The 121,376-nt window shown below is 52.8% G+C and overlaps 1 protein-coding gene and 2 long non-coding RNA genes across 5 annotated transcripts; 1 reads left to right on the top strand and 2 right to left on the bottom strand.

Moving 5' to 3' along the window:
• Window positions 1-10,362: 10,362 nt before the first annotated feature.
• RAB11FIP4 (RAB11 family interacting protein 4) lies at window positions 10,363-118,635 on the top strand. Of its 2 annotated transcripts, XM_070478728.1 has the most exons (15): window positions 10,363-10,872; window positions 39,496-39,583; window positions 41,421-41,509; window positions 100,895-101,121; window positions 103,062-103,256; window positions 103,785-103,919; window positions 104,272-104,307; window positions 105,802-105,901; window positions 106,164-106,267; window positions 107,262-107,402; window positions 109,272-109,353; window positions 109,866-110,003; window positions 110,093-110,251; window positions 111,166-111,309; window positions 112,360-118,635. In XM_070478728.1, exons 1-15 carry the CDS (start codon window positions 10,714-10,716, stop codon window positions 112,474-112,476), a joined length of 1,914 nt encoding a protein of 637 aa, XP_070334829.1. In that variant the 5' UTR covers window positions 10,363-10,713; the 3' UTR covers window positions 112,477-118,635. The 2 variants fall into 2 exon arrangements, with proteins under 2 accessions (XP_070334829.1, XP_020741050.2); XM_020885391.2 differs by lacking the exons at window positions 10,363-10,872; window positions 39,496-39,583; window positions 41,421-41,509 and adding an exon at window positions 77,602-77,754.
• LOC139039018 (uncharacterized) lies at window positions 73,941-78,133 on the bottom strand. Of its 2 annotated transcripts, none has more exons than XR_011492141.1 (3): window positions 77,923-78,133; window positions 74,429-74,554; window positions 73,941-74,188 (listed from the first exon to the last, which is right to left on the bottom strand). It is a non-coding gene; the product is annotated as an uncharacterized lncRNA (long non-coding RNA). The 2 variants fall into 2 exon arrangements; XR_011492140.1 differs by lacking the exon at window positions 77,923-78,133 and adding an exon at window positions 75,665-76,240.
• On the bottom strand, window positions 79,950-89,142 carry LOC110132218 (uncharacterized). Its single transcript, XR_002312409.2, has 3 exons — window positions 88,671-89,142; window positions 81,174-81,260; window positions 79,950-80,200 (listed from the first exon to the last, which is right to left on the bottom strand). It is a non-coding gene; the product is annotated as an uncharacterized lncRNA (long non-coding RNA).
• Window positions 118,636-121,376: the final 2,741 nt, after the last annotated feature.

The following is a 121,376-nucleotide window of genomic DNA, read 5'->3' as shown; positions in this document are numbered from 1 at the left end:
CAGGCATTGCAGGTGCCAAGAAGAGAAGAAAGCTTGGTCTGTGCCCTGTATGAGATCACAGTTTAGTGAGGGCAACAGCCACAGAGCCAGTGAGCACAGTGGGCAAGGTGTGGACTGAGGGGTTGGGCCCTGAAGAATGACCAAGACGTGTATCCAAATGGATATGTGCACTGAGCAGTTGAAAATAGGATTGTGAAGTCTTCAGTTCTGTATAGGGTGTCCGTGAGGCTGGGGGACGGCCTTGCCCAGAGAGCCCATGCAGCAGAGACGCGTCCAGGCAGAAGGCAGTGCCCCAGAAAGGAGACTGGCTCATTCTGTTTCTATTTTCCTCCTTCCTTTTCATCCCACTTTGGGAAATGCACCCTGATTTTGCATATTTAATAACTCCATGAAGGGACTTCCCTGGTGATCCCACAGCTAAGCTTCTGTGCTTGCAATGCAGGAGGCCCGGGTTCAATCCTGGTAGGGGAACTAGAATCCCACAGGCCGCAACTAAGAGTTCTCATGCCACAACTAAAAAAAAAAGGATCCCTTGTGCCACAGCTAAGACCTGGTGCAACCAAATAAATAAAAAATTAAAAGCTCCCATGAAGACCTGCTGTAGCCCCGAAAGCAAAAATAAAGGTACTTTCTATTTTTGAGCCTGGCCAAAGTCAAAGTAGGATGACAAACTGATGGTGAGGGATACTGCCTCCCCAACTTGATAATTCACAGATGGAAGGCAGAAAGGATTAGGTATTTATGCCTTAAGCAAAAACAATACGGCCACTCACCAAATACTCATATCTAGGCTTCTACAGGAGACCAAAAAATTAGTTTCCATTAAAATGCTGAGTCTTTTTGAGTTTACAGCATTCATTCATCCAGCTGACATGTATTGGGCCCCTTGTTTTCAAGAAACTCCAGCATCAGCACCTCTGGGAAAAGCTCTTTGAGCCCCCATCACCCTTCTCTTGGTCCTGTAACTGCTTCTCCTTACAGTGTTGTGGTCATCAACTGTTCCTAACTCCCTGGTTAGACTCTGGGTCTTCCAAGTACAAGGACTATGCCTTGTTCAAGGAGCCAGGGTTGTTGAGTAGCACCTAAGGCTTTATGTTATCAGGGAACTATGCAAATAGGATGGGAAGAAAGACCTCATGCACAAGTGCCACCCCCATGCACAAATCCCTGCCAAAATGGAGATGTCCTGTGTATTTGTATAAAGACCTGTTGAAAGCGAATCCAGACGTTGAAATTTCACATACTGGTAAAATTCTGAAGATGTGTTTTGTTAATTTATGCACTTAGAAAACAAACAATTGCAGGAACAGTCTTTTTATAATAGGGCATTTCAACCCTCAACAGAATAGGGAAAGAGGGACTCATAAGATGAAAAATACAGTTCTTTAAAAGGACTTGATTGTGCTTTATGTAAAGTGACTGTGTTGTCTTTATTTCAGTCGTGCTGGCGCTGATTCAGTCTGCCCAACCCCGGCTGTAAGGAGAGGAGTTAAGGGAGAGACAGACCACGGACCTGGATGGGAAAGACGGATATCAGAGCGCCAGGTGTTCCCTTGCGCTTCCCTTGTAGCTCAGTCGGTAAAGAATCTGCCTGCAGTGCAGGAGAACTGGGTTGATTCCTGGGTTGGGAAGATCCCCTGGAGAAGGAAATGGCAACCCACTCCAGTACTCTTGCCTGGAGAATCCCACGGACAGAGGAGCCTGGCGGGCTACAGTCCATGGCGTCGCAAGAGTCGGACACAACTTAGTGACTATACTGCCACCAGTTGTTCCCAAACTAATTACTGATCCCACGCAATTCCAATCAAGGTCCCTACAAGAAGAAAGTGTGGACCCAAACAAAATGACCCTAGGGTTTACCTTGTAAAATAGACAAGAAAGCACAGCTAAGAAAGAAAAGCATGCATAGAAACTTTCCTTACTAGATAATAAAATATTTTGAAATATTTAAAACAGTGATGATGGTAATTAAACTAGGTAAATAGAATGGAACAGACAGAAAGATCCAGATTATGTTATGGTGTTTAAAAAAAAAAAAAAACACCAGTAACCCCCAAATTTCATTGACTCAAGCTTCCTCACCTCTCTGCATGTCCACCACTGGTCAGCAGGGGGACTCTGCTCACCGCAGTTTCTCGAGCCCCAGAGACTGATCAGCCACCGTAGCAAATAAATGACAGGGGGAAGGAGGGCTCAGACAAGCACCACCCAGTGCCCCTGGAGTGATGGAGATGTTCCATATCCACACCACAGCCGCAGGGGTTGTCAGACCCTTGAAATGCGAACACTGAGACTGTGGAACTGGCTTTTAAATTGTAATTTAAATAGATCTGGCAGCTAGTGGCTACCGGATTGGACAGCCTAGCATCTGGAGCATCTCACATCAGCAATTAAAGACCTGAGGCCAGACGTGCAGTCACTTCTGCTCACAGTCACTGCCGGAACTTATCACACAGCTCCACAAATCTCAAGGGTCAGGAAGAACTGTCCTCTTCATCCAGGAGGAGGAGAGCTGGAAATGTTGACAAGAACATTGACTCCCACAATACACGTGCATGCTAAGTCTCTTCAGCCCTGTCTGACTCCTTGCGACCCTGTGGACGGTAGCCCGCCAGGCTCCTCTGATCATGGGATTCTCCAGCAAGGGTACTGGACTGGGTTGCTGTGCCCTTCTCCAGGGAATCTTCCTGACCCAGGGATCAAACCCACATCTCTTTAAGTCTCCTGCATTGGCAGGCGGGTTCTTTACCACTAGCGCCACCTGGGAAACCTGTTTCCCACAAAAGGGGAGGATTTTGTACACCTAGAAGCAATGGAAAAAATCCTTAAGATTACGCTGTTACTACCTAACCCATGAAATATCCTCTTGTCTCCCATCTCAAAAACAACCCCCAAATTTAAAGGCCAAGAAAACAGGGGAATTATTTTCATTATAAAGAGTTTAGGGACTTCCCTGGTGGTTCAGTGGTTAAGACTTCCATTGCACAGGGTGCAGTTTCGATTCCTGGGGGCATTAAGATCCCACATGCCTCAGTGATCAAAAAACCGAAGCATAAAACAGAAGCAGTATTGTAACAAAACTCAGTAAAAACATTAAAATGGTCCACATCAAAACAAAGCATTCCTAAAAACCAATTTTAAGAAAAGACCCAAGCTGGAGGGTATTGCACGGGGGTGACACGGAATGGGCAAAGGACAAAATGACATGAACAGCCAGCCCACAGAAATGAAATGCTGTACCAATAGCTAATTGCTGTATGATGGGAAAGGTCATCACACTCAGGAGTAAACAAAAACTGCAAACTTAAAACGGGGAAATACCATCTTCATCTATCAAATTAGCAAAGGTGTGTTTAGTACATACATCTTTAGTACAGCGCTGGTTCAGAGTGTGGTGTGATGGACTCACTCCTGCACTTGATCTCATCTTTCTGTGTCATTAGCTTTAAACATGTCCACGCCATTTGCCCCAGTAATATTATATGTAGGGGTCTAGTCTAGGTAATACATGACTGGAGAACTAAGACTTTCATCAAGGTGCTGTTTATAATACCAAAACACCTGGAGGCAACACAGGGATGATTTTTTGGCTAAATCATCTACATTCATCCAGCACTTTCTGGAAACTGACAGGGCTTCCTTATGCACCATTTAAAAATGGATTTAAAGAATAATATTTAAATTTGGGAGGAAATTTTCAATAGAATCAAGAGTTTAAAGGCTGTATATGAGGGTAAATCCCCAATCATGTAAAATATCAATGTATTTTACACATAGGAAACTAGTTATAAATAAGAAAAAGATGAAATAACTGTGGTTAGTTTTTGTTTATTTCTCTGTATTTTACTGCCTTTTACATTGAGTATTATTACTTTAAAAAGTCAAGTTGTTTTTAAGAGATGTAGATAATGCTGACTTTCAGTTCTACTGAAAAGGTATTTGTAATAGTGTAATTTATTTAGGTATTACATTAACAACTGCCATCCTTTCAATGCTTTTTACCTTAGTGTTTTTTCTTGTATCAAAAAGGTAGCTTTTTACCTAATTTAGATTCCAGGGAGCTGCGTTTGTTTTTTCCTCCAAGGGGCATATTTGCCTACCTGAATCAGAGCAGTTCAGGGATGCACCTGTCGACTTCATGGACTTCAAGAGAGCATGCCGGCCCCCCCCACCCCTTCACTGTGACTTTATTATTTCTGCTCACAGCTTACAATCTTTCAGAGTTAACAAGGCTGATTAGAAATGGCCCTGGACCTTGGGCTATTGAGGAGCCTGTAACTTTGCATAGTTGTGTGTGTCACGTCGTGAAGGTTGTGCGCTGACCACAGTGCTGTTACCTCCCTCTGGTGCCTGCTCCCCGTCCCTGTCCTCCCCCGACGCCCACTGCTCTGACAGCACTGGCCCATGGTACCACCGCCCCCAGCAATGCACCTGAATTAGAAACCTGGGAATTATCCTCAGTTCCTCCCCACTCCCCACCCACCCCCGCCACATTGAATGGTCATCACACTGTACTGATTGTGCTTTCCGAAATCCCTTCACCATCCTCATCACCTCCCTGACTGTTCAGGGGCCCAGCTTGTTGGCCTGTTTACAAGAGTCCCCTAGCCTGACCCAGTGGCCCCAGTGTACCACACTCTACCCCATCACAGGTGCAGCCAGGCCATACTTAGAGTCCTCCTCCTCACCACCAACACACAACGTCCTAGGTCCTCGCCAGGATTCATATGGCCACTATTTGACCCCTACCTGTCTTTTCAGGCCCATCTCCTGTGCCAGCCCAGTCTAGCTCTAGCCGTTCCCAGCTCCTCAGCTGGGAGAACAAGCACTGAGATGATGGACTGTTAGACGTGTAACCTAGATATTGCCAGGCCCCTCCTTCTGCTCTTGTTTTCAGCCTGAACCCACTCTGACACATAGCCTGGCACCATCTACCCACTGAAGCATCCGTTTGCTCTAAACTTTACTGACGGCTTTACAGGGAGGTACAGAGGAGATTTTCAACCCACAGCGAGAACCTCACAACCCTTCTAGAATGTATTGTGTGTGCGTGTGCACGCACGCGCGACCAGTTGTGTCTGTTCTTTGTGACCTCATGGACTGTAGCCCCTCAAGCTCCTCTGTCCATGGAATTTTCTGGGCAAGAAGACTGGAGTGGGTTGTCATTTCCTTCACCCAGGGATGGAACATGTGTCTCCTACATCGGCAGGCAGATGCTTGACCACCGAGACACCTGGGAAGCCCAGGGCACCTTGAAGGCCCATCACTGTCTTTTTTTGGCCTCTGTGCATGCATTCCCAGTCACAGTGGCTTCTCTCATGATAGTTCAGATTTGTTCAGCTTCTCCTCAACACAAATCCTGAGAATGGGATGTTTTGTCCCCCCTGAATCTCACCATACTCTTGGGGCAGTGGGTGCTATGCAGACACCAGTTCCTCCCAGGGAAGCCTAACTCGTCTTCCAAGAGAACCTACCCCCACTCAAAAGGCATCTCCAGCAAGACTTTGTTGGGCAATAATCCCTGCTCCCTCAGGAACTTACATCTGTCCTGGGGGGCTGTGCACTGAGGGTTATCGGCTGCTTGTTATTAATCTCACCCCCATGCCTCTGGGGGGCCAGGAATCTGTGTGACAATTATGTCCCTGGTGCCTCGCCCCTCTGGTTCTTATGGAGTCTTCATATCCCGGCGGCATTAGTTAATAACTCCTGTCTAGACATTATGTGCCAGAAAAAATTTTTTCATTACCATTTACATCCAGGATAGCCCTTAGAAGAGGCCTAGTATTTCCTAGGAATTCCCCAGAACCCACAAGGAAATGAGCTCTGTGAAGTCCGAGAAGTTTTCCATTTTGTTCACTGATGTAGCCCCAGAGCCTAGAACAGAGCTTGACAATACAGTAGATGCTCAATACCTATTTGTTGAGAAGGCGTCTAGGAAAGAAATGCTGCTCGAGTGTTCTTAAATTTTAAAACCTCCCTGGAACAGCAGGGGGCGCCGGAGAACTGGGTCTGTCCTGGGGGAGGCGGCTAGGCGGAGTCCCAGAGCCCTCTCTTTCTGACTTTGCTTCCTTAGGCTGGGGCCCTGCCGGGGTCCCTTCTAAACACTGCACCTCAGCTTGTTCCAAGAAGCCTGGGAGGGTTTCACCCCCAAGGTGACCAAGCCATACACCTAGTGCATCATCTTTGTTGGAGGGAGTCCCAGGAAGAAGACCTTGGCTTCTTCACTCCAACTCTTTGCAACCCCGTGGACTGTAGCCGGCCGGGCTCCTCTGTCCGTTGGATTATCCCGGCAAGAATACTGGAGTGGGTTGCCATTTCCTCCGCTAAGACATCTCTCTGACCCAGGGATCACACCTGTGTCTCGTGTCCCCTACAATGGCAGGCGGACTCTACCACTGAGCCACCTGGGAAGCCCTCTGCATGCCTAAATCTCAATGACCCTGGCTTGTCCAGCCCCCAGCCCCTATTCCCTCCCAGCAGGACTAGATGCCAGGATTTTTGTTTTCTTTTGTTTTTAAGCTTTTTAGGTGGAGATGGCAGAATTGGTAGTTGGAGCTTTAGCCCAGAGATTCTACTCCAGGACCTTCTACCCCAAAGCTTCTGTGTAGAAAGAAACATGATGGGAGGCTTCTTAGGCCGCGGTCCTAATTCTGTCACCAAAAGGCTTTGTGACCTTGGAGGAGCAGGGGTTGGGAGAAAGGTATCTCCCATCTTGACAGTCTTCTGCTTTCTGAATGTCAGGCCTTCCGTGGAAACCAGGATCCCTCCTCCTATATCAGTCAGGGTGGGGCCATTACCTTTCAGTAACAAATGGCCGATACCCCACCTAATCTCCCCAATCTCCCCTCCATTCTATACAGACTATAACTGAGGACTCTGGCATTTCTTTTCAGCAGAAGGGCCCTTGGAGAAGGCTGGGCAGGTACTGATCTGAGGGCACTTCCAGCAGGTGAGATTAAAGGACTTCTGGTAGGTGAGCCCAAGACAGGAGGCCACTTCCTAAACCGTGAGCCACTTCTAGGATCCGTTTCTGAGGCAGATGTGGAAACTAGTTGGGTAGAATAAGTACAGTTTCGTCGTTCTTCCTAGAATCCTGGAAGGAATGTTAGCAACCAAACGGACCCACTCGCTTCTGAGTGTCAGAGTAGCTTCTGGGTAGGCACCCAGAGTGAGTGACACCCCAGCTGGGACACCCCTCTGGACAAGGAAGGACGGACAGGTCTTGAGATGCCCTGCTCACCCCAGACTCACCAAAGTCCTGCCAGGATCCTCAGCACCAACCACCACCACCCCACCCCCGCAGGGCTACTGCTTCTGGTTCTGGGAACCCAGGCATTAGAAGACAGGTATTAGAAGAAGGTATTAGACCCAGGTATTAGAAGACAGGTGAAGAAAGCCCACGTGTTCACACCCCGTTGTTCCCCTCCAAAGCGATAATTATTCATAGTTTTAAAAAAACCTGCAGGTTGTGAGCAGGAAGAAACTGTGAATCCTGCCCCATTTCCACATAACATGAACGATGAATTCAAGGCCTAGAGATGAAAATCAGAAATGCTTCCCCGTTCATATTAGTTCCCAACCTCTCCATGCCAACACATATCATAATCACACGGGCCAGGTACATGCCAGGTACTGTGCCAGCCACGTTACATTCACTGTCTCACGTGAGGCCCTCTGTAGGTAGGAACTGCTATCCCCACTTTACAGATATGCACACTGAGGCTCAGAGAAGTTAACTCGTCTAGACTCACAGGGCTAAATGGCGCCTGGCACCGCTGTTTTGGATTCCAAAGCCTGGCTCTTAACCATCTATAATAACCTCCCCATGATATTTATACCATACATACTAGTTTCCTGTGGCTGCTATAACTACCACCAACTTGGAAACTTACAACAGAAATGCATTCCCGCATAGCTCTGGAGGCCAGAAGCCCAAGATCAAAGAGGTTCCAGGAAAGGTTACCTCCTTACCTCTTCCAGATTCCAGTGGCTGTTGGCATTCTTGGCTTGTGGCCGCATCCCTCCGATCTCTTCCTCCTGTGGCCACATCGCCTTCTCTTCTGTTTGTGTTAAGTCTGCTTCTGCCTCCCTCTTAAGAGGATACTGTGATTGCACTTAGAACCCATCCAGCTAACCCAGGAGACTCTCCACATCTCCAGAGCTTTAACTTCATGACATCTGCAAGAAGCTTTCCCAATAAGGTCATTTATAGGTCTCAGTGATTAGCACATGGGTATCTTTTGAGAAGCTGTGTTTCTGTTTACCACACCATATGCGCCCATTCTTTCCCTAATTTATTCCTTCACAAACCTTAATTGTCTGTATTGGACATTATGCTAGGAGCCAGGAGTTAGAAAATCAAGAGAGAAATGACCTAGTCCCTGCCTTCATGGACCTTGTGGCCACTGTGTCAACTTTCATACCTACTTCCCAGATGTTCTTGTGATAAATAACGGGAGTAAGAGATATCAGGACAAGTCACAATACCCGGCACTACTACCTGCACCATTCTTCTGATATTTCCATGTATTAGATCACTTGACCCTCACAGTCTTATCCCTACCTCCCTGCACAGAACGCTATAGCAGCCCAGGGGAAAGTGAGCCAAGGTAGGGGTGGGGGTGTGATCAGGGAAGGCTTCCTGCAAGAGGTGCCATTTCCATGGAATCTGGAAGTATGAGAGTTGGCCAGAGGAAGTGGGATGGGGAGAGGATAGGATTGAGGTGTCCCAGGAAGAGGGAGGCAGAGGGAGCTTAGATGCTCTTGGCTATGGGTAGGAGAAATAGGAGTCAGGGAGGGCTCCCCTGAGGAAGGGACTTTTGAATTTTGTGTGACCTTGTTTTTTGGGAGAAGAGCCATAAATCTGGCGTGGGCTTTGAGCTTGGGTCACCTGGGATTTGTTCATGCTCAGGTCTGAGGCCCCTCCTCTACCAGCTGAGATCTTTCAGCTTCCCTGTTCTCTTTTGGGGAATTTGATGCAGGGAGAGCTCTGAGAGCCATTTCTACAGCTTCCAAAACGGGGTAGCCCAGCCCTGCCCACTTCCCTTCTGTCCTGAACCTCTTGGGAGGGAGAATCAGAGAAGCCATATGGCAGCCCCTGAGCAGGGTATATTCACATTTGAGCAGGAAGACCACAGAGGTGGGAACTGAGGTCCAGGAAGAGAAGCCACATGCGCAGAACTGGGCCTCACTCTAGCCTCCCTGACTAGGTTCCTACACTGCTCGTGGCTCCTGCAGATGACAGGGTAGGTCCCCATCTCCTCTGGGCAGGGGCTTCCTCCTTGCCTGGAGATGAGGAACAAGAAGTGACTAAGATACATCCTGCCCTGGAGAATTTCCCAGCATGCCCATGCGGGAGATGGTCAGCCCACCAGAGAATTACAGAACTAAGTCAGCATCTGGAGGAAGGGACCAGAGATCAGAGTAATAGGCAAAATGGAGTGCTATCAGGGAAGGCTTCCTAAAGGAGCAAACCTCTGAACTGAGCTGGAAAACAAGTTGGGGTGGGTTCAGCCAAGACCTGCATTTGGGCTGGGTGCACCTAGCGCCACAAGGGCCTGGCATGCTGAGCAACAAGAAGGAGGAGAGGAGAGCCAGGCCAGGTTCTGCAGAGCCGGGGGCAAGACTGGGAGCCCGAGGAGCAGGGGCTGGGAGCTAAGCAGGACTGGGAGAAGGCTAAGGTACAGCCCTGGAGGCTGCCATCAGCCCCAGGGCCAAGACTGTCCCGGGTTCTCAGCTTGAGGGCCCAGGGTGCAATAAAGGGGTGAGCATGGGAGCCCAAGGGAAGGGAGGGAACCTCCCCAAGATGCTGGGCGCCCCCGGGCAGGCCTGGTGGGCAGCCCTTGCTCTTCCTTCCTCCTGACTGCTCTGTCTTCCCTTATCCGCTCCTGTCCCAGGGTCCCCGCTCCCGCTCTCCCGGCCCTTGCCCAGCCCGGAGCTGGCCCTGAGTTCTGCGGACCTAAGCCTGGAGACTGTTCTTTAAGGGGCAGCACAGAGGAGGGGAAGAGTAGAGGGTCTAGCTCCATTCCGCTGCAGACTGGCTACGAATCCTGACCTGGGCCCCCGCAGGCTTGAGTGGCCTAGGCTAAGTAGTTCAACCTCTCTGAGTCTCAGCTTCCTCTGCGATGAGTGGAACAAGTCCAGCGCGCTAATATAGGAACCCCTCAGGACATACTGAGCGCTCGGCACCGCCGGCGCCCACAAAGGGCGCGGTGAGCGGGGAGGGGTTGGCGTCTGCCGAGGGGCTGAGGGGGGCGGGGGGAGAGGCGGCTGGACCCCAGCGCGGGTGGTCCGGGGGCGGCTCGGGCTTCCTCGCAGACTCCTCCAAGCAGAGGCGGGGCCTTGGGGCCGCCCTGGGTTTCCGGGCGCGGGTCGCACACCCACCCTCCCGCTCTCTAGGGGACGGGACGAGCTCGGAGCCGCCCAGGGACCCCGAGCCTGGGGGCGGCGGCGGCGGGGCCGCGCGGGCGGCCGCCCTCGGAGGCGCGCGGCTCCTTTTGTCTGCAGCCTCCCGCTCCCCCGCCCGCCTCGAGCCGCGGGGCTGCGGCGCCGCTGCTGACACGGCTCGGCCGCCGCCGCCACCGGGCGGAGGCTGCGCGTCGCAGCGCCGGGCGGAGGGCGCGCGGCGATGGCGGCGGCGGCGGCGGCGGCGGCGGCAGCGGCGGCGCGGGGCGGGTGGGCGCGGGGCTCGGGCTAGCTGCGGGGCCGGCCCGGATGGCGGGCGGCGCGGGCTGGGCGGGCGCCCCCGCGGCTCTGCTGCGCTCGGTGCGCCGCCTGCGCGAGGTGTTCGAGGTGTGCGGCCGCGACCCCGACGGCTTCCTGCGCGTGGAGCGCGTCGCGGCGCTCGGACTGCGCTTTGGCCAAGGCGAGGAGGTAAGGGCCCCGCGGCGGGGGCGCCCGCGCCCCAGCACCCCCACCCCAGGCTTCCTCGCCCTTTCACCTGCCCGCTCCCAGTCCCCGGCGGCGGCGGCGGCTGCAGCCCGGAGGGATCCCGCCGGACCTGAGGACTTCGAGCCCCGGGGCTTCCCCGCCCTGTCGGACCCTCGCTTTCCACCATTCGCGCCGGTGCTGCGAGTGTCACGCATCACGCCCCGGGGCGGGGGGGTGGGGGCTTCTCTGCCCACCTTGCTTACCCCGGGCCCTGAGGGTCCCTCTAACCATTCTGCAGCCTACTCGGTGTGTGGGGCGAGGGGAACCGTCAGATCCTAGCTCCGGGACCCCCTCCCCTGCCTACCCTGCGGAGACCGAGATGCAGAGGTCCGTGTGCAGGAATCCCAGGACGGGGGCCGGGGGGTGGGGGCGGGATGGGGTAGGGGGGAGGCCCCACTGGGCCTGGCCGAAGGGAGCAGAGGACAACTAGGGGCGCGCTACCGCCTCGGCTCCTTGACTGCACCCAGCCGGCCTGGAACCTAGCGGGAGGGGTCTGCCTTCGGCCTTCCCGGATTCTCAGCCTAGCGCCTGGTGACCACCCCCGCTCCCCGCACCCTGCGGGCTCCGAGGGGCAGGCCTGGCTGGCAGCTGGCTGTGGCGGCTGCGACAAGCCTGCCACGGCCAAGCTGGGGGACAGCAGCTGGGCAGTGTCTGCCACGGCGGGCGGAGGCGGGGGGGCGCGGATTTTGGGGGGGCGCGGATTTTGGGGGAAGCAGGAACAGTGTTAGCAGAGCTGCAATCCGAGGGCGGGTGCTGCCAGTGGGGGGGGGGGGGGCAGAGACAAGTGTCCTCTCATGCCATGGAGGAGAGGTGGCCATGTGTGTGTGGCGGGTGTGCAAGGCACCGACCTGGTAGGAGACCACACTCCTGCTACTGCCCACTCTGAAATGGTCAGGGCATGAAGCCTTGAGTAGTGACTTGCCAAGGCCACCTGAGGCCTCCGGCTCTACATCGGCACTCCCTGGCCTTCTGTTCCCGGAATAGCTGGGGCCTAGCATTCCAGAACATGGGAGGAACCGGGCCTGGCTGGGTTGGATCCATGCCTCCCTGTCACCTGGCAAAGGAAAAGATGATAGATAATCGTCTTTTTGTGGCTGCTGGGCTGGGCCGGGGCCTGGAGTCCCAAGGAGCAGTAGGTGGAAGAGGATGAGGCAGGTGTCAAGTCTGAGAACTCAGGTACCACGTGTGGGAGAGGCCCACTGCTGTCCGCCCTTTGGAGCCCAGGCTCTCCCGCTGCCAGAATCTGCTCAGGGCGCTTCCCTGCATACCCCTTGATCCTTCTTCCCAAAGGCTGGTCTGACCCCTCCCATCCTCTGAGGCAGGCTTAGCAGACCCCAAGCGTGGGGGGAAGAAGCTGCTGGCCTTGGCTGCAACTGGAGTCCCAGAGCTGTGGTCTCAGTGGTGGGGAGAGCTTCCCAGCAGGCTCTGGCAGGAGGCCACGTGGGTTCTGGGTGACCCCTCACCAGCCCCTCTTCTCCTGGAGCTGAGCAGCTCCTCTTGTTTGCGCTTCTGCCTCTTAACACCCAGGAGCCACACCTGCTTGTCACTTCGTCATCGTGGTTCTGCACAGGGACTCGTGGATCTCGCTTCTATGTGGCCGTCTTTAAATATTTGAAAGCAGCACTCCTGTCCCCTTCCCCCTCTCCCCCAGGCCAAGTACCCCCTATTCTTGAAGCCCCAGGCCATTTCCATAGGACCTGGCAGGGGCCAAACCTCTGGCTTCCAGCCCTGAAGCCACCATCAACTATGTGACACTTTTCCTAGTAATAACATGGAGGGGCTGGACCAGAAGACCCCCGGGACTGTTCCAGCCCCAACGCATCACACATAGCAGGTGGCTTGGGGCAAGGCTGTCTTTTGAGTGGTGTCCTCAGGTTAAGTTTCTGGCCACTGAAATCCCTTCTTTCTTAGCAACCCGTGCCAAGCCAGGATGCCCCTTCATCCTGGAGGAGGATCAGTGATTTTCTTTTAAATGTATTTGTTTATTTAGGGTCTTGGTTGTGCTGGGTCTTAGTTGTGTCATGCAGGATCTTTGATTTTCCTTGTGGCACGCAAGTTCTTTATTTGTGGCATGTGGGATCTGGTTCCCTGATCAGGGATCGAACCTGTATTTCCTTCATTGGGAACATGGAGCCCTGATTTTTCTTTTAAAAACATAAATTTTCTATCATTATAGAATCAGTTTATATGCACTGTGGGAATAGAAATATGGACAAGCAAAAACCAAAGTGCCATGTCCCCATCCCCCAGGTAGCCCCACTGTGACACCTCGTTCACATCCTTCCAGAGCTGTTTCTATGCTTATATGTAAATTTTCTCCATAAAATGAGGTCATGCTGTGCATACTGTCTTGTAACCTGATTTTTTTCCCAGTAAATGATCAGCACTTTTCTGCTCCAATAAATTCTCATCTTAATTATTATGCATACCTTATTCAGATTTCCCTATTTGGCCCCAAAAGGCCAATCTGTGCTGTTTTGTTCAAATCACTTTCCTCACCAGACCCGTGCACTGCATCCAGTTGTTCTGACCTCTTGGTTTTTCTTACTTTAATGCAGTTCTTTTTTTTTTTAATTTGAATAATCCTGACTTGTTGAAGAGATCAGGCCTGTTGTCTGTGTCAGTAATTTCTTGGATCTAAACCTGTAACTTGGACCTTGTTCCTGTTGAATTTCATCTTGTTCATTTCATCCTGTTGTAACAGACAATAGAGAGAATTTATTGAGGAGGCCAAAAAGTTCATTCGGCTTTTTCCACGCGATGTTACAGAAGAACCCGAATGAACTTTTTGCCTACCCAATACAATCCTATATTTGTCACTCAGATGCTGTGCTGCCTGCTGGTTGGAGAAGTGGGTGCTTTATGTCTCAGTCTCCCAGGCTGGTTGTAAACCCAGGCAGGACCACGGACAGAGCCTTGTAGGGGTGGTTCTGCTCACATGGTATTAAGAACTGAGATCCACAGAATTACATTTTTCAGCCCTGCTCTCTGCACACCAAATTCACACATGCGCACCTGTTTTGCACTACAAAAATAGGAATGTCATTTCCCCTTCGAAATGCTATGTTTTCTGACAGTTTCTATCTCATTTGTTTAAAAATCACATAGAAACCTTGATGTCCCAAATCCCCAGTGCCGTAGAATAGATTACTGTTGTTCATTAGAGATGGAGTTCAGTAAATTTATCAGAGCTGATTATCCATATTTTATCAGCTACACCCAGAAATACCAGGGACACCAGAATCAAATGCTTTGCAAGAGTATGCTAAGTTGCAGAGTATAAAACAGATATCCATGAGGCCATATTGATATCAATAAGTGATTTAATAAATGAATAAATAAATACTAGGAGAGTGTCCTGTGCAGAAATTAAAATAATGTATGTAGATAATTCTCCATCAATGAGGTGGAGCATAATCCCCCACCCTTGTAAGTGTCACATATGCATAATGACACCCTCTAAAGAGCACAGTGTGGAAAGAGGGGGAAAGACCAACTCTTCAGTGGAGAATCCCGACACACACTGCCTCAGCTGGGTCACCAAGGTCAACATCAGCCATAATAAGTCATGTAGATGTTAGTAGTATGTATCCTTCATACAATGTAATGGGAGAGGAAATTCACCCCTGCAATCTCACTCCCAAACCCCTCACCCTGGTTTAGTCATGAGAAAACATCACACAAACCTCAATGGAGAGACATTATTCTACACAGCACCTGCTTAGTCCTGCTCACATTTATCTAGTTCATCAAAACCAAAGGAAGTCTGAGAAACTGTCCTAGCCAAGCAGAGTCTAAGGAGACATGACAACTGAATATTATGTGGTGTCTTGAATGAGGCCCTGGAACAAGAAGTTTGAGTAAAAACTTTAGTTAATAATGATGTTATATATAATATCAGGTTGGCCTCTGATATTCCCCTAATGTATTGACTTGGGACTCATAGTAGAAAAGAGAAGAAATTTTGATGAAAACATGAGTCATATGTGAGATATATAACTTGACATTTCTCAGAATGTAAGGATGGGGGCGGAGGGGAGTGGACCCAACACTGTCCCAGCCCTGGAAGTCTGTACTAAGTGGGAGTGGGACCTCTATGATGAGGATGAGAAATGATGGCCCAGTGCCCTGAACTCCTGTTGACTTCTCATATCTTGTTTTTGTTTCTAACCTCCCTAAGCCTTTGTTTTCTCATCCATAAAATGGGAGTGATAACAGGCCCCATTCCATAGCATTATTGTGGGGCTTGAACACGTTAATACACTTAAAGCGTTCAGTGTCTGCATGGAATAGGCCCGCTGTCAGAATTGCTACTATTCTTACTTTTTTGTAAACACTTGCTAGCATCTTTGAGAGGCTGTTCTAGGCTAAAAGGCTCTTGGGGGATTGAGGTCCAGATCTGTGAACAGTCCAGATCCTTGTCCAGCTCTGAGCTTCCGGCTCTGAGCTGCACCTGTAAACGGAGGTATCTCAGGTCACATTCAGGTGCTCCCCCATATAACTTGGTGCAGGCAGGAACACCCATGTTCATGGGTCCATTGGTGTGGGGTTGGGAGGGGGCTTCTGCCCAGCTCTGGTGGGAGTATTCATGCGTTGGGGGCTGGGGAGTGTTGAGGGCAGGTGCTCCTTTGCCTCCTGCTGCAGCGGCCCCCAGTGGTCATCCCCACCCCAGGGCTCGGAGCAGTCCCACCAGGTTGAGCACAGAAGGGGAGGCTGACAGCTGGCTGGGGTTGATAGAAGTGGATGAACCCGATCTGGAGTGGAATGGAAGGCAAAATGCCCGTTGGCCTGGAAACAGTGAATGTCATGCCTGGGTGAACCGCTGTCCTCAACATGATTGGGTGAATGCTCTGAAATTTTTATAGGGTAGTCTTAATGGAAATACCTTTCACATTTGGTGGTTGTCAATACATGTGTCCAGGATTTAAAAAAAAAAATTTTTCCATTAATAGCTTGCATACCTATTATATGCCAAAACTCCCAGGCACGAGGACTCAGGAGTGACCTGGAACTTACATGGGGAGGGTCTGGAAAGGAAACTGGCAAAGGAATGGCAATTACTGTCTGGTGGAGTCGAGTACTAGGAAGAATCAGAAAGTACTGAGACAAGAAGATTTTTGCCCTTAGAATGACCGTGGACAGCCTCTTCTCTCATAGACAGACATTTAGATGGAGCCTGGAATGAAGTGGGGGTTGTGCCTTGCAGAGATCTGGAGAAAGCTGATCCAGGCAGAGGCAGGAGGGGTCCCAGGAGTTAGAGGCCCAGCAAGAGGCGTGAAGGGAGGGGGCAGGGCTGGGCAGGGTGACCTGTGGGGAGGCTGTCCCTCCATCCACGTGAGACTTGCTGGAGGCGTGGAGCTAGGGCGAAGCAGCGGAGATGCACCTGCAATTGAATAATAGAGCCCATTGGAAGCGGGTGTGAGAGGAGAGAATTTGGAGAATTCGGAGGTGGCCATTTCATGGATGAGAAAGACTGAGGCAGGAGGCAGGTTGGGCAAGGAGTCAGGAGTTCCAAGCTGGCCTGTGAAACCCGCGATGCACCTGGCGTCCCAGTGGGGCTGTGGAGCCGGCCAGGGACAGATCCAAAGAATGCGCTTCAGCCCTGCAACGCATTCATCGGGCCACCTATCTACCTGCCCACCTACCCATCAACCCATCCATCTCCTTATCCATTCCTTACCCATCCATCCATTTGTCCATCGGTCTGTTCACCCACCCACCCACCAGCCTCCCTATCTCTCCATCCACCACCCAACATTTCCTGAATATCTATGTGCACAAAGCCGAAGCCTAGATCCAGGGGTAGCGACTGGCATTTGCAGGGAGTGACAAGCGGCTCGACGCAGGGAAGGGCAGCGGGGTGAGAGCACGGGCTGGCTGGTGACCTGGGGGACCTGAGGGAGAGCTCGGGGGCTGGCACTGTGCGACCGGCCCAGATCTGAGTTTGGATGGCGGCGGCAGCGAAAGAAGTGAAAGCCTAGGTTATTTAAAAGGTGCTTATTATGATGGACAGACCTTAGTTTCCATTTCTGTAAAATGGGAGTCAGAAGTCCTCTTTTGGGCCTGTTTTGAGGAAAGTAGATAATATATAAAGGCCAAGCGCGGCAACAGTTGGCATGGGCTCTCTCGCCCACCTGCTCCGTGAGCCGTGTTGGCGCCCCTGCTGCTCTCAGCCTCTGGAGGGCATCTCTGGCCCCTTTCTAACGTCTGGTACTTTTCTGGGTTTGGCCTCCTTTGTGCAAGGGCCAGAGTTGCTCCTGCAGCCACTGGTGACCCTGTGGACAGAGTGGGGTGAGGGAAGGATGGGTGCTGATGGCCTCCATTTTTCTTATTCCCTTTCATCCCCGCCATAGCCCGGAGGATCTGAGAGGTGAAATAAGTTGTCCAGGGTCCCGCAGTCATTGGTGGAGCTGGGATATGAACCCAGGTCTGTCTGATTCTAAAACTGCCTCCTTAGCTGCCTGCCACGGGGAGTTCCAGGTTCAAGTGCCCGGGGATGGGAAAATGATCAGATCTGAGTTTCACAAATTTGACATAAAATCTTCCAATCCGAGAGCTCCTCAGGCTTTCTAAATCTGGGATGATCTGGGTTCCAGACGCAGAGCAGTGCCAGGCAGGGTCTATAAGTAGGTTTGTAATCCACAGGGCGGGTGAGCACTGCATGTAGGTGGGACCGCGGGCAATGTGCCACCCAGAAGACGCTAGGGAAGGCGGCAGGTGCCAGCAGGAGCTGAGGTTTCAGAGCAGAGCAGACTGCCTGCAGCCTCACCCTGAATTATGCATCACCACCACTTCCTGTGCAAACGGTGATTAAAGAGCCCCGGGAGGCCAGTATTTCTCTGGCTGCTCCGGTTTCCTGCCTGGCGCCCTTCCGAGATCCTCTGCAGTCCCGGGCGGGGTGTGGCAAGGGCAGGGCCCGGACATCAATCTGGACACCCCGCTAGCACCCAGTCCATGTTCCCCAGGCCTGCGCGGGGGCCCTTCCCAGCCATGGAAGGCCTGTGGCCCTTCTTGCTCTCCGGCCACTCCACCTCTTCCTGGCATCTCAGTTCAGAACAGGCTGGCTCTTAATGTTCTCCCCGTGCCACAGGGAAGTGTTTGAGAGCCCGGCCCTGGCATCAGGCGCACCTGGTTTGAGACCCAGCTCTGCCACTTTCTAGCTGCATGACCCTGAGAGGTTACTTAACCTCTGTGCCTCAGTCAGCTTATCTGTAAAGTGGGATAATGTTACTGTTGTTCAGTTGCTAAGTTGTGTCTGACTCTTTCCAACCCCATGGACTGTAGCCCACCAGGCTCCTCTGGCCTTGGGATTTCCCCAGGCAAGAATGCTGGAGTCGGCTGCCATTTCCTCCTCCAGGAGATCTTCCCGACCCAGGGATCAAACCCATGTCACTTAGCTCTCCTGTTAATGTGACTGTTACTGCCGCTAACTCTAGGTTTTCTGGATGGGCTGTTTCCATTCTTTTAGAGATCTGTTTGAGAACCTGCTCTGTGTCAAGTTTGATGTTGTCAAACCGAACTTGGGTCCACTTGCCCCCTTGCAGTAAATCTCCTGACACCCAGGCTATGGTGAAAGAAAGTGCAACATTTGTTGAAGGCACCAAGCAAGGAATCAAGGCAGCTAGTGCTCAAAAGGCCTCAACTCCCCACTGGCTTTCAGGGGAAGGTTTTTGAAGACTGGGTGAGGGATGGTGTTGCACGCACAGTGCGTGATCAGCTCATGAACACTCTTCTGATTGGTTGGTGGTGAGGTAATCAGCAGTCAACATCATCGATTTTCTGGTTCCACCTGGTCTGGGGTCTACATGCTTGTGGTCGGCAGGTATTTAACTTCTTCCACTTGGTGGAGGTTTCAGTATCTGCAGAACAGGTCAAGGATATGGCTCAGAATGTTATCTGAAGCCTTTGAGGAGGAACTAAAGGTCCTTGATTTCCTTTAACGGCTAAACAGTTATTGTCTTGCTTGACTTGTTTTCCTTTGTTTCTGCCTTTTCTCACTTCTCTGGTAGATATGATCTTTGGAACTCAAGGAAAACCTCAGGGGCTAAAAGTTTTCTACAGACAAGAGGCAGGTGAGGACACGGGGGATGATTGGTCCTGGGAAGGTCCCATAGGGTCCTGCTCAGTTATAATGCAGAAGGACACACAGGTGGCGAGGTTAGGACTCCTTCCCTGAGGAAGGGAGCTTCTGTGGGGGAGGGAGGCCCTAAGAGAGAAATCTCCATTACCAGCTGCGAGAAGGGCAGGGCTGGTGGCCTCTTCAGGTGTAGCTGGGGCGTGAAGACAGTAGACACGCTCTGCCTGGAGATGGGAAAGGCTTCCCGGAGGTGATGCTGGGCCTGAGTCTTTTATTTCCTTTCAAAGATTTCTTTATTTATGGCTATTCTGGGTCTTCTCTAGCTGTGACAAGCGGGAGCTGCTCTTCATTGCGGTGTGCGGGCTTCCCATCGCGGTGGCTTCGCTTGTTGCAGACACAGGCTCTAGGAGTGCGGGCTTTAGTAGTTGCAGCTCACAGGTCTGGAGCGTTGCCTCGGTAACTGTGACGCAAGGGCTCAGTGGTCCCTTGGTGTGTGGGATCTTCCCGGATCTGGGATTGAACCTGTGTCCCCTGCATTGGCAGGAGGATTCTTTACTACTGAGCCAGCAGGGAAGCCCCTGGACTTGAGTCTTCAACAGGGTCCCCCAGAGTGGAAGGGAAGGATGGCTGAAGGATAACTTGGCAGGAGAGAGGGTGAGTGGGAGAGGGGAGGGGCTGACCAGGCAGGCGAGGATGGGGTGGATTTTATCCCGATTTTAGGAAGCAGAGGGTGAGGTGGCTCTGTTGTGTTTCAGACAAGCCCATCTGGGATTCAGGTGAAAGTCTCTCAGTCATGTCCGACTCTTTGCGACGCCATGGACTATACAGTCCATGGAATTCTCCAGGCCAGAATACTGGAGTGGGTAGCCTTTCCATTCTGCAGGGGATCTTCCCAACCCAAGGATCGAACCCAGGTCTCCCGTGTTGCAGGCGGATTCTTTACCAGCTGAGCCACCAGGGAAGCCTGGAAGTCGGGTGGGGCGGGGGAAAAGAGACCGAGTTGGGAGACCTCTGTCCCCGTTCAGGGACAAGGAGAGGGGCATCCGGGCTGATGGAGCAAAGGGGAAGGTCAGAGGGCAGCTGCTGGGCCCTTTGTAGGCCCTCACAGCACAGAGCTGGGACAAACGGGACAGCGCATCTTTTCATGAGTAAGAGTCCTGTGTGACCGCACCTAGGTGAGTGGGTGAGGGGGTCTGAGCTCAAGTGCAGGAACTACCGGTTGGAGGATGCCCACACACATGAGCAGCTCCTGGGGCTCATAGCCCTGCTTTTACTCTCAGGAATTCCCACAAGGGCAGCAGCTCTTTATTTTAAAGACAGAAAAGTTCCAAATATTGTTGTCGATTTATAAACAACTCTAGAGGACAAGGAAGTTAGCGCTAAACTGTGTTTCTAGATCTCAGGATCCACATCCTGTCCTTAGCGGTCACCCACGTGCATTTGTGACCCACGTGTGTGAGCTGCTCTGGCTGTTACAATATCCACCTGATGATATTTTCTGTGTCTGAGTCCCAGACAGAGCCACGTCACCTCTCTGCTTAAACCTGGGCCAGGATTGAGCATCCCTGGTCACTACTAATATCCCCACTGTGTTCCACCCGGGGGGAACCTGGCTGGCTGGTCAACCCCTCAACCCGTGACACTCCAGCAGCTTTTGCCGGGCCCGGCCCCTGAGCTGGTGTGAGCAGGATGGAAGCCAAAAGGTGCAGTGATCCCAGAGAGTGGAGGTGGGGGTGAAGAGGGAGGGGTCCTGGGCACCCCCCAGCCTGCAGGGCGTGCTGGGATGGACCTCCCTCAGTACCACTGACCATCCCCTGTCCCAGCCTGGGTGGGCTCTTCCCAGCCCAGCAGTTGGCTGCCAGCCAGAGGATTGGCCTGTGGTATAGACTTCTAAAACCACAACTCTGAGTGGGCATGACCAGGGGATGCCTGCTCCCATGTTCTAGACACTGAGTGGATGGAATCGAAAGCCTGTTTGCCCACTCAACTGGCCACAGCCATTTGGACTTCTGGCCATACTTCCTGGGGCCATGGATCGTCTTTATTTCTCTCCGTGTCTGTCCCCTCCCTTTTCCCTTCCCTACCTCCTGATTGGCTGAATATCAGACCCTCTCTCAGGCGTGAGGGTCCCCATCAACACTGAGTATTAGTTCAGATTTGTTTTCCAGCTTAATGAGTGTATAATAGGATTTCAAACTCGTTTAAATTTTCATTTTTAATTGCTAATGCGACTTTGCATTTTTTCCATGTTACTGTTTATTCTTGGTATTTCCTTCTGCATAAACTGTTATGTCCATCTCTTTTGAACACTTATCAAGAGGAATTTTTATTTTGATCTTTATATTTTTAAATCAGTTCTTTGTATTTTTAATATCATTTATCTTTTTTCCTTATTCTGTTGTTTTTTCATGTTCATTTCATTCTATTTCCTGCATTTGAATATTTGTTTTCAATTATATCATATCTTCCTTATTTCTAATTATATTTATCACTTTTTAGTTGTTAGGCACTTATTTTCCATCTCTAGCAAGAATACATAAGCTTTCTTGTTTATAACCCCCAATTTATGAAAATATTTGACTTTTACTCATTTGGAAGTTATCACGAGGCTCATCTAACATTTGATTCTATTAATAGCTTGAATTTATTTCTAAACTAGAACTGAATTGCATTGTTTCTTTTTTCTATTTCTTTTTCTCTTGCTTTGTTTTGAAAATGTTCAAACACAGTTGAAGGAAGGGTCTGATAAACACTCAGATACTCTTCATCTAGATTCACTTACTTTCTGTCACATTTGCTTTTTCTTTATTTATTTTGTCACTGATAATCTGTCATCTATCTCCTTTCATGTTGCTTTGCAGAAACATTTTAAATAAGTAAAGATGTCTTGACATTTTCCCCATAAACACTTCGGAGTGTAGGGACAAGGACAGTCTCCTGTCTAAACAAGAGCCACCATCACAGCTAGGACTTAATGTCATATCAGATTTCCCCAGTTATCCTCAAAACGTCGTGCCTAGCTCCCTTTTGTTTTGATTTAGGATCCAGTCACGGATCACATACAGCATCTGGTTTGTCCTATGCCTATTTCATCTCCCTGAAATTAGTGCTATCTCTGATTTTCTTTGCTCCTATAACCAGCATTGATGTTTTCTGCCAAGTCCAAGGCCAGTTGTCTTATAGGCTCTGCCATAGCCTGGATATATCTGATTGTTTCCTTGCACTTTTGGCAAGAAGAGTTGATGGTGTGTGCTCCTCAGAGCCGCACATGAGGGGTCACATGATGTCGGTTTGTCCCATTAACTGGTGATGCTGAGTTTGACCAGTTGGGTAAGGCTGCATCTGCTTGATCTCTTCAGTATAATGGTGCTTTTCTCCTTTATAATTAATAAGTAATTTGCGGGATGATACCTTAGACAGTGTAAATATTTGGTTCTCTCATAACTTTTCACCCAGTGGTTTTAGCATTCCTTTTTTAGAGCTCATTTATTTTTTATTCTTGGTTGCACTGGGTCTCTGTTGCTGTCTGGGCTTTCTCTAGTTGCGGACAGCGGGGGGCTTCTCTCTAGGTGACGTTCCAGGGCTTATCAGTGCTGTGGATTCTCGTGTCGCAGAGCACAGGCTCTGGGGCTCACAGTCGTGGCGCTCAGGCTTAGTTGCTCTGTGGCAGGTGGAATCTTTCTGGACCAGGGATTGAACTGGTGTCCCTTGCATTGGCAGGCGGATTCTTGTCCACTCTATCACCAAGGAAGTCTGATTTTAACATTCCTTGATGCTCCTGGCCCACATAAATTACACTGGTAGCTGCAAAATGGTGGTTTTTCTTCATTCCTTCTAGATATAGAGGTTGTTCTATAAAAAAGATCTTTCCTTCACTCCCTTTCCTAAGTGTAGCTATGGACCGATGGACGCTTTTCTTTCCCATGTATTAGATTCTGTTACATTGTTATTCTTTTTGATGCTCAAAGATTTTTTTGGTCTTGTTTTTAATGCAGCATTGTAAAATTTTGATCATTATTACTTGGTATATTTTAAAATTGAGAAAAGTCAACCATCGTTACCTTTAAAAAAAAGAGCTCTCTGACTCTTCACCGTTTATGGATTTTTTAAGTATATAAACACATTTTCAAGTTCTTTAATTGGTATTGCATTAAGCATATTAATTTAGAGAATATCACCATCTTTATTATATGCTTAGTTCTCCCAGTAGTGGCAAAATATTAACATTAAAAATAAATGTCTTAGAATTAGGCTAAATTAGTGTTTAATATTTAATGTGCTTGGTTACTACTGAGAATGAGAGAATTTTTTCCAGTGATTTTTTTTTTTTTTTTTACTAGCTGCCTGTCACTGGTATATAGGAATGCAGTTGATTTTTGTCAATTTGTCACATATCTCCCCACTGGTCTGAACTCAGCTATTACTTATAGTGCTTTTTCTGATTTCTTGGGATTGTTCTAGGTAAGCAATCATGTCATCTTCCAAAAGTAATGGTTTCATTATGTCTTCTTTTCTTATTTTTATGAGTGTAATGACTTTTCCTTCTGAGGTGGGACCCACACCCATTTCTAAAACTATTTGGTTTTATTATTATCATTGTTATTATTATTGGTCTTACCTTGTAGCATGTGGGATCTTAGTTCTCAAGCCAGGAATCGAACCCAAGCCCCCTGCAGTGGAAGCATGGAGTCTTAACCACCGGACCACCAGGGAAGTCCCTAAAACTAGCTGACTCTATATCAACTATATTAACTATATTTCAATAAATTTTTTAAAAAAGGACAATTGTATAATGTAAAAAAAAAATATTACTAGTTGGAACCTGCCTGGGCCCTGGAGACTTGCCCCGAGGAGGGCTTGGGAGAGGCTGAGTTGTAAGCTAAGAACAGGCTGGGGTGGGTGCCCGAGCTGCGGCTTCCCTGGGTGGTCTCACGACAGTGGCCCAGAGGCAGTGCTGCTGAGGCTGCTATTGCTCCAGGAGCGTGTCTAACGCAGAGGAAAGGGGCTGGCAAGAGGTGGTCAGGTGTCTAGGCCGGGGACCAGCAGAGGACGCCAGCCTCCCAAGGCAGGGAAACGAGACAGAAGCAGCACACCAGTGGGATGGACAGATTGAAACTTGCTGGGCACAGATGACCACAGAGCTGGTGCTGGGAGCCAGACCTGGCTGGTGGGCTGAGGAAGGTGCCCCTTGTCCTCTGCTCTGGTCTTGAACTAGTTGGTGGAGCCACTCGGTATAAGGGTTGGTGGGGGTGGCAGAGGCAGAAACCCAGCATCCTTTTCTTGTTATCCTTTTCAAATGGAGTGACTATTACTCACTACCGTTGAGTATAACATTGGTACCTGGGTTTAGGTTTATCATCTTTAGCACGTTACTGAAGACCAAAGACCACTATCTCCCTGTCCCATTTTTTTTTCCCTTTGGCTGTGGCCACACAGCTTGTGGGATCATAGTTCCCTGACCAGGAATTAAAACCTGGACCACGGCAGTGAAAGCACTGAGTCCTAACCACTGGGATGCCAGGGGGCTTTCCATTCTTCTTCCATTAGAATGTAATTCAAGACCAGATGGTGAATTGTACCACGTGTCTTCCCAACATCTTTTCAGTGTTTTAATGATGCTTGCTATTTTCCCAATCAGGGCAAAGAATTAAGCCTGGAAGCGGGGGAATCTGTGATGGGCCAGGAATGGGGAGGGGTAGTTCCCCATGGCAAGTAAGGCGCACCTGCCAGGTGAGGGTCAACCTGGCATTGGGCCGAGAGAAACCACAGGTGTGTGGGTCCACCCCACCGTGCAGCCTGCCCGGGAGGGTCAGGAGGCTGTGTGGGAGGTGGTGTTGGTTTCTGTGGTTCTCTTGGGAGACAGAATGTGAGCCTCCTTCAAAATTCCCAGGAGAAGTGACGGTTGTGGCAGAGAGGATGTGGGGGTAGGAACGTCCTAGACGCGGCAGCCCCTTCTGCCCATTTCTGGCCCCTGGGGGTCAGGACTCCAGGAGGGCCAGCCAGCTTCCTTTCTGGAAGATGCTTAGTTATGGCAGGTCCCTGGGAGATCCCACTGGACATCTCCTCTCCGCAGAGGTGCAGTCAGTACTGGGCACTGCACCCCAGGAGCTGCTTGGCAGTGGGGGCTGGACGAGTGGACCAGGGTACCTTCTGTCTCTAGGTACTGCCGTGCGCCACCCACCTCCTTCACCCATCATTTTGCTGTGCAAATAGCCCCTTTAACGTCCTGCACAGAGAGAAACTCTTGACGGTGGCGGCGCCCAAAGCAGGGGCTTTCAAGAGCCTTGAGTTTGAAGAATCTTGGTCCTGTAAAGAGAGAGCATCCTGTCAAGCAAGTTTGGAAAATCACCTACTTACCCCTCGCAGCAGTTCAGTTAAAAATTCTGACTTGCGCCCAGGATATCTCCAAGTTGTTGATCTCAGAATCCTTTTTTCATGGTACTCCTTAACATACCCTAAGAAATGCCCTCCTGGTGAGTTTGGGCATGGGTTCAGTCTCTCTGGGTTCTGTTTGCTTCCTTAGCGAAACTGGGACCCTCGCCCCCATCCTGCGCACCTCACGGGGACGGTGATGGGAAGGGGCTGGGCCATGTTAGTCTCTGCTGTCCCCATTGGCCCGAGAGGCCACAGTGACCAGACCATGGCGGACCCTCTTGGTGTCTCCAGCCCCTACCTGGGCCTGGCTGTCAGAAGGTGGGGTAAACACCCACGAATCCCATGGAAATAGACGGGATCCTGGAAATGGCGCCCTCAGGCTCCAGGCACACGTGGGTTTCATGCCCCCCTGCCAGGGCCTCAGGATGTGCAGCTCTGCTGAGGTCCTTTGGCTGTTCTTCAAGGGAAAGACCCATGGTAGGCAAGACATCGCCCTTGCCCTGTGGCTACCATAGGTATCTGCCTGACCCCCAACAGGGAGGGGACTTGATTCATGTGGGGCACTTGCGGCTGATGGGGCGTCAGCAGCATACACCTACATGGTATTTATTTTTTTTAATTCGTGTATTTTTAATTGAAGGATAAGCGCTTTACCTTATTGTGTCAGTTTCTGCCATACATCACCGTGAATCAGCCATAGGTGTACATATGCATGGTGTTTATTTTTTGCCAAGTTCTCCAATCCGTAATCTCTGTGGGTCCCCACAGGAACAGAATGAGGTGGGGTCTGCCAGCTCCATCTCACAGGCCAGAACCCCAAGGCTTAGCGAGGTCAGGGTTCGTCCAGGGTGAGTGAGCGACACGGCTGCGTTTCTCCTCGCCCTGATTCAGAAATTCCACAGTGAGGCTCTCGGGACTCACGGTCTTTCTCATTTGCCACTTTCTGTTGTGCTGACAGCAACAACATGGAAATTTCTGGCTGAAGCCCCCCTGTTTTGTTATTTCAAGTAACTAAACCTCAATTCACTAGAAGATAATGAATGAGATGTTTCCTGTTGGCCCCATTTTCTGGGTAACAGAGGGCTGACAGGAAGGCATCTCTTTTTGACTTGAATTGTCTGTGCGGGGTTGAGGGGTACAGCCTGGGGCTAAGGCGGGGTGATTGGACCCAGGAGCTGGGTCAGTACTGGAGGGTGGGGGAAGGATGGATGGGAAAAGTGTGTGGTGGGGGGGGTCGGGGAACCACAGCCTGGGGGACACACGAGTGGCACAGGGTTCTCAGCTCCCCTGGGCCAGCACGCCCCTTTGATGAGCGACCATTCCCATTAAATAAATAAGTGGAATGGACCTAAAACCAACCAAAGCCATAGAGTGAACTGCACCTTTCAGACTATTCTGAGGATCAAAGATACCAACCAAGGGCCTAACACCAAGGTCAGAACCAGTGGGCGCAACCTACACCCTCCTGGGGCTCTTTGAGCCAACGCCCAACCCTCCCCAAACAGTGTCCCGGGACAAGTTCCTCTCCCCTTACCCCTTAAAAGGCAAGTTCCCTCCTGCCCACCGGCCAGGAAGCCTCCCCCAGGGCAGGATAGCCTTGGCCTCACCGCCCACCTGTGTGAGGATTAGCCCACCTGTCCTCAGGCCCACCCCTGGTCTTCCTCCCGGCTGGCACCCCAGAGTCCCGAGTGGCACACAGACTGGCCTCGCTCTTGGACCCCTCCCTCCCAATCCTGGAAGGATCCGGAGAAGTCACCTGAAACCTCACTTCCTGAGAGGTAACCTGGAACCTCACCAGTCCGAGTGTCCATGGTATCAGCACCTCCCAGGAGCTGGTCAGAGATGTGGACTCTTAAGCCTGGCCCCAAGCCTCCCTGATCACAACCTGCATTTAAACAAGACGCAGGTGGGTCATAGGCATCCTGAAGTCCCAGGCCCGGAGAGGGTACTTCCTGCATCTTTTCCATCCCACAAGAGGGCAGGTCTGTGTTTCCATCTCTTCTCCGCACACGGCTGGTGCTGGCCCTGCCCATGGCGGACACAGGCCGACTGAGGGAGGGCACCCATGGGGGCCTCTGCCCAGACCAGGGAGCCTCTCTGAGTCCTGGTCTCTGGAGCCCTCAAGGCACAGCCTTCCCCTTTGTGCGGGTGGCCACCCCCGTCCCTCATCCCAGACACGTTCCCTACATCTGCCACCTTGGAGAGGAGTCAGGGCTGCCCCGCCACCCTTGGAGACAGGTCAGTGTCACTAGTTAGAAGTGGAGGGGACTCTCTTCTCAGTGTCCATTGGGCTTGGCAGGGAGACCTGTGGCTGAGTGCCCTGGGATCTGGATTTGTGGTCAGGAAAAGACCCTGGAGAGTCATCCCCAGCCGCTGAAGTCCTCCCAGTGCGCCTCAGGCTCCTCAGCCCAAACTCCTCCTCCTTCTCAGGATCCTCGCAGGGACGGTCCCCATCATCCACCCAGAGCCCTGAGACGGGGCCTGCGAGTCTGCGCACCTCCTCCCTGCCCAAACCCAGCAAGCCCGGCCCCTGGCCTTTAAGCGCTTCTCTCTAGACCTCTCTCTCCTTCCCCCACACGGCCCTGGTCTGCAGGCCTCCCATCTCCCTCCATGCTGCCCTGTGAACTCTGGGCTCCTTCCCGAACCACAAAAATGCTTCGATGGCCCTCTCCTAAAGGGGAGAGTCTGATGGGTCCCAGCCCTGTTCCCCTCCCCCACTCATTGTCCGCCTGCCCTCCAGCCACACAGGGCAGCTGATGGTTCCCCAAGTCCTTCAGGCCCGTCCTTGGCCCTGGCTGCCTTCCTCCTCCTCCCTGCCTTTGCTCACGCAGTTTGCCCATCACCATCCCCCATCCAGCTGTGTGTTCAACTCTGCCGTCTTTTAGGGTCCAGCATAACCACCACCTCCTCCACGCCCTCTGTTTCCTCTTGGCTCCCACTGCTGAAGATCTAGGCAGTATTGTAGCATTATAGGCTTCCCTGTTGGCTCAGATGGTAAAGAATCCACAGGCAGGAGACCTGGGATCGATCCCTGGGTCGGGAAGATCCCCTGGAGGAGGGCATGGCAACCCACTGCAGTGTTCTTGCCGGGAGAATCCCATGGACAGAGGAGCCTGGCGGGCTACAGTCCATGGAGTCGCAGAGTCGGACACGACTGAGTGACTAAACACATATGAGCATTACGGTGGATTCACAAGTAGCTCAATGGTTAAGAGTCCGCTTGCCAATGCAGAAGATCCGGGTTTGATCCCTGGATCGGGAAGACCCCCTGATGAAGGACATGGCAACTGACTCCAGTATTCTTGTCGGGAGAATCCCATGGACAGAGGAGCCTGGTGGGCTACAGTTCATGGGGTCACAAAGAGTCAGTCAGACACGACTGAGCATGCATGCACGGTGAATTCTGTTCTTTTCTAACTCCACAATACTGTGAGTAATTTTTTAAAAGAATAAAACAAGCTTTTTGTCCCCCCCCAAGTTAAAAAAAAAATCCAATCCATTTTAAAAATTCAACCAAGTAAAGAATATAGAAAGAAGAGGTGAAAGAACTGCTATCCCAGCAGACAGAGACAACTTGTGTTCACAGCTTCATGACCAGCCTCCAGTCACTGTGTGCCTGGAACATGTTCATTTATCTAGAGTTTGCTGTTTGCCAGGTCCCTTTAAATCCTAACACCTCTTGAGGCAGACATTACTGCTCAGAGAGGTTGATTCGGTCACTCTTAGTCACTCAGCTGGTAAATGGAGGAGGTGACCTTCTACTGCCTCTGAGCATGTGGCAGTGTTAACAGTCATCTATACACTTGGTTGCTGTTCTCTAGGCTATTCTTATTTTATTTCACTGAGAAATAGAGCAGGACAGCTGTCCTTTTCCTGGGAGCTTCCTGGGAGCTGGTCTGTCTCCGCCCTGGGCAGTCAGGCTGAGGAGCTGAGGAGATGTTTGCTGAGGAACTGGACAGGGGGACAGATGGATACATAGGCCAGTTCACCTCAAAGACCACCCAGCTTCTGTCCCTTTCATTCCTATTCAGACACCAAACAAAGCCCTCTTGGGTGGCCTGAGGGATTCTGGTCAGGAGTAGCCAGACTGTGAATGAGGGGCCATGTGGTGCCACTGGGGCATGCTGGGGGTCTCATAATGGAAGACCAGAAACCAATGCAAAGTGGCTTAAATGCTGAGAAAATGTATTTTTCATCCTTACACGTGGGCCCGAGGTAGGGCAGCTCCAGGGCTGGCACCTTCCGGGGCTCAGAGGCATCGTCCAGGACCTAACCCCATTCCATCAGCTCCCCCAGTTAGGCCCAGGGTGGTGTCCCCTCTCCAGGAGGTTAAGAAGTGGGGGGAGCACGTCCTGTGAGTTGTCTTTTCTTTTTCCCCAACATCAAGGAAAACCTCTCCCAGAAGCCGCCTACAGGGGTTTCCTCGTGTCTCATTGGTCAGAAGTGCACAACATGCTTTTGCTTAAACCAATCACTGGCAAGGGGGCTGAGCCCACCTGACTGGCTTGGTCCAATCAGGACTCATGCCCTGGAGTTGGGGCGCCCCCAGACACCTGGTTCAGGAGAGGTGGACAGCCATCTCAGCCACATCAGGGCTACCCAGAGGGGCGGGGGTAGAGGAGGGGCGCCGTGGAGGTGACCATCGAGATCTGCTTCAGTCCCTGTCCGCATTTCTTGACTTTATAGAAGACAGGAAGTGAAAGAGTCAGGTTGAATAAGCCCCCGGGGTCACACTCCAGGGTCCCTAGTGAAGCTGTGTTAGTTGAAGACTTTTGCTACTAACCCTTTACTCCATCTATTTCTCTCTCTGATTTTCTTCTCTTTATCTGCCTAACTCCTTACCCCTCCAACCACGGACTTCCTGGGGAAAGCATTACAATCCTACGGGCATCAGAGCAGAAGAGACCCTCAATATTAATGGCATCAGTGGCTTCAATCCATTTTCCAAATGGGGAAACTGAGGCCCAGAGAGGGAGGGGTCTCCCCAAGACCACTCTGTGAGGTCACTAATGGCAGAGTTAGCACCGGACTGAGGGCCAAGAAAGCACAGCAGATCTGAGACCCACAGAAAGGCTTGGAGCCCACCCTACTGGCTTCTGACCCGTGCAGTCACATGGGGTTTAATGCTCTGCGGTCACTATCTTGAAATGCCAAATAAAATTTTAAACGAAGGGTCTTACGTTTCCACTTGCACTGGCCCCACAAATTACAAAGCTACCCTGAGCCCCCAGCTCCTGACTCCTCGGGGCACTTCCTACAAGGCACACTTCCCCACCCACCTGTGGTCCAGTCAGCAAATCTGACTGACTACGTGGAACAGCCCTTCCCAGGGAGGAGAGCAGGCTTCCAGAGGCTGGGGGTGGTCCCTAGCGGAGCCGGGGGTGCAGGGCCTGAGAGGACCCCTTGGGGATCCCTCCCTCATCTCCAGCTGGCTTGGCCTGACTCCCCTCCGCTCCCTGCCGAGAATGAACAGAGAGGGCTGGTGGCTGCCCCCGCAACCTCTGTGCCCTTTGTCCTTTGGGGGTGGGGGTGGGGCTCCAGAATACAGGGCCCCATTGTGTGCCCTGATGGCGGGCAGCTGGGGTGCCTGGGAAAGTGGATAAACAAGCAGTCCTGAGCGTGTGCCCCTGAGGCCCGCAGGAAGGACAGGATCCCCTGGGGTGGTGGGAATAAGATAGGAGTGACCCAGCCCTGTCTCTCCGGAGGACTGGAAGCAGTGAGATGTGCAAAATGCTCAAAATAACACTCGACACCTAGGCAGTGCTCTTCAGCTGGGGGCTTTGGGACTTGTGACTGTCACTGCCAGGTCTGTGACACTGGGGATAAAGTACCGCCTCCTAGGCGTGGCTTCCAAACCCTTCTCCTTCAGACCCTGTCCCCTCTCTTCCTGGCCTCATCCGTGATGACCCTCGGCTTCCCATACGCCCTCATGGCCTCCCTCAGCCCAGAACTCTCGCCTTGGCTGGTACCCCCTCTCTCCGCTGCTCCCTGGCTGCCTGCCACACCCTTCCCCACCAGCCCCTCCCAGCAGAATACTGTCCAGCTAGTCCTGGATTCAGGATGCCCCGGGCCATGTTCCTTATCCCAGGTGTCCCTGTCTCTGGAGCTCTCGGCTCCAGCAGCTGCCTCACTGCCTCCAGGGGTCTTCTCCCCAGAAGCACTCAGAAGGCAGACTAGGCTGGCAGTGGGGAGCACGACCCCCAGCATTGGTCTCCCATCAGAGCTGACAGCACATCCTGGTCCCGCCCGGGTCCTCCAGGGGCCTGAGCCTCCCCGCTTGACTGCCCACCTGACTTTGCAGCTGCTTTTTTTATGCTCGGGAGTTTCAACTCCACCCGATCTCAAGCCCAGCCCTGGAACTCCCTTCGATGTTGCAGAAAACTTCAGGGGCTCAGCCAAGCCAAGTGTCCACCTAGGGTAGCAGGACCTGCCACTGAGATGCCCCCAGTTTCAGGAAGGGAAGCAGCCTGGGAGGATGGAGAACTTGGGGTTTAGGGGTTACCATGGCAAACTGGAGAGGAGAGCAGAGGCCTGTCTAAAAGTATGCTCTAGGACTTCCCTGGGGTCCAGTGGCTAAGACTCCTAAAGCTAGGGGCCGGGTTCGATCCCTGGTCAGGGAACTAGATCCCACATGCCACAATTAAACACCCGCATGCCTCAACAAAGATCAAAGTCTTAGGTGCATGCCACACCTAAGACTCAGTGCAGCCAAATAAATAAATAAAAATAATATTAAAAAGAGAGAGAGGGTATGCTGTAACTCAATGGTGGCCCACTATTGCTGTGGGGAAAGGTAAGCCCAGTGTTCCCAAATCTTTAAGAAAAGCCAGATATCCCACTCTGTGTGTGCAGTTTCCTTGATTTAAAGAGACATTTCTAGAGAGACTTCCCTGATGGTCCAGTGGTTAAGATTCTGCACTTCCAGTGCAAGGGACACGGGTTCCATCCCTGGTTGCAGAATTAAGATTCTGCATGCTGCAGCAGCTTGGCCACACACACACAAGTCAGCTCTACAAATAATAAATTTCACTTTTTGTGGGGGAGGAGACATATGATTCCATGAGTTTTCACATTTACATAGACTCCTATAACCACCACCACAGTCAGGGTACAAAACAGTTCACCCCGCCCCCAACATTCCCTGGTGCCGTCCCTTTGTGTTCAAACTATCTCCTCCTTTCCCTTGACAACCACCGACCTGTTCTCTGTCTTGATAGTTTTGCCTTTTCCACCGCACTGGAATCGCCATTTGTAACTTTTTGAGACTGGTATCTTTTGCACAGTAAATACGTTTGAGAGTCATCCATCTGTTATTAATTGTTCCTTTTTATTATAGAACAATTTGCTTATCCGTTCACAGAGGATATTTGACATGTTTCCAGGTTTTGGTGATGTGTACAATGCTGTTAGACACATTCATGTACAGTTTTTTGTGTGTGAACACAAGTTTTTATTTCTCTAGAATAAGGGTGTTCCGTTCTGTTCTGAGTTGGCTGAGAGTTCTTATCGTGAATGGATTTTGAATTTGTCAGTTGCTTTGTCTATATCCATTGAGATGATTGTGTGATTTTTCTTCTTTGATCATCTTTAGATTTCATCAATTGATGTTCAAATATTGAACTAGTCTTGGTGGATAAACTACTTGGTTGTGGCCATGTAAATAAATTAATTAATTAACATAAAAAATAATTAATATATAAGTATAGATTGCATATTCTGTGGGCTTCTCAAATGTATCATGACATATTCCGTCATTAAACAGTGGTCTGTCAGTATCTGGGGATTGGTTCTAGGACCCACATGGATACCACAAAACTTGGATGCTCAAGTCCCTAAGTTGGCCCCCTGTTATCCAAGGTTCCTCAGTATTTGTGGTTCTGCATCCATAGATTCAACTAACCACAAATCATACAGTGTTATATGTACACCAACTGTTTTTTCTGTCATCTCCATGCTGCTTCCAATCCCATCCAATGAATTTTTAATATTTCATTTACTTTATTTTTCCATTCCAAAATTTCCATTCAGTTCTTTTTCATAGTTTCTATTTTTCTTCTGAGAGTTTCTTTATTTTCATTTGTTTCAAGAATGCTCACCCTTCCTTCATGGAATACAGTTATGATAATTGCCTTAAAGACTCTGTCCACTAATGATTACATCTGGGTCACCTTGGAGTTGGTGTTTATTATCTTTTCTCTTGTGCATTGCTGAGCTTTTCCTGTCTCTCTGCATTTCGAGTAATCTTGGACTGTGTCCTGTACATTCTGAATATGATGAGACTCTGGGTCCTGTTAATAATACTCCTGCGGCATGCTTAGTAGCTCAGTCCTGTCCAACTCTTTTGCTCAGTCCTGTCCAACTCTTTCTAGACTGTAGCCTGCCAGGTTCCTCTGCCCATGGGATTGCCTAGGCGAGAATACTGAAGTAGTTTGCCATTTCCTTCTCCAGGGGATATTCTCAATCTAGGGATCAAACCCTCATCTCTTGTGTCTCCTGCATGAGCAGGAGGATTCTTTACCACTGAGCCACCTGGCAAGCCCTAAAAAATACTCTGAAGAGTACTGATTTTTGTTTGTTTGTTTAATCAGAAAATCAACCTAGTTAGGTTAAAGCCTCAGATCCCAACCTGCCCTCTGAGCAGTCAATTCAGTTCTCACTTTGAAGTGCTGTTTGGCTCCACCTCAAATGTACACTCTCCTGGGGCCAGACTGTTCACTGCAATTCTGCTCTCAAAGCTTTTGGCGTACTCTTTTGGGTTAGTTCCACATATCTGCAGCTCGGGAATGGGCCACCAGGACTTCAAGCACATCTTACCGGATCCTAATCTCAAACTCTCTTCCCTGTGATCCCTGCCTCCCTAAACCCCAAGCTCCCAGGAGCCCCTTTTCCCTGGTCCTTTGACTGGAAATCTGAGGTCTTGGCCACCCTGTGCTGTTTTAATCTCCCAGGACTGGTCCACCTGCAGGGTGCAGTGGTGAGAGGAAAAAAAAAGAGGACTGAGCAACAGGAATCCCCCCTCCCCATTTTGACCACAGGGACCCTTTTTCCAAGTGTCTCATTCCACAGAGAAAGATTTTCCTCCTCTCTGGGTTTTAGGTGCCTGCCTGGCTGCTCCCACCTACCTCTGAGACTGGGCCTTGCCTGGGGGTAGGGCTAGGGGGAGGGATTAGAAAAAGAAACAAACGTGGTCTTCCGTGATGGTCCAGTGGTTAAGATTTAGCCTTCCGATGCAGAGGGTGTGAGTTTGATCCCTGGTTGCGGAGCTAAGATCCTACAGGCCTTGCAGCCAAAAAACCCAAAACATAAAACATAAACAATATTGTAAAAAATTCAATAGACTTTAAAAATGATCCACATTAAAAAAAAAACAACCAGCATTTGTCCCCCTTTCTCTATTCCAAAAGGGTCCCCTTTCCTGACTTCTCATCAAAAAGAGAGTTTCTTTGTAAATTAAGAAAAAGAAAAGAAAGAAAACATTTTCTTTAAAATATATATATATATATATATATATATATATATATATATATATATATAAGAGAGTTTCTTTTAGAGCTTTTTCTGTTCATACCTGCTGTGCAGTTCTAGGGTTGAGCTACCTGAGCCTAGGCTAGAAAATATGTGAGAAAAAATAAATCAGGGGACTCACCACCATATTCATCTTACTTCGAATCGTTTGACTTGTTTTTGGTTTTTATTTTGTTGTTTATGTCTAGTTTTAATTTTTCTCCCAATTTGTCTGCTGTGATTTACTTTTCAGAGTCCTTGTATAGTTGCTTTATGTATTCTGTCCAGAGTTTTCAGTTATAACCAGCGCAAGAGACAGAGTGTAGAGCTACTGACTTCATCTTAACCTGAACCAGAAGCCTTTTGGATCTTGGCATTTCATTTTAAATATTTAAATTTGTCTACAAGCTGCATTTAGGATGTTAGTTGGAGACTTGTGCTTTAGCAAGTCAAGATTTGAAATACTATTATCTAGTATTTCACATCCTTTATTTAAACATTCAAAAAAAAGATATTTTGGCCATGTCACAGGCCTGTGGGATCTCAGTTCCCTAACCAAAGACTGAACCCAAGCCCACAGCAGTGAAAGTGTGGCGTCCTAACCTCTGGACCGCCAGGGAATTCCCTAAATATTCAAATTCTTTTTTTTTTCATTAGGTTTTTTTTTTTTCCATTTATTTTTATTAGTTGGAGGCTAATTACTTTATAATATTGTAGTGGTTTTTGCCATACATTGACATGAATCAGCCATGGATTTACATGTATTCCCCATCCCAATCCCCCCTCTTGCCTCCTTCTCCACCCAATCCCTCTGGGTCCCCAGTGCACCAGCCCCGAGCACTTGTCTCATGCATCCAACCTGGGCTGGTGATCTGTTTCACCCTTGATAATATACATGTTTCGATGCTGTTCTCTCGAAACATCCCACCCTCGCCTTCTCCCACAGAGTCCAAAAGTCTGTTCTGTACATCTGTGTCTCTTTTTCTGTTTTGTATATAGGGTTATCATTACCATCTTTCTAAATTCCATATATATGCGTTAGTATACTATAATGTTCTTTATCTTTCTGGCTCACTTCACTCTGCATAATGGGCTCCAGTTTCATCCATCTCATTAGAACTGATTCAAATGAATTCTTTTTAATGGCTGAGTAATATTCCATGGTGTATATGTACCACAGCTTCCTTATCCATTCATCTGCTGATGGACATCTAGGTTGCTTCCATGTCCTGGCTATTATAAACAGTGCTGCGATGAACATTGGGGTGCACGTGTCTCTTTCAGATCTGCTTTCCTCGGTGTGTATGCCCAGAAGTGGAATTGCTGGGTCATATGGCAGTTCTATTTCCAGGTTTTTAAGAAATCTCCACACTGTTCTCCATAGCGACTGTACTAGTTTGCATTCCCACCAACAGTGTAAGAGGGTTCCCTTTTCTCCACTAAATATTCAAATTCTTAAACAAAGGTTCTCTGGACCCAGTTTTTCTAGGTGAAAAGAGAGCAGAATTGGGAATTCTCTGGTTAAGTCTCGGCACTTTCACTATCATGTGCTGTGGGTTTGATCCCTGGTTAGGGAACTAAGGCCTCACAAGCTGCATGGCATAGCCCAAACCAGAGACAGGAGAACACAGATTTATCTTTTCTCTGGTCAGAGCAAGCCCCACACTTGTGATGATAATAGTGAGTATCATTATATTAGTAGAAATAATAGTCATTATTGGTTAAGAGCATGAACTCTGGGGCCAGGCAGCCTGTTTTCAAATCCCAACCCTACCTCTTACTATCTGTGTGACCTTGACCCTGAATGAGCCTTCCTGAGCCTCAGTGTCCTCACCTGAACAATGGGAATAATAATAGTATCTTCTTCTGAAGTGGTTGTAAGGCTTCCAGGAGATCATATGTATACAGTGCTCAGAGCTGGCCTGGCATCAGAGAGGAGTTACTAAGCATTTGTTTGATTAATAATTTAATCGCTAACATTTATTAGAACTGCAGACTGAGCCAGCTTATCTCCCTTGTTCAGATAATAGCTTGCCTGAGTCCGTCTGGCTTGCAGATGTCCAAACTGGGGAGGCGTGGGTGGCTGGGCTCGGGCTCTGGGCGATCTGGCTGCTGATCAATCAGAGGGCAGCAGCAGTGATGCTCCAAACATCGTCTGGCCTGAGATAGAAGAGCTGTGACCCAGGGAGGAATGAGTGGGGGAGAAAATCAGCCTGAAGAGAAAGGCAACAGAAATAGAAGGGGAAGCCTGGTAATTGAGTGGCCTGAAAAAGGAGGATCAATATTTTACTGCCAGGGAAACTGATTGCTCCCCCGGCAGCCAGCTCCGCAGCCCAGCTGTGTGCGCGCCAGCAACCACAGCTGCTCCTGCAGCCCCTGCCAGGCCCCGTGCGCCCACCCCTCCCACCCGGGAGCCCGCCGGGCAGTGCAGCCCGGCCCTGCGTGCTGTGCGCCCCACACAGGTTGTGAACGGGGGTCGTGGTTCACCGCGATGACCACGTGTGCGTGCTAAGCTGCTTCAGTCTGACTCTGCAACCCCATGGACTGTACCTCAGCGGGTTCCTCTGTCCATGGGATTCTCCTGGCAAGAATACTGGAGTGGGTTGCCATGCCCTCCTCCAGGGGATCTTCCCAACCCAGGGATTGAACCGCATTTCTTAGTCTCCTGCATTGGCAGGTGGGTTCTTTACCCCTAGCGCCACCTGGGAAGCCCAAAGACCACATGTGGGTGTTTATATACCATACTCACCATGTGACCTTGAGCAAGCCCCTCTCCATCCCTGGACCTTAGCTCCCTCATCTGTAAAATCAAGGGCTGGGTCAGCTGAATCCCCCGCCACACACACCCAGGGGTACTGGCAAAAGCCTATCTAGTATCCAGGAAGGCTGATGCTCTCGGTGATCAAGGTGAGGGGAGTCCAGCCATAGAGGCTAAAGCTCCTTCCATGCATAAGCGGCCAGGAGAGCGAAAGAGCATCTTGGTGCAGATAGCCTGGCAAGAGCCGCCTCTGGGAAGTACAGGGTCAGTGGGACCCGGGGTCAAGGAGGAGTTACCACTACAGGGACTGTCTAAATTCTTAACCTCTCTAAATGTCAGAGTCTCAGTTTCCTCAACAACAACGGGAGACTATAACAGTAGCTTTTGTAAGGATCAGATGAGACTAGTCCGCCAGAGTTCACAGCAAGCCCTTGGTGAGCTCTGTCTGTTTTTTAAAGGGCTGTACAATTACAATAAGCCATTTTTTACTGGGCTCCCCCAGTGGCTCAGGCGGTAAGAATCTGCCCGCGATGCGGGAGACCCAGGTTCGATCCCTGGGTCAAAAAGATCCCCTGGAGAAGGGACTGATTAAATTTAAAGACAACTTACATTAAAATAAGAAAATTTAAAAAACCAAACGACTGGACAGCAGGTGGTGTGCCACTAATTCACACCCGCTGTGTTCTGGGACCTTCCCTCTTTGAAGACCCTGGGGGAGTCCTGGGCCCACAGCTCAGGGGCGTTCCAGGGACTTCGCAGGGACCCTCATCTATCTGCCTGTCATCAAGGACCCTGGCACCTCTGCTCCAGGCTGGCTTTCCCCGGAGGCAGGGAGAAGGACAGCCTGCCCCCCTCCCCCAGTGTCTCCCAGCCCTGGGGAGTCAGGTACTCCACCCACCGATTACGGAATCCACAGCCTGCCTCCCCTTACGTGGATCCGAGGTTGAGATCAACCTCCACATCAGCCATTCAGCACTCAGGGGTGACTCTGACCTTGACCCTCATCAGAGATAATTAAAGCACAGCTCCCGACCATGGAGAGGATTGTAGGGGTGAACACCGGGAGCCCCAACCCATCCCTGCATGCATAGCCCCCCTACATTGCCGCTGATGAGAGGGCAGGAGGGAAGGAGGCGGGTGGGCTCCCCGCCGCCCTGCAGGTACCACCTGGGCATCGCTATCCTCAGGAGCCATGTCACTGCCTGGCAGTGTCAGAGGCTGCCTGAGTGATGGGGTGGGGCGGGGGGACAGCTGCAGTGCTGAGGCACCACCGGCCAGGATGGGAGCTGGTAGGAAGCCACTTTCCTCCTTCCCTGGGATTCTTCTAGCCTTTTCTGGGGGCCCGCTGGGTGCCAGGTTCAGTGGCGGGGAGGTTACAGAAACAGGACGTAACCTCTGCCCACCCTTCACCCCCCGGACTCGCACTGCGTGGAGAAGCCTGGTCAGCAAGCTTGGAGACGGAGGAAGGGTGCTTTCCCGTGTAGGGTCTGGCCTTGCCACTCATCTTCCACAGCCCACTGGCACGTCCCCGTAATTGCAGGGGGCTCCAGAGCGTTTGTTTTCCAGTCTTTGCAGAAACAGCCTGGAGACAGAAGTTCCGCCCAAACAAACCCAGGTTCTGAGCACTGTGGGAAGGTATTTGCTTTTCCTCACTCGTAAGAATAACCACCTCAGAATAAAGTGGGCTCCCCATAGTCTGAGGCGGGCACTGATCCCACTGAGGGGGCAAGGGCTTGGAGAGGACCTCCGGTGTCCCCGTGGCTCAGGTGACAAGCCCTCTCCCCTGGCTAGCCTCACCCCAGCTCTGGGGCGTCCTAGGGGCCTCATGCCTGTCCCTCCTTCCTTCCCACAGGTGGAAAAACTCGTGAAGTATTTGGATCCCAACGACCTGGGGAGAATCAACTTCAAGGACTTTTGCCGAGGGGTGTTCGCCATGAAAGGTGAGATCTTCTGGGGGAGGGGGTCCCAGGGGCTCCCGGGATCCTGTCTGTCTGGGAGGCTGGTGTGACTTGGGTTTCAGCTCAGATTCCTCCCGTGGGGGTCCCGGGAGCCCAGGCTGTGTTCCGGAAGTGTTGAGTCCCCAGGGGGTGCTGAAGAGACCGGGCCTTGGGCTCCCACGGCTGCACCCGCTGGGGAAGGGCGATGTGTGGCTCTGAATCTCTGCCCTGGAGTCCCATGCCTGGAGCCAGGCAACTGGACTGGCCGGACAGTCTTCTCTGGCCTTGGTGCCTGTTCCTCGCCCTGGAACGGCTCCCTCTTTGCTGTCCTTTCCTCTCTCCCCCTCCACCTCCTGAGGATGCTCGTCTCCCTCAAGGACGATCAGACCCCTGAGGAGTTTCCCAGGACATGAGACTTCCAATTCTAAAACCAGGACAGTTCTGGGCAAACCGGGATGGAGCTGGTCCCCTCATCTCCCACCCTCCCTTCTGAGTTCCCTTCATTTGTTCCATCCCCCCCCATCCCTCCTCCTAACTCCTCTGAATTCCTTCCTTTCTTCCCTTTGAAACCATTAGTCACTAAGTTGTGTCCCACTCTTTTGCGACCCCATGGACTGTAGCCCACCAGCCCCCTCTGTCCATGGGGTCTCCCATGCAAGAATACTGGAGTGGGTTGCCATTTCCTTCTCCAGGGACTCTTCCCAGCCCAGGGATTGAACCCTTGTCTCTTGCACGGCAGGCAGATTCTTTACCACTCAGCCACCAGGGAAACCCTTAATTTACCAGAGCAGCTCACAAAACTCAGAAAAACATTTTACTTACTCGATTACCAATTTATTGCAAAAGAATACAACTCAGGAATAGTCAGATGGGAGGTGGGGCCAGGACTGGGGAAAGGTGTCGGGCGTGCATGCCTTCTGGAGGGCACCACTCTCCCCAAATCTCCACGTGTGCACCAACCTGGAAGCTCTATCACCTGGTCCTTTGGAGTTTTGTGGAGGCTTCATTATAGTTATGACCAATTAAATCTTTGGACACTGATGATGAATCCAACCTTCAGGCCTTCTCCCCTCCCTGGACTGAAAGTTCAGTCCTCTAATCACCTGGCTGGTTCTCCTGGTGACCAGCCCCCATTCTTGGGTGGGTTCACAAGTCACCTCTTTAACATAAAATGATTCCTTTTTCACTCTCAACATGTAGGAAATTCCGAGGGTTTTGGGAGCTGTGAGTCAGGAACTGTTTGGTTGAAATCCAAAATGAAGACCAAATATGTATTTCTTATAAGTCACGGTATTGCACACCTTTTTTTACATATGATCTGGGGGCATTTGCTCAGGGGAGGGAGGCCGTTGTGTAATGAGTCAGCTGGAGGTAGCATCTTCCTAAAGGTGGTCCTACCCTCGATGTTCTGGAGCTCGCAGGGCTGTGAAGGGTCCTGCAAACTCCGTATGTGTTTGGAGTCCCTGGAGCCAGGCAGGTAATATGGCCTTGCATCCTCTCCTCCAGGAAGGCCTCCTGGATTCTCTTTGCCTGTGGCTTGCCCTCCACATTTGGGAGTCTGTCTTCTGTGTGTTCCCTATTGAGGTTAGTCCTAGTGGAAGAACATCTGGAGGGCAAGAGCCTGTCTCGGCTCCCTGCACCCAGGCCTGGCCTGGCTTTTCTACTAACTGGGTGCCCCATCTCTCTGCCTTTGAACAATCAGTTGGTCTCTTGGAGACTTGGGTTATCTGCCTCCCAGCAGCCCTCCCCACCCAAGGCTCATTCATCAGGAGCAAAACTGCTGGGCTGGGCTCCAGCCCTGACCCTGCTCTGTCTGTCTGTCTGTCTGTCCCATCCACAGGGTGTGAGGAGCTGCTGAAGGACGTGCTGTCCGTGGAGAGCGCCGGCACGCTGCCCTGCGCACCCGAGATCCCGGACTGTGTGGAGCAGGTCAGAGGGTGTCTGTGGGGAGGGGAGGGGGAGCCTCCAGCCGCCCATCTGGCCCCGCGTGGTCTTCTTGCCTTTGCTTCATGTTTCTGGTGCCAGGAAGACACCAGAGCCCCCTCTGAGGGCCCTTTGGCTTCAGAGTCAAGAAACAGATTTTGAAATTGGAGCAACGCAAGCCCCTGCAGGGGGTGGGGGAGCTGGAGGCCCTCACCAGGCACCTTCACCCCGCTCTGCGCTCCGAGGAGAAGCTGTGTCCCGGGGGGCAAGTGTCAGCTGCTGGTCAGCAGCAGGTGGGGTGACAGTGTCTCTCTTTTCTCCGACACCAGCCGGGTGTCCATATTTTTTTCAGTTGACAGGGCCATAATACCCAGAAGCTGCCCAGCAAATGGTGTTAGAGAAGGCCAAGGCTCAAAGGTGGCGGAGACCAGGTGTAGGTCAGGGCCTCCAAGGTAGGGCTTAGGGGGTTGGACCCCACGGTGGTGTGCCCGAAACAGGGGCCCCGCAGGGATGAGTGAAGCGAGTGGACTCCAGGAGCCACAGAGGCCAACAGTGAGGGCTCCAGGCCTGCCTTGGGAGGGCCAGAGGATGTGGGGTGAAGATACATTTGGGCAGAGGACCCTGAAAGCAGGACAAACTTGTAGTGTCCCGGAGCTCTGGGGAGTGAGCCCCTCGTCGGTTGAATAGGACGCAAGGCAAGGAAGTGGGCCGTGAGGCCCTTCCAAACTGGGTCCGCACTCCATTTCGGCCACTGACTAGCCTGCAAACCCAGGCATGTTACTGGCAACCCCTCTGAGCCTCAGTTCCCGCAGTTGTGAAGTAGGGCTCACCATACCAGTCTGGTGATTCAGTGAGGAAACTGGCTGCTAATACAAGAGAATCCCCTTCCTCCACGTGCAGTGTCTTGGAGATTCGTATGAGAAGCAGGCTGAAATCCGCATCTTTCTTTCACCCTTGGATAGTGTTTCAAAATCACGTCAAAATAAGGACCTGCGTGTGAGGAGCTGGAGGTCAGAGGGGAGCCCCGGCTGGGCTGCCAGTCGCCCGGGGGCCGGGTCTGTTCTGCAGCCGTGGGCTGCTTCCATGGCCTCCACACGAGGCTGTCCACACCGGCAGCTGGAGAAGAGGGGAGAGGTGGGCCTGGAGGAGTTGGCCTCCGAGAGGGTGCGCCTCTTTTTCAAGCAGCATTGTTATTTCGTAGAATCTGGGGGTTACAGAAAAGCAGAGAGACCAGGTCAATGGAATCTCAGCAACCCTAACACTCCCCACAACGCCTCTCTCGAGACTTTCGGTGTAAGCCCGTCCCAGTGGGCTCTTTTCTGCCCCTCACGTAGGTCTGACCCGTGCAGGGGGCTCTGGTGGCCGGAGCCCAGCAAGGTGGCCGTCGATCACTGCACGCACTGGGCAGCCTCGGGGCAGCGTGCGTGATTGAGGCTCTGCTCCTCACCACGGGGTCCTGGGTGCTGGGAGGGGAGGGGGACAGTGCGAAGCCAGCCTGCTGGGCCGGCGGGCTCCCACAGGGAGGGGCTGAGAAGGCCTGGGGACGCATGGACAGAGGAGCCGGGCTACAGTCCTGGAGGCCCCGTGATGTGGATGAAGCCCTTCCTGCCGGGGCTCGGGCTCCTGCACCGTCTGGGCAGCCGTGGGGTCCGTTCGGCTGAAGGCCGGGGGGGCGAGACCACGGCTCCTCAGGTTGGGGGAGCTGAGGGGGCCTCATCTTGCAGTCCTGCTCCCTCAGCGCCCTGCTGTGTCCCTCGTGTCCCCTAGGGGTCAGCTCGAGACCGACCAAGCCAGAGCACGCCTGGAAGGTTACTTGGGCTTCCCAGGTGCCACTCGGGGAGGAGGGGTTTGGGACCAAGTGTGGATGATGATGATGACACAGGGTGGTTGAAACACAGGAGCCTGCCCTCCTGGCCTTTACCCGTCCCCCCACTCTCAGGGTGGGGCGGGGACCTCGTAAACTAGTGAAATGCTTTATGTTGCTGGTTGGTAAACTGATGCAAACCCTGCATCCTTAGGGCACCCCACCCCACTCACCCCTCTTCCAGGTCCCTCAAACACCCCCACCATTGACCGTCGCTGCAGAGGCTCTGGGCCTGCTGTCCAGACAGTGTGAGTCCGTCTGGGTAGGGGGCTTTTGCATCCCACCAGCCCCATTTTCTCTCTGCTGGTGGAAAACTCACTCTCGCTTCCATCCGTGTCGCTGTTTACGGTGAAGGATAATATCTGGCATTTTCCTAATGTTGCCGGTCATTCACACTGCTACTGTGGAATAGTCCCTCTTTCTCCACTTATTTGAAGCTTCACACCTTTATTGTGAGCTAAATTTCTATATAACGTGGGTCTCTTTCTGAATTCTGGTCTATTTGTATTGGTCTATTTGTCTCCCTATTTCTAAGCCAAAACCACAGTTTGTTACTCTTGTTTTATAGCATGATATCTGATAGAGAAAGCCTCCCTCATCATTTTTAAAAAATATTTATTTATTTCTTTGGCTGCGCCAGGTCTTAGTTGGAGGATTTGGGATCTTCAATCTCTGTAGTAGCATGTGGAATCTAGTTCCCTGACCCGGGAGTGAACCTGGGTTCCCTACATTGGGAGTGTGGAGTCTTAGCCACTGGACCACCAGGGAAGTCCTGATCACTTTAAAACAAATATTTCTTGATTTTTGGCTGTGCTGAGTCTTCGTTGCCGTGTGCCGCTTTTTCTAGTTTCGGCAAGTGTAGGTCTGCTCTTTAGCTGCAGTGTGCTAAAGGTCTAAAGCCTAAAGGTCTGCTCTTTAGGCTTCTCGTTGTGGCGGCTTCGCTTGTTGCAGAGCGCGGGCTCTAGGCGCACGGGCTTCCGTCGTTGTGGCGTGTGGGCGCAGCACTTGCGGTTCTCAGACTCCAGAGCGCAGGCTAATTAGCTGTGGCTCACAGGCTCAGTGGCCCCTCGGCAGGTGGGCCTTCCTGGACCAAGGATTGAACCCGTGTCTCCTGCGTTGCAAGGTGGATTCTTAACCACTGACCGCAACGGAAGCCCTCTGTCATTCTCTGTTTAAAATGTTTTTTGTTATTCTTGTATATTTTCTCTTCCAGAATACTTTTTTTTTCAAAATTCATTTTAAATCCCATTAGAGATTTTGTTTGAAATTTGTACATCAATGGAAGGGAACTGTTATTTTTGGGGTTTTTTCCAATTTTGAATTCTCTCATCCAACAGCATAGTATATCTCTTCATTTTTATGTCATTCAGGAAAATGTTACAATTTTCTCAAATAGGCGTTGCTCGTTTCTTCATAGGATGACTCTCTTTTGGAGTTTCTATTTCTGTTAAATGTAGAATCTTTTTGCCATGATATTTTCTAATTGGTTATGGCTAAATGTCTAGCAGACCTCTTGGTTTTGGATGTTAAACTTGTCATAACAACCTTACTAAACTTTTTTACTAGTTCTAATAGTTCATTTACAAACCATTTTCTAGTCTGCTTAATCTATATAACAATGCAGTCATGTTCTTTTTTTCTGCATAAATTTAAATGGTTACATATTTCATTGCAAGAAGACAATCAAATTTATTTACCAGTTCCTTATTATTGGTTATATATATATATACACTTTTATACATGTATGTATATGAAAGTGTTAGTCCTTCAGTTGTGTCTGATTCTTTGTAATCCCATAAACTGTAGCCCTCCTGGCTCCTCTGTCCGTGGAGTTCTCCAGGCAAGAATACTAGTGTGGGCTGTCATTCCCTTCTCCAGGGCATCTTCCCTGACCCAGGGATCAAACCCCAGTCTTCTGCATTGCAGGCAGATTCTTTACCAGCTGAACTACCAGGGAAGCCCTGGGCTTCCTGTTATAATCATTGTATAATCGTTCCTGTAGCTAAACTGTTCCCCATTGTTTTAGAGTAGGACAAAGGTTGCCAAACTACAGTTCCCATGGGCCAAGTCTAGCAGCCTGCTTTTGTAAATAAAGTTTTATTGGAACACAGCCACACCCATCATCTGCTCACTCGTTTGGCTGCTTTCCCACCACAGTGTGGAGTTGACTGGCTGCTACACGGCCTAAAATATTTACTATCTGCCCTTTACAGAAAAGGTTTACCGAACTTTTTTATATTATTTACTTGTTTATCTTTGGTGGTGCTGGGTCTTCGTTGTCACACAGGCTTTTCTCGAGTTGTGGTTTAAGGGCTTCTCATTGTGGTGGCTTCTCGTTGCAGAGCACGGGCTCTAGGACACGTGGGCTTCAGTAGTTGCGGTTCCTAGGCTCTAGAACACAGGCTCAGTAGTTGTGGCACACAGGATTAATTGCCCTGCGGCATGTGAGATCTTCCCGGACCGGGGATCGAACCTGTGTCTCCTGCAGCAGCAGGCGGAGCCTTTACGACTGAACCATCAGAGGGACCCATTTACCCGTCTTTAAAATAAATTCTGATAGGTGGAAACTCTTTCATCCAAAAGATGCAAATCTTAGAATTTCTCATACATCTGTCAAATTCCTTTCCAGAAAAGTGATGTCAATTAATCTTTCTTCAGGATTCTGTCAGATTCCTCCTACTCTTGGATACTGGCTGTTCTGCTTTCTCAGATCTTTCTCATTTGAGAGGCTAAAATTAGGACTGCTCTTTTGAATCATAATATGGTTTTAACTTCTTATATTGCCTTTATCGGTCACCAGGAGTTCTTTTGTTCATTAACTGGCAGCCCACATTCTTCACCCTCACTTCTATGGATGTATTCATTTCCATTGCTTTAAAAGAACTAGAAATATTAACTTTTGGACATACATCACAAATATTTTTTCAGCTTGTCATTTATTTTTAACTTTGTTTATGACAGCAAGTTTAGAAGATTTTTATAGCCAACTCATTAATCTTTTCCGTTGTGGCTTCCGCCTTTGATGTAATACTTAGAGAGCTTTCCTACCCAAGGTTGTGACACTCTTCCGTTTTATTTTTATTTTATGTGTTTGGTTTTTATATTTAAAGCTTTGATTCACAGAGTGAACGTTGATGTCTATGCCAAGATCGGGATCCAATTTTCCTTTTTAATCTCAGCCGCTCTCCTGCCCGCTTCACCTCACAGGTGAGAAGTTCTTTACAGAGTTATACTTACGGGGTCCCTGGAGGGCAAAACAGACTGGGGTTTGCTAGGAATCAGGTCTTCCGCCTGAGCCCAAACTGGCTTATAATCAGAAGGAGCTTTGCCAAACTCGTCTTTTTTCTTTTTTTAATATTTATTTATTTGACTGTGCCAGGTCTTAGCAGCACGGGGGATCTTTGATCTTAGTTGCCACATGCAGGATCTAGTTCCCCGACCAGGGATCAAACCAAGGCCCCTGGCACTGGGAGCGTGGCGTCTGAGCCACTGGACCACCACGGAAGTCCCCAAGCTTCAGTCTTGCCCGCACAGGTTTTAAATATCTGCCCTGAACTTCTCTCCCAAACTGGGGGGTGTGTCAGACCTGAAGGTCCAAGTCCACCATTGCTTAATTTCATCCAGTCTGAAGCAAGCATTTCTAAAACCACTGGCAACAACCATACTTTTAACTTCTAAAAATACTTTTCCTGACAAACAGAGCTCTGATTCAGCGATGCTGGTGAAGGTGTGGGTGGTAGCCCTGCTCACAGTGGTGAGGGGAGGGAGGAGGCTGCTTCCGAGCTCACGGAGGGGCCTGGTCTGATCCTCTCCGCTTATACATGGCCCCGGTGTGTGTGTGTTTTCTGTTTCAACACCTTCCTCCTTCCAAAGGAAAGAATAATTTACTTATCCCAAGCCCGAGAATTTCTGTAAGAATAAAAAGATCCTTGAGTCATATCTTTGAGAAGAAACTAAATTCTGATTAACCCAAAGGCGGCTGGGACCAAAGAATAAACGATGTTGATGACCTTTACTGTTTGTTCCCTGGTCTGTCCTGGACCATCTGTCCCCTGTCTTCTGCCCCGACCATCCCTGCCCTAGAAAGGCTGGGCTAGGCCAGTCTTGTAAGTCCAACTTCCAGGACATCTTGAACCCCATCTCCTGCCTTCACACATGCATGCTTAGTTACTCAGTCGTATCCGACCCTTTGTGACCCCGTGGACTGTAGCCCACCAGGCTCCTCTGTCCATGGGATTCTCCAGGCAAGAACACTGGAGTGGGTAGCCGTTCCCTTCTCCAGGGGATCTTCCCGACCCAAGGATCAAACCTGGGTCTCCTGCATTGCAGGCAGATTCTTTACCATCTGAGCCGCCGGGGAAGCCTCCACCTCCTGCCTACTCCAGTCTTAATGCTCAAGTTCACGCCCGCTTTTAGAACTTAGATTCACTGAGTTAGAGTTTGAGCAAACTTGAGGGAGTGACTACTTACATCTTGTCTTTTTAAATCTGAGCGGAAGGGGAAAGGTTTGGTTTTACTATCCTGTAGGGTATTAGCCAGGTTCATAACTAAATTGGCCATCTCTCAGCATCCTTTCTTTAAAAAATATGTATATGTATTATATATATTATATATATATTAAACATTACATATAAAATATATGTTTGTATTACATATAAAATATATTTGTTATATATTATAATATATTATATATATAAAGTATATATACATTTAATTTCTTTATTTGGCTGCCTTAGGTCTTAGTTGTGGCACAGGGGATCTTTGATCTTCATTGTGGCACGTGGGATCTTTAGTTGCAGCATGCAAACACTTACTTGCGGCATGTGGGATCTAGTTCCCTGACCAGGGATTGAACCCATGATCCCTGCATTGGGAGCACAGGCTCTTAGCCACTAGACCATCAGGAAGTCCCCTCAGCATTGTTTCTTTCATTGACTATACATACTTTGATCTCTCCTGTTCTCCTTTGAAGCAGCTATCTCAGCCTGCTGGTTCCCTCACTGATGAGTTAAGTAAATTTTTGACACAGGTAACTGGGAAAACACACATATACACAATCACTTAAGGACAGACATTAGTTCACGCATACAGTCACATCAGGATGGGCGCTAGTTCTCAGAAACAGCACCGTCTAAACAAACAGTTCTTAAGCCAGGCTTCAAGCTGGAGTCATGCATTGCATGCCTGCCCAGTCGTGTCACACTCTTTGCAACTCCGTGGACTGTAGCCTGCCAGGCTTCTCTGTCCATGTGATTCTCCAGGCAAGAATACTGGAGTATGTTGCCAGGTCCTCTTCCAGGGGATCTCCCCTACCCAGGGATCAGAGTCTCCTGCATTAGCAGGAGGATTCTTTACCACCAGCAACACCTGGGGTCATGCAGAATGCTTTCAAAACATACTAATACCTTGGTCCCTCCTCCCAGAGATTCTAATTCATTTAGTCTGGGGACGGGTCCACTCATCTGTTTTTAAAAGCTCCCCAAGTAATTAGAATGCACACCTGACACTGAAAACCAAGGATCTACAGCAGGAAGTCTCAATGTCGCAGTACATTAGAATTCCCTGGAAGCTTTTACGATTCCAGATGCCCAGCTGTCCCTCAGATCAATGGACCCAGAACCTCTCAGGCTGGGACCCAGGCGTCAGCACTTTCTAAAGCTCCTCGGGGGATTCCATGAAGCCGTGACCCGTACAGCGTCCTGGATTCTCGTCAGCTCACATCAATACTTTCCCCGAGGATGGAATGCAGGGGCTAGGGTAGGGGGGGTGGGGGGTGGGGAGAAGAGTTTTATACCTTGAAAATGGCCAGTGCCTGGCACAGCGCCTGTGTTCAGATGCCGGCTGCCCTTCTCACATGCTCCTCCCAGAAGTAACCTCTTGGGAGAGTGGTTTGGGACCGCTTGGCCCTGGCGGGAGGTGTCGGTCCCCCACAGAGCCAGGCTGCCTGGGTGCTCAGGCCCCGGGGAAGGGAACATTCTTGGTGGCCAGTGAGCCATGACTGCTTTCCCGCAGAGAGGCCTGCGAGGACCCACGGGGAGCAGGGTGGGGCTCCACGGGTCAGAGCCGAAACAGGAATCTCATGTAGAGAGAGGGTTTCTCATTGCAAGAGTTCTTCATCTGCGACCCAGTTTTGAAAACCTCTGAGAGCTCAGGGCGCCCCGCAGAAAGTGCGAGAACAGGGCAGATCACACTGACAGAGACCCCGCAAATGTGCTTGTCCTCCCACTTTCAGCAAAGCTGTGAGCGAGCAGTACAGTGAGAACCCACAGATCCGGCGCCCTGTATTCACCACTGGTGAGCGTGTTGGCAGTTTTCCTTCTGTGCATCTGTGTGTGTCTCTCTGCACACACTTGGGGTGCCTGGAGGGGGCTTGTCTGTTTGAGAGCTAGTCGCTGACATTATGACCACTTCATCCTTAAACGCTTGACCCTCCCTCAGACCCTCCTCCATAACCAGAACGCAGTCATCAGCCGTGGGTGATACAGCAATATATTATCTAACGTAAGCTCCATATTTATTTTTTTGCTTGTGATGAAGGCTGCTTCTTCTTTTATAATTTGTTTGACTGTGCCGGGTCTTCATTGAGGCACCCAGGATCTTCAATCTCCATTGCAGTGTGTGGGATCTAGTTCCCTGACCAGGGGTCGAACCCAGGCCCCCCTGCATTGGAAACGTGGAGTCTAAGCCACTGGACCACCAGGAAAGTTTCTTCCCAGTGTATTTATAGCTTTTCTTTTTGAACTCAGATCCAAGTGTTACATTTAGTCATCGTGTCTGTTTAGACTCGGTTAATCCAGAATAACTTACCAGACTTTTGCTGTCTATGCACCATCACCTCCGAGCCCCCAAAAGCACGTCTCCCCACTGATTTTGCCTTTGGCTCCAGACTCTCGTATGTAAATACTGGGCACCCTGTGCTAATGTCTAGTGGGTGTTTCACACATGTCTGGCACTAAGCCCTTTGATCCAGATCCATCCTCTCAGCCCTCTAAAACATTCCCCATCTCAGGACCTGGCACCGCCACCCACCTGACCGCTCAGACCAAGGACTGAGTCATGGCCACTGTCTCTCCTTCCTTCTATAGCCAACCTGTCCACAAGGCCTGCTGGGTTTTACTTCCAGGATAAGTCCCAAGGTGACGGCTTCTTTCCACCTCCATATTACACCCTATCAGAGCATCACACCACCCCCCACCTTGTCCCTGCACTGTCACTCACTTGCCTTTCTCCACGCAGCAGCCAGAGTGTCCTCTCAAACTCTTAAATCAGGTCCTACAACTCCCTCACTGAAGAGGTTCTGATCGCTTGTTATCTGAGGGTCAGATTCTAAACCCTGACTTCTCACTGTGACCTAGCAGCTTTCACTTTTGCCTGAACCTCTGACCTGCTCCCCTCCCATCCTCCCCGTGATCCTCACTGTTCCAGCCACACTGGCCTGTTTTCTGTTCCTCAAACCCCGGAAGCCAGTTCCTTTCCTCTGCCTTGCAGTTATTTCTACCTCCAACCCTCATCCTCAAGTCTTTGCACAACCATGCTGTGTCCTTCAAGGGTCAGCACAAGTGTCAGCTCTTCAGAGAAGCCTTCCTTGCACACTCATCTCAAGGAACTCACTCTACGCCCCATCCTCTGTCACTGACATAACACCCTGCTTGTCTGCACTGTTTGCCGCGATCTTAACCGTCTGGGTCTTGTCTGTCTCCCCCACGTGGGTGGAGGGCTGTGCCTTCCACGTGGAGCACGGTGCTGGCAAGGAGCAGCTGGCAGTACCTGTTGTGCAGATGCATCTCAGCAATGCAAGGTCAGCTCTGCCAGGGAGGGGCGGGCGGGTTTCCTCCCACCCGGGAGCAGTTGAGAGGCGCCCTCTCCAGGCCAAAGGCTGTAAAAACCACACTTCGGTGCGGCGAGGGGAGGTAGAAGGGTCAGGAACGGGAAAAGGGCTGTTTGTTCTGCCCCCGCACCTAGACTCTGAAACGCTAGTGTGTACAGGGCTTCCCCGGTGGCTTAGACAGTAAAGAATCTGCCTGCAATGCAGGAGACCCAGGTTCCATCCCTGAGTTGGGAAGATCCCCTGGAGAAGGAAGTGGCAACCCACTCTTGCCCGGAGAATTCCACGAAGAGAGGAGCCTGGTGGGCTACAGTCCATGGACTTGCAAAGAGTTGGACATGACTGAATGGCCAATACTTTCACTTTCTTTCATTTTCTCTGCCTCTGCACCGGGGCTCTGAACCTCTAATATGCATATGAATCACTTGGGGGCTTGACTGTGCAGACTCTGATCCACACAGCTCTGGGGTCACCAACTGTGCGTCTCCTACAAGCTCCCCCATGGTGGTGACAGTCCTGGTGGGGGACCACACCAACCGTGCTTTTGGTACCTTTTGGGTCCGCACCCCCCCCCCCCCAACCTCCGTCCCTTCAGTGCCTTGGGAAGATGTGGAAAGAGCGAGCCTGGAGGTGCCCCCGTTGCTTCTCTCCCTCCCACCCTCTGGCAGGAAGTGTTGTTTCCAGCAGTCGCCATCACCTCCGCCCGTGCTGAGGCGTGTGGTGTCTGTCTCCACATGCCTGCTACCGTGACAGACGGGACATGCTCTCCCGGGAGCCGTGCTCAGCCGCCTGCTCCGTCACTGCTCTCTTTCTCTCCGAGCTCCTTTCTTGAAGCAGACTCCTGGGGGCTCTGTGTCTGGGGAAGTCACTACCCTGGTGCAGGATGGCACAGGCTGAGAATCGGGCGATGGAGGGATTCCCAAGCTTCGGCTCCAACTGGCTTCCCAGGCGGCACAGTGATAAAGAATCTGCCTGCCAATCCAGAAAACACAGGTTCCATCCCTGGGTGGGGAAGATCCCCTGGAGGAGGAAATGGCAACCTGCTCCAGTACTCTTGCCTGGAGAATCCCATGGACAGAGGAGCCTGGGTGGGCTACAGTCCATGGGGTCGCAAAGGGCCAGACACTACTGAGCACTCATGCATTTGCACTTGTGGGCACCCCAGGGGCAGGCTTGATCAGCCCCGGAGGCAAAGGGCTCAGTTAACCTTGGGAAGAGCATGGGCTTTGGGGTCTGAGGGGCCTGGATTTGAATCCTGACCCTGTTACTTACTAGTGGACCACCCTGAGCAGATTACTTAACGTCTCTGAGCCTCAGTTTCTTTTGTTTGTTTGTGGCTGCACTGGAGGGGTTACCCGCTCATTGCAGAGCATGGGCTCTAGGGCCACAGTCTCAGTAGTTGTAGCTGGCTGGCTCCAGGCTTGAGTGGGCTTCAGTAGTTGTGGCACATGGATGTAGTTGCCCAGGGCATGTGGGATCTTCCCAGAGCAGGGATCGAATCCAGGTCCCCTGCACTGGCAGATTCTTAACCACTTGACCACCAGAGAAGTCCCACGTCTCACTTTCTTCTTTTGCTAAATTGGTGTCTTCTGCACAGGGTTACTGTAAAAACAAAAAATGAGAATGCATGCAAGGCACTCAGTACGGTGCCCAGAAAATGCTGGAATCTCTGAGCTCACAGTGCCTAGACTGGGAGACTTGAATGCCTTTTGCCCCAGGGTTGCTGTTTGGTGATGCTTGGGTCCCAGACTTCCTTCCACACTAGCATCCCAGAAATTCAGCCCCTGGGGCTTGGGCCCACCCCTGTGTCAGACTCTTCTCCCAGGGTGGGGAGGGCTCCAGGGCCTGAAAACCACACCCGCTGAGTCGGAGGGAAAAAAACAAACATTTTGTAAGGGATATCAGCTGTTCCCTTTCCTGACCAGGGCAGTAAAAATGACCGAACATAATACAAGACACTGCAGGAAGTCTGACTCTCGAGGGAACTTTCTGTGGGCTCTGTGGGGACCCCCTGTTGGCTGATGACTCTCTCCCAGTCTTCCCTTATTATCAGCACAGGACGGAAGGGTAGGAGGGACACTGCGCAAGTCCCTGCCTCGGAGCCTCGCCCAGCCCCTGCTTCGTTGCTCTTGGTCAGTCTCTAAGTCTTTGCCACCCTGTGAACGACAGCAAGACAGGCTTCCCTGTCCTTCACTGTCTCCCAGAACTTGCTCAGACTCATGTCCATTGAGTCGATGATGCCGTCTGACCATCTCACTCTCTGTCGTCCCCTTCTCCTCTTGCCCTCAATCTTTCCCAGCATCGGGATCTTTTCTAATGAGTCAGCTCTTCGCATCAGGTGGCCAAAGTATTGGAGCTTCAGCATCAGTCTTTCCAGATCAGACCTGCTGTGTACACACTCGCTGCATCTGGTTGGATAGCGGGGGCTCCTGTGACCACAGGGCTGGGCAGCTGACATCTCAACACTGACACTGCGGCTCCATTCAGAACTCGTTTAGAACGGCTGCCTTTACCACTCCTGGCCTGGGCTTTTTCTGGTGCTCTAACTTGGAATTTTCTTGCTTTCCTCAAGGAAATTTTTAATCCGGGCTGAACAGACCCCTGAGATGGGTGAGGGGTTTGGCACCCAGGCAGAGGCTTGTCAGGACCTTTATCTGCTGCAGTGAACATCGGCTGTGGCCTGGAAGGGATCATACCTCCCTCCACCAAGAGTTCAGTCCTGAATTTATAGGCAGACGCTCAGCCCAGAAGAGTGATATGGGAGAACGTTTTCCTGAGGACACACTACCCCTCATTCCTTTAGACTTTCCGTTTCTGGTATCCAGTTCCACGTCAGAAAGCGCTGTTTCATCTTACCTTCTTGCAGAAACCTCTTCACAGACGTGCATTTTTGTTTTTATTCCCTTGGCTCAGTGGAAGGCAATGCTGAGCAGCTTATTTCTTCAACCTCCTTAAAATTGCTCCTGGAAACTTTATCCAGTTTGCCATTTTGCACGATTTGATCGTGTGTGTGTGTGTGTGTGTGTGTGTGTGTGTGTATTTTAGGATTTTGCACCAGAGAAAAAGTCTCTCCTGATGAACTGATTTCCTTCTTGCATCAGATCATGAGAATCATGCTGTAACTACAGACTTGCTTTCCATTTTTTTGCTCTTGGTAGTTAGAAAACTTAAAGCCAATGATGAATCAGCTTTTCATTTACTTATTTACCTGCTTTTTCTGTAGGGCTTATTTTTATCTTTTTAAAGCCCAACTGTGAGTGTCTTTTATTGTAAATAATTTCACAGATGTTGACCACAACAAAAAAATAAGAACCCCCCCCAAAAAAAAATATGAGTTCGGATTCAGTAAGAAGAGACTAATTGAAAGGATTATTTCAAGGGAGGGGGAAAAGAAACTCTCAATGTTGAGGAAGCTCTGCAAGCATCTCAGGAAAGGGTTAGGCAAGAGGAGATTTCTTTACAGGAGGAATAAACAGAGGAAGAACCTCTGCGGGGTAGGGGCCACAGGGCAGCTTGGCCCTCAGGGTGGATCTGAAGCCAGCCTCTGCTTGGAGAGCTGTTGAGAAGGGGCTGCCTGCTGACTCAGCAAGGGTGGCGGAGTTCACACTTCACAGCTCCCCTTTGATGTTGAAGGGATGCTTCATCAGAGTCTGGCTAACAAGCATTTTGTTCCGTTGGGCGTGTGGACCAGCAGTTCAAGAATGGAGATATGGAGGGTGGGCCGCATTGGTTCCTGCTTCCCTCCATCTAGACTGTGCGCTCCCGGGGCTGGAGTCCGGCCTCCCTGATTGCCCTGCGCTGCCCAGTCCTGGGCCTGAGCGAGTTCCTCGGTTAGTGTTCACTGACTGGCTGAATGAGGGCCTTCCTGGAGTCGGGAGCTCACCTCTCTGGAAGGTGCAGGAACAAGCAGACTGCACCCACCCGCTGCCTGAGGGACCCCTGGGCCGTGACCCCTGCCCCCTTTCCTGAGGGGTCCCTAGCTCCCCCACCCCCTCCCCCTTCTCTAGAGGGTGCCTGACTCCAGGCCAGCACTGCCGATTCCCACCCACCCCCTCTCCTGGGGGCAAGGAGGAGGAGAGGGTGGGGAGGTGGGAGGACACAGACCCAGAGGGAGCAGCAAGGCTGCAGCCCTAGGGGTGGGAGCTGGGCCGGGCAGGGCCCCCTTCTGCCTGCTGGCGGGCTGGACTTTCCCCTGCCCGGCTGCCAGGACGCCTCCTCTCTCAACTTGTCCTGTCTGTGCCGGGATGCCCTGTCTTTTCTCTCTCCCCTCCTTCTCTCTCTGGTCTCTCTCCAGCCCATCTCTCTCTGGCCCTCTGATCTCTCCCATCACTTTGAGTTGGCCCCAGATCTTGGCAGGAATCAGATACAAGGGCAGGGCTGGGGCAGGAGGGATGGAATGTCAAACCTACAAAGGCTGTTTTCTTATCTAATCTCTCATCACTACCCCCTCCTGTCTACTCAGACCAACCCTGCCAAGGAGGTACCATTACACCCATTTTACTGGTGAGGAAGCTGAGGCACAGATGACAATTAAGTAGCTTGCCCACGGTCTCAGGACTGCAGTGTGCAGAACCAGGACTTGAATCTGCACCTGTCTGGCCCCCGGTCCCGCAGATAGCCAGCTCTGCGTCCACTTTTCCTGAGGCTTCTCAAGTTTCCCAGGCCTCTCCTCACTTCCCTGACCCTGGTCTGGGAGAAAGGACCAGAGAGGTTTTCTTAGGACCAAAGGTAACTCAAAATATCTCCATTGCTGAAGGACAATCTTTACTCAAAAAAAAGGAGAAAGAAACGAAGTTTGGGGGATTCGGGTTAGGCTGGGCTGGGGAGAGGAGGCAGGAGAATTCCCCCAGCCACTCCTACTTTGTTTGGCGCTCTGAAGTGACCTCTGACCTGCACATCGGTAATATCAGTAGCGTTGGTGCTCAGTCGTGTCTGACTCTTTTGCAACCCATGGACTGTAGCCCGCCAGGCTCCTCTGTCCAGGGAATTTTCCAAGTAAGAATACTGGAGTGCATTGCCATGCCCTCCTCCAAGGGATCCTCCCGACCTAGGGATCAAATCTGCGTCTCTCGTGTCTCTTGCGTTGGCAGGCGGGTTCTTTACCACTAGCACCACCCGCACATAGAGGATCCTAGAGCCTTTTGGTTGGTGAAGGCAGCAGGTCATGCCGAACTTACCCGTGCGAGGCTGTGCTGAGATTCTTAAAAGGTGCTTCTCAGAAAGGGGCTCCTTGGGACTTCCCTGGTGGTCCAGTGGTTAAGAATCCACCTTCCAATGCAGGGGATGTGGGTTCGATTCCTGGTGAGAGAACCAAGATCCCGTATGCTGCAGGGCAACTAAGCCCACGTGCCACAACTACTGAACCTGCGCCCTCTGGAGCCCAAGAGCCACAACGAGAGAAGCCTGCGTGCTGCAACAAAGACCCAGTGTGGCTGTCCCCCCCTCCAAAAAAGAAGAAAGAAAAGAGCTCCTCTGCATGGGAGTCTGGGAAACACGTCAAGAAAAAATGAGCTGCCTTCTCGGCTGCAGGGAGCCTTCAGAATGCTCCCGTGCACCTCTAGGGCCAGAGGTGGAGGCTGATGCCAGTCTTCTTTGCTCTGGGAACCCTTCGTGCATCAGCATCTTTCTTACAGAAATGTGGAACTGACGGGCCCTGTGGGTGCCCCGGAGTGTGGTTTGAGATGTGTTTGGGGCGTGGCTGCCACTGCTTCCCTGGAGGAAGCAGAATGTGGCCTTGTGATAACAGTGTGGGGTTTGGTCAGCAACTGTTTACTCGGGGACCACAAGGCTGGTGGCAGCATACACCATCATGTGTGAGTCTGGACCCTCTGTCTACTAGGAGGGTCACTGTGCTACATAACTTTGAAGGGGACTGAATGGCGCCTCTGGGAGTTGTGCAGTGCACAACCTGTGCAACTGAACATGGTAGTCCTGGTCCTGGGCCTCATCATGGTTGTCTGACTGTTGCAACAACCTGTCTGTTGACTTCCTGGCTGCAGCTGGCCTCCTCTGGTGTCTCCTGCCCCCTGTCCCCTGTGTCACCTCTCGAGTCCTATCCTTCAAGTCTCTTCTCCCCTCAGCCAGCTGCCAGAGTCTACAGGTGCCCTCCAGCTGTGCAGGGCCCCACGAGAGGAGTCCTGCTTCTGAGATCGATGGGCCGTATCATCTTGGACAAATCACTTAATGGCTCTGGGACCAGCTTCTCCATTTGTAAATCGAGGATAAGATGTTTGGGTTATAGTTTTCTTTATCACTAGATTCTGAGCTTCGGGATGCCAAAGGCTATCTGTCACTCATCTCTGTTCTAGTGTCTGGCACCTCCTAGGTCCTGGTAAATGTTTGGTCATTCCGATCAAAACCTTTCTGCAGCCTTCCTGCTTGTGTTTGATTGACTGACCCTGGATTTCTTGAACATTGTCTGCCCTCCTGACTCCCAGCCTTTGCCGCTGCTATTCTCTCCCCTAGGATTCCCTCCTGCTCTGTCAGCAGCCCTAAGCATTTAGGGGATAGCTCGGCTGCCACCCCAGAACCTTTCCCAGCCCTCTCTCCCCACCCCCACTGGAAGCAGCCTCTCCCTCTCCCACGTGAACCCCTGCCCCATGGCCCTGACACCTCTGTCTGACTGTGGGGTCCTTCTGTCCCACCAGGCTCCTCTGTTGTTCTGGGGGAGGGGGAGTTGGCACTTCACTGCACCCTCTGGGAGTTCCCAGAGCCTGCCTGGTGCCAGGTACAGGGCGGGGCTCAGGATGGAAGGACCCAGAGTGGCCCAGAAGCTGGTGATGGCCACAGTGCTCTTGCCATCTTTCCAGTCTCTCCCAGGCCTCTCAAGTGCCCCTGATGGAGGGAGGAAATTCTGGGCAAGATGGGTGGCCCAGCTGCCTCCCAGCACAGGCTCAGGTTGGGCTGGGCCAGATCAGTGTGCTGATACCGATGTAGGGTGTGGCGTGGGGCACTTCAAGTTCGGGTTTGGAGTCTATTGAAAAAGTGATCTTTGGGTCTAGTGCAGAAGTAAGCATGTTGGAGACTCATATTTGGTGTCTTGGCTCACCAAGCCTGTGTTGTTATCATTGCTTAAAAAGAAAAAACACAACATTTAAAATGCTTACCACAAGGACCCGGCCTTGTGGTAAGTGAGCAGTGTCTGCTGTCTGTGGAAGGAGGCGCAGAGCTTTGCCTTGAGAACATGGATTTTGGGGTCAGAAAGACCTGGGTCTGAATCCCAGCTTGTCCCATTCCTAGTGAGACTTTGGGTACATCCTGTCATGTCTCCGAACCTCAGTTTCCTTGTCTGTGAAATGGGCACAGCCTGGTACACTCTTCCTCAGACTTGTGAAGATTCAGGGAGATGGAGTCGGAGCCCGAGGCGTTGGTTAGGATGTCGTGGAGCCTGATAGCAAGCGGAGCCCTGGAAACACGGGTAGCTATAAATATGACGACTTCACTTCTATTGTCTGGCAAAGAACCAGGAAGTTCTTGGACCGCTTTATTTTTTTCTCACTTTCCATGACTAGCAGGTGGCTTTCTCTCCAGGACTATTTTTTCATGGAAACAAAATTGTGTATTTTTTTGTCTCACTTCACAGGAGTGATCACACATGACTAGTAGAGAACAACTCCGCTGTAAATCTGGCTGGGTGGCGTGCTGAACTCTCACCGTCCACAGCACCCTCGCCACCAAGAGCCCCGCACCCATGGTCCCCTACCCACACCCCCCCACAGACCCTCACTGCCCACAGACCTCCACCCACTGCAGTCCAGGGTGACCCCTGGCGGCCCTCTCACCCACCTCACACCCCCACCATCCCCAGCCTCCAGGCTCCCCGCCCCCAGCTGCCCATCCCCACCTGTCTGATAAGTACCTTAAGGCCATTTGCCACAGAGGAGCGGGCATGCGGGTGAAGCAGAAAGCCCCCTCCCCACACACAAGCCTTGACTCAGATCAAATGCCATCCACACCTCCATCCTCTGCAAAGACCCCTCAGCCGACCCCTAAGATGCACAGATTTGAACCATCACTAGGAAGCCTGGCAACGCCACAAGCCTAACAGCCAATCAGAAATCAATGGGGGACCTCACTGGTGACCCAGTGGTTAAGACTCTGCACTTCAAATGCAGGGGGTGCAGGTTCGATTCCTGGTCAGGGAACCGAGATCCCACATGCAGCAAGAAAAGAAGAAATGGGTGTCAGACTCCTCAGTTTGACATGGTGCTTTCCTTCGGGACTGTCAAAGAGGGTGACAGGACTCGTCTGGGGAACCCTGTCCTCCCCTCAGGAGCACGCTGTGGGGACTGCTGTCGCCCAGACTCCAGGTCCTTCCTGTTCAGAGTGTGGTCCGGGGAGGGCGCACAGGAGCCTGACTGAGGACTCTGCAGACTCAGAGGCTGAACCCAGACCGGTTGGGTCAGAATCTGTGTCTTAGCAAGACTCCAGGTGGCTCATTCGCATGCTCCCCAAAGTCTGAGATGTGCGCCTGCAGGTCCCTGCGACTGAGCTTGGAGTCACCCGGGGAATTTAAGCTGTGCTGATGCCTGGGTCCCACGCCCAGGTGTGGATTTCACTGGCTTGATGTTTGGCCTGATACAGAGAGCTGTTTTTTTTTTTTAATTTAACTTATCTCTGTATTTATTTATTTTCGGCTACACTGGGTCTTCATTGCTTTGCACAGGCTTCCTTTAGCTCTGGCAAGCAGTGGCTGCTCTTGGTTGCAGTGCACAGGCCCCTCATCGTGCTGGTTTCTCTTGCTGCAGGTCACAGGCTCTAGGCGCATGGGCTTCATTCATTGCCGCACGTGGGCTCAGAAGTTGCAGCAGGCAGACTCGGGCTTCGTTGCTCCATGGCATGTGGGATGTGGGGTCTTCCCAGACCAGAGATTGAACCCATGTCCCCTGCATTGGCAGGGGGATTCTTATCCACTGTACCACCTGGGAAGTCCTGGATGTGAGGAGTTTGTAATGCTCTTCGTTACAAAGATTTAATATGCAGAGAATTTTGGGAAATCATGGTTCTCAGTCTTATCAATGGATCCCTAAGCTGTGTTATTGCTTGTGTTTGTAAGTAGGACTTGGTGAGAGGAAGGGCGTAAGCCCAGGTGGCCCTGGCTGGTGCGTGGATGGGTGCACAGCAGACAGGGTCTGGGGTATCAGCTTGGAAATGTGCGGGGAAGCAGTGAAGGCCTTGGACCCACCCCAAGGAGGCCCAGGGGAGCAGGGCACCATGCTAGGGTCCCAGAGCTGACTGGTTGCAAAGCCTGACCCAACACTTCCTCCCCTGGCATTTAGGGGTACTACCTCCACCCCTTGGTCCTGTAAACAAAACCTCAGCTGGGTACTGATCAGTAAGCCCACCTCTGCTCTGATGTCGCTTTGTTGGCTATTGGCTTCGGACTCCAGCCAACCAACCCTGAATCCAAGAAAGTTAAATCCACCAAAGCTAGACATGTTAACTTAGGGGTCCCAGCCTGCGGGATCTAGTAATGCCTGATGGTCTGAGGTGGAGCCGATGTGATAATAATAGAAGCAAAGAGCACAATAAATGTAATGCGCTTGAATCATCCTGAAACCATCCTTCCTCCACCGCCCCCGTCCGTGGAAAAATTGTCTTCCACGAAACCAGTCACTGGTACCAGAGAGGTTGGGGCCCGCTGGGTTAACACACTGGGACCTCGTCCCCTTGTGTGATGAACACATGCTGGGAGGCCGCTCAGCTTCATGGAGAGCAGCGACTCCAGGCGGGCAGGGTCTGAGCCCCAGCCCTGCCACCCGTCAGCTCTGCTGCTCACACTCACCCGGCGGCGTCTCGGCCCTCAGTTTCCTCATCTGTAAACTGGGCACAATTACTTCCTGGCTTCAGGAGTATTCGGGTTGAGTGGGATGCAGGGGAGAGAGCTGCAGGCCAGGCCTAGCAGTGTGGGCACCAGCGAGCGTTGGGGTGGTTGAGGGCTCAGCGTCACTTGGCGTGGCCCCAGGGATTTCGGGAATACCAGTCTCGGTCCCCAGCAGCACACCCTGAACCTCTGGGGCCCAGGCCCGAAGGCACATACCTTTCTTCTCCTCTGCCAGACACACGGGCTCAGTTGCCGTCCCCCACGTGTGTGTGTGGTGGCTCTGGGGAGACCTGTGCTCCCCGCGTGGGGGACTCCCCAGCCTTGCGGGGCTCATCAAGCAGAAGCTGGCCACGGTTGGTGCCACGCTTCCCACTGCATGGGCCCACTCACGACCGAGCAGCTGTCACTGTCACAGTTATTTTTATCCCTCCCTCTGGGAGCCCAGAATCAAAGGGAAACGTTAGCTCTGCAGCCTCGTTACCAAGAGCAGAGGAGCGGGCTGGGGTGGGCGGGTTTGGAGCTTCTCAGCCAGGGCCGCCCAGGCTCAGAGTCACAGCATCTCAGAGGGCAGGGCTCCCGGAGGCTGTCTTGTACGACGCTGCGTCTTAGAGATGGAGAGACAGACCATCTGCAGCCCTGGGCTTCCCCAGCTGTGAGTGGGGCTGGGCTGGATCCTAGTTCTCCTGGCTCTGGGTCGGGAGGTCGTTCCCCTGCCTCCTATGATGGCTGCAGCCAGGGAGGAATCAGGGTAGTGCTCTGGAGACCTCACCCCCAGCCGGTGTTTCGGTGGGAGATGCAGAGTCTTGGGCCCCAGTGCCTGACTCAGGAGCTGGGGTGGACCTAGGGATCTGCATCCTTAGAAAGCTCGTCTGATCAAGGCTTGGAATCACTGGTGTGGACTCTCACCCTTGGTCCCAAAGCCCCAGACCTGAGCTCTGGGCCTCCCCGCTCCTCTCGGGCATCAAAATCTCAACCCCGAATCACAGAAGGCACCACCTGCGTGGCACAGCTGCCAAGAGTGTGTCCCAGGGGAAGGGGACAGAGGCAGGGTCCTGTCACGGATAAATACATGCACCCTGGATCCAGGCAGCCTGGGAGCGAATCCCACATCTGCCACTTCTAGTTGTGGGTCCTTTTATTCATTTATTGTTTTAGGTCTTTATCGAATTTGTTACAGTATTGCTTCTGTTGTTAATATTCTGGTTTTGTGGCAGAGAGACATATGGGAATCTTAGCTCCCTGACCAGAGGCTGAACCTGCACCCCCTGCATTGGAAGGCGAAGTCTTAACCACTAGACCACCAGGGAAGCCCCGGGCTGTGGGTCCTCAACACGTTTCTTCATCCGCTGGTGCCTCTGTTTCCTCACCTGTAGGTTGAGGAGGTGAAGCTTCCCTCCTGAGGTGTTGTGGATTCGATGAGTTAGTACAAATAAAGTGCTTAGGCTGCTATCTGGCACATAGTAAAGTCCATAGAAACGTCACTGTTTATGCCCATTTTACAGGCTGGGTAAATTATGCTGAGAGAGGTTAAGAGACTGTCCTAAGGTCACATAGCCATTAAGCAGCGGAGTTGGTTGGGGCTTCAGTGCTTGTCCTACACAATAGATGCCTGGGTGTCCACAGCCTCCCCAGCCCCGCCAGCCACCTGCAGCTCTGGTGATGGGTTACAGATTGGCCAGGAAAAACACCCCCATCCCCGCCCCTCCAACCCCTCATCGCACACCTCGGGTTAGGCTTGGTTATCAGTTCTTTCAGCCCCAGACGGAGCCACCTTTGCCCGTGAATTCCCTCACTGGGACAGAAGCTGCTGCCACCCTCGATCTTGAAACCTCAATTTTTGTTATGGCAATACCCACTTATACTCAATTGAAAGCTCACTTTCAATTTCTGATAGAAACTGCACTTCAAACTTCTGCATTTTGATCTAAGATCATGCTTTCAAGCATCAGCTCTTCTGGTCTTGGTGCCACTTTCTTGTCTGGGAAAGAAAGCAGAGTTAAGAACTTCCCTGGTGGTCCAGTGGTTAAGACTCCACGCTTCCAATGCAGGGGGCGTGGGTTTGCTCCCTGGTCGGGGAACTAAGATCCCACATGCCACATAGTGCAGCCAAATGGAAAGTAAAGTTCAGATGTCCTTAAACCGAATCTCTGCCTCGAGCCTTCTGGCTTTTGGAAAGGACCTCACAGCGCCCCTCTATCCCACTGCCCACCACCCCGTAGTCTTTCTCTGCCTTCATTCTCATTTGAGTGGTTCTGCTGGAATTGGGAAGTTTGGTCTAGCATCTGGCTGGTGCCCACCTTCAGAAATGGCCCCAAAGTACCTCCCTGGTTGTCCCGAGGCCTCAGGAACAGAGAGGGGCCATTCAAGCCTGCCGAGGGCCCGGCAGGCGCCTCGCCCGCTCTTTCCGCCGCCCACCCCTCTCCCTCTCGATGGCTCCATTACGGCTTCTTTGCTCTTCTTTCATCTCTGCTGGGATAGAATCTGCCCTGAGCGGTCAGGGCCCGGCCAGCTCTCAGGGCCCATTCTAATGAAGGTAACTGAATGCCTGGGCGGCTGAAACCGGCCCTTTGCAAAGCAGCCAGGGGAGGGCTGCCCTCAAGGGCAGAGTGTGCCAGCTCTTGTTTGCCTCAGCCTGGCATTCGAGACGGGCTGGGCCCTGCCGCGCGGGTGGAGGGGCCCAGGAAGGGGAAGGGGCCGGAGAGCAGGTTTATTTGGGGTGAACTGCGCTGGCTCGTGGCAGTTTGCTGTCAGTGCTTCCAGAAGTTGGAAAGGCAACCAGTGGATTTGGGTCACAAGGGGGTGGATGAAGGAGACATTTGGATTAACCAGGATTCTGCTGCCAAATGCAGGGACCCAGGGCTCTGGACTTGGGACCCTTCTGATTAAAGCTTCTCCTTCCTTCCTTTCCTTCCTCCTTTCCCTTCCTCCCTCTGCTCAGATCCCATAGGTGCCAAGGTGCCCTTGGGCAGACATGTGTCACTACTGTCCAGGGCTTCGTTTCTTAGACTCGAGAGGTCTGCAGAAGAGTGGAAGGGCTTAGGAGGCAGGCCTGCATCCAGATCCTGGCTCTGAATGCCCTTGGGCAGGTTACATAATGGTTTTGAGCCTCAGTTTTCTCATCTCTGAAATGGGAAAAGTAGTGACTCTGCTCTGAAGCATCCAGATTTTGTGGGACCTGAAGCTCTTAGAATGTATGGAGTCATCCTTCAGGATCTTGATATAGGTTCCTTGTGCAAATTTTACAGAGCATGTGACCACCTGAACACACTGGCAGGGCCCCTCCCGAGAACATGAGGATCTTAGACATTTAACTTTATTAGCTTCGCAGGTACACATCTACCTGGTAGGACTGTGAAGGGTCAAGAGAGCTAACATGTGTAGAGCTCCTAGAACAGTGCCTGGCACAGGGTGAGGCCCTCGTAAGTGTTAACTTTTAATCTTACCGGCTCTCAGGGTTGTCGTGAGCATTAGGTGTGTGCAGTGTTAATGCCTGCAGCCCCACACTTGGTGCTGAAGTTATGCTCATTAGCTCACCTAATAGTGCTCTCAATGGGCTGGGCGCTGTGTTGAGGTCTGGGGTCAAAACACTCTCAGTCTGGGATGGGCACCCAAGACATCAGTTAATCTTGTGCATGAGTGTGTGTTCAGTCTCTTCGGTCGTGTTCGACTCTTTGCGACCCCGTGGACTGTAGCCCGCCAGGCTCCTCTGTCCGTGGATTCTCCAGACAAGAACACTGGAGTGGGCTGCCATGCCCTCCTCTGGGGGATCTTCCCGACCCAGGGATTGAACCTGTGTCCCTTATGTCTCCTACATCAGCAGGCAGGTTCTTTACCCACTAGTGCCGCCTGGAAAGCCCCAGTTAATCACGCAAATAGGCTATTCCGAATGGGATGGTGATGATATGAGAAGCGGAAGTTGTGCCCGGTAATCTCTGAGTGAGTGAAAGTCGCTCAGTCGTGTCCGACTCTTTGCAACCTCATGGACTATACAGTTCATGGAATTCTCTAGGCCAGAATACTGGGGTGGGTAGCCTTTCCCTTCTTCAGGGCATCTTCCCAACCCAGGGATCAAACCCAGGTCTCCCACATTGCAGGTGGATTCTTGACCAGCTGAGCCATAAGGGTGATCTCTAGGGGAGAGAAAAATGAAATCATGTGACTTGGAATGTAAAGAAAGTTCTCTCGTGAGATATGAAAAGAAGAAAAGAATTCTTATTACTCCAATTTATGCACGTCCATCTGGAAGGCAGGCTGACACAGTGACCAAGGTCCAACTAGAAGGTAAACAAAGGTTATCTTGTTCCATTTCCTCATCAACTCTGAGAACAGAGAATGGAGCTCAAGTGGGAGAAGTCTTCCTTAGCTGATACATACATGTATTCAGTGGCAGAGCTGGGATTCAAACCTCTACCATCCCAGGTCTTTCAGCTACACCACGTGGTTGACATAGACGCACAGATGCCCTTGCAGACTCATGTGACCTCATGACCTTCTCAGAGGTCATACTACTGCTACCACCAAAGCAACTGTGACCTCCCTGGGATATCAGACTCCAAGAGCAGTCAGTCTCCCAGACTTGGAAAGCCTTCCTGACATTCTCATGCATCTGCATCATTAATACAACTCCACAGACCCAGTTCCCATGGCCAGCCCTGTCCTGGCTTTCTGGTCTACCCACTTGGTGCATCTGTTCCTGCAGGGGTCATTGATGCTCTGTTACTTGCTACCTTGGAGGCCTGGAGGTGCTCACAGTGTGAGGCACAAGATGCACTCAAACCGTTAAGACAAAGCTCACAGTTCAAAAAACAAGTAGGGAAGGAGGAGCCCAAGTATTGGGTTCAGAAAACCATAGTAGAGGAATAAGCTTCTCCCTAGGATTGACAGGCACAGCAGAAGGGGGGAATGGATGAGACATAGCTCTCAGGACCCACTGGAAGGAAGCAGGTAGTCTGGAGTGGGGTAGGATGGGGACTAGCACTCCTTAAGCACCTGCAGTGAGCCACCCACTCTGTTTAGGTGCTCAACACCTTTTTGTTGACTTATTTGGCTGTGCCGGGTCTTAGTTGAGGTACGCGAGATCTTCCTTCTTGCATCTTCGTTGCAGTATGCAGGGTCTTTAGTTGCGGCATGTGAACTCTTTAGTTGCAGCATGTGGGATCTGGTTCCCTGACCAAGGATTGGACCTGGGCCCCCTACACTGGGAGCATGGAGTCTTAGCCACCGGATCACCAGGGAAGTCCCTTCCCTGGCCTCTTCTGGAGACAACACTGAAGGACCATCCAGCTCCAGAGCACTTGCAGGGTCAGATGAGGCCTCGTTACAACTGCCTTATACTCCCCTCTCCCTCTGCTCCAACCTGCTTCCCTCGTGCCCTCTCCGGGTCAACCCCTAACTCGCCCCTCAGTAAACTTCCTCCACGGACAGTCGGGACCTCGGGGGAGAGGTCCAAGCTGGACGTAAACCTCTGGGAGCCCCAGGAAAAGGAGAAGTCAGTCCTGGGGAGGAAACCAGGAAGGCAGGCATGCAAGAAGCCAGGCTGAGAAGGTGAAGGAGATAGGTCCCACGGGGTCAAGTGCGGTGAGGTGAGGACCCACGTGTCTCTGGTTTATTCATTTCTGCCCTGCAGAGCTTCGGGAGGGATTTTCAAAGCTAGGGCATAATCTCGTATGGAGAGGAAGACATTTCGAAGGGGACACTGATGATACAAGGAGTGTCTGGGGTTGCGGGTGGTTGCAGGGACAAAGAACCTTCAAGGGAGGGGGTCCGGGATCTGAGGAGAAGGGCCCTCTGTGAACCAGGCATTGCAGCAGATCGAAGGCAAGCAGGACCTGCACAGGTGGGTGTGCAGACTCGCGGTGGGATCAGGAGTAGGGTCTCTTCTGGTTGCTTCTATGAAGCGATCATCAGCTGCAGGTGAGCAAGGGGGAGGCAGGGCTGCATGGTAAGGAGGAGACCCGACTTGGCCTGAGGGCTCCCAGCTGCCAGTGGCGAAGATGTGATCCAAACCCAGCCCCAAACTAACTTGAAACCCTGGCCTCTGGGCTTCCTGAGCTGGAGAAAGTGCAAGGAATGACATTCCAAGCAGAGGGAGCCACAGAGGTATCTGTTACCTGTTCAGCAGGTGATAGAGGTGGTAACACTACAGACAGGTGTGGCGCTATCGCTGTGCTAAGTACCCTTAGTGGTCGGATGCCTTCGCCACCGTGCCACTGGCCCACACCTCTAAGTGTTCTTCGCGAGTTATTTCACTTAACACCCACCTCCCTCCCTGTCCCTCGGTCACCTTATAGCACAGACACAGTCGATCCTCATATCTTAGATTCCATAGTTGCAGATTTGCTTACTTGCTAAAATTTATTTGTAATCCCCAAAATCCCTGCAGCATTTTCGTGCTCATTGGCAGACATGCTCAGAGATGACAATTTGAGTTGCCCAACTGAGGTCTTCACTTTCATCTCATTCTGCAAACAAGTGTCCCTTCAACAGTGTTTTTCATGCCATATTGTTGCGTTTTTGTTCTTTTTATTTTATTTTTTTGCTGGGGGGGGCAGCTTTTGCTGTTTAAAAATGACCCTCACATGTAGGACTGAAGTGCTCCTCGTGTTCCCGAGTGTGGGAAGGCTGTGATATGCCTCATGGAGAAAATGCGTGGTGCGTAAGCTTTGTTCAAGCATGAATTATAGATGGTACTGGTGGAAAGAGCTCGCCTGCCAGTGCAGGAGACAAGAGGTGAGGGTTCGATCCCTGGGTCGGGAAGATCCCCTGGAGGAGGGCACATCAGCTCACCCTGGTATTCTTGTCTGGAGAATCCTTATGGAGAGAGGAGCCTGGCGGGCTACAGTCCATGGGTCACAAAGAGTCGGACACGACTGAAGTGAACTTAGCACTCTGAATCAACACCATCCATCAAATAAGGTGTCTTTAAACACGTGGAAAACCAGGTCAGGGATTGATTGGTTAACGAAAATGTGATCACAGGCTAGCAGGAATCGACTTGAACACCAGCTATCAGCTTGAAGCTGGCTGGCCAGCCAGAATGTGGCCCTGTGGTCGAGTGAGACAGCAGGGGGCTGGGCCTGGAAGAAAAGTTTCTTTTTCTGGGCGCCTGGGAGCATTCCCTCTCTCCCTCCCCTGTGAGGGCCTCCTCTGGGCCGGGCCCCTCCCGCATCTGTACCTGGACACAGCAGCCATTTCGGTCCGCCCTCCCAGGCTGCGGTTTTCCCCTAAGTGGGAGGAACACTGGCTCAGTGTCCCGGGGCCAGGGCCTTTGGTTTCCCGTTGCTGAGCCCGGCCCTGGAAGAGAAGCCACAAACGAGGTGTGTGTGTCTGAGAGGGAGGCTGGCTCCCAGCTCCAGATGAGCCTGTTTGTTCAGGGGCAGCCGGGCCCAGCCTGGGTGGATCCAAGTGCGCCTTTGGCCTTGGCCTTGCCCCACCCTGCCAAACCTTCCTGCCCGCCGCCCCGGAGTCTTCTAGCCTCGCGCCCTGCCTCTCATCCTGCAGAACCCGCAGCCCTACTTTTGGCATTCACGGGCCGGCTTGTTTGTTGTGGGTTTGGGGTGTTTTGTCATCTCCAGATAATCGAGGAGACAATTGTGGGGGACTGTGTTCTCCAAGTGGAATTACAAGCCCTTGAGGATATGTCCTTCTGCCCTGAAAAAAAAGATGTAAGGTGACATTCGTCCACTCCCAGGCTTGTCTCAAAGTCCTCTTCCTCTCAGGAGCAGCTGAATTCCTGAGATGAATGGCCCGAGAGCATCCCTGGGGCATGTCTAAATTGCTGCTGAGAGCAGGGGTGCAAGGAGGACTCACAGAGCTGTGAGGAGGGAGTCGTGCCCGTGGTGAGGGGGTGCTCAGAGGGCCTGGGGCCCCACCTTGTTGAAGAGCAGCGGCCAGAATGACTCTGGGGAGGGTTGGGGTGGATGACCCAGGAGAGAGGGCAGCTCGGATGCTAAGATGTGGGGCTCAGAAAGGAGCCCGGGCTTGGAGAGAAAAGAGCCGGCATGGGACTCCATCGTATACAGAAACTGCAGCTCAAGGACACAGCAGTCCAGGCAGTGTTTGGACCCCAGCATCTCGAGTGGAGGGCCTCTCTGGGGATTCACACACCCAGCTCACACAAGTCTGCACACGTGCTAATGCCTGGCAGGGAACCCCCCTGCCTTAGCGCACAGCCCTGGGTGTCCAGCTCTGGCACCAGTGAGCCCTGGACTCTGCATCCTGTTCTTATATTTCCCAGTGGCTGGCCTGTGGTCTCTGCTCAGTGAATGTTTTAATAACTAGTGACTGGATGAATAAATGATCTTGGTTCCACTGTGATTGCTTTGAGGAGGTGATGTTACAAATCTGAGCCTCCTTTTGTTTTGATGCACAGTCTCTGGGGTCAGCTCCCTGGGTTTGAATTCTGACTCTCCATTTATAGGCTTTATGTCTTTGAGTAACCTCGTTAAGCCTCAGTTTCCCTATCTGTAGAATGGGGATAATACCTACCTCACCGGATTGTTGTAAAAGTTAAATGAGTGAATATCAGGTGAAGCACTTAGAACAGAGCCTGGTGCATAGGAAGTACTTTGTAGCTGTTTGCTATTCTTATCTTTAAAATGAAGACACTAACATCATGTTATTGTGCGTGTTTGTGTGTCTGAGTGTGAGCATGCCAGGAGCCTGGTGCATTGTTTTCCCAAGTATGTTCCTTACAACACCAAGTCCCTTTGTTGTTAGTTCAGTGAGAAGGGGTTCTGTCCAAAGCTGGACAGCCTTAAGAAACCCCACAGGCTCTCTCCCCTAACATGTTCTGTGACATCTCCAAGGAGGAGCCTAGAGTTTTGCCCGCTGAGTGAACCACAAAGCCCTTTTTTTATGCTTTCAGAGTGCGATGGGGGCTCTGCAAAATACATTTTTGAAAGCAACAAATATTTCCTCCCTCTCTCTCTCCCTGGAGCCCTGGCCACATCCTTCTCATCTAGTAGCACCCAGGGAAAAATCAGGGCTCGTCTCCTTGGGCTTGTCTCTGGGGCAAGAGGCAGCAGCCGAGTTCCCACCAGAAGGGTGGCCAGCTTTCCACTCTCTTGTGGTCAGCCAGGCAGGGAGGATGATATCCCACCTTCAAGGGCAAGACGCTCCCCAGGACGTATCACGAGGTGCATGGGGACACATCACAGAGGCCAGGTAAGAGCTGCAACTGAATAAAGTAATGCTGAGTTGGACAGTGGATGCCACCCCAAGAATGATGGAGAAGGGCAGGAGACCTGACTTGCTCAGTCTTTTATCATCTTTATTAACTAGTTTCTGCTGACTTCAGGCCATTCAGTTGCTGCCAATAAACTGCTTTTGCAGTAAGAGAGGCAGCTGGGAGTCCTCGACATGGGCCCGCAGATCTGAGTGTGCATCTTGGTTCTGCCACCCTGGCTGTAGCACTAACCCTTTTAAGCATCAACTTCCTCATCTGTAATCTAGGTGCAGTACATCATTCACACAAGATGACTGGAGTAAAATAAATGAGAAGAAATGAGTGGCATACAGTGGATCTCCAATAGTTAGCTGTTGTTGTTCAGTCGCTCAGTCATATCCAACTCTTTGCGACCCCATGGACTGCAGCACGCCAGGCCTCCCTGTCCATCGCCAACTCCCGGAGCTTACTCAAACTCATGTCCATTGAGTTGGTGATGCCATCCAACCATCTCATCCTCTGTTGTCCCCTTCTCCTCCTGCCCTCAATCTTTCCTAGCATCAGGGTCTTTTCCAAGGAGTCAGTTCTTTGCATCAGGTGGCCAAAGTATTGGACCTTCAGCTTCAGGATCAGTCCTTCCAACGAGTATTCAGGGTTCATTTCCTTTAGGATTGACTGGTTTGATCTCCTTGTAGTCCAAGGGACTCTCAAGAGTCTTCTCCAGCACCACAGTTCAAAAACATCAATTCTTCAGCACTCAGCCTTCTTTATCGTCCAACTCTCACATCTGTACATGACTACTAGCTGCTATTAATAATAAGCTGCAGGGGAAGTGGTCTCTCTCTGGTTGCAGAGCCCCTGGCCAAGGCACTCACTAGGGCAGAGGGTATCTCTTCAGAGCTGAGAGCTGACACGATCTAGGAGGAGGGCAACTGAATCTTGGAAAAGGTCTTTCTCATTTCCTTGTTTCTCTCCTTTCAAATTCCATCTCAGGAACTTCAGAAGAGATGCCAGGCCCCACCTAAAGAAATAGCTTAAGGGAAAGATGTAAGCAGCGAGCTCTGTGAGGGGCCAAAGGCAGGAGGACCTTGTGGTATGTCCGGGGAAAGCTGTTTTTTACCCAGACGGCAGGATAAAGTCCGGGACAGCGGGCGGGGGCCCAGCTGCTCCCTGAAGCAAAAGTCAGTGTCTAAATCGGAGGTGAAAATAGTCCCCTACCCCCAGAGTCTCTGTCCTGCTTTGGTTTCCTTTATTTCCTTCATAGTACATGTCACATACATCATCCGTTCATTGATTTTTGTCTGACTCTCCTCACCTGAAAGCAGGGGCCACAGGAACTGAGACTGTTGATCACAGCTGTGTCTCCAGCACGAGGAAAAGTGTCTGGCACATAGAAGATGTGTGAGTGAACGACGGAATGAATGAATGAGCTAACGACGCCTGCACCTGCGCTCCAAGCCCCACTGTAGTCACAAGCCTTTGGCAAAGTAGTTCCCAAACTTTGCTACACTGCAGTCCCCTGGGGCATCTTTAAAAACAGCTGCCGCCCGGCTCCCACCCCAGCCACTGCGATTCGGTTACTATCTGATATAACCTGGGCATTGACTTTTTTTTTAATTAAAAATTTTTTTTGGCTGCGCTGGGTCTTTGTTGCTATGTTTGGGCTTTCTCTAGTTGCTGCAAGTGGGGCTACTCTCACTGGGGTGCACAGGCTTCTCCTTGTAGTGGCTTCTCTTGTTGCCAAGCACAGGCTCTAGGGGTACTGATTCCAGCACGCGGGGTTCACGGTTGCAACTCGCAGGCTCCAGAGCACGGGCTTCGTAGCTCCAAGGCATGTGGAATCTTCCTGGACCAGAAATCCAACCTGTGTCTCCTGCATTGGCAGGCAGATTCTTATCCACTGTGGCACCAGGGAAATCGTGGGCATTGACTTTTAAGCTCCCAAGTGAGTCCAGCGTGCAGCGCAATTTTGGAACTGTGGCTTTACTATCCACTCCTAAAGATCAGAGAGGTGGGCTGCCAAGTCTGGGAGGAGGGAGGGAGGGTCAGGGGAGGCATTTGAAACAGAAGAGTCGTTTATGCTCCCAAGGGTTTGCAGTCACCTGACTTTACAGAGAATAAAGGAGAGGGAGGTTTTCCCCCCTTGCCCTCTCCCAGTCCAAGTCAAAGACCTTGTTCCATTTCCTCCTCACCCGCCACCACCTCCTCTTAGATGATTGGGTGAGTCAGAGGAAAGGCAGGTTCTCTGACCATCTTCCCTGCTTATTGGGTTTGCATGAGTAAGAAAACCCATTGTTTACATGAGCACAGATTGACAAAAATAGAGCCCAGCCTTCTGACACTCAGCCCGTGTCCAGAGTCTGTAGGACCTGGTCCCAGCCCATATCAGCCAGATATCACACAGGACAGCAGGCCCTGGGGCAGATTGCTAAGGCATCCAGGCCAAAGGACAGCCACCAGCACTGAGATATTTGTCAGTGGAAGGGGGCTCATGTTTCTGGGACACACACCTGGTCCAAGACCTGCTCCTGGGTGAGGTAGCGTAGGAAGTGATGTGCTGTCCGGACCACAGCTCCCAGAGCAAGGGCTGGTCTGGAGTACGTCTTCTTCCCTGGGCAGCACAGACCCCTGGAGGCCCTTGCTGGAGCCGTGGGGGAGCGGGAAGGTCTTTCCCTCTTGGTTAAGAGGCCTCTGTAATCCCAAGATCTCACCTACTTCCTTAGTACATTTTTCTCTTTCTGAAGCCACTGCTGACTTTATCAAAGGTTGAATTTGTCCCCTGGGATGGAAAGCTGAGACTTTGTTGTGTGTGTGTGTTGGCCACACCCTGCAGCATGTAGGATCTTAGTTTCCCCAACCCAGGATCGAACCTGTGCCCCCTGCAATGGAAGAACAGAGGCTTGGCCACTGGACCGCCAGGGAAGTCCCAGAAAGCTGAGGCGTGTTTAATACTTGGGGTGATGCTCTCTGACTTTGGAATCAAGAGAAGACAAGTGCTTGGGGTGAAGTCTGAGCCAGCAACGTGCAGGGTTTTTTCCAGAGAGCAGTAGCTGGTGATAAGGTGTTTGGACAGAAGGAGAGTCCAATGTGTGACCAGGTTTGACCAGTTTGACAGTCCTGGTTGATGACTGATATTCATCTTGGAGAGCCCTGGACAGAGAGTCAGGAGCCCGGCGCTAATCCCAGCTCTTCCGTGAACTGTGAGAGGAGAAACCATTTCCCACCTCAGGGCTTGTCTCCTAGTTTGGAAATGAGTGGTTTCACTAGACTAGTGATTTGAAACACCTTCTAAGCCATGGAACACCCTGTCCATGTGAAATTTCATGTGGGAGCCTAAATGGAAAGCAGATAGAAGTGGAGTTATTCCTATTGCTTATGGAGGGCACACCCTCACCAAGCTTTTGCAAGGTCTCCGTAGAACCCTGAGGGTTTCAAGGAGCCCAGCTTGAGAACCACTGGACCTGATGCTCGTCCCCTGCCCAACCCTGGTATTATTCATGCTGTTGTTCTCTGTTCATTTGGCTCATGTTGGTTGGCATCAGTTGTTTGACTAATGTTAACACCAGGTAATGTCCAGAGAGCTCTTTTCCTGTTTTTGTTTTCTTTAATAATATTTATGGGCTTGTAGAATCTCAGTTCCCTGGTCAGAGATTGAACCCTCACCCCTTGCATTAGAAGGTGGATTCTTTTCTTTAAAAAAATAAATAATAGTGATGCTCATTTGTTTTTGTTTTATGTTTATTTATTAATTTATTTTTTTTGTGCTGGGCTTTCCCCTAATTGCAGTGACTTGGGGCTACCTTCTAATTTGAGGGCTTCTCATTGTGGTGGCTTCTCTTGTTGTGGAGCATAGGCTCTAGGAGCACAGACTTCAGTAGTTGTGGTTCTTGGGCTCGACAGTTTTGGCTCCCGGGCTCTAGAGCACAGGCGAAGTGGTCATGGCGCTCGGGCTTAGTTGCTCCATGGCATGTGGGATCTTCCTGGATCAGGGATCCAACCTGTGTCTCCTGCATTGGCAAGCAGATCCTTTACCACTGAGCCACCAGGGGAGCGGATTCTTAACCACTGGACCATGATGATGCCCTACCTGCTTAGCCTGGCCTCCCACATGGCCCCAAACATGTACAAAATGTTGCCTCTTCACACCCTCTGATCCTGAGCTAACTCCTGCACAGTGACAGCAGAAGGTAAGTTAACAGGGGTAGACAGACATGGTACAGGGAGAACTCACTGATCTCTTCCCTCACCTGGATCACCCAGGTGATCATGTGTTTTCCGCCCCCATCAGCTTCTGGAGGGCCATTAACTCCTGCTTGTCAACATTCCATCTGCTTCTCTCTGGCTTTGGCATTCAGCGTCATGGGAGTATGCTCCTATCAACAGTGGCAGAATCAGTTTCATGACATAAGAAGAATCCATTAGAGTGAATTGCAGTCTGAAAATTACTCCTGGGTACGTTTCCTGGGAGAGGGCTTCTGTTTTTAATGAGAGTGTTATTTCTCCTGAAGAGACAAGTCAGACCCCTTGGGAGATTCAGCACTGGGGAAGCACTGTGAGGGCATCACCTCCCTGCTGCTACCCACCTTGGGCCTGTCTGACCCCATCCCTAGGAAAGAGAGGGTCTGGCACTGGCAGTCAGGAGCCCCGTCCCTACTCATCTGATATCTGGACATATTCCCAGCCTTCTCTGAGTCTCTGTCTTCTCATCCATAACATGGGGGATGACTGTTTTATTTTATAGTATTTATTTATTTTATTTATTTGGCTGCACCAGGTCTTAGTTGCGACAGGATCTTCGATCTTTGTTGCGGCATGCGCAATCTTTAACTGTGGCCTGTGAACTCTTAGCAGCAGCATGTGAGATCTATTAATAGTTCCCTGACCAGGGATGGAAGCCTGGCCGCCTGTGTTGGAAGCAGAGTCCTAACCACTGGACCACCAGGGAAGTTCCTATCATTTCATTTAAACTTCACAGCTAGAAGAGGAAAAGTCTTGCTCCCACTTTATAGAGGTGGAAACTGAGGTTCTGAATTATTACATGACTTGCCCATGGTACACTGGAGGACTGGCAGGCTTTAACTCAGCTTGTCCAGTGCTGAGTTGTGATAGCATATTGTGACACTCCTCTCTGTCATTCTACTTCTCAGGACAAATACCTGGAGATGCTCCCCACCACACCAGTTTCAGGAAAAATAAAGAGGGATCAGTAGCATCACCCCCTCCACGGAGCTCTGGACCATGTCCATCAGGTTCCCCCTAGTGGGGTAAGGAGGAGCTTGGCAGTCTGACTCTCCACTAACCTTGACTTTGAGAAAGCCAAGATCACCTTGGGTTTCTGCTTCTCTTCCCCTGTTCTGGGTGACCCTGTCATGTGACCTGCCTTCTGGAACTATTACTCCTTAAAGGGGCAACAAGAGACTTGGAAGGAAAGAGCAGAAACTGAGACAGAACCCCAGGATTCTAAAACCACCCTAAAACCTCACCTGAGGGAGCCAAGCTAAGGTCTCAGGGTGGAGCTGAAAAGGCAGAGCAGGCCCAGGGTGCATGGACTCAGTCAGGCAGGACACCTTTGATGAATGCCTAAAATCAAGTGTACCCACTGGGTCAGCATGCAAAACCACCCATGAAGTGCCAGTCCCATTTTACAGATGAACACACTGAGTCTGAGATGTCATAGAACTTGTCCTAAGACTTGCAACTGGCCAGAAGGATTCAAACCGAGTTCTGTCTGATTCCAAAGCCACTGCTCTTTCTGGTACACCACAATGCTCCTGAGTGTTAGGACTGTGGGGGTGGACACAAAACCAGAGTGAGAAACAGTCTGTGGCCTCCACATGTAGATCTGAGAACTGCAGCGCATAAGCAGGGAGGAGAGGGCCAGTTGTGATAGAGTTTCCACCTACACTGCCCCAGCCTCCTCCCACATGCAACCCTGGCCAGAAGGCTCCCCACCCTCTGGCTAATGCTGTCCATTTTGGAGGGTCCCCAGCAGGTCTGAGAGCCCCAGTGGAATGCTTTGCCTCAAGAGACAGGCCCTGGTAAACAGAAGGGCAGCTGGAAGTTTGTTTACAAGGGAGATATTGGGGAGAGAGGAAGCTGAGAGCAAAGAGCGCAGATAAGGGGGCTGAAAACCCTGTGTGTGTGTGTGTGTGTGTGTGTGTGTGTGTGTGTGTGCACGCGCGTGTATTGATGTTGGACCAAAGGGCGCTACCCATACCAAAGTGCCACCTTGTTGGTCAATGAGAACTCAGGGATGGCCAAGATAGCTTCACATGGGCTTGAACCGAGAGGAGGATCAGTCCGCTCTGCACCCTCCCCGGTTACACAATGCAACGTCAAGTCAAAGGGAAGCCACGCTTGCAAAATTTGCTGGTTTACATTTTGCCGTCTTTTAATCCGCAGCATAATGAAGAGTTATGAGGGAGCACATTTTTTACTTATGTTATACTTACTAGGATCCAACAGATGAGGTGCTTTCCTTGTTTTTTTTAGTTCTTGTTGCCGCTTGCTTGGTTCTTTGTATTCCCATACTGGTTAAAAAGACAACTTTGACTTTACATCAAAAGGTCGGGAAACTTGTGGGTGGGATTCAGAATGAGAATCAATTTAGGAGTCACAAAGACCCTAATGCTGGGAGGGATTAGGGGCAGGAGGAGAAGGGGACGACAGAGGATGAGATGGCTGGATGGCAACACCGACTCGATGGACATGAGTTTGAGTAAACTCCGGGAGTTGGTGATGCACAGGGAGGCCTGGCGTGCTGCGATTCATGGGGTCGCAAAGAGTCGGACACGACTGAGCGACTGAAGTGACCTGAACTGAGACTCAGGCTGGTGGCAGTGGGCGGCGACGGTGGGTGTGGGGGCTTGTCGGCGGGTCTCCGTTCGCGTCCGCAAACGTGAACCAGGAAGCAATGACGGCAAACTGAGAGTAGCCTGGAGCGGGCAGCGGCGGTCACAGCGCCCGCCTAAGAGGCGCGTGAATTTACAAACTCCGGAATCCCAGGGCCCCGGCCGCCCAAACGCCGGCGGCAGAAACCTGGCGGCGCGGGCTCGAGAGGGCCCAGGCGAGCTCCACCTCCGGAGGCGCCCGCTGGGGCCCGGGGAAGGAGGCGTGGCCCGGGTCCGCCTCGCGGCCGCGCGGCCAATAACCGGCGTCGCCCCCGCCACCTGCCCCTACCTTAGGGGGCGGGGTTACCTGGACCCCGCCCCCCGCGGCTCGGGTTCCCAGGCCGCGCTTCCTTCTCCTCTCGGCCCGCCCCCGGCGCGAGGCCCCGCCCCCTTCGAACCCGGAGCCCGGGCGCCTCATGATGTCACGGCAGCTTTGATACAAAGAACCCTTCGGCCCACGCGGGTCTCCCGGCAACGGGCGCGGGTGGGGGCGGGGCCGGCGCCGTCAACTGGTGCCGAACCCGGCACGCAGTCTCGGCGCGCACCGGGCTGTTCCCTGCGCTCGGCCTGCCGCTTCCCGGTTCGCCCCACCGACCCGCTCCCGCCCGTTTCTCCTTTCTGCAGCACACCGACCCGCGCGCGGCCGGACGGGGATGCGCACCCCGCCTGCCCCCGGGGGCCAGGTAAGCGGCTGCCGGGGCAGGGGGAGGGCTTGGGGCTCCGACGACGCGCACCTTGCCGGGCCCGTGGGCCCGGGACTGGGGAAGTTGTCGGATCACGGAACTTCGCCCGCAGTCCGGGCGCCGGCCGCTTCCCTGGGAGGGTCCCCCTGGCCGGGGAGGTCCGGTTACCTGCGCCCGGGTGAGCTGGGCCTCAGGGGTGTAAGTCGCCACCCCCGACCCTCTCCGGCTCCCTGGTGCGAGGGTGGGCAGCGGTGGCCCCGGGGCGCGAGGAGAGGCGGTCAGTTACTTCTAGGCGCCGTTTCAGAAGGTGTTTAGAGGGGGATCTAGTGGGCTGGAAAGGAGGTTTGTTTGCCCGTTCGCCTCCCTTGGGACATCCCCCGCCCCCGCGTCCCACCTCGGCTCCCAGGGCGCCTGCCCCTCCGGGACCTGTGTTACCCTAGCTCCCTGCCCTTGGCCCTACTGAGTCCCAAAGCGGGCCGTCCAGGGCGCAGTTTTCCCGTAGCTCTCGCAAGCTGCACGGACCCTGTTCCCGGGCTCCCCTCATCTTCGAGGGTCTCTGCTAGACAGGAGGGAGGACCAGCCTGGTTTGGGGTTTGGCCCTGCTCCTTCCCAGCCGAGAGGATACGGAGGCCGGACGTGTGCGCGGGCTCCCAGCTCCTAGTTCTCAGGGCCCCAAGAACCCGCCGGTCCGCCCCGGTAGTCGTGGCAGTTGTCACAGCCGCTTCTCTCTGAGGTCTGGGCGGAGCAGGCTTGGAGAACCGAGTGAGAGCTGTAGGAACCCTACGCAGCCCCGGACTTTATTTCTTCCCATCCTTACACACCCTCCAGGGTACCTCTTTCCGCATGTCCCCTTCTCCCCTGCTCTCCTACAGATGGCTGGAGGGGACACATCTTTCAGCCCTGAGGGACATGCCAGTGTCCCTTGACTGATTTACAGGCCGCCTCCTCAAAGGAGAGTGAGGGAGCTGGGCTTAGATACTCAGCGTGTGGGACTTGGGTGGCAGCCCGCTGGGCTGATTCCTGGTGATCCAACAAACCTCTGTCCTCCCTTCCTGGAGCCTGGTGCTCATCTCAGGGGCTCCCGGGAAGGAACACCCCCAGGTCCTTTCCCTGGTGAAATGTGGTTACAGTGAGGGCTGGGAGGAGGGTCCCAGCTGGTGCACCTCAGAACCCTGCAGTAGGGTTCTCTTATCTCTCTCTCTGTAACCATCTAGCCCAGCCTTGGTGGAGTCTTAGAGTCACTGATTTTGACTGGCAAGTCACTGGTCTTGCCACCCACTCGCCACCAGCTTACTCCACGACTGTCCCAAGCCTTACCCTGCTCAGCTGACATTCATGAAATGCCGATTATGTGCCCAAGGGCTATAAACTCTGGACACTTTCCACCCCTCCAGGTGTTTGAAGGCTGTTTGGAGGTGGGGGACTGATAATCTGGGGCCAGTTCCTCCCTGCTCAACCCTGCCCTGCCCCAGCCCTCAGGGAGGAGCTGATCTGGCTTGTCTCCAAAGTCCCTGTGACTTCACCAGGCGCCTGTGTCCCCTGTGGGATTCTTAAGTAGGAGGCAGTACAACTTGGGCAGATACCAACTGGGGGACAACTCTGTAATTTGGAGACCCTGGCTTTGATGGAGACGGTGGGGCAGATGACTAAGGCAGGCATGAGATAAGACTGTGCCTAGAGTATGGACAGGACAAGCCAGACCAGGTGAGCAGGCAGGAGGCGTGGCCTTTGCCCCAAGGAGGACCAGTAAGAGAGACTGCCTGGAGCCTGTCCTTGGAAAGGACTTTTGTTGGCTGAGGGCAGAAAGAAGAAATCAGAGTGCCTGGAGCAGCCTGCCCTAGGGAGGCACTAGCTTCAGCAGGAGAACTGCTGGTTGGTGAATATTCTCCTGTCCTCCACCCTCCCTCCCTCCTGGCCTCCCTTCAGAGCCTTCAGGCCCCTCCCCAAAGCACACTGGCTGCCTCTGGCCTCCTGGCCCCTTCCCCTCCTGCAGGGACCAGCTAGCCCCACACCCAGGGCTTTCTCTTCAGCTGCTCACTGGAGCCCACTCAGCTCTCACCTGCCAGCACCTTCCTCATTCCTCACCACGGTGGCTAGAAACTTCTTTTCCTAGGGCTCCAATCCCTCCTCTGAGGTGGCTCTTGTGCCAAGGGATGTTTCACAGCTGATCCTGCTTTAAGGGGCTTCAGAGTTGCACTTTTTATTTATTTTTAAATAATTTTATTTATGTATTGGCTGCACTGGCTCCTTGTTGCTGCACGGGCTTCCCCTAATTGCACAGAGCAGGGGCTTCTCTCTAGTTGCAGTGCGCGGGCTTCTCCGCGCGGTGGCTTCTGTTGTTGCGGAGCACGGGCTCTAGAGCACAGGTTAAGTAGTTGGGGTGCACAGGCTTTGTGGCTCCGTGGCATGTGGGATCTTCCTGGACCAGGGATCGAACCTACATCTCCTGCATTGACAGACAGATTCTTTACCACTGAGTCACCAGGGAAGCCCTCACTTTGCCTTTTATATTTTAGGTGTAGATAGAGAAGAGGCACACAGGGGGAGCAGGTGGAGAGAGGTTCCAAATAAAATAGCAGATGAGCAGTTCTGGGAGGTAGGCACCTCGGGGACCCAGGACCTTAGACAGGGGGCAGGGGGACAGTCTGGGCAGAGGGAGCCCACCTCCCTCTGCCCCCCCAGCATAAGGCTTATTGCCTTTGGATGAAGAAGTATCTCTGGCATTGTCTGCTGCCTAGCCTTGGCAGTGGGCACAGTGCCTTGGCTCTGCAGGATCCCTGGGGGTGGACGTTTCCCTCTGTGACTTGACCCAGCAACTGGGCGTTGATGGCATCAAGTCACTGGCCTCTTGAATGGGGAGAACCATTCAGGGCTTCTACTGCCTGCTCTCGCAGCTGGATAACCTGCCCACCGCCAGCTGAGCACACGACAGGCTTGTTGATCGGGCAGGCCCACCTGGCATCTGTCTAGACATTGTGTGAACATGTCCCCGGGCTGTGGTACACAGTCTCTTCCTCTAGGTGGTTTCCAGGGCACAGATCCTTCCCCATACCTATCCCCCCAGCCTGCACCAAGCACATTGCCAGGCCCAGGCAATTCCTTCATTCAGCAATATTTGAGCATCTAATTTGTGTTAGATTCTGTGCTGGACACAGCAGTGAACCCAGCCAACAGCAGTCCCTGCCTTCGGGGAGCTCACTGACAGCAGAAGGCAGGCAAACAGGGAAAGCCTGCAGCATGACCACAGAGGCCCGGCAGTAGGTCCACGGCTGACGAGGTGCACCCACGGACTTGAAGGGAGGCCGCCGAGAGACCGGGGCAGGTGTGCTGTGCCAGGGGCCAGCCGGGGTCCAGGAGGAGAGCAGCCGTGCAGCTGAGAACGCCGCGGGCACATATGCGTTTCAGTGCTCGGTCCTCACCTGGCCCCTGCGGTCGAGGGGTGTGGACGTGAAGGCGTTCCTGGGGAGAGGTGTGGGGGTGCGTGGCCATCTCTGGGTCCGATGAGCCTGTCCGAGTAAATATGGAAACTGTTCTTGTCGGGCTGTTGTTTCCATTCCTCACGTCAATACTAGCAAAACCCACCTGGATGGTGTCCATAAACGCGGTCGAAGCTGGTGGATCATGGTCGGGACTGTCCCCCCCATCCCCACCGGCCACTGCTGCCAGGGGTGCAGCAGGCACAGCCCTCAAGACCTGCAGAGAGCTGGCAGCCCACACTCGACCTCACTCTGGCTGCCCCCCACCCCCAGGGCTCAGCTTCCTGGTCTCCTCCTCCGGCTCCCTGACTTCCCTTAGCGCCCTCTTCACTCCCTCTACACATGGCCGGGTGGCCGCTCACCTGTGTGCCCTGGTCTCCTTGGGAGCCCAGCAGAGGCGCTCACGCACCTGGGCAGCAGCCTCGGGCTCATCTCTGTATAGCTGAGGGCCCTGATGGTGGATGTGTGTGTGAAGTGGAAGGAGAAGCCGGGTATCCAGAAACCAGTGCATCCTCCAAGGGGCACGTGGAGGTCTGGGGGAGGCGGGGTCCCAGTGACCTTGACACAGCTCCTTCTGGCAGACAGTACAAGTAATACTGACTTTTCTAACCCCTCTTCTTGACTTCCTTCCAGAAATGGGAAGTTGCCCGACTGTTGGACATATTTTTAATTGATTCAACCTGCTTCGTCTTTCCAGACAAGTGGGTTCTTCCCCAGCAATGTAAACATGATTCAAATGAAAACAAAGCTCTGTAGCAGTTATTATTAATATCTGCAGCTCTGCTTATGGGTGCTTTTCTCTTTTAAGGGATTGAAAAGAGGAAGGCCTAATCAGAACAGGAGTGTGGGAGAGTGGGTGGGAGCTCGCTCACCCTTGAGTCATCTTTTATCACCCCCACCCTCCTGCGCTCTGCAGGCCTAATTTCCATAAAAAGGGACCACGTGCATTGTATGTAGCCAGTGCTGTCTGCGGTGGACCAGGGATCAGAGAGCAGAGGGGTCTTCTGTCAGCACCAGACTTCATTCTACCGCTTAGGATAGGAGAGACATAGGAGCAAGTTTCTTCTTGCTCACCCGTTTTCCTGGGAGAAATACCTGCCTCAAAACACAAGTGCTCAGGCACCCAATGCCTATTTTCTTAAAGCAGGAAAAAAAGTGTTACAGCCAGAAAGCACCTACATCTAGATCCCTAGCTCTGCTGTATGAAATTGTTCTTTGGGCAGGCTACCTCAACTTCCTGGGCTTCCCTGGTGACTCAGGTGGTATAGAATCCCCCTGCCAGTGCAGGAGACCCGGGTTCAATCCCTGGGTCGGAAAGATCCCCTGGAGAAGGAAATGGCAACCTACTCCAGGATTCTTGCCTGGGAAATCCCTTGGACAGAGGAACCTGGCAGGCTACAGTCCATGGGGTCGCAGAGTCAGAGACGACCTAGTGACTACACCACCAACTGCTATCTTGACTTCCTGAGCCTCAGTTTTCCCACCTGTAGAATGGGTGTGATAATACTATCCACCTCATAGGGTAGTAATGCAGATAACATGAGCTCCTGTGACCTGCAGTACCCAGAGTGGGTTCTGAATCTTGCTCAGTTGGCGCATGGTGGATGATTAGGTAACTAGGGTCAGCATAGTGTGGTCCCTGAGAGCCTGGGCTCCGGAGTTGGGCTCTCTGGGTTCAAGTCCTGGCTCTGCCAGTTGCTGTTTGTGGAATCCTAGGAAACTTATTTAACTTGTCTGTGCCTCAGTTTCCTTGTCTGTGGAAAGAGAATGATGCTACTACCTCCCTCGTAAGGTGGTTATGTGGATCAGATATGTAAATGTATGGAAAACATTTAAAACAGTGCTTGGCATAAGAGCAAACTGTTATTTTTAGTTCTTTCAGAATTCTGCTGGTTTGATTCTTATGACTGATAGCCATAGCACCTAACCGAACTGCTTTTTATTTTTACTTTTTGGCTGCATCTTGTGGCATATGGGATCTTCATTCCCTGACCAGAGAGTGAACCCTCAGCCCTTGCATTGGAAGCACGGAGTCTTAACCAATGGATCGCCTGGGAAGTCCCTAACAGAACTTCTTACAGGGAGGCTGTCAGCCCTGAAACAGGAAGGTGGTGGGAAAAACTACACTACCGGAGGACGGTTATGGGAGGAGCAAGATTGCATGTCCTTAGCTTCTGTGCTTTTTTTTTTTTAATCTTTATATAGTTTCACTTTTTGTCACTAACTTAGATTTTTTTTTAATGTATTTATATAGGGCTGTACTGGATCTTCATTGCTATGTGGGCTTTTCTCTAGTTGCAGAGAGTGGGGGCTACTCTCTAGTTGGGTATGCTGGCTTCTCACTGCACTGGCTTCCCTCGTGGCGGAACATGGGCCTTCGAGCCTGCAGCCTTCAGTAGTTGTGGTGCAGTGGCATGTGAAGTCTTCCCAGACCAGGGATCAAACCCATGTCCCCTATGTTGACTGGTGGATGCTTAACCACTGGACCACCAGGGAAGTCCTTCTGTGCTTTTAAATAAACCAACGTGGCCTTTGCAGACTCCGACTCTGGGGTTGGATGAAATAACTGCTGCCTGCCCAGAGGCAGTCTGTGAGTGAGATGCAGAACGTGTTCCCAGGTGCCAGCCATCTCCTCCAGGGCTTGGTGTGGGGCTGGGCCTGGCGCTTCCTCCCAGAGGCTGCCTGCTTTGCAGGGCCGTGGCCTCTCTACCAAGGAGAGGGGGTCTGCGCCTTTGCCCTTCACCTCCAGCCAGGGCCTGCCTGTCTGTCCACCTATGCTCAGCTGGAAAAGCCAGCTTAGACCTGGGCTGCCGCCTGCCGCTGCCGTGCAGTCCCCGCTTTATTGAAGCACTGTGGCTCTGGCTGGTTGCAGGCCCCAGGAGACCGGGAGAGGGGCCAGTGGCAAGGTGTGGGCTGTGCAGCCACCTGGCCCCATCGAGTGATTGCCCTCAGGAGTTTTCCAAGGAGCAGACCTGCCTGTCTCTCCAGCTTGGCTACTCGGAGGTCTGCAGCACCCCTGAGGCGAAGCTGGCCAAGCCGGCTGGCCAGGTGGGTGGTGGTCAGGACAAGCTCTGGCTGACGGTGTTGAGTGACCTTGAATTGGTGGCCTGGAAAAATGAGGGTCCTTGTTGACAAGGCAGGTCTGGCCACACATTGTTGTGTGATCATCTGCACGAGTTATTAGCAGAGAAGGAGCTCACAGTACAGGGGTGTGTGTGTGTGTGTGCGTATGTACGTACATATGTGTACACACACATGCATGCCTGGAACTGTCACCTGCCCTTCTCTGAGCATACACACAGCCAAGGAACTGGCTGAGTCCCTTTCCCCACTAATATTCACACTGTATTTTATAGATCCTAAGACATACTTTTTTTTCTCACATTTTAACATCTTAAATTGCTGTGTGTCATACATTTGTTGGTGTGTTATAATTTGACAGTGCCATCTCTTAGCATACTTGAAATAATGGTGCATCTTGAAATCGAAGGCATCTTGAATTTAATGAAACCCACAAAGTAGGTAACCTGTAGAGGTCTTATTAGTGCCCAGTTTCTTGAAGGAAGGAAGTAGAGCCACGTTATGGTGGTGGGAGGATTTATGACGTGACATCCTGATGTGGTTCAAGGGAATGAGCTTGGAAACCGGGCAGACCTGGACTCAGTCTCCAGCTTTATAGCCCAGACGCTGTGTGATCTTGGGGAAGTAGAGCAGCCTCTCTGAGCCCCGGGTTCTTCCTCTACCAATTGTGGGTCATGGCTCCACAGCCATCAGGATTGTACGCTGTGGCTGACAGTGTGGCTTTCGCTGTTCCTCTCTTGCTGGGTACTGACCATCTAAGGTCACACTGCTTCCTTCCGCCTGGGTTGAAAGGGAACATGAAGGCAGCAAGTGGGTCCTTGGCCTTCCCAAGATAACAGATAGAGCTGGCCTTCATTCCCTGGCTTCTTGACTCAGTGTATAATCCTTGAACACATCTTTTCCTTCCTCCCCTCCTCCTCCTCCCACTTTGCCCGAGTTTTCATTTTCACATGTGTTTCCTGTTAGCAATTTTCTTGCAAATCTCTGTCCTCTCCCTTTCTGTAAAATCTTCCCACATGTAGCCTCTTTGAAAAGCTCCCTGTGCTGGGAGAGGGGAGGAGGCTACGCCCCGCTTCCAGGATGGCACAGGCCCCTGGAACCTCAACAGACAGTAGTCAGTGGTCTCGTGTGCTGTGGTCCCTGCAACCCTCAGCTCAAGTCCAACTTCTGATGCCACCAGCCCGGCTAATTCCTGTTCCCATGGCCTGCAGAGCTCCGCCTGAGAGGCTGCTCCAGTGCCAAGTGATGGACCCTGCCGTCGCCAAGAGTATTTAATATTCCTATACCTTCCTTGCTGTGTTGAAAGCAGACCTTGTTCAAATCCTAGTCCCGAGGGCCCTGTGACCTTGTCAAATTGCTTAACCTCTCTGAGCCTCGGTTTTCTCATCTGAACCATGGCTGGTGCACAGAAACATCCAGCATGTGCTAGGTGCCTGATAGATGTCTTCTTTCCTGGTCTTCCTCAAATGTTTAAGACCACTTGTGTTTCTTGAACTGGGTGCCAAGGGCTCAGGGAGTGCCAGCCGACAACGTCACTCCAAGTGCCCTGAAACAGCTGGAGGAGTCCAGGGCAGGGAGTAGGGCGGTGAAGGCACAGGGACCCGCCTGTGTAAGCGGGATGTGATGGGTGGGCTCGCTGGGCTGCAGGGGAGGGAATGGGGTGACCAGTCAGTACTCGGCACAGTACTTGGGGGTGAAATTAACAAGGTGGGGGCCGCTCACTAAGGGAGGAGCAGTTCTGAGGGAGCAGCAAGTCGAGATTGAGATGTCTAGCTGAAAGTGGGCCCCGCTGAGCTGAGGAGCTCAGATGCTGGCTGGAGGGAGACTCTCAGAGCAGGCTGTGGTCCTTTTTTTTTTTTTTTTTTTTTTTAATATCTATTTGGCTACAGTGAGTCTTAGTTGCAGCACTCCAGATCTTTGATCTTAGTTGTAGCACGTGAGCTCTTGGTATGTGCGACATCCAGTTCCCCAACCAGGGATCAAACCTGGGACCCCTGCATTGGGAGCACAGAGTCTTAGCCGGAAGTCCCCCGGCTGTTGTCCTAGACCTTGTTTTCGTCAGCGGTCTCCTGTCTACCCCTCTTGAGATCCTGATGGAAAGTCAGTAGCCTGACTTTCTCCATTTTGCATACAGTGTCGGGGGTTTGCAGCCCTACCCTTGATGAAATCTGAGGGTGGACCTCGGTTATTTGCATGTACCGAGGGGTGTAATGCATTTAACCAGACTTAAGAGACCTGGAGATGCGGGTAGGGTAGAACTCTGCTCAAAAGGAGCCCATATCAGCTGGTGCAGCGGCTCCTCTGGGGCCCCAGGGAGGCAATGCTCCTGGCTTAGGTTGAGGGGGAACCAGTGGGTTAGCTGTGCTAAGGCTGGGAAAGAAAAAAACTGCCTGCTCAGTAACGCTTTTCTCCTTAAAATGGTACGTAAGGGGCAGGGGAGGTGAATTAGAGGACCCAGCCTGGCGTGTGCCTCTTTACCTGGTGCCCCAGGGAGGGTCACGGGCGGAGACAGGGCTCACTGTGGGGAGGGTGCCCCGAGATGGCTGGAGAGCTCAGGGAGCCCAGTTCAGGGCTGGGGGTGAGGGGGGATGTCGGGGTGGGGGGTAGCGGCTGGCCTCCCAGATGCGGTGACTTTCTAACTGGGGGCTTGTTTAGGGACAGGCATGTGTGGCCCGGGAGGAGTTGTGTTTCAGGCAAAAAGGAACAGCACGTGCCAGGACGTGGGGGGTGAAGCTGGACAGGAGCTTGGGGTGTGAGGGCTGGCAGTGTCCTGTCCTGGGGCCGTGTGCGCTGGTCTGAGGAGTTGGGCCCTGGTTGTTCAGCAGCCAGTGGGGAGCCCACAGGCTCTGTGAGGCGGACTTGAGGGACTTCTGTGTCCTGGGCTCCCTAGGCGCCTCTCACCTCTGCGCCCCAAGCTCAGTGGTCCGACCTAGTGCTCTCCCCTGTCCCCACTGGGGGGAGGCCTGGGAAGGGAGCTGGCTCAGTCCACCCTGGCCAGCTGTGCGCTGGTGACCCTGGCACTGGGCTGCACCCCTGGAACCTGAAACTTGGGCAGCTGGACCTGGCAGAGGCCGTAGGACAAAAAGGAACTGCTGGACTGAGCCTGCCGGGAGCTCAGTCCTGCTGGGGACTCTGGGCTGATGGAAGGTGCTGGAAGGTTATAAAAGCAGGGGGACTCTGCGATGTGGGGAGGGGAGAAGTCATCCTGTCACTGGCCAGCTGATCCCACTGTCTGCCCCAGGTGCTCGGTCACTAAGTCGTGTCTGACTGTGACCCCATGGACCGTAGGCTGCTCTGTCCATGGGATTTCCCAGGCAAGAATACTGGAGAGGGTTGCCATTTCCTTCTCCCCTGTCTGCTCCAGGAGGATGTGTCAAAAGGAACCTTGGCTGTCGGCTGTGGGTGAACCCTGGCACCTGCTTGGACTTTCAAGGCCCAGGGGTTTCTGTGGCAGAGAGGGAATGGGGTAGGGCTGGGTAGGTACCCAGCCTGGCTTTAGGCTGTCAGCCCTGCTTAGGTTGGATGGCATCGCTGACTCAAAGACCATGAGTTTGAGCAAATTCCAGGAGACAGTGAAGGACAGGGGAGCCGGGCATGCTGTAGTCCATGGCGTCGCCTAGAGTTGGACACAACTGGGCAACTGAACAACAGCACCTGCTTAGGTGTGTTCCCCCAGAAGGTCGTGTCATTACCTTGTCTGAGGGCGCCCTGCTGAAGGGAGTGCCGCTGGGCTCACCTGGTGGGCTTGGGGGTGGAGAGCTGGCCCCTGGTATCCCTTCCCCAGCATTCACTTTAAACTCCTCTTATCAGATGGGAACACAGGGAGCCCCCAAGACAAGCCCCACAGACTGCTGGTGGTAAGCCCTCCCTTCAAACAGCCACATCTTTAAAAGCTATAATTTGTAGCCCAAAATAGCTGCCTGCTTTGAGAGCCAGGAGAGCCCTTGACGCGCAGCACCCCCCACCCCCCCCCCCAACATGCAGCCTGAGAGCTCACTTTGGACGTTTGGCCCTCCACCTCGCCCACGATTTTCTCGAGGAGAGCCGTAGAGACAAAGCTGGTGGGAACTGGGGCTTCCCGGTGGGCCCTTGGGGAATCTTTTTTGAGAATTTAGAGGGGCCCATGGAAGTTAGGGTTCTTGATTCAGGTTCCCATGGCTGCTCCTGTCTGTGTGATGACAAAGCGGCCTAGAGGGAAGAATCACAGCATCACTTGAGGGCAAAGTGTGGATTAAGTTCTCTGGAGTCCTTCTCTGTAAGGAGACAGTATTTACTTGCAGGGATTTTAGGGGAAGGAAATGAGACCCACCCCCACAAAGCATGCAGCAGACACGGGCCAGGCAGCCAGAGCTGTCTTACCTTCCTGGCTTTGCTTCCTCTCTGGTGTGGTTCCACCTGGCTTCTCGCAGTCACTTCTTGCCTATGGATTCGGGGAGGTGGATGCCAGGGACTCAGCCAACAGGAAACACCTCCCCTGACCTGCAGCCTCTCCAGGCTAACATGCCTGGAATTCTTGGGGCTGGCCGCTGGGTTTGGTTTCCAGATGTGGAAGCAATTTAAGTTCTGTTTTCATAATCCCCAACAGTTTGCCTCCAAAGTCCACGTTCTCACTTGAAAATCAAGACCTTTGGCTTGACTTCAGGGGCAGTAGGAAGGCTGGATAGCCTGTTTGAATTCTTTTTGTTCAGGAGGTGGATTCACTAGGGTGCTCAGATCTGGGACCCTGGGCTTTGCTGGGACAATTTAAACCCCATCAAGAGCTTGATCCCTGCGGGAGCAACTGCTGACCCTAGACTTCCCTTGTGGGTTCTCCTTGGAGGTGGGTCTCTTAGCCAAACTCGGCTGCAGTATCTGCCTGGCCTCTTGGTCACTGACGATCATTGACCTTAGACACCCAACCCTGGCAGGGAGTGGAGCCTCTGGTTCTGGCCATGGCAGGAGCAGGCTGGCATCACAGCTGAGCAGGGTGCCCACGTGTCACAGGGGTGGCAATGCGCCCTCCTTCCCAAACTGACCACAACAGAGGGAAGAAGTCTGCCCTGGATTTCAAGCAGCCAGAAATACTGCCTGGCGTGGAGAAACTGGTAATATCCTGCTCAATTACTGGGCACTGCTGGCCACGGAGGTGGCCTGGCCCAGGGTTAGAGGCTCTGTGGGTTCCAGGGCTAACTGCTGATCTCTTGTCAACCAGTCACTATTTAGAGGAAATAACTTTTACATTTATGTACTATGTACAGTTTTATAGGCACACAAAAATTGCTTTCGCAAATTTTAAATGCCTGTGGTTGAACTGCATACACACTTCTTTAAAATTAAACTATAATTCCTATGCTATTGAGGGAACACAGGAAATGGAAATAATTTATTTAAGATCCATATATAAATAGTGTTACAAAACATCATCCTGATAATTTTAGATTCGCCAGGCTTTCAGTATCCATAAAATAGTTTATTATCATTTTTAAAATATTTATTTGGCTATACTGGGTCCTAGTTGCGGCACTCAGGATCTTTGATCTTCATTGTGGCATGCCATATCTTTAGTTGCAGCATGTGGCATTTAGTTCCCTGATCAGAACCTGAGCTCCTTGCATTGGGAGCTCAAAGTCTAAGCTACTGGACCCCCAGGGAAGTCCCAGTACAGTCTCTTTAGAAGCAGCAGGACCTCAAAATGGTCATGGAAGAGAAGCCAAGAATTCCTCTAAGGAGAGACCCCTCCCAACCCCTGCAAAAAATCCCAAGTTTCTTGATGAGGTTCTGGAGACACAATAGTTAGTTTTCTACAGAGGTTGCATTGAATTGACCTTGAAGGAATTTGCTCTTCTTACCTGGATGAGAAGGTGGGTGGAGAACGTGGACCTCGCTGAGGGGTCTCCTCTCAGGCTTCCTGGAGGAGGAGGAAGGCGTGCTAGCTTGCTCGGGCCGCAGTGACAGTACCGCACTTGCGCATCTGAAGTGTCTTTTTTCACGGTGCTGCTGGATTGCAGGGTCCCAGATCCAGGTGTCCGTGGGGTTGGTTTCCTCTGAGGCCTCTCTTGGCTGTTTTCTCCCTGTGTCTTCACGTGTGTGTGTGTATGTATGTGTACGCGCTTCCTAACTCCTTGTAAGGATGCTGGTCATATTAGATTAGGGCCACCCTTATGACCTCATTTTTCATTTTATTATCGCCTTAAACTGTCTCCAAATACAGTTACATTCTAAAAGACTGTTGGTTGGGGGTTAGTGGGGTTGGGCAGACAGAATTCTGTCCAGAACAGAAAGTTTCTCTGAACGGTCCTCCAAGGGTGGAGGAGGTGAGCGCAGCCTCCATCCGGAGAGAGCCTGAGAGGAGAGTGGGCAGCTCTGCCTTCAGGTAAAGGCCCACCATCGCTGAGGGGCCCTTCCTTCCTGTAGCCTGAGCCACCCTCGCCTCTGCACCTGGTCATTTGTAACAGACTGCTCGCCCTCAGCTCCTATCCCCGAGGACTGGTTTCGTCTGAGGAGGCTGTGCTGCTCCTCCGAGCTCCCTCTTTCTGCCAACCCTGCCTCTGTTGCTGTCGAGTCACTCAGTCGTGTCCTACTCCGTTGCGACCCCGTGGACTGTAACCCACCGGCTCCTCTGTCCATGGGGTTCTCCAGGCAAGAGTACTGGAGTGGGTTACCGTTCTCTTCTTCAGGGATCAAACCCGGGTCTACCTGCGTTACAGGCCAATTCTTTACCCTCTGAGCCACCAGGGGGACTTCAGAATGAAGCAAGGCATTATCAAAACGAAGGGTATTTCTCCTTTGTAACTAGGTACAATTAACATATCTAGTGAAATCAAGCATCATTGCCTAATATCACCCAGCTTCTATTGATGGTTCATATTGAAGCTTCCTGTTTGTCCCCAAAAGAGCCGTTACCTCTCGGTGGTGTTGCTTGCTTGCTTGTTTGAACCAGGATCTAATCAAAGGTAATGTTCAATGTTTGTCTCTTGGTTAATCAGAAACAAAAGGTTTCCCAGTGTGGCCTAACAAGAGATCCAGCATCTCCTGACAAGTGGTGAGAAATGCACTTTAAAAAAATTTCTTTCAACCTATCAAAATGCACATTTTTAGACCTCACTCCAGACAGACTGAATCTGAAACTGATTCGATCTGAGTTTCAACCATCCACCCCACCCTCCACATGACTCTGGAGTCCACATGACTTCATGTGCATTGAAGTTCGAGAACCACTGGTCTAGAAAAATCCCCCTCCCTCTTCTTATGACATTGTTTCTTGGAAAAGACCAGGCCAGTTGTCTTGTAGAAGATGCCACACTCTGACTATCTCCCTGTGGTGATGTGTAACTTTTTCCTCTGTTGGCTGCTTTCCCGTTTAGCAGTGGTTAGGTTTTAAGTCTTCATTAGAATTAAGTGTTTTGTAAAGACTGTATGGTAGGTGATGCTGTGTCCTTCATACTGTAACACTTCTGGAGGCCAGTGTGTGGTTGTTGCTGATTAGTGGTGCTAGGTGTGATCACTGCATTGAAAGGGCGGTAGGTAGCCTGTTTTACCATAGTGGTGGTACTAGGGGTGCAGTGGGGATTTCAGTAATCTGTAGGGGGATTCTCTGATATTGTGCAGGTGTCCAGATCTTCATCAACCTTTGGCCTAATGGTTTTATTCTACAGCTGTTGGGTGTAATGTTCTGTTTGTGTCAGGTCAAACTTGTGTTCACATCTTCTGTCTCCCTTGTAATTCTCTTGTTTTCGTGCTCTATCATTTACTGAGAGAGGAGTTAAAATCTCCAGCTTGTTGTTCTGAGTTTTGCTTTGTGGCATTGTTTGTTTTGTCAAGCCCCACAACTTGTGGGGTCTTAATTCTCCGACCAGGGATGGAACCCTGGGCCCCGCAGTGAAAGCTCCGAGTCCTAACCACGGACCACCAGAGATTTCCAGTGGGCCTTGTGTATTTTGAAACAATGTTTTTGGATGCATGAATGCTTAGGAGTGTTACATCTTGTTAAATTGATTTGTATTGTTTTTTTAATGTCCTCTATCTCTTGCCTTAAAGTGTATTTTGGTATTAATATAGCCCCTTCAACTTTTGGTTGGTGTTCGGGTGGTATATCTTTTTTCTATCCACCTGTGTCCTTACATTTAAACTGTGTCTCTTATAAATGCCATGCAGTTGTTTTTTAATCTAATCTGACAGTATTCGTCTTTTTTAGAAACTCTGTTTTTGGCTGTGGTGGACCTTCGTTGCTGCTTGGACTTTCTCTAGCTGGGGAGAGCGGGGCTGCTCTCCAGTTGCAGTGTGCGGGCTTCTCCTTGCAGTGCCCTCTCGTTGCAGAGCACAGGCTTAGTAAGTGGGGCACATGGCCTTAGTTGCTCTGAGACGTGTGAGATCTTCCCGGACCGGGGATTGAACCCATGTCTCCTACGTTGGCAGGCGGATTCTTCACTGCTGAGCCACCAGGAAAGCCCCAGTATTTGTCTTTCAATAGGATAGTTTGTTCCATGTTATTTAATAAATTACTGATATGGTTGAACTCTTTATATTTGGTTCTCTTTTCCTCCCATTTTCCTGAATCCTTTCAGGATGACTTACATGTTTCCCTATTCCATTTTTTTCTCCGTTAGGTTTTTAGCAGCAACTTTTTCTTTTTCTTTTTTAACTGATACATTTTGACATGCTCAAATGTGTTCTTGGAATGAAGTGGGGACAGAGGGCTCAGAGTGTCTCCTGGGCGGGGAGATGGTGAGGGGCATTTCCAGGGGGGCCCAGGGTCTGACACCTTGCCCAAAGAGCCAGATCTCACTGGCCCAGACTCGAGTGCCACTTATGCCCACGGATTGTCCCTCCACGAACACCCAGAGCCCAGGTGCCAGCTGATTGATTCAGTGAGCGCTGCACTCCGCCGTGAGCGTGGGCAGCCTCCTCTCCTCGTCAGCAGCCTCCTGGGAAGTCGTCCTGATCCGAGGGGTGGAGGGTGAACTTGGACCCAGGGGAGCTGGTTAGCAGATCTGAATGGACACAGACTGGTCTCTAGCTCTCATGCCAGCTCAGCGAGGTCCTGCAGCCTTTGGGGCAGACAGGACATGCGGGTCAGCTGGACAAAACACGCCTGGCCAGTGCCTGGGTGGTCACTGCCAGGATCTGCTCAGACCCCTCTGCCCGCCACTAACCCTTAATGCCTCCAGTCCCTCTGCTCTGCCCTTCAGGGAATTCACCCACCTCTCGTCCTAGTTTGGCTGCCAGAGGGACCATCGGGCATCCTTCACTTCTAAAGTTTTCCTGGGAGCTGTGTCATGCCCCCAGCCCCTTCCGGTACACTCGTGGGACCCTACTTTATCAGCAGTGTGTGTTAGAGGGAGGGTGAAGAGATTGGGCTGAGACACAGCTCGAGAGTTGAAATTAAAACACTGAGTAAAAGGCAGTGTGGGCTTCCACATCGCTTCCATCGTGGTGGTGTGTGCAATCGTGGACCACCTCATCTGACCACCTTGGCTTTATGTAAGTGCGAGGTCTTGAGAAACATGCACATGGCTTTCTCTTCTGTTCGTTACCAGCCTGAGACTCCACAGCTGATGGGGGCCGGATCCAGGACTGAGCCAAGTCTGCCTGAGAGCCTCAGTCCCCACATCTGCAAAATGGTCTGGTTTGATACTTCCCTCCAGAGGGTGATGTGAGAAGCAAACTTTCTTAGTGTTCTTCACTTGAGACTAATCATAAGCTCCCGAGGAAACCCAGTTATCCCTGTGGTCCTTCTCCCAGGAGGTGCGGATCCACTCTATGGTGGAAGTAGTCTGGCAGGTGGGGCCTCCCATGTGGCTCAGTGGTAAAGAATCTGCCTGCTATTCAGGAGACGCAGATTTGATCCCTGGGTCGGGAAGATCCCCTGGAGAAGGAAATGGCAAGCCACTCCAGTGTTCTTGCTCGGAAAATCCCATGGACAGAAGACCCTGGTGGGCTACAGTCCATGGGGTCGCAAAGAATTGGACACAACTTAGTGACTAAAGAATAAGTGTGGCTGGTGGGGGCGTCTACTCTGAGATCCGCTCCCAGAGGCTCCTGGGTGGGAGGCCAGTTGAGGGTGGTCTTGAGCTGCCGGTGGCACTCTCCCTAAAGTGAGGGTTCAGGAGGGGACCCGGGAGCCCCTGGTTGGGAGGAGACAGCTTGAAAGCTGCTTTGGCTGCCCCACTGCCCCCTCCCTGGGAGGGGGGTTAACTAGAGGGGACTCTGCTCTATCCCTGGGGCTGGAAACGTGGAGTCTATCTGTCTTCCTGATGTAGCCACCCCATCAGAGCGCAAAGCTTGAGCTCCAGAGCCTTGATCTCACAGTATGAGATCAGTCCCCAGGGCTGGCTGAGATGGGTGATAACCTGTGATAGTTTGGTGACCGGGAGATCCCACTTTTGTCTTTGGCTCTGATGGGGACGAGTTGAGGCCTTGTATCTGAGTCAGGGTTATTTTTGTTCAGAAGGCAGGGCTAAGGCACCAGCCTCTCTGTGTGGACACTTTAAATCCCCCTTATTCCCACCCTCACCCCTCCGATGGCGCCCGGGCAAGCCCCTGATAAACTAGAGTCTCCCATCAGCCCCTGATGAGCGCCGACTGCCGGCAGGGCCAGGCCCAGCTTCAGGGCAGGAGTTGTGGCCTCACACAGGGGCCGGGGGCCACCTGCATCGCTGCTGATGGTGGCTGCCAGCATCTCTGCGTGATGAGAGCGGCTGAGCCACAGTGGCGAGTAGGGGACCCCCACCCAGGCGACCCCATCCCTTCCCCGTGCACCTGGGGCGTTGACGCCAACAAGTTAACTCCTTCACCTGAATTTTATGCCACCTGCAGGAAAGACCCAAAGAGACCCTGACCCAGCCTGTCACGGTTCCTGGGTGGTTGGCCAGCTGGGAGGGTGAGGAGGGATTCGATCCCCTGCCCGGCCCCCCAAGCCCGCTTCAGCCTCGCCCAGACAGCAAGCTGGCCTCTCCCCAACGTTGGGCTTGGTTTGTGTCCATCTCTCCCCCGCCATACCCTCCCTGCAGGGGTTCCGTATGTGCCCACTGGTGCCTGGCAGCAGGGGAAGCTGGGATGTGCCCACCCAAGCTATTTTTACCCGGCCCTGTCCCCACAGAGCTGTTTTCTGGCTGCGAGTTACTGCCAGGGGAGCAGAGCCGTTGCCAGGGCTGGGGGTGGACAGGCGGAGCTGCGAGCCTCGCGGACTCCCTTGCCCAGGCAGCATCTCATCCTGACACTTATTAAAGGGTGTGATTAGTGTGCGGAGAGATCTTCCAAGACAGTGGGCAGAAGATGACCTCGTGGGAGAAAAGAGGCACCTATTTGGAGAGCAGTCTTTGTACTCGGGAAAATCTGGCTCCCAGAAGCTGGACCCAACCTGCATTCACCCAGTGTGCTGTCGGAGTCAGAGGGGAAGGTTTGTAGGGACTGAGTGGGGCCACTGGGCCAGCAGGTGCCCCGACTGCCTTCTCTCAATCCAGTGAAGACAGTGATAGATTTTTTAACACTTTCTGCTTAGAATGGACCCCCCTGGTGGCCCACTTGGCCCGTTTTGGCTGATTTGTAGAATCAGCCTACAAAGCAGGAGACCCGGGTTAGATCGCTGGGTTGGGAAGATCCCCTGGAGAAGGGAATGGCAACCTGCTCTAATATTCTTGCCTGGAGAATCCCACGGACAGAGAAGCCTGGAGGGCTGTGGTCCGTAGGGTTGCAAAGAGCCAGGCGTGACTGAGCGACTAACACTATAGTTTCATCTCGGCTTAAAATAGGTATCAACTCATTTAATCAATCCTAAGTGTTAACCCCATTCCGTGGATGGAGAGCCGGGATTTGAACTGGTCGGTCTGCCTTCAGAGTTTGCTCCTAACACCGCTCTGCCTCTCTGCTTTGCTGTGTTTCTGGCCCCTGATTCTTCACGGCAGTCTCGCCAGGCAGGTGTTTGCACCCCTGTCTATAGATGAAGCTCAGAGACTGAGCAGCTGGGTCACAGCCACCAGCAGCCACGCTGGGGTCGGCACGCAGGGCTCCCATGCTGGGCTGTCCCCAGCGATCCATCTGCACCTCAGTTTGGGTGCACTTGTCAATCACCCACGCTGTGCGCTCTGTGATGCTGATTGTGGGGGTTCAGGTGTAGAAGTCCTCGTGTTTATCCCCTTAGGGTTCCCCCCTTCCTGGGGAATGTGGAAGTAGGGTCACCTGGAGTCTTTTAGCTGCCAGAAAAATGGGCTGGGATGCTCAGTTGCTTCGGTTGTATCCAACTCTTTACGACCCTATGGACAGTAGCCCACCAGGCCCCTCTCTCCGTGGAATTCTCAAGGCAAGAATACTGGAGTGGGTTGCTATTTCCTTCTCCAGGGGATCTTCCCAAGCCGGAAATGGAACCCAAGTCTCCTGCATTGGCAGGCGGATTTTTTTTTACCGCTGAGCCTCCTGGGAAGCCCCTTGAGCTGGGATGGGGAGGGCCAAAGAAAGTCATCCATCTGGGCCCCGCCACACCCCCTCAGAGCATGGACAGTGGGGCGTTGTCCTCTCCAAGGCTTGGAAGAGCCCCACCGATCCTGATGCTTGGGCTTGACATCAGCCATTGAATTCAGCTCATGCCAGCTTCCTACAGAGGAAGAGGTGATGTGGGGCCTGCTGGTGGGTGAAGGCTGCTCCTGAGATTGGGGTGGCAGGGTGCCATGGGCAGACTGTGTGCCTCTGGGCTCCCACTTCCAGCTGAGGCCAGCGGCATCCCGCCCCAGTGCAGGACGGGGACAGGGGTGGAGCAGACGCTGGTGCTGCAGACCTTCCCTGCCAGAGCGGCTGGCTGGGACCTGTTTGCTCAGCCTTGGGCTCAGAACTCTCCAGAAACCCCAGTCCCTTGAGGACGGCGTACCTCCTGGCCTCTGGTCTGTCCTGGAGCCAGGGACCCACGGGCTGTAGGGACAGCTCAGCTCCTGCAACACACAGAGCCTAAGAAGGGGCAGAAATTGTGTTGAGTGGCTCATGTAATTGACTGAAAGCTGTACTAAGTGAAAAACAGAATTGCTGTGAGCGTGTCAGTTGTTCACCCTCATGATCACTTGTCTAACTGGGTGCCACGGCCCCTCAGCATCAGGAGAGCATCAGACCACACATTGTTAGCCTGGAAAAAGAGCAAAGTTCAGACTTCAGAGTCCGTGTGTCTACTGAGCGAATGTCACTTTCACACCATTGTAAAGTCAAAAAACAATAGGTCGCAGCCTTGTCTAACTCAATGAAACTATGAGCCATGCCGTGTAGGGCCACCCAAGACGGATGGGTCATGGTGGAGAGTTCTGACAAAATGTGGTCCACTGGAGAAGGGAATGGCAAACCACTTCAGTATTCTTGACTTGAGAACCCCATGAACAGTATGAAAAGGCAAAAAGATAGGACACTAAAAGATGAACTCCCCAGGTTGTTAGATGCCCAATATGCTACTGGAAATCAGTGGAGAAATAACTCCAGAAAGAATGCAAAGACGGAGCCAAAGCAAAAAAAAAAAGACAACAAAAATGAAACCATAGGTCAAGCCATCATAAGTCAGGGACTGTCTGCCCTAGAAATGGTTTCGAAGTTGCAATTAAAATTTCCACTTGCCTTGAGCAACAGTTGTGGGTTGAACGAAGAGGTGTTGCTGTTAGGGAGAGCAGCCATTTTCTAAAAGAAAAGGCTGGTGTGTTGAGAGGGTGTGCACGTGGGTGTGTAGTGGGTGTGCGGGGTTGAGGGTCCAGGACGTGGTGCGTCCAGAGCCGGGCTCCAGGTCTCAGCGGGGGCATCTGTGGCCCCAGGCGTTCCAGCCCCTCCCACTCCCATCTCCCGTGTGTGTCGATGAACGAGAGGAATCTTCATCCTAACCCCCTTCTCTCCCCGGAGCTCTCCCAGGGCTGTTGTGAGACAAATGGTGTGTGTGTGTGAGATAAGATGCTTTGTCAAGGGTGAAGGGCCCAGCAGCTGTGGACTCTGCTCAATCAGAGGGTAAAACTATGGCCAGGAGGTGGGGGTTGAGTTGGGGAGGCGCCCCTGTGGGGGGTCTGACCCTTCTCCTGCCCCTGCCCTCCTGTGGCTGAGACGGCCCACTCCAGGCCACTCTCTCCCCCCTGGGCAGGGCCTTGGGCCAGGTGCCAGGAGTGTGGGTATGTCTCCGTGGGACCTCAGTTAAGCAGGGGCCATTCGTCCCCACCTGCATCCCGTGAGTTGGGTGTCGGGACAGAGTGCCTGGCTGAAACTCAGCCTCCAGTGAGGCAAACATGAGATGGCCCTAGACCAAGCCAGATGCTTGCACACAGATGCTAATCTCCATGACACTGCCTGCCTGTCTTCTGGGAGCTGGCTGGGTGGCAGTCTCCTGGGGACCCCTGCTGACACGGTTCTAGGGGGAAGGCATGGGCGTGGGTGACTCACAGTCTGACCCCAGCACTGCCACTGATGCCCACATGGCCCCAGGCCAGATAGCGGTGGAAGGAGACCTGCCCTTCGGGTCCATGAAGACGGAGAGAAATGCTCACTTGCAGAGTGGCCAGGCCCTGCTCGCGAGCCGTAGAGCAGGTTCTGTGCTGCCGAGTCTGGGAGGGTGAAAACCCGCGGGTGTGTGAACAGAGCTCACACATTACTCCTCCGTGAGCCCAGCTCTCCCCGGAGGACCCTCGCCAGGTGACCTCGCCCCAGCCCGGAGATGCCCTGCCGGGGGGGAGCCGTAAATGGTGGCATGTGGAAGTTCCAGCATTAGGCGGAGCCCCTGGGCTCCACAGTAGTTAACATGCCCCTGGCCTGTGTGACTCATCATGGTCACCGTGGGGTCTGAAAATCCAGGAAGCGTGGGTTGCATCAGTGATAGGTGGAACCAAGTGAGCGGTGGCCAGAGGCGGGGGGCGGTGGGCTCCTTTGCCCGCCAGCCCGGGGACTTCGGACAGGTTACTCTCTGAGCCTTGACTCCCTCGTTAGTAAAATGGGGATAGGAATCTGTGTCTCAAAGGGTCGTAAAGCCCAAATGAGATTGTACATTAACTCTCAACTCGGTCTCCAGAATTGATGGGTGGTCTGTGAATGTTGGGTTTTCTTTGATCCTACGGGGACACAGCTTTCGGCTTGCAGACAAGAGCTTGCTTAGGACATAAGATCTGTTAGGTTGGGAGCCCTGTGGGGTTGGATTATGACATAGAGTCAGACACAGCTTAGCTACTAAACAACAACAAAGGTGGAAGGTGCCCCGTGAACACTAGGGGTGAGTTTAATTACACAGCCCCTCGGCCTCCACGGTCAGGGGTGGCTGGCTGCCTGATGCTGGCTTTATTGGTCCATCTGGTCCTTAGCCCGAGTCACGGCACGGGCAGGAGCCAGGCTCATTAATCACCATCTATTCTTAGCCCTGGCACGTCTTGGTGGGGACAGACCCCCAGGAGGGCTGCCTACTCACCAGCGGGCACAGCCACGCTGCTTGCTCACCACCTTCCTTGGATGTTTCTGATCCTGTTCTTGTCTGAGATGCCCCGAGGCTTTTCATAGCCCGGTTACTGTTACCTGTCCTGTTGTCCTGGGGCTGGAGGAAGCACCTCTCACCGGGGCTCTGCCAACCCTAGCTGAGAAGCAGGCCGAAGAACCTGGGGGGTAGTTGACATCTCGGCTGGGAGCAGGTAGAGGCATCCTTAGGGGCAAAGGATCCTTCGGGGTTCCTACATCCTTAGGGGCAAAGCAGCCTTGAAAAATGATTTGCAGAAAGCTGCCTCTCGGACTAGGGTAAATGCTGAATAAAACCAGGGCTCTTCTCAGACAGTTTTGGCGAAAGGTTTGGGCAGATCTTTATGGTGTGCTGGCATTGTGCCGGGTAGTGTGTGAGGACTGTGGGGACCGGCCCAAAGCTCAGGCTTGAGAGACCTGGAATTCTTGCCCCCCAGTGTGGCTGCAGTTGGATGGCATCACTGATTCAATGGACATGCCCTTGGGTGAACTCCGGGAGATGGTGAGGGCCAGAGGCCTGGCATGCTGCAGTCCATGGGGTCCCGAAGAGTCGGACACAACTTAGCAACTGAACGGCAACAGCAGTAAGGTGGCCGTGGCAGGGCCAGGACAGACCTGTTGCTACGCGTTATCCATCGAGGGCCTGCTGGGACACAGGGGTTCCGTTGCCATGCTTACACAGAGGCCAGAGCTGGAGTTCAGAGACAATATCTGACATGCCCAGAATCAAGGTGTTGGGGTGTGAGGGGGCCAACCCTCATGCTCTGCTGATGTACCTGTAGCATGCTGTATCACACCCTGCTAGGTCATTGTCACTGGGGCTGTGCCCTTATAATCCCAGGAAGCCTTCTCCGAGTCTGGCTTCCTGTCCAGACTTTGGGATGGAGACCCTGCCGAGTGGCCCAGGTGCCCTGGACGATGCAGCTGGCCTGGCTGTGGCCCTTCTCCATGGATGGCAGTCCCAGAGGTTCCCACCCCTCACTGGGCTTGCTTAAGAGGCCCCCGAGACAAATCACGTGCCAGGGTCTCATACCCGAGGTCTTGGGGTGTCTGGCTCCCTGGCACCACCCGCCAGTCCCCTCTTGGCATCCCTGTAGTCTGAGCAGCAGTGCTGAGACCCAGGAGCCAGACTCACTCACGCTGTCCCCTTCTGTCTTCCCCAGGGCTGCGAGGTGCCAGACCCCACCTTTGCTGATGGTGAGCTCCTGCCCACAGAGCCAGACTTCTTTCCCGAGGATGAGGACGAGGCCATGACGCTGGCCCCACCCGAGGGCCCCCAGGAGTCGGACATGGAGGGCCCCGTGGAGAGCACTCGGAGCCTGGAGGGGCCAGTCGGAATTCCTGCTGAGAAGGATGTGGGTCTAGGAGGCCTGTTCCTGCCAGAGGACAAGTGAGTTAAAACTGCCTGGAGCTTCAGGCATCAGGATAAGGTGATGAGCATGGCCAGCCCAGAGATTTGGAGAAGGAAGCAAGGGCTTCCAGTATCCATTGACCAAACAAAATTGTCGGCTTTTTGGAGAATCCCAGGGACGGGGGAGCCTGGTGGGCTGCCATCTATGGGGTCACACAGAATCAGACACGACTGAAGCGACTTAGCAGCAGCAGCAGCGTTTGTACCTTTCAAGGAACAGGCAATTTCATGTTTCAGCCTAATGTATTTCCTCAATTCAGGTGTTCTCAAACCGCAGTGGCTCTGGAAGTCACAGTCTTCAAGGGAGGAGGTGCCTTTGGAGTTGTTCATCTGTGTTGCGTCCTGGGAACGGTCCATCCTCTGTGCCTGTGACCACAGCCCATGGACAGCCGGTCATGGGGACCACAGACCCTTTGGCCTATTGGCTAATCATTTGCTACCTGATCATTCCCATTGTTTTCTGGGAGCAGTCACCAGGAGGCAGCCAGCAGTGGGTGCCAAGAGTTTTAGTAAAATTTATACAAGAACAAAGTGAGGAATACGACGAATGCAACCCGAGGCGCTAAGGAACCTAAGGGCAGATAAATAAGTAAATAAAATAGGGTGGGGGTACCAAAAGGCTTGATCTTTGTCACTTTGTCATTAATACTGTGATGCCTGGATCACTGTTTACCACTTTTGAGTGCGGAGTCTTAGAGGGTGGAGAGATCCTAGTTAATGAGCAACTACTGCCCAGTGACTCAAGGGAAGATATATTTTGGTGATGCATTTGTTGCACTTCTTTGTTCTTAGGTTGTAGAGCAGGTGCAGCCAGTCCCTGACGCTGCCCCAGGCCACCCTGGGTCACCCATGAGAGACCCAGGGCCTCTGACCCGTGATCTGTTGGCATCAGGGTTCTTTGGACAAGAAGTCCTCTCTATAAACATAGGAGACGCATCCTGCCTAGTAGCTCATTGTTGTTTATCTTAAAACCTCATTCTATTGAGCTGTAACACCAGTTTTAACACCTTCCTCATGTTATGTTTAAAAAAATAAATAAATTTAAGAAAACAAACAAAAAAACCAAAAACCTCATTCATTGTTGGACCATAAGCACTTACACAGCTTGAAAAAGGGAGGAAAAGTGAGAATGAAGGGCAGATAACTCACTTGACTCATGGTCCCATCCTCCGCACCCCAAGGCCTGTTGCCATTTAAATATTTTCATTTCCTGCTTTTCCTTCTGTGTAGACCCATTGCATGCTTAGACTTATTATGCCTAAAATTTTACATCTTTTGTTTCGTTCTTAGTTTTAATTTGTGTGTGTGCGCTCAGTTGCTCAGTCATGTCTCACTTTCCCACCTCGTGGACTGTAACCATGCCAGGCTCCTCTGTCCATGGAATTTTCCAGGCAGGAATACTGGAGCGGGTTGCAGGTGGCTTCTTTACCACTTTGTGCCACCTGGGAAAACTTAAAAAAAATTTTTTTTAAGTTTAGCGTTTAGTTCCCATTTTTAAAATTTTTTTTAAATTAAAAAAAGCTTTGAGTTTTAATATTTTCACTTTATTGCCAATGTTTTTTTTACAAACCTTTCCACAGCAGTTTGAGAGTCCACAGTTTATGTGATCATTTCATTTACTGATACAGGCTGTCATTTAATAGCTATTTCAGTGTTGCTTCAATAAGCCTTGGAGTTGTAAGCAGTGTCTTGCTGCTCTGTGGAAACATCGATTTGGACATCTCTGGAGCAGAAACCCTTTCTGTGAGGAGTTGTTGCCCTTAGGATACGATCCCCAGAGTGTGCTTAACCAGAGCAGGAAGTACAGGCTTCATCAGGGCCCTGGTGTCCTGCCGCCCACAGACCCCCAAGGTCTGGCCTGTTTGTCCCCCACGGGCTGTGGCGCCCTGGTTCGCAGCTGGCCTCTGTCCTGCACGCAGGTCCCTGGGCCACCCGCCGTCCATGACCACATCGGACCTCTCCACGCACTCCACCACCTCGCTCATCAGCAACGAGGAGCAGTTTGAGGACTATGGGGAGGCGGATGACGTGGACTGTGCCCCCAGCAGCCCCTGCCCGGACGACGAGACCAGGACCAACGTCTACTCGGACCTGGGGTCCTCAGTGTCCTCCAGGTGTCCCCTCAGTCTGGCGCGGCCTTTGGGATCCAGGGGAAGTGGCAGAAGCAATCCTGCCTCATCCCGGCGGGGTGGGGGGGAGGTTCGGCAGGCAGAGTCGTGAACTAACCGGGCTCTGCTTAGATGGACGGGAACTGCCTTTGAATCCTGATTGGGGCTGGGAGTTGGCGGTCTGGAATTCCTCCTTCCTTCTATCTTGGGGAAGAAACCAAATTAACCAGCCTGAAGGGCCACAGACACCAAGTGGCATGTTGATACCTTCCCACGCAGCTGAGTCATTGCTTACTCTGACGTTAACTGTCAGTTTCCTCCTCTGTGAAATGGGTACAGCTCTTTGGCTTCCTGTCTTTGAGGGCACTGGAGGAGGGAGCTCTGTTGTTCTAGTTCCACTCCCCACCCCCAAACACACACATACACAAGGCTCGCAGGTTTCAGAGAATCTAGTGATAATCTTGGTGGGATGGGGCAGGGTACCAAACTGGACAGCGGTTCCAAAGGTGAACCTCTTTCCTTCTTATGACCCAGTGCGGGGCAGACGCCTCGAAAGATGCGGCATGCTTACAACAGCGAACTGCTGGATGTTTACTGCTCTCAGTGCTGCAAGAAAATCAACCTGCTTAACGACCTGGAAGCCCGGCTGAAAAACCTGAAGGCCAATAGGTGAGGCCCCAGAGACCTGTGTAGGGGCGGGTGGATGGGGTGTGGACCCAGGGAAGAAGCATTGGGGCAGGGGCCCCCACTCTGCCCTGGTCGGTGATCAGGGGTCCAGCTCACTCCTGGCCAGTGATGAGGGGCCCCCACTGTCTCCTGGTCAGTGACTGGGGGCCCCATTCTCTCCTGGCCAGTGATCAGGGGCAGTTTCTGAGGGCCAAGCTGATGCGTAAATTCCCTTCAGTGGGCAGAAAAAAGCCTCGCCTGCGTTTGTGTTGTCCTATAGCCAGGGCAGAGGAAGCAGTGGGCTGGAGGCCTCTCTGTTCAATGAACTTTTCTCTCTCCCTGTCTCTCTGTGTAGCCCCAATCGAAAGATCTCCAGCACAGCCTTCGGACGGTAAGGCCCCCTGGAAGGTCTGGCCCGTTTGCCCCCCAAGGGTGTGTATGTGTGTGTTAGTCACTTAGTCGTATCTGACTCTTGTGACCCCGTGGACTGTAGCCCATCAGACTCCTCTGTCCATGGGATTCTCCAGGCAAGAATATTGGAATGGGTTGCCACACCCTCTTCCAGGGCATCTTCCCGGCCCAGGAGTTGAACCCGTGTCTCCTGCATTTCAGACAGATTCTTTACCATCTGAGCAGGATAGCTCAGGTTGAATGCTGTCCTCTTGCACTACACTCCTGCTGCCAGGGTGGCCAACTCTGTGCCAGGAACCCAGACGCAGCCAGTGCCCTGCGTGTGGCTGGACGCACAGAAGGGACGAGGCGTCCCAGGGCAATGCAGGCAGCGGAAGACCCTCTTCCAGGAAAGAAGGGTGGGCTCCTCCCCGGCCCACACAGCCCGCCCCACGCTGCCATGTGCTTCTCTGTGCTCTGGAGCAGGCGGCCCTACCAGCAGAGGCCCTGAGCTTCCCGCTGGCAGAGACGGGGCGTGAGGGTCTCCCCTGGAGCTGGGAGCTGCAGCGAGGGTCCAGGCACTGGGGTGGGGCAGCCTCTTGGCTGAGACCCTGGCTGCTGCTTGGCATGGAGTGGGAGTCGGGGCTGCTGGGGAGCGGCAGGGGTTTTTGCCTCAGGTAAGGGTCACCTGGACAGCAGTGGCCCCTTTCCAATCCCACCCACTGACCCATGGTCCTGGGTGGGTCTCCTTCCCCCTACCCACGCCTGGGTCCCCAGTGACATAGCAGGAGCCAGCTTAGGTGAGGGGGCTGGGTGGTCTCAGGGGGCCCAGGCCCTCTGCCCAGATTGTGGTGCCTGGCCACCTCATTGGGGTGGTTTCCAGGTGGAAGGGGCTTGGGGTGGGAATGGGGGAGGGTGCCTCCACTGGCTGGGGTGCCACGTCACCTCTTAGCTGGACCCGCGGTGAGCACAGGCAGCAGGAGGAAAGTCCGTGATGGACTGACCACGTCTGCCGGGGCTCAGGAGGGCCATCGCAGCCTGTCTGCTGTCCTCTGGGCAGAGCAATCTCTTAAGGTCAGGGGTCAGGCCACTCTGCTCCCCTGACTGAGGGAGGGTGGCCTCCTCAGAGGGGGTTCCTGGTACTCTCCCAGCCCATAGGCTGAGTCTGAACCCTAGTCTCCCCAAAGCCCCTGCAGCCAAACAGGCCTCCCCCTCCCCACCAGGCAGCTCACGCATAGACATGCATCCCCCCCACCCCCACCCCCCACCCCCAGGCAACTGAGGCACAGACTTGCATCCCCCCACCCCCCACCCTCAGGCAGCTCATGCACAGACATGCATCCCCCCCACCCCCACCCCCCACCCCCAGGCAACTGATGCACAGACATGCATCCCCCACCCCCACCCCCCACCCCCAGGCAACTGATGCACAGACATGCATCCCCCCCTACCCCCAGGCAGCTTATGCACAGACATGCATCCCCCCCACCCCCAGGCAGCTCATGCACAGCAGCAACTTCAGCAGCAGCAACGGCAGCACCGAGGACCTGTTCCGGGACAGCATCGACTCCTGTGACAACGACATCACGGAGAAGGTGCTCCAGGGCGGGCGTGGGCAGATGGGACTCACCACACGTGCCCCCTGGGATGGGGTTGGGGTGCTCCGAGCTACTGCCTGGGGATGTGGGAGACCCAGGAGTTGGGGGTCGGCAGCCCCGGTCACCTGAAAACATCCGCCCCACCCCAACGTGACTCCTCCTCACACACCATCAGTGGGGGTCCTGGCCTCGGTCCCACCATCGTTAGGTTCTCTGTCCCATGGACTCAAAGGTTTTCTCCACCACCCCACTATGGTAGGTGAGCTTCCTGGAAAAAAAGGTGACAGAGCTGGAGAATGACAGCCTGACCAACGGGGACCTGAAGAGCAAGCTGAAGCAGGAAAACACACAGCTGGTGCACAGGTCAGACCCGGCCTCGGCTGCGACGGCCCCAGGGGAAGTTGGGGCGAGGGTGACCTGCAGTCCTTCTAGCTCGGAGGGCCTGTGACATGTCAGCGCCTTGCTGTGGGCCCTGCCGGTGTTGGGTGCCCAGGAGCGCAGGTCTTTGGGGGACAGGGAGACAGGCAGAGCTTGACCTCGGCCCTCCAGGTCGGCAGCCCCAGCTCAGGTCAAAGGTGGAAGTTGGGACCCATTTCCTGTCTCTGTCCTGCAACGATGAGAGCCTGGCTGCATTCTGGGGGACAAGCTTTACAGAGGGAGAGGCTGGTGGGAGTCAGGGGCCGCCACCCGTGGGAGGGGTCCAGGCATTGCTGCGCCCTCCCCCCGACAGAGGCCCACTGTACACGGCTTGATGAGATGGTGCGTGTAGAGTGTAATCCTCCTGAAACTTGGTAAACTGATCCTCACCCAGGGTCTGGTCCTCAACTTTGAAGGGCTCAAAGATGGGTCCTCTTGTGCAACCTGGAGGGTCAGCCTCACGGAGGGCCATGTCCCAATCCAGGCCACCAGCCACAGGGTTAGAAGGTCCACAGTGGTGCCAGGCCTTCCCCGGCTCTGGCGTGCTCTCCACCAGCCAGTACGTTCCCATGTTTGCAGTCAAGGTGCCCGGTTAGCTGAACTGTTGATCAGAGGCATCCCGGCCCGGAAGGAAGGGAGCGAAAAGAGGAGGCAAGGCCTGAGGGCTGTTTGATGCTGCCGCGGTGAGGCCAGCCGTCTCCATGCTGCCCTGGGAGACCCGCTTCTCCCCTCTGGACCCCTCGGTGGCGTGCATGGCTGGCCCGCCTCTCCTTAGCTGCCGCGGGGTCCCCCGTTCATCCCTCAGTAGAGCTGCCTGCCCACTGTCAGGGTGTCGGTGACGTGGGGTCTGGGGCTCCCCTTGGTCGCAGCCTAGGTTGAGGGGAGGAGGGTGAGGCCACGAGAGCTGGCCCTGCACTGGGGCCCACGCGCCTCTCTGCAGGGTGCACGAGCTGGAGGAGATGGTGAAGGATCAGGAGACCACGGCCGAGCAGGCCCTGGAGGAGGAGGCGAGGCGCCACCGCGAGGCCTACAGCAAGCTGGAGCGTGAGCGCGGCACAGAGATCGAGCTGCTCACCACCAGGTGGGTCCCTCTGATGACCCCTCACACCCGGGTCTTGCCCCTGTGGGCAGACGCGGTCCCATTATTTAGACGGGAAAACGGAGCCCCCGGGGAGGCCTCCGGTCCTAACTGTTCTTTTGATACCTGAATGCCTGGGCGTGTTCTCTAGGAAGCAGGTAAAAGAATGTTCAAAGTAACATTTTTCATAGTAGGTCCAACTGGAGGTGATGCTTTATCTATCAATTAGAGACTAGGTTAAGGAAATACACACACACAGAGGCCTTGGGCTGGGTCTGCTGTCCAGGCTTGGAGCGCCCCCTGCTGTTGGGTCCTCCCCGCCCCCGAACACTAGGACACCCTGACCCAGGGACCCAGGGTCAGAGGCTGCACAGGGCCGACCCTGGGCCTCGGCCACGGCTGCCTGCAGCGGAGGCAGGCAGGGGAGGACGACCCAGGGCCGTAGCATGGTCACTCACTAGCTCCGTGACGTTGAACGTTCTCTGTCTCTTCCTGGGCCTCAGTATCCATCCATCAGCCTCCCCGTAGAGTGAGCGGGAAGGCGGACGGGCTGCGGCACAGCTGAACACTGCACTTAGGTGAGGGCTCTGAGGGTGTCCGAGGCCCTCCCCCTGACCCAGGCCAGGGGCCCCCCCAGGGCCCTGACACAAAGGATGGCTGCCCCCCCCCCCTTCTCCTCAGGCCCCCTGCCACCCCAGGCTCTGAGCTGAGCCTTGGCGAGTCTGCCTGGCCCAGCTTGGGGTGGAGGGTGTGATGGGAGGTGGTCTCTCACCTTGCACCTCATGGGCACAGTCAGGCAGGCCCAAAGGGAACCGGGCGGGCCAGACTTCCTTGCAGTCAGACACCCACTGCCACCAATTTCCCTTAATTGTCCATTCATGTTCTAGAAACTGTTGTTTCGCACCTGTTTCTTAATGAGCCTGGTCCCTCATTCAGCATCACGTCTTCTGCCTGCTCCTGACAGCTGGCTGATGGGCTGGCTGAGAGGCGGCTGGGATGCAGGTGGGAGAAGATGGTGGGTGTGCGGGCCAGGGCCGAGGCCAGAGCCCAGAAAGCCGGCCCTCCTGGGAGCTGGCCTGGAGCCCTGCCCTTTACCTGACTCCAGGGGGCGCTGTTCCCTCAGATGCTGTGTGCCTAACGTGAGGCGGCCTTCTTAGAGGCAGGTGGGGGGCAGGTCTGAGTTCCCCTCAAGCCCTGGAGAGGAAGTCTTTTCTCCTAGGGAGCCCAGAGGACAGTTGGGGCCAAGAAGCCCTCCGTCCAAGGAGGACATGACAGCGGGAAGGAGAGGGAACGCCATACTGGAAATGGCCCAGCACCATCCCAGGGCTGGTGACCCAACTCACCTGCCCCTCTTCTCGGGTCACATAAAACTGACCTGGACAGTCCCTGTGAACGTGAACACAGAGGGTTAGACGGTCAGAACCACTGCCCGTGGTCAGAGAACACGCGAAGGGAAGAGCCCCAGGGTAGGACGAAAACCAAGCGTGGTGCGTTCGTTGCCTTCGAACAGGAGGGCCCTGCCATGGACCCCACAGGAAGACTCTCCATTTAGCAGAAAAATACCACGGCTGCGTCTACCCCCATGGGGTGTTTCAGGCCCTAAGCATGTATGTACAAAGAACCTCATGCTCTTATTCATTCACGAGTGAGTTTTTCCTTTTATTCGAAGATGATAATTCAGGATCTTTATCATTTTGCCTTGGATGACAGGGAGCTCAAAGCCATACTACCATTTGAACAATTATTCATGTTTTCTCTCTTTCTCTCATTTTCTGATATCTTCCCTCCTCCAGGGAGCAGAGAATTGCTGCAGACTGTCAGATTGTCAGATAATCTCCATTTCTGACATTGTTGTCCCTCTCCTGTCCCCAGGGTGCAGCAATTAGAGGAAGAAAACACCGAGCTTAGAACGACGGTGACTCGGCTCAAGTCACAGACAGAGAAGCTGGATGAGGTGAGCGTAAGGTTCAGGCATTGCTCAGGCTTGGATCTTGAGCTGAATCCACAGAGAGGCCGTGTTGGCCATCGCTGGCCTTTTAGTTTCTAGTTTCCAAAATTCTCATTGCCCTAGCCAAAAAAAAAAGGGGGGGGGGGACAAAATACAAATAGTTTGTCTTTGCATAATTCTGATTTTCCAAATGTTGCACAGTGAATACATTTCTTTATATTATGGGGGAAAATAAGAAGGAGAAAGAGGCCAGCCTCGATTTGGACTCTTACCTTCTATTCAAGTCCATCTGGCATCATGGAAGGACTGTGGAGACCTGAGGCTTTTCTTGCTGCAGTGCTAGAATTAGGGGATGTAGCTGTTTCTTTAATTCATGCCTCCGAGGGCTCTGTCCAGGGGACTGGTCTGATTGTCCATTTGTCAAGTTGTCTGCCCCAGGCCCCCAGCGAAGCCCGCCCCCCAGGGTGCAGCGGGCCCCCTGGGAACTCTCCCCCCTGCCCTGGCCTCCCTGGCTGCAGGAGCGGCAGCGCATGTCCGACCGGCTGGAGGACACGAGCCTGCGGCTCAAGGATGAGATGGACCTGTACAAGCGCATGATGGACAAGTTGCGGCACAACCGCCTGGAGTTCCAGAAGGAGCGGGAGGCGACGCAGGAGGTGGGTCGGCGGGCTCCAGGGCGCCCCACCCCACCCCACTACCCCCCACCTCATCCATGCTCCTGCCAACCGGCCTCTTTCCCCCGCAGCTCATCGAGGACTTGCGGAAGGAGCTGGAGCACCTGCAGATGTACAAGCTGGACTGCGAGCGGCCGGGCAGGGGCCGCAGCTCATCCTCCAGCCTCGGCGAGTTCAACGCCAGGGCCCGAGAGGTCGAGTTGGAGCACGAGGTCAAGCGGCTCAAGCAGGTAGGCCCCGGGAGCCCCCGTCCCAGGGAATGAGTTGTCCAGGTCCCCTTGGGGTGCGTCTCTGTTCTGGCCCAAGCGCTGGAGCGCCTCCTTCCCCCTTGTAACTGCCTGCTTCTCCTGACACCTCGATCATCAAGAGTCCATTTCAGAGGGTTCCTGGACACTCTCCTGTGACTGGGAGCCCTTGGGGGTGGGGGAAGCGGGATCAGAAGGGGCGGTGACCCAGCAGGGGCCGGAGGGTGCTCAGAGACCCTGCAGAATAAATTACCCCTGTGGGGCAGCTCCCCGAGGTTCCCGTCCCACGACTGTCCTAAACCCCATCCCTTCTCAGCCACAAGGGGGCGTCTGGGGTCCCAGATGTGAGCGGTTAGGAGCCTTGAGGCAAAAGCTAGAGCGGCGGCTGGTCACCTGGGTCCAGGCGGGATGGTACTGCTCCGGCTGCACGCAGGAGCCAAGAGGCCTCTGGAAAGAACTCCTCAGAGCAGGACTTCTGAGCCCGACTGCAGGAGGAGCCAAGGAGATCAGCTGACCTGCCACCCCAGGGCCCAGAGCATCACTGTCCCTGTCCAAGGGCCAGTGTTGTAGGCGCCACTGAGTGGGCAGTGTCTTCCGGGGCCCTCTTCCGGCTCACCCACCCCCAGGGAAGAAGGGGTGGTGTGGAACCATGTTTCTCTCTGGAAACCTGGCTCTCTGAGCAGGGCTATAACTCCTCCTCAGAACCCCAAGACCCCTCAGGACCCAGCCCTCCTCTCCCTGGAACCTGGCAGAGGCCTGGTCATCCGTGGGTGTCCTGAATTGGCCGGTGACACATACCCGGGGGGAAGGAGGCGGGTTGAGGGGGAGGTCAGGAGGCCACGGATGCAGAGAAGCGGGTCCCGGTGAGAGTTAAGAGTTGCCTATGTCCCCCTACGCAGGAGAATTACAAGCTCCGAGATCAGAATGACGACTTGAATGGACAGATCCTGAGCCTCAGCCTCTATGAAGCCAAGAACCTCTTTGCCACCCAGACCAAAGCCCAGTCCCTGGCAGCGGAAATAGACACGGCCTCTCGCGATGAGGTAAGGTGCCCGCATGCTCTCTCCGTAGAGCATGGCCCCTCGCCCATGAGTCCTGCCCCGGGGCAGGAAAAGCAGGCCAGGGCCTGGCCCCCTGGGAGTCCCCATCTGCAGTGACCCCGAGTGATGTGGCAGAGCAGTGACAGGGGGAGCCTGCAGGCGGAGTTAAACCTGCTCCGATTTCCTGTACGTGGTGGGAGGAGAGTGGGGTTTGGAGCAGAGCAGGGTGTGAGTTCGCTTGGTCAGGAGTGTGCCAGAATGGCCCGTTGATGTCATTGGCGTGTGATCCAGGGGAGGCCAGATGTCCCCTGGACCCAAGCCAGCAGGAGAAGGATACTAGCATTTTGGGGGGCACCTGCTTGCAGTATGTCTTCATTTAAGATTCTGAGAACGCGAAGGTTTTCTGAACACTTTCATGTCACAGATCGGGAGACCAGGATCACCCAAGGTCACCCAGCTTACGGAGAGAGAGGAACCCAGGTCCCTAGCACCAAAGTCCACTCTTTCTGCCCCACTGGGGTATGATTATGAGAGATCAGGCCTCCGAGATACCCAGGTTAGATTTCAACAAGAGTCACCAAACCCCTTTACCCCGTACTGGTGACACACAGCCAGGAGCTGGCCCGTGGCCTTGAGGAGTGCCCACATGAGCTCGGCACCAGCCTCTAGCCTGCGGGCAGAGGCGCAGCCCATGGACACGGCAGGAGTCAACCTGAGAAGGACAGCGGCAGGACTGGGGGTGGCAAGAGGAAATAGCGGGCAGTCTTAGGGTCTTGAGACATTGGGTGTCACTCCTGATTATAAATGCCTCTGGCCAAGCATTCTCTGCCTTTAGCAAAACTATCGCACACATCTGGGCACCCCCCAACGGGCCAGTGATACAGGCCTCTCTGGGGGTGTGGCCTGCACCTTTGCACCTTTCCCCCTGCCCGGGTGTGACACCGGAGACTGGTGCCCGGGCTCCGAGGCTGGTTTTGTTGGGACACTGGCTCTGCCCACACCCCGGCCCCCCGCCCGGCCTCTGACCTGACCTCGCTTTCTCGTTCCCTCCAGCTCATGGAAGCCCTCAAGGAGCAGGAGGAGATCAACTTCCGGCTGAGGCAGTACATGGACAAGATCATCCTTGCCATCCTGGACCACAACCCCTCCATCCTCGAGATCAAACACTGAGACGAGGGTTGCTGGGTGCAGAGCAGCCGCAGGACCCCTGGGCCCCAGGATTCAGGGGCAGAACCCCGCCTGAGGATACGGCCCCGGCCAGGCCTCCCACGCACACTGTAAATGTGTCTCTGGCCACCGCTGTGTAACGTGTACTGGTGTGGATGTGGGGAGGCCGTGCACACAGCACAGCGTGAGCCTGGGCGGCCGTGGCGCCGTCTGCGCCGCCAGCCGTCCCTGTGTTTTGCAGTCCCTTTGCGAGGGGCAGAGGGTCGTGGAGGTGGGCAGGGGCGAGGTCAGCCATCAGGAGTTACTGTAGTGATGAGAGCTAGAAGCAGCTTGTGTTTCAGATACTGGACAAAATGATTCTACCTCTGGGGACAAGGATTGAAAAGCATTCTAGTGCGACAGGCCCTTTGACCCCCATCCCTGTTTCCCCCTGGGAGCGGGGGCAAAGTGACGCCCTTTTCCAGGAGCTTGAACGCCTCACCAACCTCTTCGGCCACCTTTCAGGCCCAGGTGCTTGAGTTCGGAGAGAAGGAAGGAGGTGGTGGGGGCGACATGTCGGGGGTCCCCAGGAGTCCCTCCTGCAGCCAGCAGCCCCACGTGAGGCTCACACACAGTGTATCCCAAGGACTCAGGCTTGCAGAGGAGCTGGGGTGCGGGGGTTGGAGCTGGGGGGCAGCCGTCATCCTGAGGGACCTTGGCATTTTGAGAGTTCTCCGTCAACCTGCCCATTCCTGCTTACCTACCTCTCCTTTTCTGTCTTGGTTTTGTCTTTTAAAACCATGAAAAGTAAGCGGCATTCACTTGGGTGTACATGAAGGACTAAAAGAGAAGGGAGGGGGTGGGGACAGTCTAGGGCACGCGCTGGCGTTGGGCAACCAAAGACACAGTCTCGTCCCTGTCAGCCTCCTTCCTGGGGGCTGCATTATAGGAGAGGAGCGTGGATGGACCCTTTCAACAGCTCCCAGGGGCTGGGAGTGGGCCTTGCTCACCTGTCCCTGGCCACGGCCTTAGGTTTGAGTTTTCAGAATCCATGCTCTTGGTTTGGCTCTGCCGGACAGTGAGGCCCTTCTGTCCCAGCCTCTAGAAACACGCCTGTACTCAGGTCTCGGCCAGGAGAACAAATGCTGTGCTGGTGTGGGAGGCAGTTGGGGAAGTTGCAGGGAAATCTTAGTCTTCCATTCTGCTGGTGGTGTTTGGTGGTTTAGTTGCTCGGTTGTGTCCAATTCCTTGCAACCCCATAGACTGTAGCTCACCAGGCTCCTCTGTCCATGGGATTCTCCATGAATCCAACCTACTGGAGTGGGTTGCTATTTCCTCCTCCAGGGCATCTTCCTGACCCAGGGATCAAATCCACGCCTCCTGTCTTGGCAGGCAGATTGTTTTACCACTGAGCCACCTGGGAAGCCCAGTTACAGATTTTAAGGGAACAAAAAGAAGGTCAAAAGACATAGCTATGACCAGGCCATGGCTATAACTGAACCGCAACAGAAACAGTAAATCAGTACAGACTCCCAGTTCTGTTTCAAAGGTAAAGATCAGCGTGGTGACACAGTGGAAATTCACCCTATGGCTCTTTCACGTGATCTTTTGTTCTAGGCGGCTGGGAGCAGATATGGTACTCTTCTTTGAGTTTTCCAGTTTGTCTCAATTTTATATGGCTTCTGAACCATTTCCTTAATCCAAATACAGATAAATGCGCATAGTCTTATTTCCAACATACCCCCCCCCCCACCGCGTGTGCCACGCCCCTGCCATTTGTTTCCTTCAGCACTTGTCGTGTGAAAGAGAAGGCTTGGGCACACTGGGGACACGTGTGTGCAGAGGAGAGAGGGCTGGGAGGGTGAGCGGGGACCTGGGGACTCGGGTGTGTTCCCACTGACAGAGCAGGGCTGCAGCCAGGACTGGGCTTCATCCGGTTCCAGTCACTCTCGTTGTATTTTGCGACTTCTCTTTGAGCATGTGCATGGATCTGATCCAGGACTTTGGGGCCACCCGCACCAGGAAGATGAGGACGGGGGGTCAGTCTCCTGGGAGTCTCTCAACCCCTCAGGACACTGGTCTCCTTGGGGCCCCCAGGGGTCTAAGCAGAAGCGGCAGTGGAAGGAAGGCCTGGGGAATGGGTCTCTTGAGAGTTTGCTAAGAGGAAGGAATGGCATGAATCTAGACCGGAAAGCTGATGACTCATGCTGTGGCTTGGGTCTGGGTTTTATATGAGAAGGCATCCTGCAGAGAGGCCAGCCGGATCCGGGTCCTGGTCCGTGGGCAGGGGGAGCGGTGGGGGGGCTCGCCCTGGGGGAGGAGCGTTTTATGGGTGACAGTGTATATGCTCTTTAGCCTCACTGATGTGGAATTCCAGAGGAGGCCACAGAGGCCTGAGTTTATAACAGAATCAGAATGTGGCAAGGAGTCTCCGCCCAGGGGAAAGCGGGTGGAGAAAGCTGTGAGCCTGAAGGGGGCGCCACAGGAGCCGACTCCCCCCAGGAAGCGCTGGTCGGAAAATCGCCTCCAGACCTGGTCTGAGAACCTGGCTGACTTTAAATTGAGACTGAGTTCCATTTAACACACACCCCAAGTTAAATCCAGCCTTCTTGAGCCATAATACATCCAATAGGCTTGTTCAGATGCTGTAGCTTTTTAGCCTGAAGGGAGCGATGCCACAGGGGTTCCAGGCCACCGCCCCTGTGTAGGTTCTAGAAAGGGGGTCCTGGTGGGCAGACCCTACTCCCCATGTGTTGTCTCCTTTGCTTCCTGGTTGCAGGTTGTGCTTTTACCTCTCGGTGGTGGGGCTGCTGGAGAGTATACAGGATGCCCCATGAAATGTGAATTTCAGGCAAAACAAATTACTTTCAGTAGGTGTCCGTACAAATACTTGGGATATATTTAAAACGATAGACGTTTTAAAAATTCTGGTAACTGGGCCCTATCCCCAGAGGTTCTGATTCTGTTGTGGGGTGCAGCCCAGGCATCACTGGAGTTTAAGAATTCCCCAGGTGATTATAATTCAACTGGATGCCCTGGGTGGGTTTCATTTTTGCTAAGCCTGGCAATGCTACCAAGTAGGGGTTAGCAGTGACTTGTTTGCAGGTTTTAGAGGTTGTTTCGGGGTGTGGGGAGGCGGTTCTACTGCAGGTTCATGTTTGACATGACCCTGGGTGGTTCTCACATTTAATCAGAGCCCCAACAAAATTCGTTGAACCAGCAAGTCAATGTCTAAAAACAAATTAACTTTGAATTGCCAGAGTCAGATAAGTTATTTTAAATTTGCAGGTTCTTTGAGAATTGTCAAAGAGAAATTATCCTTTATCTGTAAACTCCTAATCTGTTTCTGACCCATTAAAAACACAGTTTGACAACCTCCCAAAGTACCCAGACCTGAAATAGTAATAGTGGTTCTCAGCTTGGGCTGTGCATTGGAATCACCAGGGAGATTTTTTTCAATGCTGCTGCCTGGGCCTCCAGAAACCTGGATTCAGTTGGTGTGGGTATGGCCCAGGCACCTAACTGTTCAGAGAGCTCCCTGGGTGATGGTAGTGTGCAGCCGAGGTTGGGACTCGTAGGAGGCCATTGGCCAGAGGCAGAGAAAACTTCTGTCGGGTTTGTTAACCTAGGTGCTGGGTAACATTGAATTCCCCTGCTGAGACGTTGGTGGCTTTTCCTTTAATGATGTCAGACGATGAGACGTTAGCAGACCCCCTCACACCCAGGAGGGGAGGCCAGATGCCTTCAGGAGTGGGTAGATCCAGCTGTTCTCAGGAGCCTGGAAAGTGAAAGTTGCTCAGTCATATCCGATTCTTTGGGACCCCATGGACTATACAGTCCATGGAATTCTCCCTTTCTCCAGGGGATCTTCCCAACCCAGAGATTGAACCCAGGTCTCCTACATTGCAGGTGATTCTTTACCAGCTGAGCCACCAGCTTAGGGGTTAGCAAACCTGAGTGGGCAAGTGGGTCTCTGCCTGTTGCTCATGGAGTCAGTGGGTGGCAGGTGTTGGGATGTATCAGTCACAGGCCCAGTGATTAAAGTGAGAGTAGAACAGAGTGGGGGTGGGTGCGAGTGCTGAAAGCAGCCTCAGAAATAGCAGCTACCTACACACACAGCTGAGCCCAAGGGGATTCCCGCTTTCTGATCTGTTTTCAGAACTGGTGGATAAAGGTCACCCAGCCCCTACCCCATTACTCACCACACCAGCATCCCTCCCCAGCCCTGGAGGCTCCAGGCTCTAGTCTGCTGAATTCCTGGCCCAGCCAGGTCCTGGGGATCAGGAAAGCAGGCTCTTTTGTTCCAGTGAGGGACTTAGTAACAGGCAAAGGCCTGCAGGGGCCAGTGGGGCCTGGTGGACCGGGCAGAAAGTAAGCCCTCTTTTTGTGCTCCATAGGTGTGTGGGTTTAATGCATTAGCAAATTTATACCTAAAAGCGAATTATAGACATGATCAGAACAGGGGATGTGTTGGGATGGTTACAGTGCCCAGGCAATGATTTTGTTCGCCTGGCAGATCTACAGCGACTCTCTTATGGACTGAGGTGGGTTGTAGACTGAGGAGGGGGCAGTGCAGAACTTCAGAACTTCCCTCTCTTGGATTTAAGGCAGCCCCTCTCCTGTGATGCTTCAGGCTGGTGAGGGGCCACCTGGGTGACTTTGAGCAAGTCCCTTCCCTCTGCTGACTTTAAGGATCTCCGGGCCCTGCCAGCCCATTCTGAGCGGGCCCACGAATGGGCAGGGAGCACGAGAGGCCGGAACCCTAGGCCTGCCTGCCTGTCTGCCCACCCTTCTGCCACATTCCTCTTTCTTGGGGAAACAGGCTGCCTTCTAGAAAGGTCTGTTTCTAACAGCATAGACCCTGCGAAGCTAGATGTCATGTGACGTTGGTGCTCTGACCTCGTAGGTTTCTCTTTTCATTTTCGTTGTGACCATAAAGGAGGGTCGTCTGCCCGGTGCCACCAGCAGTGGGTGGCTGAGATGGGCACCCCGGGGCCACCCCATCTGGGGGGTCCAGGCGCTGCAGCCTCGGGGGACGGGCTTCCTCCGGGCCCGCGGCTTTGCTGTGCTGCACAGGCTGTTTTGTCTGCATGATTTGGGGTCGTCGTCTTTGTGCCTTCTCCCCCTGTCACCCTGTACAGGAGTTCCCACGTTTCCACTGCCCCCTTTTCTACGTCCTCTCGGTTACCCTGGCCCTGCCCGAGCCCTGCAAAGTGTACAAAGCAGCCCCTCTGTGTCCACGCGCCTCCGCCCCACGAGGCTGGCCCCCCGCACGCCGTCCCCAGGCCCTCCACCCGCTCAGCCACGCAGACTCGCTAACCTGGGACAGATGTTTCATTCCGGTCTCTAGCTTGGGGGGCCATGGGCCCACTCAGCGCCTCATCCAGCCCGCCGCTCTTTAGGAACCCTGCACTCTAGAAAAGGCTCACTTTGTGCAAAGCAGCTTCTCCCACCAACCCCTCGACGAGTGGGTATCAGTACCTGTAGCCGGCAGAGTGCACCTTTCTCACTGGGGCATCGGCCTGGCAGTGATGTCACGGGTCTGCAGCCACTCTGTGGGCCCCTGGGAGGATGCACTCGGGCCCCCCAGAAGAAGCTCCAGCTGCATGGCTCCCAGGGCTGGATGCCGGGCCTGGGTTCAGGGCCACCGCCATCTGCTGTCTGAACAGCTTCAGACCCCAAGCGGGCAGAAGGAAGAGGCTTCAGGCTGCGTCCCCCGCCTGCCGTTAACAACCGCGAGCTCTTCCTCATCCGCCCAAGGTGCTCAGACCCGGGTGCCGTTAAATCCCCGGTGATGTCAGGACCTCGCGTCACTGAGGCTCCCAGCTCCTTCTGCTTTCTCCGCTGGGTCTCCTGAGCCGAGAGGGATGAGTTGCACGCAGAGGCTCATCCAGGGGTTTGTCAGGTGCCTCTGTCGAATTGTGGGATTTCACCAGAGTCTTCTGCCCCTGGAGCCTCCATCCAGAAGCAGGCTTAGCTCTGGGGCTGGGGCGAGACCTCCACGTCCAGGCCCCAGTGTGAGGAGAGGGGGTTGAGGCTCCAAGGCTGAGTCCTAGGGTCCCAAGCCCTCTGCCTCCCACCTGTTTCTGGGCCAAAAAGGAGCAGGTTTGCAGAGGCAGGCTCCCTGGGGAACTCTCGTGTACAGACCAAGATGTAAATAAACACTTTGCTTTTCTTGCCTGACTTGATGGTGTCTCCTTTGTGGGTGAGGGAGGGTGGAAGAAGGGAAGCCTGGTCTTGGAACTCCTGGGGCCAGTCTCATAGGAAGAGTGGGCCTCACCCAGGGTACCAGGTAACAGTCTCTGGGGCAGGGGCTCCCCCTGCAGACCCTCCTGTGAGCCTGCTGTCCCTGGGAGAGGAGATGTGGATCCCATCATCATCCCTGGTGATGTTTGAAAGCTGTCCTCTGGGCAGCCATGTTCACTTTCTCAGCCGGGGCCTCCCAGGGTTTCAACTTGCTCCGGTCACTAGCTGGATCCTGGTGCCAGCTCCCTCTGTGTCCCCTTCTGTGCCTCCCTGGGTCCCAGGCCCACGTCCTCCACTTGAGCCTGGTTTCACACCAGGCTGCCAGCCTGAGTCCTGCCAAGCCCTGGAGGGCACTCCAGGTGAGGGGCCCAGGCCCCCAGAGTCCCACCCTCCTTGCCTGCTGCTGGTTGTTATGCGATTCCATGTGTCGAAGGGGCTCACAGGTCCAGCCTCTGGAGGTCAGTTGTTGGCCCAGACCCCCCCACCTCCACACACAGACCCTGGTGCCTTGGGTCTGCCCGGGTGGGTAGATGGTGCCCCATTCAATGGATTCACACGGCCTCCTGGGCTCATGGCAAAGTCATCTTCCAGCACTGGGAGTCATGTGTTCTAGACCTTTACTCCTAACCTGCCTTTCCCTTCCTAACTAGGGTTGCCAGACTCTGCAGGTCAAAATGCAGAACACCCAGTTAAATCTGAATTTGAGATAATTTTTCAGTATAAGTATGTTCCAAGCAATACTGTTATTCATCGTTTATCTGAAATTCAAATTTAACTGGGCCTCCTATATTTTATCTGGCAACTCTATTCCCAGCTCCTTTCAGGAGCCCTCTCCTGCCAGCCAGGTGTCCCCAATTCCCGAGCACTGGACCCACACCCCAGTTTCAGAAACAGCTTCCTTCTCAGTGAGCTGTTACTTTTTTTTGAGACTGGTTCTGCCCTCTACCCCAGCCATCCAGAAGCAACTTCTGGCCTTTACAGAATCTGTAACCCCCTTGCACCCTGGGGTGTGTGTTGAGATCTGAAGCCCTGAAAAGCAGAGGAAAGCACAGTGACGTCTTGGGATTCAGGGTAGGGACAGGGGGTGTTCCTGAGAACCCCAGTATTAAACTTCCAACCTGCTGATGTTTCACAAGAATTAGGCCATTAAGGATTTGCTGAGCACCAACTCTGTTCATGGAAAAATTCTTGCACTCGAAATCAGACCCCCACTCTCTGACTTCCATGTGACTAAGCAAGTTATCTGAGTTTCGGTTGCCTCATCTGTAAAACAAGGGAAGTTAACAGTTCCTACCCGAGGAGTCAAGTCACCAGATGGGACATAGTATGTGCTTGCAGAATCAGAATCTGGATTTGAGAGGCAAAACTCCTCTTCCCCCAAAGGCTCCTAATCAGAATGTCTCCTCTATAAAATTAGTTTTCCAGGGTGGCTGTAAAAATATACCACAAGTCAGTGGAGGGGTTTAAAACAACAGAAATTAATTTTCTCATAGTTCCAGAGGCCAGAAGTCTGAGGTCAAGGTATCAGCAAGATTAGTTCCTTCTAGAGGCTCCACTGTGTATTCAGTTGCTCAGTCATGTCCAATCTTTGTGACTCTATGGACTATAGCCCCAGGCTCTTCTGTCCATGGGATTTCCCAGGCAAGAATACTGGAGTGGGTTGCCAAGTTCTCCACCAGGAGATCATGACCCGGAGACTGACCCCACACCTCTTGCACCTCCTTCATTGGCAGGTGGGTTCTTTCCCAATGTGCCACCTCTGCAGGCTCCAGCTGAGGGCCTACTCCACGCCTCTCCTGGCTGATGGTTACCGGCAGTCCCTGCTGCTCCTTGTGGCTACATCACTCCAAGCTCCCTTTGTTGTCACGTGACCATCCTCCTCCATGTATCCATGTTTTGTTGCTTTTTAAAAATTATTTATTTGGTTGCGCCGAGTCTTGGTTGTGGCATGCAGGATCTTTAGTTGCAACACATGGGATCTTGTTCCCTGACCAAGGATTGAATCCTATCAACTCACCATGCCCTCAAATTTAGGGCCTCTGTGCCCAGGATAAAGTCTCCTGAAGGGTCAAAAATACCTGGATACCAAAATCACTCAACCAACAGACTTAATCTGCCGGCACCAGCTCTGTGACAAGTTTTGTGCCAGGCCCTGGGGATTTGGTACCAAAAGGACAGCAAAGACTCTTCCTTGGAGGAAGGAGAGACACAGGTGACTTGGGTGATGAGAGGTTCCAAGGAAAAGGTCAAGCCAGGGATGGGAGCTGGGGGCAGGGGGATTGAGGCCAGTGGGCATCAGGGACAGTTTCCCTGAGGACAGGGCGTTTCAGCAGAGCCCTAAGGATGGTAGGATCTGGGAATCACACATGGAGGAGGCTTGTAGAAAGCTTGGCCCTTTCAGGGCACTGTGGCTGGGCGGTGAGTGGAGAGGTGGGACTAGGGAAATGGGACAGCTGAGGCTATTCAGATTGTGCAGGGTCAAGGGTGGGTCTCATCATACATTCAGCAAGTGTTTCATCAGCGACCAGCACCTGACAGACAAGGGGTAGGGCAAGGAAGACAGATCTGCCCCCCCACGCTCACAGCAGAGCAGCTTCTAGAAAGGGAGGTTTTCAAACCGGGTTGCATATTTGAATCACCTGGAGGAACTTGAAGCCTCGTGGATATTGGGACCCAGC

This window comes from Odocoileus virginianus, chromosome 17 (genome assembly GCF_023699985.2).
Source record: "Odocoileus virginianus isolate 20LAN1187 ecotype Illinois chromosome 17, Ovbor_1.2, whole genome shotgun sequence".
Lineage (NCBI taxonomy): Eukaryota > Metazoa > Chordata > Mammalia > Artiodactyla > Cervidae > Odocoileus > Odocoileus virginianus.
Note: the sequence above shows the minus strand (reverse complement) of the source record. Positions and strands in the feature narration are given on the sequence as shown.

Bases quoted from the DNA above. Each gene is read 5' to 3' on its own strand.
- RAB11FIP4 (XM_070478728.1), top strand. From the start codon at position 10,714: ATGGCGGGCGGCGCGGGCTGGGCGGGCGCCCCCGCGGCTCTGCTGCGC. The intron at 110,004-110,092 runs GTGGGTCGGCGG...TTTCCCCCGCAG, and splicing joins AGCGGGAGGCGACGCAGGAG to CTCATCGAGGACTTGCGGAA. The intron at 110,252-111,165 runs GTAGGCCCCGGG...CCCCCTACGCAG, and splicing joins AGGTCAAGCGGCTCAAGCAG to GAGAATTACAAGCTCCGAGA.